Genomic DNA, 144,179 nt, shown 5'->3' on the forward strand with positions numbered 1-144,179 from the left:
ATCAGAAGAATTAGGTCAAACTGGTCAGGAGATCAGTCAGTCAAGCAAGTCAGTGCATTTTCCATTGAGCCAAGGCCCTAGGGTTGGTCCAACATGTTCACATGACTTGGGGATCCATTTGAAGTGTCTTGGTCAAGGATTGGATGTTCAGAAGTCATCAGTCATGGTTCAGTTCACCAGAAACCCTAAAAAGTCAACTATGGTCAACTGTGGTCAACTGTGCCTGATTTTATGAATTTCAAGGTGGGAAATGTTTTGAAAGGGTTCATTCATGTTCATATAGGCCTCATATAACATGTCAAACATCATCATGGAAGAATTTGAAGCCAGACAAGAAATTTCCAAAAATAGAAAGTTGACCTGTAATTGGAATTTGCCAAAAATGGAAACTTCTTGATCCTAAACTTACATCATGATACAAGCTTCAAATGAATTTTTTCCCAACATGAAAGTTGAAGATCATGTTCTCCCATTTCCAAAAAGTCCAAGAACACTCAATTCCTATGTATGGTTGGCAAGTTATGATCAAATCATTTTCAGAAATTTTTGAACTTCAAAAGGCCATATCTCTCAAACCATTTGGCCAAATTGGGTGGGGTTTTTTGCAACAAGTCATATTTGATCCCCTCTTTCCAAAAATGTAACCATCATTCATCAAAACATCATAGATCAAAATGGCATTTTTGGAATGGCTTTGAATTATTTCAAGTGTGGTACAAAAATGAATTTTTGAACTAAACATTTTCCATCACTTTGGCCAATTGGGAATATTCTGAATTGACATTTGAAACATGTTTTTAAGCCCAATTCGAGCTGCAGCCATCATACACCTCACCACTTAAGTGAAATTGGCAAAATTAGCAAAAGAGGTCATTTTACAAATTTGGATTACCACCTTGCTAAACACACTTAACCAATCATAAACAGAAGTATATAAGATCATTTTCCTTCTGATTGAAGCCCTAGCAGCCTCTCATTCTCACAGAATTCTCACTCTCTCAAAATATTCATTCTTGCATTTTTGAAACTCTACTCTGAAAATTGCAAAACACTCGAGCTATCCTTGCTTGCTACATCATCTCTCATCATCTTTGAACTGATTCCAAGCATCCAACACTGACTGTAAAGACCATTTCGTGACTGTTTTCTCCAAGCTTCATTAATGGCAGATTGAGATTGGTGCCATTCCAAGCTTTCCTGAGCCAAACCCTCTTCATCATTCATCATTTGGAGGTCTGTAGAGCAGCTGTTTCAGCAAGACATCACCAAATCACAACTGTTTCTCCAATTTCTTCAGAATCAAGTAAGAATTCGACTTCCTTTTTTCTCCCAATCATGCTATGCCATGTGTAGATCTCCTTGCCCTGGTCACAATGAACTTTGAATGGTTGAAAATGGTTGAGTAGTTTAGGAGAAATCTGAGTTTCAAGTTTGATGATGCATGTTGTTTTGCTCGATTTGTATTATTAAGTTTGATTCATTGAAAATGAGTGATGGATTTGTGTTGTACAATGCTTGCTGGTCATGTTGGTATATTTAATTTGATTTTCTGGGCATTTTGATTTTTCACGAAATTGGAAGGGATGAATGTGTTCACTGTTCAAACATAAACCCTAGAATGCATGAGATGCCCAGAACTTGAAACCTCGCGTGTGCATGGCCCTGTAGCTCATAACAGCCAATCAAATTATTTCCTCTGCATTGCCAAAACGCGGAGTTTTGATTAGTGGCATAGGTATTTACAAAAATGCCATCAGCGTGGCACATGTCTCATTAAATAATGTCATTTCTCAATTTTAATTTCATTTTTGATCATCACCTTGTAAAAATCATAAGTCCATCATGCTTGATCCAATTTTAATGGGATTTTTTGCATTTGATTCATCATAATCTCTACTTAATTGTCATATTTTTTCCTGATTTTTTTGATGAACGGATTTTATTTGGTATTAGGGTTTTGCTCATGTGCTCAATTGTTATACCTTTTACCAAATCATTTGTGAAATAGTGACACTTTATCCTATGGCCTTGAAAAGTTTTGTGCATAAACTAGACACATCCATGGTGATTTTGGTATAGAGTTCATGAATTTATCTTCTCTGGTCATTGAGTTATGATTTTTTGAAGTAGGGTGTGACAATTTGTGTCACACCATTGATGTGCAACTTGATGATTTTCATTACCATGCCTCTTGACCTCAAAATGCTTGGATTTTTTGCATGAATTCACTTGAGTATGTCTAGTTTACATGTGATTTTTTGTGGATTTGTTTATGGCATTTTCCAATTGATTGAGATTTTTGTCCCCTGTTTGGTCATATGTTGATTTTTTGTGACACATGTCCCCATTTGTTTTGTGAAATGCTCATACTTTATTAGATGGACATGAAATTTGATATGTGATTACTAGACATCTTAATCTTTGTCATGGTTTTAGTCCCATTCATTTATCATATGCCATCCCTGATTTATGATTTTTTCAAGTTGATGCATGTTTGGTTGACTTCTTTGAGCATGTTCAAAATTGCCTTGCCTTTATGATTTTCATTGGCTGCCTTCCACTTGTCCAAATGAGATGAAATTTGACATGCTGACCATGCTGTGGGTTGTGATTGACCATGATTTATTTGCTGATTTTTTTGAAATGTTTGAGTTTGCTTTTGATTCAAGTCTTGCTGTTGACTTCTATGAGCTTCCATATGCCATGCTTTGATTTCTTTTGTTCATGAAATGATGATGATGATTGATATGAATGTGAAACCAATTGGGTTTGTTTCTTGATTGTTAAAACATGATTTTAGATACTTGCCACTTGCTGTTTTGACTTTTTCATCCCATTTTGACCCTAGGCTTGTCCTAGTGGTCCTGTTACTCACAGTTGAGTTCATGTTTTCAGGTTGACCAACAATTGTCCAATGAGACCAATACAAATTGGTTGTGTGTGTTTGTTTATCATGACTAACCTATTTGTTTTGTAGGTTGCTTGGCTCACATGCCTTGAGCCTTGTGCATTGCACACTTAGCCTGCTTGTGTTGACTGTTGACTTTTGTTCATTTTGATTTAACTTTGACTTGTGTACTAATGTTGTCTGACTGGTTTCAGGTACTTTTAGTTGCTCAGTTCCTTGTGAACTTTTGATTTGCTTTGCTTGATAAGCAATTTGCATTGAGGTATACCTTTCTATCTTCATGTAGTCTGGAAGACCTGGCCTGTTACTTGGCCAGGCACCTGTCTGAAGTCCTCCTCAAGAGGCGATGTTTGTGACTGTTTACATTTGTCCTTGCATAGAGTCAAAGACCTCCTAAGTGAAGAGGAAATTGGCAGAACCCAAGGGATATGCAATCTATCCCCTGCTATTCTGTGTGTCATCTGCTTTGCTCACACCACTGTGTTGATGCATTGCAGATACAAACCCAAGATCTTGTACATCTGTACAGTTGAGTCAGTATCAAATGTGTAGAAGGGTTCCCACTTTCTGAACCCACACATTCTTGTCTTAAGCTCTCCCAGGCCAGGGATAAGAGCTGTGAAGTCTTATCTTCACTCACCTTTCATCTGCTTCACCTTAGCCCCTCAATGGCAAGGTTAAGAGCTAACACTACCCAGTTCCAGTGGTTTGTTTGTCGAGGTTGATATGACCCCTCGACTAAAACCTAGCCTTGATGTTTGAGCCCCTTGTTGGTGTGTTTATTTCATGCTGTATGTGCTTATGTGGTGTGATTGTATCCCCTAGGTTTGTTAGACTCCGTGTAGTCTCGTTTGCATGTCAATTAAGGTAGCACGGTTCCTTCGTATAGGACTTCCTTTCTTGCTTGAGCTTTCCTAAAACACAAACAAACAATATCACCTCTTAAGGATACGTTAACTCCTTCTACTACAGGTGAGTAAGTCTCCAAAGGTCGAGCATCAGGTAGATTGCGCAGTGACGTTGTCCACTTAAAAAACACAAACCAACGGGAATAGTTTAGCCGAACTACGGCAACTCTGATTCTCATGTCCAGATGAGATACGTAGGCACGGGATGCGATGTCTTGTCGAGTTTGACTAACAACTAATCCTTGTGTGCTTTCGCCCTTGTTGCGATCCTTTCTCTCGCCCTCGTTGCGATCGAGACTTTTCCTTTCTCTTGCCCTAGTTGCAATCGAGACCCTTATTCCTGTAGTCAGCCGAACTACGGCAACTCTGATTCTCATGTCCAGATGAGATACGTAGGCACGAGATGCGATGTCTCATCGAGTTTGACTAACAACTAACACTAATTCTTTTCTCTCGCCCTCGTTGCGATTGAGACCTCCCCTTTCTCTTGCCCTAGTTGCAATCGAGACCCTTGCTTCCTGTGCAAGTTAGTGTAGGTGTGGCTTGCTTCCTGTGCGAGTCATGTTTAGGATAGGCTTGCTTCCTGTGCAAGTTAGCTAGAAACCTTAACTTAGGGACGACTTTGCATGACAACATCTAGGCTCGAGTCGTAGTCTCCCTAGTGTTGTGTCTCCCTCTGTTATCTGGTTAGGCTAGTCCTTTTTCCCTGCGTAGGGGAACTACGTCGCCCTGATCCTCATACCAGATGAGGTACGTAGGCAGGAGATGAGCTGATCTCTCCGGGCGCCCTTTTTTTTCTTTTTCAACCTTTTTGTCTTCAACCCTCTGTGTGTGTTGTTGTGTGCTTGGAAGCTGATGTAAGTCCATCGAGTGGCATTCGGGTTCCAGTGTGGGTTTGTTTTGGTTTGGATGCTGATGTAAGTCCAGTGATTGGCATTCGGGCTCCACGTTTGCCTTCTTGTGTGTGTTTTGGTTCGGATGCTGATGTAAGTCCAGTGATTGGCATTCAGGCTCCACGTTTGCCTTTGCCTGTGTTTGTCTGGTGCGTGTCAGCCGAGCTACGAATGCTCTGATTCTTCTCTCGTCCGAGAAGATACGTATGCATAGGATGCGACATCCTAGCGAGCATGTGTTTCCCCCAGTCCGAACTACTTTGACTCTGATGTCTATGCCTGATAGACTAAGTAGGCCCAGGACGCGATGTCCTGCCGAGTTCAGTTTCAGTCTGTTTTCTTGTGTCTCCTTCAGCCAGTGGTGTGTGTTTTGAGCAGTGTTTTAGCAACCATTTTCCTTCCTATTGTGCGTGGATCCCGTCGAGTACGACGGATGCGTAGGGGTGCGAATACCTTCCCTTCGCATAACCGACTCCCGATCCCATTCTCTTTGGTCGCGAGACCATGTCTTTTCCAGGTTTACTCTGAGCGTTTCCTTTCCCTCTTTTGGGATAAATAACGCACGGTGGCGGCTCTGTTGTTCTTCGTTTCCCGCCGGTTTTTTCGCGCAATGCGACAGATATGACTTGAATAGTATTGAACAACAGGTTCAGATATGACCTGATAATGAAATAAAGCTCAACAACAGGTTCAGATATGACCTGAATAGTATTGAACAACAGGTTCATATATGACCTGATAATGGAATAACAACAATTGGACTCTGACCGTAAGCAATGGACTACAACCAGCTTTTAACGAATTTTGCCAACAACAATTGGACTTGAAAATGACTGCGAAAACCGGATGTTGGTTTAAGGATACCAAAGACAAACTGGAATTAGAGGTCCAAGGACATACGATCAACAACAAGACCTAGGTCAATGCACAATGAGCACAAAATACCTTTCGGCTATGCATGATTTGAATGCATGATGTATGAATGATCATGACTATGAGAATGCTGACACTTGGCGGACTGGGAGTTTGCAGGGACAGAGATTCTAATTCCTCAACACCAATAACTCATACCCGTACAATTAACATGCGCATCCAGAGGAGAAACTATCATGATTGATAGTTATAAACAACCAAAGGTCCATCCTTCTAGAGGATTAATAAGTTATATTCCATGGGGACTTTTGTTGGTGATCCTGGAGTATTTATGCAACCTCGAGGCTTTTGGGGAAACAAATGATTTTCCTTTGATTTTCACATATATCAAAGTAATTTTGTTTTTTTTAATTTCAAATTCTTTTTTTCCAAGTTTCAAAACTTTATTATTAACAAATAAATGACGTTTTGCATAACAAAGAAAAGCATAGATGAACACAACTAACAATGATTAGGAAAACTCGTATTTTATTCAAGAATGGTAGCACACAAATGGCGTAGCTCCATAGAGTGTTACAAGTTTTGGAAAATGGCAATAAGGAAAGGTTTACATTGAATTCAGTGACCACTAACATCCTTAATAGATATGATTCCCCCAAAACCTTGCTCCTAAGGGGAGTGACTGGATTAATCTTCCACCTCAAATTCTTCGGTGTAAATCAGTAACAACTGATGCAGTTTATGCCTTTTGCCCCTAACTTTTGCTTGGATCGCCCTTTCGGGTTTTCAGTCCACCGGGATACCTTTTTTTTGCCTAAATCGCCCTCTCAGGTTTTCGATTTAGCGGGTCTTTATTAGGCATAGTATTTTTTAACTGCATCTGAGTTCACGAGGTGTGAGAGCTCTTCATCATCCATAGTAGTAAGAATCAAGGCGCCTCCGGAGAAAGCTTTCTTCACAACGTATGGGCCTTCATAATTGGGAGTCCACTTCCCACGTGAGTCCTTGTGTATTGGCAAGATCTTCTTAAGCATGAGGTCTCCTTCTCTGAATTCCCGAACACGTACTTTCTTGTCAAAAGCCCTTTTAAGCCGTTTTTGGTATAATTGTCCATGGCACAAAGAAGTCATTCTTTTCTCATCTATGAGGTTCAATTGATCAAATCTATTTTGAATCCACTCAGCCTCTTCTAGCTTAGTCTCCATCAAGATTCTCATTGAAGGTATCTCTACTTCAATTGGGAGAACTGCTTCCATCCCATATACCAAAGAGAAAGGGGTTGCCCCTGTTGAAGTGTGGACAGAAGTCCGGTATCCATGCAGTGCAAAGGGTAGCATTTCATGCCAATCCTTATAGGTTTTCACCATTTTCTGCAGGATCTTCTTGATGTTTTTATTAGCGGCTTCAACAGCGCCATTCATCTTTGGACGATAGGGTGAAGAGTTATGGTGCTCAATCTTGAAGCTCTCGCATAATTCTTTCATGGTCTTATTATTCAGATTCATCCCATTATCTATGATGATCCGGCTTGGAATCCCATACCGGCAAATGATCTCTTTCTTGAGAAACCGTGCAACCACTTGCTTTGTCACATTAGCATAAGAGGCGGCTTCTACCCATTTGGTAAAGTAATCAATGGCAACCAGGATGAAGCGGTGACCATTGGAAGCTTTAGGCTCGATGGCACCAATCATGTCGATGCCCCACATTGAGAAAGGCCAAGGTGACGCCAAAACATTTAGTAGGGTCGGAGGCACGTGCACCTTGTCGGCATAGATTTGGCATTTATGACATTTTCTAGCATAATTGAAGCAGTCCGATTCCATGGTCAACCAGTAATAACCAGCTCTCAAAATCTTCTTAGCCATGGCATGCCCATTGGCATGAGTTCCAAAGGATCCTTCATGAATCTCCTTGATCAACAGGTCCGCTTCACGTCCATCCACGCATCTGAGCAGAATCATGTCGTGGTTCCTCTTGTATAACACACCATTGCTTAAGAAGAATTTGGAGGCTAATTTCCTCAATGTTTTCTTGTCAAGGGCTGTTGCATCTGTTGGATATTCTTGATTTTGCAAAAAGCATTTGATGTCGTGAAACCAGGGTTTACCGTCGGCTTCCTCTTCAACTGACTGATAGTAGGCAGGCTCAACTTTCCGCTCGATCTGAATGAGAGGTGCTTCATTATGGAATCTAACTTGATACATTGAAGCCAACATAGCCAAAGCATCAGCAATTTGATTCTCAGTTCTCGGGATATGTCGGAAAGTGATTTCGTCAAAGTATTTTATTAATTCCATGACATAGGCACGATACGGGATCAACTTGGTATCACGGGTTTCCCATTCGCCCTTGACTTGGTATATCACCAAGGCTGAGTCTCCACATACTTCGAGGATTTTGATTCTGAGATCAATTGCTGCTTCAATGCCTAGGATGCACGTGTCGCGTCGCGCGAAAAACCGGCGGGAAAACAAGAAACAACAGAGCCGCCACCGTGCGTTATTTATCCCAAAAGAGGGAAAGGAAACGCTCAGAGTAAACCTGGGAAAGAACATGGTCTCGCGACCAAAGAGAATGGGTTCGGGAGTCGGTTATGCGAAGGGAAGGTATTAGCACCCCTACGCATCCGTCGTACTCGACGGGATCCACGCACAATAGAAAGGAAAATGGTTGCTAAAACACTGCTCACACACACACACTGGCTGAAAGAGACACAAGAAACTGACTGAAACTGAACTCGGCAGGATATCGCATCCTGGGCCTACTTAGTCTATCAGGCATAAACATCAGAGTCGAAGTAGTTCGGACTGGGGAAACGACACATGCTCGCTAAGGTATCGCACCTTATGCATACGTATCTTCTCGGACGAGAGAAGAATCAGAGCATTCGTAGCTCGGCTGACACGCACACAAACAAACAAAGGCAAAGGCAAACGTGGAGCCTGAATGCCAATCACTGGGCTTACATCAGCATCCGAACCAAACGAACTCACACTGGAACCCAAATGCCACTCGATGGACTTACATCAGCTTCCAAGCACACAACAACACAACAAGTTAATAGGGAGTCAGGGACTCGAGCCTATAACTGTCAAGCACACACTCAAACAAACGGACAACAGGTTGCTAAGGAGTCAGGCACTCGAGCCTAGCAACTGTCAGACAACACACAAAAAACAGAAAAAAGGCGCCCGGAGAGATCAGCTCAATCTCCTGCCTACATACTTCATCTGGTATGAAGATCAGGGCGATGTAGTTCCCCTACGCAGGGAAAAAGGACTAGCCTAACCAGATAACAGAGGGAGACACAACTCTAGGGAGACTACGACTCGAGCCTAGATGTTGTCATGCAAAATCGTCCCTAAGTTAAGGTTTCTAGCTAACTGGCACAAGGGCCATCCTATCCTAAGCATGACTTGCACAAGCAGCAAGCCACACACACACCTAACTTGCACAGGAAGCAAGTCAAGCACAACCTATCTTGCACAGGAAGCAAGTCTACACTATCCCTAGCTTGTACAAGAGGCAAGTCTAAACTAAACCTAACTTGCACAGGAAGCAAGTCAAACAAACACACAATCACAGTTAGCACACACTATACACAAGCAATGGGCTCAAGCAAGGCTAGGTTTTAGTCGAGGGGTCATATCAACCTCAACAAACAAACCTCTGGAACTGGGTAGATGTTGCTCTTAACCTTGACATTGAGAGCCAAGGTGAAGCAGATGAAAGGAGATGAGGGGTGTGCCTCATTGCTCCTATCCTTGGCCAGGGAGAGCATTTGAATATCAGAAGGTGTGGGAGTTTAGAATGGGGGAACTCTTCTACACATTAGATACTGACTCAACTGTACAATTGCACAAGATCTTGGGTTTTTATCTGTAATGCGTCAACACAGTGGTGTGAGCAAAACAGAAGACACACTGAATAGCAGGGGATAGGTTGCTTATCCCTTGGTTCTGCCAATTGCCTCTTCACTTAGGAGGTCTTTGACTATGTACAAGGACAAATTAAACATACACAAGCATTGCCTCTTAAGGAGGACTTCAGACAGTTGCCTGGCCAAGTAACAGGCCAGGTCTTCCAGACTACATGAAGAAAAAGAAATTATACCTCAAGCAAGTTGCTAAATAGCAAAGCAAAGCAAGTTCAAAGAACTTAAGCAACTAATGGTACCTGAAATGGTCAAATAGATCAGTACACAGTTCACAAGTTAAAACAAAGGAAATAGGAATCAACAGTCAAATCAGATAATCAAATGTGCAAAGCACAAGACTCAAATCATATGGGTCAAGCCACCTACAAAACAAACAAAGTTAAACAATGCTATTCGAGCAAGCTTAATCAAAAGAAATTGATCTCATTGGTCATTTGGTGTTCAACCTGAAAACATAAGCTCAAAAGTGAGTACCAGGACCACTAGGGCAAGCCTAGGGTCAAAAGAGAATGAAAAAGTCAAAACAGCAAGCAATGCCCAATCAAAACCAAATTCAAACATATAAGAAGCAATCTCAATTGGGTTCATGTTCATATCATGCATCATCATCAATTCACAAGCAAAAGAAGTCAAAGCATGGCAAGGGAGAGCTCAAAGAAGTCAACAGAATGACTTGTATCAAAAGTCAACTCAAACATTTCCAAAAATTATCAAATAAATCAAGACCAATCCTAACACATAGCATGGTAAGCATGTCAAATTTCATTGCATTTGTACAAGTGGAAGGCAGCCAATGAAAATCAGAAAGTCAAAGTAGTTTTGAACAAGCTCAAGGAAGTCAACCAAACATGCATCAATTTAGAAAAATCATAAATCAGAGAGGGTGTATGATAAATGAATGGGACTAAAACCATGGCAAAGATGAGGATGTCTAGTATGCACATGTAAAATTTCATGATCATCCAATAAAGTATGAGAATTTCCCAAATGAAATGGCAACATGTATCACAATAAGTCCACATTTGACTAAACAGGGGAGCAAAATCTCAAACAAATAGGAAATGGCACAATTAATTCCAAGAAAAAATCAGGTGTAAACTAGACACATAAGAGAAGGTTCATGCAAAAATTGAGGTCAATTGGAGGTCAATAGGCATGGATACAAAAATCAGAAAGTTGCACAATCATGGTGTGACACAAATTGTCACACCCTACTTCAAAAATTCATAAGTCAAATACCAGATAAGATAAATTCATGAACCTTACATCAAAATAAACATGAATGAGTCTAGTTTATGCACAAAAAATTTCAGGTCCATTGGATAAAGTATCACCATTTCACAAAGGTTTTGGTAAAATGTGTACAATATGGATGCATGTTACAAATCTTAATGCCAAACAAAAACCAATGATCACAAAATTCTGGAAAATTTATGATAAAAAAGTAGAGATCATGATGAAGATTTAGCAAAAATTCCCATGGGAAATGGATTTAAAATGAATGATTTGTGAATTTTGCAAGGTTAGAGATCAAAAAATGGAATTAAAATGCAAAAACAAATTAATTTGATGTGTCATGTGCCCCGAGTGGCAAACTTGTAATTAAACCCACCACTTAACAAAACGTTGCCGTTTTGGGCCACAGGTTGAAATGTTTTCATTGGCCAGTATGGTGAATAGTGGCATGCAACGTGAGACAGTGTGAAATTCTGGGCATGGCTTATGAATTTAGGGTTTTCTAACACAGCAGCATGAACCTTCATCTCCTCCAAATCGTGTTCAACAAAAAATTTCCAGAAATCCAAATTGAATACACACAAATGATCAGCAAGCTTCCAATAACATGAATCCAGCAATGATTTTCAATAAAACACAGTACATATCATGAATCGAGCAAGATTCAAAAACAACATCAAACTTCATTTCAGTGTAACTTCATGAATATCCAACCATTTTTGAAAATAAAAGCATCACGAAGCTCAGCATGAAGGGATCTACACTAAGCATAGCATGGATTTGAGAAATAGAGAGGTCGATTTCTTACTTGTTTTTGAAGAAAGTGATGAAACAGTTGTTGTTTGGTCAGTATGAGCTCGAACAGATGAAGATTTGTGCTCCCAATGATGAATGGTGAAGTTACTTTAGCTCAGCAAGGCTTGAAAATGCTCCAATCATGATTTGCCATGGAAGAGTTCTTTGAAAAACAGAACACGATGATGCTATTGCAGTTGATGTTTAGTGCTTCAAAACAACTCTTAATGATGTTCAGATGATGAAACAATGAAAGCTAACTCGTGGCCTTTGGAGTTTTTGGAAGAATTTGGAAAATGGCAAGGAAATGGATCTTGAGAGAATCAGTGTATTTCTGAGTTTGGAGGCAGCTAGGGTTGCTCAAATGCTCAGAAAAAGAGTATATATCATCTGTTTAGGCTTTGCTAAGTGAATGTTAATCATGTTTTTGTTTAATGGAGCAATTTGCTAATTTGCCAATTTTGACCAAATGGTGGTGTATGGTAGTATGCTGCACGATTTTGGGCCTTGGGCAAGTCACAAATGCTGTCCTAAATCAATCCCAATTGGCCACTATGACAGAAATTGCTTAATTAAAAACTTCAAATTTTCACTTCACTTGAAATTAAGCATGCTAGGTTCAAAAGTGCCATTTTGATTGGCAATGTTTTGGCACATGAAGTTTACATTTTTGGAAAGAGGAGGTTAAATGTGGTTTGTAGGAAAAAACCTCACCAATTTTGGCCAAATGGTTTGAGAGATATGGCCTTTTGAAGTTCAAGAATTTGTGAAAATGATTTGATCATATCTTGCCAACCATACATGGGAATTGAGAGTTCTTGGACTTTTTGGAAATGGGAGAACAAGATCTTCAACTTTCATGTTGGGAAAAAATTCATTTGAAGCTTGTATCATGATGTAAGTTTGGGATCAAGAAGTTTCCATTTTTGGCAGTTAAAATTACAGGTCCAGTTTCTATTTTTGGAAATTTCTGATTTTGCTTCAAATTCTTCAATGATATTGTTTGCCATGATATATGAGGCCTATTGGGACATGAATAAGCTCTCTCAAACCAAATCCATCCATCCAAACCATAAAATCAACCACAGTTGACCAAGTTTGACTTTTTAGGGTTTCTGACTGATTGTGCATTGACTGATGACCTCTGAGCCTCCAATCTTTGACCTAAACACTTCAAATGGATCCCCAAGTCATGGGAACATGTTGGACCAACCCTAGGGCCTTGGCTCAATGAAAAACACACTTGATTGCTTGATTGACTGATCTCCTGATCAGTTTGACCTAATTTCTTAATTGGCTTGCACTTGAGGCAAAGGGACAATGCAATGTTATGCAGTGGACCATGTTATGTTATGACCTAATATGAGAATGTATGTACAATGATAGGTGCAAATTTGAGGTGCTACAGCTGCCCCTATTCAATCAGCTGGGAACCCGAATGGATGAGAGCAACGGCTGTCAGACTTTCAGGGTAAACAGGGATTGAATACCAAAGAACCGTAGAAATTTGCACACTGCTGGGGAATTAATACAAGAAAAACCACGTCATTCACCGATGACTGCTACAGGTGACAACTTCAGAAAAGCAACACCATTTACCGATGGTTGGAAACTGGAAACTTGATATTTACCGATATCAACTTCAGCGAGACCATTTACCGATGGCTGCTGGGAAAACAACTTCTGAAAAACGAAACCATTTACCGATGGTTAAAACTGGGACCTTGATATTTACCGATATCAACTTCAGCAAGACCATTTACCGATGATTGCTGGGAAAACAAACTTCAGAAAAAACAAAACCATTTACCGATGGTTAAAAACTTGAAACTTGATATTTACCGATATCAACTTCAGCAAGACCATTTACCGATGGCTGCTGCAACTGGGAATTCGATATTTACCGATATCGAAGAATTGGGCCATTTACCGATGGCATCTCTGCTTGTAGAGGAACAAAATCTTTGCGGTGGAACCAGACAAGACGTTTACCGACAACTTCTGGGGATCTTGATTTTATTAACAAGAAAACAAAGAATGACCAGACATTTACCGATGACTGGGATGAGGCTCGATGTTTACCGACATTGAAAAATGATGTTTACCGACATCAAAAGAATGACCAGACATTTACCGATGACTGGGGAAAAATTTATTGGGGAGAGACAAACAAATATTCGCAACCGGAGACCAGGTAGGACATTTACCGATGACTCTACTGGGGGTCTAGCTGGGGATTTATCAGACATTTACCGATGACTGAGGGAAAGACTCGATGTTTACCGACATCGAAAGACGATGTTTACCGACATCAAAAAAATGACCAGACATTTACCGATGACTGGGTGAGGCTCGATGTTTACCGACACCGAAACAATGGTGTTTACCGACACCAAAAATGACCAGACATTTACCGATGACTGGGTGAGACTCGATGTTTACCGACACCGAAACAATGGCGTTTACCGACACCAAGAAATGACCAGACATTTACCGATGACTGGGTGAGACTCGATGTTTACCGACACCGAAACAATGGCGTTTACCGACACCAAGAAAGAACACACATGGGTGCTGATGTGACACTTACTGGTACCACAAGAATGACATCTTAAATATGCCATGGCAAGGCTGATCACTTGCTGGGGAGTCTCACTGAGGAGAAAACAAACTTTCTGTCACCAACGGGTGAGGAAATAAACCTCTGTGGGGATAATCAATTCTGAATGCTGTCGAAGCAACTGTAGCAGACGTGCTGTGCTGATGTTGACTGAAAATGATACACCTCTGCCGGGAATACGGTCTGATGGGTTTCGAACACATGAATGCATATGTTTGAATTTTTCTATGGCGTAATGCTCCATATGGCATGGAAATGCTACGCAGTTTGAGGATGCAATGATTACTACATGCAACGTGCAAAATGATGAGAACTCCGCTGGGGGATACACAGGACGACTGTGCTGAGGAACCTTCGATACAAATCCGCTAGGGGAAGACAAAGACACTCGCTGGGGAGTAAGCACACCACTTGCTAAAGACAAAAGTACCTTGCTGGGGATATCCCAATCAACTTACAAGAACTCCGCTTGGGGAAATAACCGCTCCGCTAGGGAAGATAAACCAGGCAACTCTCTGGGGATAAGGCTCATACAAACCTCAGACATGATAAACTCTGCTTTGGGGAATATCTGTTACTCCGTCGAGGACGACCCACATAATCCACAAGTAGGATCAACTCAGCTGGGGACGCAGGTATCGACCTGCTATGGAAACTCGTCCAATCCACTGGTGGGATGAACTCTGCTGGAGAAATGATTGCTTCGCTGGGGAAGACTTAACCAATCCATAGCTAGGAGAATGACTCTGTCTGGGGAAAGAAACTGCTGGAGAATGCTCGCAGGTGACGACCTGTACAACGGAACAACATATGCCCCAGGGGATACGTGGACAAGATACGCTCAAGTGTCCTCAACATTCAAAATGATTTTCAAATGTTTTAGTCTTTCTGCACGTTATTGTTTAGCCTTCATGTTTTTAGATGCAATGTTTATCAAAAATTCGGACGTTTTTTGCAAACAAAACAGTAAAAGCAAAAAACAGGAGAGCAATTTATCTGAATAACGACTTTTATTGATTGAAAGTGTGCCTGAAAAGGCAAATACATTGGGAAGCAATTCCTAGGAAGAGGTAATTGCGCACAAAAGGAAAATAAACTATCCTAATGGCAACGTGAATACGACATCCACTGTTTCCCAACTCTGTTATAACTCATAGATCATCAGTTTCCTCCCAACTCCTTGCTTTCTGAGAAGACTGACTGGACCGATCATATCCTTTGAGATGGCAGCTGACGAAGCGTGATGAAGTACAGATAACTCAGACTGTAGCCTTCGCTTTAATCCCTCTTTTGGCTGGATCGCCCTTTCGGGTTTTCAATCCACCGGGATACCCATTTTTGCCTAAGCCGCCCTTGCGGGTTTTCGACTTACCGGGTGTACATTTTTTTCATTTTTATCCCTAATTTTTGCCCGAACCTTTTATTTCTGTTTTTGGTTCGCCGGGATGCCCATTTTTGCCTGGACTATTTTATTCTTTTTGTCCAGCGGGTCAATTTATGCGAAGTATTTTTTGACTACGTCTGAGTTAACAGGGGAAGGAAAATCTTCACCATCCATAGTTGTAAGCATCAAGGCTCCACCGGAGAAGACCTTCTTCACAACATACGGACCTTCATAATTAGGAGTCCACTTGCCCCTGTTATCTGTACCGGGAGGAAGGATCCTCTTCAGGACTAGATCACCAGTCTGAAATGTCCGAGGACGCACTTTCTGATCAAAGGCTCGCTTCATCCTTCTCTGATATAACTGCCCATGGCAAACAGCTGCTAACCGTCTTTCTTCGATAAGGCTCAACTCATTAAACCTTGTCCGAATCCACTCGGCTTCGTCCAGCTTGACATCTAATAATACCCTCAGAGAAGGGATTTCCACCTCAACTGGTAGGACTGCTTCCATACCATACACAAGGGAGTAGGGGGTTGCCCCGGTCGACGTACGCACTGAAGTACGGTACCCATGCAAAGCGAAAGGCAGCATCTCGTGCCAATCCTTGTACGTAACGACCATCTTCTGCACAATCTTCTTGATATTCTTATTTGCTGCCTCTACAACACCGTTCATCTTCGGTCTGTAAGGAGAAGAATTGTGATGTTCAATCTTGAAATCTCTGCACAGTTCTTTCATCATCTTGTTGTTGAGATTTGAACCATTGTCAGTGATGATTCTCTCAGGGACTCCATAACGACAGATGATTTCTTTCTTGATGAACCGGGCAACCACTTGTTTGGTGATGTTGGCATAGGAAGCTGCTTCCACCCATTTGGTGAAGTAGTCAATCGCAACCAAGATGAAGCGATGTCCATTCGAAGCAGTTGGCTCAATCTTCCCAATCATGTCAATGCCCCACATGGCAAACGGCCAAAGCGAGTTCATGACATTCAACGGGCTTGGTGGTACATGCACCTTATCAGCATAGATTTGACACTTATGGCATTTCCGAGCGTATTTGAAACAATCGGATTCCATAGTCATCCAGTAATAACCGGCTCTCAACAATTTCTTCGACATTGCATGACCACCAGCATGGGTACCAAACGAACCCTCGTGCACTTCTTGCATCAACATGTCTGCTTCGTGTCTATCCACGCATCTGAGCAAGACCATGTCAAAGTTCCTCTTGTACAGCACATCATCCTGATTCAAATAAAAGCTTCCAGCCAGCCTTCTCAGGGTCTTCTTATCATTTTTTGACGCACCCTCAGGATACTCTTGAGTCTTAAGGAAGTTCTTGATGTCATAGTACCACGGCTTCTCATCAATCGTAACAACAGACTCGGCTGCAAACACATACGCAGGCCTCTCGAGTCGATTCACCGCAACATGTGGCACATGATTCCACCAATGAACCTTTATCATGGAGGATAAAGTAGCCAGAGCATCAGCCATTTGATTCTCGTCCCGGGGGACATGATACAGCTTTACCTTCTTGAAGAACGTCAGTATTCTTCTGGTGTAATCTCTATACGGAATCAAATGCGGCTGGTTCGTATTCCAATCTCCGTTGACCTGATTAATCACTAGAGCAGAATCTCCAAAAATATCAAGTGTTTTGATCCTCAGATCAATGGCTTCTTCTATCCCCATGATACAAGCCTCATACTCAGCTTCATTGTTGGTGACATCAAAAGTCAATCTGGCAGAGAAAGATATATGAGCACCTTTGGGATTGATCAATACTGCCCCAACACCGTTACCGTTCATATTCACAGCCCCATCAAACATCAGCGTCCACTTGTCATCAGGATCCGGTCCTTCCTCGACAGGAGGCTCTTCACAATCTTTCATCTTCAGATACATGATGTCTTCATCAGGGAATTCAAACATCATAGGCTGATAGTCATCAATTGGTTGTTCGGCGAGATAGTCTGACAGAATACTACCTTTGATGGCCTTCTGAGACGTGTACTGAATGTCATACTCTGTTAAAATCATTTGCCATCGGGCAACACGTCCGGTGAGAGCTGGCTTCTCAAAGATGTATTTTACTGGATCCATCTTAGAAATCAATAAGGTAGTATGGTTCAACATATACTGCCTTAGTCGGCGAGCAGCCCAGGCCAAAGCACAACAAGTTTTCTCGAGCAATGAATATCTTGTTTCACAGTCGGTAAACTTTTTGCTTAGGTAGTATATGGCATGCTCTTTTCGACCAGACTCGTCATGCTGCCCCAATACACACCCCATTGAAGTCTCGGTAACTGACAAGTACATTATCAGCGGTCTCCCAAGAACTGGAGGAATCAGGATTGGAGGATTCTGTAAATATTCTTTAATCTTGTCAAAAGCCTTCTGACAGTCATCATTCCATTTGATCGCCTGATTCTTTCTAAGCAGTTTGAAAATTGGTTCACATGTGGCAGTTAGATGAGATATGAACCTTGCAATGTAGTTCAACCTCCCTAAAAACCCACGGACTTGCTTTTCCGTTTTCGGTTCAGGCATCTCTTGAATAGCTCTGACTTTAGCTGGATCAACCTCAATCCCTTTTTCACTGACAATGAAGCCTAACAGCTTCCCTGATCTCACCCCAAACGTACACTTGTTCGGATTTAGCCTCAGTTTGAACTTGACCAATCTGTCAAACAACTTCTGTAGATTAACCAGGTGCTCCTCTTCTGTCTGCGACTTCGCAATCATATCATCCACATACACTTCAATCTCCTTGTGCATCATGTCATGAAAGAGAGTCGTCATTGCCCTCTGATAGGTAGCACCGGCATTCTTCAGCCCAAATGGCATCACTTTGTAGCAGAACGTGCCCCAAGGTGTAATGAATGTCGTCTTTTCCATGTCCTCTGGCGCCATCTTGATCTGATTATAGCCTGAGAAACCGTCCATGAAAGAGAATACCGAGGATTGAGCCGTGTTATCCACCAATACATCGATGTGAGGTAATGGGAAATCATCTTTCGGACTCGCCCTATTCAAATCCCGGTAATCGACACACATCCTGACTTTGCCATCCTTCTTTGGCACGGGAACAATGTTGGCCACCCACGGTGGATAACTGGTAACGGCCAGAAACCCTGCATCCCACTGCTTCTGAACCTCTTCCTTGATCTTGACTGCCATATCAGGACTAGTTCTGCGAAGCTTCTGCTTGACCGACGGACACTCTTCTCTAAGAGGTAACCGATGCACCACAATGTCTGTATCCAGCCCAGGCATGTCTTGATATGTCCAGGCGAATATTTCCACATATTCTCTTAGCATCTTAATTAGCCTCCTCTTGACAGAGTCTTCTAAAGCAGCCCCAATCTTGATCTCTCTTCTGGCGTCCTCAGTACCCAGATTAACAACTTCCAACTCCTCCTGATGAGGTTGGATGACCCTTTCCTCTTGCTTCAGCAGTCTGACCAATTCTGCGGGGAGTTCACAGTCTTCCTCACTCTCCTCTTCAGCTTGGTAGATGGGATTATCAAAATCATACTGAGCCATAACAGAGTCGTTCACAGTGGATGCCAAAATATTACTTCTGCATGTTTAATGTTTTGTTTTTAGAAAAAGATTTCAATAAAGTCACAAAAAACAAAAAACATTGCCATTTTTATTATTTTTTTGAAAAAGTGAAAAACAGAAAATAGAAAGACAAATATCTCAAAATTTGATTGCAAAACGTCCTTTATTTATGATAATCATTTTTAAACATGATGTGGCCCTACAATGAACCTACTACGCCTTGGGCAGAACGTAGGGTTTTCATGCAAAATGAAAAAACAAAAGAAAATTACTCTGTCAGTAGAGTAACTTGGACCACTTCTTCAGCTGTCCAGTTGTTGATAGATTCGCCTGGTGCACAAGGGCGGACCCAGACGTTCAAATCACAATCACTGCCTTCACCCTCAGTAGCAAAGACATCTCCGTGGTTCATCAGCCCAGCGCTGGTAAAGGTGCTCGGACCTGCTTGTATACTCTGCTCTGCTTGGAGAGGCTCATACCCAATTCCGAACTTGTCTTCTTTCATAGGCAAGTCAACCATCTTGCCCCAGCCTTCAGCTTTGCCGGAGTCAACCACCTCTTTGGCTTGTTTGTAGGACGCAATCGAAGCACCTGGCTTCCTCTGCTCAGCACAAGCTACCCCCTCAAGCGCCACGGTCTCAAATGCCTGGCATAGGGTCTCATGGATCTCGCCATCTACCTCGACATACTTGAATGAGGAGAGATGACTCACCAGAATCTCTTCTTCGCCACACACGGTCACAATCTGACCGTTCCAGACATATTTGAGTTTTTGGTGGAGAGTTGACGAGACTGCCCCTGCTGCGTGTATCCACGGACGCCCCAACAAACAGCTATAGGCGGGTTGAATGTCCATTACATAGAAGACTATGTCGAAAACTTCCGGACCTATCTTTACCGGCAAGGTGACTTCTCCAAACACAGAACGTTTGGATCCGTCAAAGGCACGCACAATAAGGTCACTGGGAGTGAGCACGACTCCCTCGACATCGATCTTCTTTAGGATTTGCTTGGGTAGGACATTCAGGGACGACCCGGTGTCTACCAGCACGTGAGATAAAACAGCACCCTTGCACTCCATAGTGATGTGCAAGGCTTTGTTATGATTGCGACCCTCAGGCGTTAGGTCTAGGTCAGTGAAACCTACACCGTGCCTGGTGCTCACGTTGGCTAGTACACCCTCCAACTGGTTGACGGAGATCTCTTGCGGGACATATGCCATGTTCAGCATCTTCAGCAAAGCGTCCCGGTGTGCCTCAGAGCACAACAACAAAGAGAGTATTGAAATTTTAGACGGAGTCTGGTTGAGCTGATCTACTATCTTATAGTCACTCTTCTTTATGATTTTCATGAACTCCTCGACGTCCTTTTCAAAAGAACCCTCAGCCTCCTTCTGAGCCGGTTCCTCGTCAACCACAGCTTGTTTACCCTTAGCCCTAGCAGATGCCTCAGCATTAGCATCTCTCAAAGGCTGAGGAGCAAACAGTCGTCCACTCCTGGTGAAACCTCCTGGTCCTCCTACATTGTCCACCACAGGAGTTTTCACTGGAGCACTGATCGTTACAGGCGCTTGTACTGCTGGCCTAGTCTGGTTATCAGCCCTCCGATTGCTGCGATACGCATTGTCATACCTCCAAGGAACAGCCCTACTATTCTCAACTTGTCTTCTGCCAGACACACTGATAGTAGTCGGAGCACTGATGGTTACCGGAGCTGGAATGGTGACTGGAGCACTGCTTGTTGCTGATGTACCAACAACCCCTCGTCCTCGTCCTTCAGACGGCTTGAAGTATATGGTGACAGTAGACACTGACCCGTTGTCTTTAACAGCCCGACCGAACTGAAGACAGCCTTCGTCAATTAACTTCTGGATACCAGCCCTCAACTGGTCGCAGCCATTAACAGTCTCAGAACAACCCAAACAATCTTCATTACAACCCGGGTCAACACCCCCCTTCAGCAGACGGTCCTTCACAACAAGTAGAGAAGTCTGAACATCTTCAACATTCACAACCAAATCTTCAGCCTCTCCTCCTTCAACATTGTTCACCCTATGCCCACCATGCTGAGGCATAGGATTGTTCACTACGTTCGGCACTGGAGCAAAATTGATCGCCTTAGCATCGATCAAGTCTTGAACCTTGTGTTGCAAAGCCCGGCATCTTTCAGTATGGTGGCCTGGTGCCCCAGAATGAAAGTCACAGCGGACGTTCGCATCATATCCAGGTGGTAATACTGTTGATGGAGCCACTGTACGCAATTCCACAAAACCCAATCTGAGCAACTCAGGCAGAAGCTCAGCATACGTCATGGGTAACGGGTCAAATCTTCTATTAGGCTGCCAACTCTGTCTCGGCTGATAGGGACGTTGCTGTTGTTGTTGTTGTTGTTGTTGTGGTTGTGGTTGTTGTTGAACCCTCTATTGTTGTTGTTGACGAGGTTGTGGTGCAGGAATAGTCACTGCGGCCACCGGACGATATTGATCTCTGTTTGCACTTGCTCTGTACACACCCCCTCTGTGTTGTACAGCATTGGTCTCTCCTTCTCTACGGCGAGGTGCCCCAGAGAAGGGTTTCTTTGAAGAAGAACCCGCATCATGAATCCTACCGGCCTTGATCAGACTTTCGGTTCTCTCGCCACAGATGACGACATCAGAAAAACTTTCGAATGGGCAGCTCCCCATCCGGTCCATAAACACACCTTGAAGAGTGCCTATGAACATGTCTGTCAACTCCCTTTCCAGCATAGGGGGTTGAACTCTTGCGGCAAGCTCGCGCCATCTCTGGGCGTACTCTTTAAAGCTCTCGTTGTTTTTCTGACACAGACTCTGCAGCTGAGTCCGGGTCGGTGCCATATCCATATTGTGTTTATACTGTCTGAGGAATGCTTCACCCAAGTCCCTCCAGCATCTGATCGATTCTCTTTTCAATTCCATGTACCAGTCCAGAGACGCCCCAGATAGGCTGTCTTGGAAAAAATACATCCACATCTTCTCGTCGTCAGTATACGCCGAGATCTTTCTGTAGTATGCCTGCACATGGGTGCGAGGGCAGGAGGTACCGTTGTATTTATCAAATGACGGTGCCTTGAATTTGTACGGGATTCTCAGACCTTCCACTAATCCCATATTTGTAACATCAAAATCGAGGGAGTTTTGACATTCCATTGCCCGGATCTTCTCAGCAAGGGCCTCAACTTTACGATCTCTCGCATCATTTCTTCCCAAAATATCTTCGTCTTCGCTGAGCATAGTGAACAAATCCTCTTGTCTGTCAACAATCGGAATTCTGTTACGGGCCGGAGCATGGATGACTCTGGTGTTTGCAGCATCTGGAGCAATCGGTTGACCGTCAACTCGGATACCCCTCAACTCTTCACCTACAGCATAGTTGTTGACGGGCACAGCAGCAGCAGGAGTGTCATGAACCGGGTTTCCCTCTTGCAAAGGTGGATTGACTGGTGGCAATGCAGCTTCTTGCCTCTGAACCAGAGCTCGGAGTTGTTCTTGACCTTGTGCGACCCCTTGCATCATGTGAATAAATTGGGCCATGTTTGCCCTCATCTCAGCCAACTCAGCTTGTACTTGATCCATATTCCTTTGATGGTTGAGTCTTGTTGAATAGCGGTGCGTTCTTTGATCAGCTATCCTGCCTGGACACAGGAATCAAAGTGAGAAGACGGCACAAGAACACCTGTTATGCAAATGAAATGAGTATGATGTTTTAATGATGCGTATGATGCACATGATATGCTCATTTCTCAGGCATTCAAAGAGCCTAACCCATGCTGAAAAGATGGCAACCTGCAGCAACAAGAGAACAACAGATACAGAGAAATATGAGAACAACAGGGAAATACTGCCATCCTTATCTATAAATAAGGGTAAAAAGGTCAAGTCAACATAATATTTGAATAAACAGAATACAAAGAAATGAATCCCATCCAACAAGCCTGGAGGTGATTCTCAACAAAAAGATCCAAAAGACGGAGCACAAGCAAATGAATCCCTTCCAACAAGCCTGGAGGTGATTCTCAACAAATACAATCAAAGGTACAGTCTAAGATAGACGGTCTTCCGGAATGAGGGTCTTCAGGTAATGGCACTGGTCTATCAACAGTGTGCATTCTGAACATTCTGGTAGAGGGGTGATCTTCTCTTTCAGTTGTCTTCTAAGCTCCAAGACTTCTCCTCCAAGATAATCCTCTGACTTCTGTCTCAACTCCATCTCTTTCTTCAACTGAGTGTCTTTGTCTTTGAGTTTCTTCTCTAGGTCTCTGATCTTCTTCTGATAGTTGGCCTCTGCTCTCTGTAGCCTCAAGCACTCCCTATGCTCTGTATCCAACATGGATTCCATCTCCTCATATGATCTCTTCTTGCTCCTTGCTCTGCTAGCATCCTCTCCTTGCACTTCCGTGAGTTGATGGGCCAAGTGCAACCTATCAGTTTTAGCTTTGTACAACTCCATCCGGGTGTCTTGCTCTTTCTCTCTCAACCGACGATTCTCCATCAGGGCTTGCTTATAGTGCTCAGCAGGCACACTATCAGCAAGAACCAAAGGTGGTTGCTCCTGCAACGGCTCCATCCTGTCGTAGGGTAGCAACAAAGTTTCCACTCTCTTCTTTACCCAATCAGTGTAATCGGGCATTGCAATGGCAAACTTCTTCCCTAAGACGGATCCATCCCTGACACCAATAGACTTCCAAGCTCTCTCCATCTGCTCCAATCTAACAGGGTCAGTACGCTTCTCAAAATATACACTCTCAGCTATCTCAGCTTCAAGTGGTCTTCTACTCATAACAAAACCTAACTGGCGAAGGGAGAGAAATGGGTTGTAGTTGATGCAACCCTTGGTCCCCACGAGTGGCACATTCCGGAATTCACCACAACTCATGATAACACCCTTCACATCCATCCGGTATGACTGCCATCTGATGTCATAAGAAGTAAGTGACATGACCCTCTGAGTCCACTTAAGAGTGCTCTGGGTATCCACAAAGGGTCCACTGACAGGCAGGAGTGACATAAACCATCTGAATAGGAGGGGTAGACAGCACCTAATGGCTCCACCCTTACCATGCCTACTGTGGATGGCATAGTAAGTGTCAGCTAAAAGAGTGGGGACTGGATTCCCTCTGATGAAAATACTGATAGCATCATGGTCAATGAAATTGGGCATGCTTGGGAATAGGACGATCCCATAGATCATGACAGCAAGCTGTGCGTGAAAAACTTCCCAATTCCCCTTCTCTGCTTCATCTCTGGCTATCCTCAAAAGAAACTTTAATGGCAGACCCACTACTCCCCCACTGGGCTTCCAATTACCACCAACTTCCTTGACACTCAACCGGAGAGCTCTGGCAATAACTCTAAAGTCAACCTCTTTTGGGACGTCCAAAAAGGGAATCTGATGCTGAATAGGGATGCTCAAAAGGATAGAATACTCTTCGAGAGTAGGTGCTAGCTGATAATCTTGAAATGTGAAACATCTCAGTTCTGGATCATAAAATTGAAGAAGTGTCTGCAGCGGTACTGGGTCAACTACTGTCTTCAATAAAGTCAGAACATCTCCATACTGCCCAACAAAACTCTTCAGACGATCATCGGTCACAAAACTACCCAAGTCAATCAGTGAAGTCAACGGCTCACGATGAAAACTGTAGGAACAGGTCTTCCGCTTCGGCTCGGGGACTGTTGCCATCTCTATCAGTGGACAAGCTCGGGAATGTACCTGAGAAATGATATGCATGCAGAGATTAGTTTTTTTTTTCTTTTTCTTTTTCTCTTTTTTTCTTTTTTTCATTTTTTTTCTTTTTTGCATTTCTTTTGAAAAATAAATATGCTATGATGCAAATGATGCAGACTGGACTGGCTGGTTGTGCAAACTGATCACTAGGTCGAAGCTTCGGTCAAAACTCGGAACCCAAATCCAACTTAAGGTCAACTGAAAACACTGTTGTCTGAACTCAAAGTCACCAACAGAACCACAAGTCACCAACGGTACCTGTAATGATCAACCCTTCCCCACTCACGGGTGTAGTCTAGGCCAGGGTAAAGTCGAGAGAAACACAGCATAAATAACCTTTCGCAGAATACCATCATATACACACCCGAAGTATGTAACGACAATATCCCACCAGGGTCTGAACTGCTCGTGATATCAAGGTTCTGCTAAGTGGCGCAATACCACCCGCTTCCCATGAATCACTCTATTCCTAATCATCCTAGATTTCGCTCATGGTCTGGGTATTGGACCTTTTACCTCAACTGACTCCCACCCCACAAAGAAAAACAGACAACCAGCCAGGCAGAATGAATAATGAATATGAATGCAAACATTAATGCACACAATCAATGCAATCAATAAATGAAAGGAACAAATAATGAAAGCAATAAATACACACAGTACAAAGCAACCAAAACCCTAATCCTAGAGAGCGCTAGGAGAGACTCGCTCAGGGAAGATGGACCAGCACAGGTCAACTTCTCTATAATCCCCAGCAGAGTCGCCAGCTGTCGCGTCGCGCGAAAAACCGGCGGGAAAACAAGAAACAACAGAGTCGCCACCGTGCGTTATTTATCCCAAAAGAGGGAAAGGAAACGCTCAGAGTAAACCTGGGAAAGAACATGGTCTCGCGACCAAAGAGAATGGGTTCGGGAGTCGGTTATGCGAAGGGAAGGTATTAGCACCCCTACGCATCCGTCGTACTCGACGGGATCCACGCACAATAGAAAGGAAAATGGTTGCTAAAACACTGCTCACACACACACACACTGGCTGAAAGAGACACAAGAAACTGACTGAAACTGAACTCGGCAGGATATCGCATCCTGGGCCTACTTAGTCTATCAGGCATAAACATCAGAGTCGAAGTAGTTCGGACTGGGGAAACGACACATGCTCGCTAAGGTATCGCACCTTATGCATACGTATCTTCTCGGACGAGAGAAGAATCAGAGCATTCGTAGCTCGGCTGACACGCACACAAACAAACAAAGGCAAAGGCAAACGTGGAGCCTGAATGCCAATCACTGGGCTTACATCAGCATCCGAACCAAACGAACTCACACTGGAACCCAAATGCCACTCGATGGACTTACATCAGCTTCCAAGCACACAACAACACAACAAGTTAATAGGGAGTCAGGGACTCGAGCCTATAATTGTCAAGCACACACTCAAACAAACGGACAACAGGTTGCTAAGGAGTCAGGCACTCGAGCCTAGCAACTGTCAGACAACACACAAAAAACAGAAAAAAGGCGCCCGGAGAGATCAGCTCAATCTCCTGCCTACATACTTCATCTGGTATGAAGATCAGGGCGATGTAGTTCCCCTACGCAGGGAAAAAGGACTAGCCTAACCAGATAACAGAGGGAGACACAACTCTAGGGAGACTACGACTCGAGCCTAGATGTTGTCATGCAAAATCGTCCCTAAGTTAAGGTTTCTAGCTAACTGGCACAAGGGCCATCCTATCCTAAGCATGACTTGCACAGGAAGCAAGCCACACACACACCTAACTTGCACATGAAGCAAGTCAAGCACAACCTATCTTGCACAGGAAGCAAGTCTACACTATCCCTAGCTTGCACAAGAGGCAAGTCTAAACTAAACCTAACTTGCACAGGAAGCAAGTCAAACAAACACACAATCACAGTTAGCACACACTATACACAAGCAATGGGCTCAAGCAAGGCTAGGTTTTAGTCGAGGGGTCATATCAACCTCAACAAACAAACCTCTGGAACTGGGTAGATGTTGCTCTTAACCTTGACATTGAGAGCCAAGGTGAAGCAGATGAAAGGAGATGAGGGGTGTGCCTCATTGCTCTTATCCTTGGCCAAGGAGAGCATTTGAATATCAGAAGGTGTGGGAGTTCAGAATGGGGGAACTCTTCTACACATTAGATACTGACTCAACTGTACAATTGCACAAGATCTTGGGTTTTTATCTGTAATGCGTCAACACAGTGGTGTGAGCAAAACAGAAGACACACTGAATAGCAGGGGATAGGTTGCTTATCCCTTGGTTCTGCCAATTGCCTCTTCACTTAGGAGGTCTTTGACTATGTACAAGGACAAATTAAACATACACAAGCATTGCCTCTTAAGGAGGACTTCAGACAGTTGCCTGGCCAAGTAACAGGCCAGGTCTTCCAGACTACATGAAGAAAAAGAAATTATACCTCAAGCAAGTTGCTAAATAGCAAAGCAAAGCAAGTTCAAAGAACTTAAGCAACTAATGGTACCTGAAATGGTCAAACAGATCAGTACACAGTTCACAAGTTAAAACAAAGGAAATAGGAATCAACAGTCAAATCAGATAATCAAATGTGCAAAGCACAAGACTCAAATCATATGGGTCAAGCCACCTACAAAACAAACAAAGTTAAACAATGCTATTCGAGCAAGCTTAATCAAAAGAAATTGATCTCATTGGTCATTTGGTGTTCAACCTGAAAACATAAGCTCAAAAGTGAGTACCAGGACCACTAGGGCAAGCCTAGGGTCAAAAGAGAATGAAAAAGTCAAAACAGCAAGCAATGCCCAATCAAAACCAAATTCAAACATATAAGAAGCAATCTCAATTGGGTTCATGTTCATATCATGCATCATCATCAATTCACAAGCAAAAGAAGTCAAAGCATGGCAAGGGAGAGCTCAAAGAAGTCAACAGAATGACTTGTATCAAAAGTCAACTCAAACATTTCCAAAAATTATTAAATAAATCAAGACCAATCCTAACACATAGCATGGTAAGCATGTCAAATTTCATTGCATTTGTACAAGTGGAAGGCAGCCAATGAAAATCAGAAAGTCAAAGTAGTTTTGAACATGCTCAAGGAAGTCAACCAAACATGCATCAATTTAGAAAAATCATAAATCAGAGAGGGTGTATGATAAATGAATGGGACTAAAACCATGGCAAAGATGAGGATGTCTAGTATGCACATGTAAAATTTCATGATCATCCAATAAAGTATGAGAATTTCCCAAATGAAATGGCAACATGAATCACAATAAGTCCACATTTGACTAAACAGGGGAGCAAAATCTCAAACAAATAGGAAATGGCACAATTAATTCCAAGAAAAAATCAGGTGTAAACTAGACACACAAGAGAAGGTTCATGCAAAAATTGAGGTCAATTGGAGGTCAATAGGCATGGATACAAAAATCAGAAAGTTGCACAATCATGGTGTGACACAAATTGTCACACCCTACTTCAAAAATTCATAAGTCAAAGACCAGATAAGATAAATTCATGAACCTTACATCAAACTAAACATGAATGAGTCTAGTTTATGCACAAAAAATTTCAGGTCCATTGGATAAAGTATCACCATTTCACAAAGGTTTTGGTAAAATGTGTACAATATGGATGCATGTTACAAATCTTAATGCCAAACAAAAACCAATGATCACAAAATTCTGGAAAAATTATGATAAAAAAGTAGAGATCATGATGAAGATTTAGCAAAAATTCCCATGGGAAATGGATTTAAAATGAATGATTTGTGAATTTTGCAAGGTTAGAGATCAAAAAATGGAATTAAAATGCAAAAACAAATTAATTTGATGTGTCATGTGCCCCGAGTGGCAAACTTGTAATTAAACCCACCACTTAACAAAACGTTGCCGTTTTGGGCCACAGGTTGAAATGTTTTCATTGGCCAATATGGTGAATAGTGGCATGCAACGTGAGACAGTGTGAAATTCTGGGCATGGCTTATGAATTTAGGGTTTTCTAACACAGCAGCATGAACCTTCATCTCCTCCAAATCGTGTTCAACAAAAAATTTCCAGAAATCCAAATTGAATACACACAAATGATCAGCAAGCTTCCAATAACATGAATCCAGCAATGATTTTCAATAAAACATATCATGAATCGAGCAAGATTCAAAAACAACATCAAACTTCATTTCAGTGTAACTTCATGAATATCCAACCATTTTTGAAAATAAAAGCATCACGAAGCTCAGCATGAAGGGATCTACACTAAGCATAGCATGGATTTGAGAAATAGAGAGGTTGATTTCTTACTTGTTTTTGAAGAAAGTGATGGAACAGTTGTTGTTTGGTCAGTATGAGCTCGAACAGATGAAGATTTGTGCTCCCAATGATGAATGGTGAAGTTACTTTAGCTCAGCAAGGCTTGAAAATGCTCCAATCATGATTTGCCATGGAAGAGTTCTTTGAAAAACAGAACACGATGATGCTATTGCAGTTGATGTTTAGTGCTTCAAAACAACTCTTAATGATGTTCAGATGATGAAACAATGAAAGCTAACTCGTGGCCTTTGGAGTTTTTGGAAGAATTTGGAAAATGGCAAGGAAATGGATCTTGAGAGAATCAGTGTATTTCTGAGTTTGGAGGCAGCTAGGGTTGCTCAAATGCTCAGAAAAAGAGTATATATCATCTGTTTAGGCTTTGCTAAGTGAATGTTAATCATGTTTTTGTTTAATGGAGCAATTTGCTAATTTGCCAATTTTGACCAAATGGTGGTGTATGGTAGTATGCTGCACGATTTTGGGCCTTGGGCAAGTCACAAATGCTGTCCTAAATCAATCCCAATTGGCCACTATGACAGAAATTGCTTAATTAAAAACTTCAAATTTTCACTTCACTTGAAATTAAGCATGCTAGGTTCAAAAGTGCCATTTTGATTGGCAATGTTTTGGCACATGAAGTTTACATTTTTGGAAAGAGGAGGTTAAATGTGGTTTGTAGGAAAAAACCTCACCAATTTTGGCCAAATGGTTTGAGAGATATGGCCTTTTGAAGTTCAAGAATTTGTGAAAATGATTTGATCATATCTTGCCAACCATACATGGGAATTGAGAGTTCTTGGACTTTTTGGAAATGGGAGAACAAGATCTTCAACTTTCATGTTGGGAAAAAATTCATTTGAAGCTTTTATCATGATGTAAGTTTGGGATCAAGAAGTTTCCATTTTTGGCAGTTAAAATTACAGGTCCAGTTTCTATTTTTGGAAATTTCTGATTTTGCTTCAAATTCTTCAATGATATTGTTTGCCATGATATATGAGGCCTATTGGGACATGAATAAGCTCTCTCAAACCAAATCCATCCATCCAAACCATAAAATCAACCACAGTTGACCAAGTTTGACTTTTTAGGGTTTCTGACTGATTGTGCATTGACTGATGACCTCTGAGCCTCCAATCTTTGACCTAAACACTTCAAATGGATCCCCAAGTCATGGGAACATGTTGGACCAACCCTAGGGCCTTGGCTCAATGAAAAACACACTTGATTGCTTGATTGACTGATCTCCTGATCAGTTTGACCTAATTTCTTGATTGGCTTGCACTTGAGGCAAATGGACAATGCAATGTTATGCAGTGGACCATGTTATGTTATGACCTAATATGAGAATGTATGTACAATGATAGGTGCAAATTTGAGGTGCTACAGCACGCCTCATATTCTGCTATATTGTTCGTGCAATCAAAACACAACCTTGCTGTGAAAGGAGTGTATCCACCATTCGGATTTAATAGAGTCAGCTCCTACGCCATGCCCCATGTAATTGGAGGAACCATCGAACATGAGCTTCCACCGAGATCCGGGTTCAGGTCCTTCATCAAGTCCTGGGATTTCACAGTCTTTTACTACCATAATGTCTTCATCAGGGAAGTCAAACTTCAACGACTGGTAATCTTCAACGGGCTGGTTTGCCAAGTAATCAGACAACACACTCCCTTTGATGGCTTTCTGAGACACATATTGGATGTCATACTCAGATAGTAACATCTGCCAACGGGCGAGTCTTCCAGTCAAAGCAGGCTTTTCAAAGATGTACTTTATTGGATCCATTTTTGATATCAACAAAGTAGTGTGGCAAATCATGTATTGTCTTAGACGACGAACGACCCATGCTAAAGCACAACAAGTTTTCTCCAAGAGTGAATATCGGGATTCACAATTGGTAAATCTCTTACTCAGATAATATATGGCATGTTCCTTTCGACCGGTTTCGTCATGTTGTCCCAGCACACATCCCATTGACTTTTCAAGCACAGTTAAGTACATAAAGAGTGGTTTCCCCTGAACATGTGGAATTAGAATAGGGGGCTCTTGCAGGTATTGTCTGATCTTCTCAAAAGCCATTTGGCAGTCAGAATTCCATTCCACTGCTTGATCTTTTTTGAGCAACTTGAATATAGGTTCACACGTAGCAGTCATGTGAGATATAAACCTAGAGATGTAGTTCAAACGTCCCAGGAATCCTCTAACTTCTTTCTCTGTACGTGGAGCAGGCATTTCTTGTATTGCCCTAACCTTGTCTGGATCTACCTCAATTCCTCGTTGACTAACAATGAAACCAAGCAACTTTCCAGACCGGACACCGAAAGTGCATTTAGCAGGATTCAGTCGTAGTCGGAATTTCCGAAGACGCTCGAATAGCTTTTGTAAATGGTCTATATGATCCTCTTCACTTTGAGATTTTGCAATCATATCATCCACATAAACCTCAATTTCCTTATGCATCATGTCATGGAAAAGAGTGACCATTGCTCTTTGGTAAGTTGCCCCAGCATTTTTGAGACCGAATGGCATTACCTTGTAGCAAAATGTTCCCCAAGGGGTGATGAATGTGGTCTTTTCCATGTCTTCTGGATCCATCTTGATTTGATTGTAACCTGAGAATCCGTCCATAAAGGAGAAGACTGCGAACTTAGCAGTGTTGTCTACCAGAGTGTCAATATATGGCAGGGGAAAATCGTCCTTTGGACTAGCTCTGTTTAAATCCCTATAATCAACACACATCCTGACCTTGCCATCCTTTTTGGGTACTGGCACAATGTTGGCTACCCATTGAGGGTACTTTGCAACTGCTAGAAAGCCGACATCAAACTGACGTTTCACCTCGTCACAAATCTTTAGAGCCATGTCAGGTCTTGCTCTTCGGAGTTTCTGCTTCACTGGCGGACAATCTGGCTGTAGTGGTAGCTTGTGGACAACAATGTCAGTATCTAATCCTGGCATATCCTGATATGACCAAGCAAATACATCTACATATTCATGTAGCAACTTGATCAATCTTTCTTTGATGCTTGCCTCAAGTGTAGTCCCAACTTTGACCTCTTTCTTATCTTCCTCGGTGCCAAGGTTGATTGTTTCCACTGGTTCTTGATGTGGCTGAAGGGCCTTCGACTCGTGCTCGAGCATCCTTTCCAGTTCTTCATGGAAGTCACAATCTTCCTCACTCTCCTCTTCCGCTTGGTAGATGGGGAGTTCAAAAATAAAGGAAGTAGCGGGGTCATCGAATTCAACTGGTTTATTGATTATTCTGCATGTTTTTTAATGATGGTTTTTTTTAGAAAAATGGAAATAAAATGCAAAAGAAGTAAAAAATATTTTTGTAGTTTTTGAAAGGATTGCCATTTTAAGAAAAACAACAGATAAATGAACGACAAGAATTTGAACAAAATGCTCTTTATTTGTCATAATGATTTTTTTTTGAAATTCAAAAGGGGCCCTGCAAATGATCCATTAGCCTTGGGCAGAGCTAAGGATTTTCAAAAACACAAAGGAAAACACAATTACTTTGACACGGAAAAAACTTCTGGAATCTCAACCGCTTCCCAATTTGTTAGGGCTGCTTCACATCGGTATATCAGGTTTGATGTTTCTCCATCTTCAGTGTCATCTTCCACTGCACCAACTTGATCTCCATGGATGAATCCTTTGCTCAGGAAAACTTCTTGTATGCTACGCACACGGTCCTTTGCAGGGACCAGGGCTCCTCCATTAGCAAAAGACTTGTACCCCAAACCAAAACGGTCATTTTTCTCATTGATGTTGATGACTTGCCCCCAACCTACAGGGCCCCCACTTTCAACTGCTGATCTTGCGCTCTTCAATGAAGCGAACGACAAACTGGTTTTCTCAATAGGATCCCTAACTTTTTCAAGTGTGGCATTGGATATTTCAAGGGCTTGAAAAGAGGTTTCTAAGGCATCCTCATCAGCCTCAATATAACGGAAAGAGGAGAGTTGACTGATGATAAAATCTTCTTCACCTGAGACAATGACGAGCTTGTTATCGACAACGAACTTCATCTTTTGATGTAGAGTAGAAGTTACTGCCCCAGCAGCATGTATCCATGGGCGTCCCAAAAGGCAGCTATAAGCCGGATTTATGTCCATGACTTGGAAATTGATGGGGAATACATGCGGTCCAATCTGTATTGGTAGTTCCACCTCCCCCACTACTGTCCTTCGCGAACCATCAAATGCTTTCACCACAAGCGCACTAGGTTTCAACTCTGAACCTTGGTAAGACAATTTAGCAAGTGCCCTCTTTGGTAGAACATTGAGGGATGATCCAGTGTCAACTAAGACTCTGGCCAGAGCATCTTCTTGGCACTTTATAGATACATGCAAGGCGCGGTTGTGATTCTTCCCCTCTTTGGGTAGCTCTTCATTGCTGAAGCTTAGAGTGTTGCAGGTTGTGATATTGGCGACCACTCCATCGAATTGGCCGACCGTTATATCTTGGGTAACATGAGCCTGAGTAAGCACTTTCAGTAGAGCCTCCCTATGAGCTTCGGAATTCAGAAGCAAGGACAAGATAGATATTTTTGATGGTGTTTGATGTAACTGATCAACTATCTTGTAGTCAGATTTCTTTATTATCCTTAGGAACTCACTTGCTTCATCTGTTTGCACAGCCGGCTGTGCCCCTCCGCGCTCTGGGGTAGGATTCACATTTGCAGCTTCCCTTGTTGGCTCTTGAGGGTTCACATTAAAATTGGGAGTATAAATCCGACCACTGCGGGTCATCCTGCTTGTCCCTGCGATGTTAGTGATGTCGGTGTCAACATTCTCCAAACCTTTCTTACTTTCAGCAGCTTTGGGCTTTCCATCCACCACTCCATCTACCACTGTTATGTCGTACTTCCAGGGTACCGCCTTGGTGCTTTCAAAAGGAAAAGGGGTAGGCATGCAAACTACCACGGGTGATGGATGAACAACGTCTCTTCTGTGATAAGTCACCTCAAACGGTTCTGGTATATTAAAAACCGGTTCAATGACTGAAACTTCTTCGTTTGTTGTTGGACCACAAATTTGTAAAACACCTTGATCCATCAAGTTCTGAATGTCATTTTGTACCACTTTACATCCTCTTGGATGAACGACACATTCCTCACAATTGTCGTGACATGTATCAATCAATCTAGCCCCCACCAATCTTGCATAAAGCGCTAGCAACGGAGTTTTAACATCTTTTACGTTCTTGATTATACGCACATCAGAAACATCCTCGACGGCATTAACATCACCATGCGCTGGCAAAGGGTTACTTTTGACATTGGGTCCGACGTCTCGAAACGACAGAATCTTCTTCTCAACCAGGTCTCGCACAATATGCTTTAAAGCATAACATCCTTCTAAATCATGTCCAGGGGCACCCCCATGGAAAGGACAATGGGCATCTGGATTGTACCATGGAGGTAAAGGATTTGGTGGAGGACCCAAAGATCTGGGCGTCACTAACCCTTTTTGTAGTAACGACGGGTACAATTCAGTGTACGTCATAGGGATTGAAGTAAACAGAAGTCTACCTCTCTGTACCCTATTTTGATTTGGAGGATTTTGTGGTCGAGGAGCCTGTGCCCTTGGCTGTTGATAAGTAGGTGGCGCGGGCGTTTGTTGGTATACCGACGCTTGTTGAGCGGGTTGATAAACATGAGCTTGTGGTTGGTTGAAATTTGGTGTGGCAGCTGCCACATATGGTTGTTGAACATATTGTACTGGATAAGTTGGTTGTTGTTGAGCAAATTGGTGTTGCTGAGTAAGTTGATGTTGTTTCTTCCATAAATGACTCCTTCTTTGTCTGGTTGATACTGCATTTGTATCACCCTCCTTCTTTCTTTGAAATCCTCCAGGAAACTTTTTGGCATTACTACCAGATGTTTCAGAGGTAGTCATCATCTTTCCATTCTTCAATCCAAGTTCGACCTTTATGCCCACGGCGACCAGGTCAGAGAAGCTTGCAGATACACTACTTACCATTCTTTCATAGAACACAGGTTTGACTGTATCCATGAACCAATCCGCTAACTCCTTCTCAGCCAGAGGTGGTTCGACTTGCGAGGCCACTTCCCTCCATCGTTGTGCATATTCCTTAAAAGACTCCTTATCTTTCTGGGACATGCTGAGCAATTGCCTCCTATCTGGAGCCATATCCATATTATACTTATAATGTTGGATGAAAGCATCAGATAAGTCTTGGAAACAACGAATCCTACTCTGATTAAGGCTTAAGTACCATTTAGAGGGAGCACCCCTCAAGCTGTCTTGGAAGCAATGTATCATAAGTTTGTCATCCTCTACATGCGCAGCCATTTTTCGATAGTACATAATAAGGTGACTCTTAGGACACGAGTGGCCCTCATACCTATCAAAATTTGGGGTCTTGAACTTCGCAGGAATCACAAAACCTGATACTAAGCACATCTCCTTAGCGGTAGCACCAAAGACTTGGTCACCCTCCATAGCCCTCAATCTCTTCTCAAGCATCTGGTAATTCTCCTTCACCCCTCTTATGTCTTCCTGCCTTTCCTCATCTTCATCTAAAAAGTCTGGAGCATGTTGTTGATCCTCAAAGTAGGGTAGCACATGTGCACGAACGAGAGGAGGTGCGAACGTGTGAACCACTGGATGATTTTCATTGATGGTCGGTAGAGGAGCCGTCTGCTGAGCGGATGGTGCAAAACCAGGGGCGCCTTCAACTGTAGGTGTGAAACCGGGAGGTAAACCATAGGTTGGCCAGGTTGTTGGTACCGTCCTTGCAGTTTGGGGTTCGATCGATGGGCCGGCGATTTTTGAAACAATCGTCGTTTGGGTATCTAACTTTGCCCTGATGACCTGTAATATCTCCGTGACCTGACCCATGTTTCCACGTAATTCTTCGAGCTCTGAGCTCACTCGCTCCAATTCATGCTCTTGATCTGCCATTCTTTGACGAGCTCTGGCACGAGTATTGTACTGGTGTTGAAAATTAAGCGTGAAACTGGAGGAAGAAAGGACAGAATGAGACTCTGTTTTGAAGAATGCATGAATGCATGTATGGATGCATTTTGTTTGCAAAACTCTTGGTTAGTTTCAATCATTCATTTCAAAAATGTCACAACACTTGTTCACAAATATTTAAAATAATAAGGAAATGAAACACAATAAAATGAATCTCAAAAGCGATTTTCATTAATCTCATATCAAAGTTCAAATACAAACAACGTGCTCATGGTTTATGGGCTTTCCGAACTGTAGCAAGGTCGGTAGTTAACCCTTCTAACATTGCCTTACAAAACTTAATGAAATTAAAGACTTGATGTGGGGTGTTCTCTGGACACATGCACCAATCAGCTTCTTGCAGCTTCTCAGGCAACTCTTGCATGATGGAACTCGTAAATCCGGACAGCTTCAGAAATTTGCCCTTCCACTCAGTGTAAAGCCCTTGGAGATCTTGGATAATGTGCACGTCTTCAGCCTTGGTCACCTCTATGTCCTTATAGAGGTTTCTCCAATATCTGCACTCATCTAGCAACACCATATAGGCAGCATCCTGATCCCCACCTTCAAGTGCCTGGATTCTAGCATCAGCTCGATCCAAATGATGTTTCAACCGTGTGCAAACTCTTTCTGACTCTTCAGTCTTCAGCTTCTCGCGTTCCAGAGTATCCTTGTATTTTTGAATGGTATTCTCCAGTTCACGAGTACGAATCTCGGAAATCAGCCGTGCTTCCCTTTTCATTTCAAGGATCAGTTCCAGAGTCTTGTTGAGTTTTTGAATCCGGAGTAAAGCTCTATCTAACTCCTCTTCCTTTGATTTGAACACAGATTTAGTGCTATAGAGCGCTTGTCTAAACTTTTTTCTCCTTGCTTCAGACTCTCTAGCTCTTTTGTTGGAGACTTCAAGCTCTTTGTCCTTCTTTTGTTGATCGTCTTTCAAGTTCCCATTCTCTATCGAGACTCGGCCAAGCTTGATTCTCAAATTAGCATTTTCCAACTCCAACTCCTTGATACGGGCATTGAGCTTCTCTACATCTTCAGGTAATATGGGTTCTGGCTCCGGAACCAATGGATAGATAGAAGGATCAAAGGGATAAGGGAGTTTAATCATCTGAACTCTCTCTCTAACCCAACAAGTGTAAGGCTCTTGGGCAATGACATTTCTCTTACCCAACTCCTTACCTTTCCTGATAACTGCTTGCCAAAACCTCTTGATCTTTTTCACCATGGGATGATCCGCTTCAACACCATGTAAGATGAAAGGCTCTAGAGCTTCAGCTTTTGGAGGGCCATTCATAGGGTACCCATGCTGCCTTAGAGATAACATGGGGTTATAGTTGATGCAACCCTTGGTTCCTATCAACGGCACATTGGGGAAGTCTCCAATGCTGACAATCACATTCTCGGTCTCCCAATCCCTGATGTACCACTTAACATGACTGGAGGTGAGGGAAGATAACTTCTGGAAAGGCTTGAGTTCCTTTGAGACAAAAGGACCTTCTTCGGGCATATGGGATTTAAACTAGGCATGCAACAACTGCGCACAACATAAGACGATTCCACCCTTCTTCTCATGACGATCATGGAGAGTGTAGTAGAGATCTGCCAAGAGGAATGGTACAGGGTTACCAGAGAGGAAAATTCTCACCGCCAGGTGGTCCACAAAATGGTCAATATTTGGGAAGAGAACTATCCCATATACCAACACGGCTAACACAGCATAAAAGGCTTCCCAATTCCCTTCTCTTTCCATCTTCTTGGCCTGATCTTCCAAGAATTTCCTAGAAAAACCACTGAAAGGTCCTTTCACATCCCAACTGTCCATGACTTCAGAAACTTTCAGACCCAAAGCTGAAGCTATTCTCTTGGGAGGAATATCTTCATCGAGCTTAGGAAATGGGTTATGATCCTTCAAATTCCGGCCTATGATCCTCTCAACCTCTTCCAAGGTAGGAGCCAATTGGAAGTCAGAAAACGTGAAACAACGTAGAGGTGGATCATAGAACTGAGCAATAGTCACTGTGGTCATCATGTCCATCTTCTCATTTAGGATGTCCAGAATTCTTCCATAGTTTTGTACAAAGTTGTTGAGTTTGAGGGGTGTTACTTTGGCACTCAACTTCTGTAGGCTGGTAAGGTCCACGTTCTTGTATTTGAACTGAAAAGTGCCTCTTCTCTCAGGATTCATCTTGCTAACAAGTCTTGGATTCCTGAAATAATGCGAAACAACTAAGAGTTTTGCTTTTATGCATATGCAATGAATGGATGGATGAAATGTTTTTTTTTTTTTTTTTTGGATAGGTTCAAAGGTCCGAGGTATGGATAAATTTGATTGCTTTCCAAAACGGGGTTCTCACCGGGTATGATCTAGGGCTTTGTTACAAAGGATCCCCAGAGTCATTGATCCACAAGAATGTTTGACGCTTACGGGAAATACTTCCCGGTCGTCAACTCCATCAAGGGAATCTATTCTGGGTGAGGTTCTCGTACCGATCCTTACGAAGTATTCACCTCGGGAGTCCGCACTACGCAACCATCGACTCGGTTCTAGACAGGGTACTCAGAGTCATGGATTCAAAAGATTGTTTGACGCTTACGGAAAATACTTTCCGGTCGTCAACTCCATCTAGAGAATCTATTCTGAGCAAGGTTCTCATATCGATTCTTACGAAGTATTCACCTCGGGAATCCATACTACGCAACCATCATTTCTAGTTGGCCAAAGGTTCAATGTTCTAAAAGGTTCTTAGAGTCATGGACCCCTTTGAAACATCGAAGCTTACGAGGTATACACCTCGGGTGACAATATTTGCAAAAGAATCTACTCTAAGTGAGGTTCTCGTACCGACTCTCACGAAGTATCCACCTCGGGAGTCCGTACTACTCAACCATCGTCCTATCTTATGTTTTTTCACTCTAGACTCGGGTGTAGAATCTTTCCCACATGGTTCGCAATCAAAATACAAGTACCCAATACTGTGGAACCAATATACAACAAATATCAATATAACAATAAAGATATTAAAAAGCAATAAATAAGGGAAAGCCACACAATTAAACAAACAAAGGCACACAAACGTCCTAACTAGGCCTGACTCGCTTAGGGGTTGGGTAGTATTCCCCAGCAGAGTCGCCATCTGTCGCACCTCATGGAAAAATGGGGATACGACTTCAAAGCGAAGCGCGATCGCACGCTCGCAATGATGGACTGAACAGAGTCGCCACCGAACTTTATTTATTCCTAAAAAGGAAAGGGGAAATATCGATAAAACCCAAAACAAAACGACAATGATTATTGGTCGTCGCAACCAAATCAGGGTTCGGGAGTCGATTACGCAAGGGGAAGGTATTAGCACCCCTCACGTCCGTTGTACTCAACGGGAACCATTAGGTCAGTTGTATGCGTTAATGTTAGTTTGAAATGTTAGGCTTTTCAATTTATTAAGTGGGAAAGAAAGAAAAAAGGATGAGAAAAGAATGTTTTTGGATTTTTGACGAAGGACTAAACCTAAGTTTTTTATTAGTGGGCCTGACAAGATTTAAAAATCCTGCTCCTACGTATCTCAAAAGAGAAATCAAGGCTTACGTAGTTCTGGGTAGAAAAATGTTTGTTTGTTGGTCGATTTTAGCGAAAGCTATATTGTATTAATCGACGAAAACATCGTTTACCCAAAACAGATGAGGAGTGGACGCATACCACACATCGAACGGATTTATAAATCTACATTCGGAAAAGCGTCATTTATCTCTACTCAACAATTGTGGCCGAAACATTGTTTTGCATCACCTTAGGACAATATATCTTTCATTTATGAAAAAGGTTTTTGATTAATAGCACGGCGGCGAGAAAAGAGTTTGATTGGTTGGATGTATTTTGAGTGATGGCGAGAACTTGGATGAGCGAGATATACATCTCGAATCCTAGTCTCAGGAGTGCGTGGTATACACCACGTTCCATTTCCATCTTATTTGCAAAAAAATGTTTAATAAGAATTAAGTGTTTTGAATTTGATTGAGAAAGGGTTTGAAGAAACCGCATTGACAATTTTAGACGATGGCGAGAGCCAAGATAGGCGAGGCATACGTCTCGAATCTTAATCTCAGGAGTGCACGGTATACACCATGTTCCATTTCCACCTTTATTGAAAAAGTGTTAAATAAGAATTAAGTATTTTGAGTTTTGTTGTGAAAATGACTTGACCCTAGATCAAGTATTGATGGACGTTTAAAAGAAATTTGAATGAGTGTTTGAGAGAAAACAAAATGGATAAATTTGGATGATGGCGAGAGCTAGGATTGGCGAGATATACATCTCGAATCCTAGTCTCAGGAGTGCACGGTATACACCATGTTCCACTTCCATCTTTATTGAAAAAGCGTTAAATAAGAATTAATATTTTTTGAGTTTTTATTAGAAAAAATGGCTTGACGTTGAATCAAGCGTTTGATGAAAGTTTGAAAGAAATGGAATAGAATAGGAGGGAGAAATGAATTGATTTGTTTATTGAGAAAATACTCGACGTTGGATCGAGTCATTATTTTTGATCTTTTGGGAATGGTTGATTTTATTCTTGTGTTAGTATCTAACTAAATAGTCAAGCAAATAAAGAAATAAAACAGTACAAAATTATTACACATCGGGGGAGTAGGGTACATTTTGTCAAATGGGGATTCAAAATCATGAAATAATTAAATCGGGCCCAAACAACAAATAATGCAATGTATGAGTGTAAGTGCAAGAGAACTGGCTCATTGTAAGAAAGCCCAAGAGTAAGCTATGTGAGGTTGATGGCGATGCTTAAAAGCAATCGACTTACAAGGGTATGGAAAATGGGCTCGATATTGAATCGAGAAAAGTGTGATTTTTAAAAGTTTAAAGCGGTTTGAATGGATGATGAAATTAAAAGAAAACAAATCTAGGTTATTTAACAATAATGAAACTATGAGTATGATAAAGCATAAACATAAAAAAAATGAATGTTAAAAGAAATAAAATGCTACATATAGGTATCAAACCCACTCCACTAAAGACTACGAAACTACCCTCTCTCCACTAAGCCAATTATGATTACTTATTATTTACAACAATCACTTGGGTATATAAACCAGAACAAATTGGAATAAAAGTTTTTTTTTTTTTAAAAAGAAAATAGAAAATAAAAGGAAGTAGTCTGTTGGACTACCAAATGGGAGAAAACAAGGAAAGATACCCTAGCCGCCTGGCTGTTGGGTTTTTCAATGGAATATGAATTGAAAATGAGAAAATATTTATTAACTAAAACTTAGGAAGTTTAAATGAAAACTTTAATGGTTTCAAGAAGACTTATTCTGTTTAAAATAAATCAAAAAAAAGAAAAAATGGAATAGCGCAACAGAATCGTTCTCTCCCAATCTCACTTTTCTCAAAACCAACCTCTCAACCTCATGTCTCTCTCGTCAAAAACCCAATCTCCATAAATCTCTCTCTCAATCTCGCGCTCGACCTCAAGAAACTCTTTCTCGCTCTCAACGATTCATGGCGCTCATTCATCGCTCGTCCCCAACCTTCACTCTCAACAAATCTCTCTCTCGCCCAAACAGCGTGAAAGTTTGAAAGAAAGCTCACCTTTGTGGTGAATCGGTAGCTCAGGTAACGACCGAACCCTTCTCCCTTCGCCTCTTCCAACACTGATTTCCTTTTGATTTTAGGATTAGGGTTTCCTGTTTTGAAATTTTTCACTTCCGCCTCTCCAATTTTTCGTCTCCTCTCTCACTGATTCGCTCTCTCTATTTATCTTCTGCCGTTAGGGTTTCGAATTGGTACATGGGGTTCAAAAGAGTATCTCTGTAATCTCCTTTTGATGCTCAGAATTTGGTCCATCTCGTTTGATACTACAATCTGGAAATGGTAACTCTACCTACGCACTTTCTCCAATTGTTTTGTCTTAATGCCAATTTGGGATATTTTCTGAAATTTTAACTGGCTTGCCAATTGGTTTGTGTTACTGCAGTAAAAAAAGTTTTGAAGATTCAAAGGCGGTTTCGTTTTGATCACGGCTTTGGATTGCTATGGTTTGGGTTATGCAGGTCCACGGCTAACATGAATTATGGCGGTATGATTGGTTATGGACTAGGGACATCACTTAACAGGCATGAATTGAGTTATTTTGTTAGGTTGAATCCTACTGAGAAAGGCGACATTGCTTTAATGTTTGGTGATGGCGCTTGTTGTGTTTGAATTTAGCTTATGGCTTGAGTGATAAGTAAACTGAACTCCTCCGGTTTTTTAATGTTTCAGGATGTTCCTTTAAATACATGTCAATGGCACGGTAAAGACCATCATGAGATTGTCTAGGAAAGCTTGATACCAGATCGACGATATTCACAAATATCAGAAGAGGCAAATTCGGATCACGTGCAATCTCAGCAAGATAGCTATCGACCAGTTTCGCTACCTTGATCTTGCTAGAAGAACTTGATACCATTTTAGGACTTCTGATCTCCTGCAATTCGTCTTCCAACAGAGATTGATGTTCCTGTGCTACAAACGCCTCAACGAGCTTCTGCACAGTTTCGACGTCGTAAGCTGGACTCAAATATATTCAGAGCCGGAACTCATGTGCCGAGAAGAATTTCAGCTCCTGCTAACAGCAAGAGATTTTGCAATTGCCCACCCGTACCCATTGTCATCAGCCACACCGGTAATAAAAGCTCTTTTACCTTTCAAATTAATTGGTAATCCTGAAATTAGGCTTGTTTCACTAGACTCAGACACTGCCTTCGTTGCAAATTTGACAGACTTTACAGATGATGATGTAAAGCTCCATTGGAAGGGCTGCACCGACACATCATGACACGCACTCGCAAGTTTATTCCATGATCCCCCTTGGACTTTCCACCGAAAATCTCAGTACTCACATCGGCAAACTTCTGTGATGAAGGAATGCATGATCTTGACATTGCAATTTGCAAGGTAGAATTTGATGTTGTTGCCATCTCGAATGATTCTCTTGTTTCTCTGTGGGGTTGTTTCACGGTTTTTCCTTGCCCTTTGTTGTTTGTTGCAGGTTGCGGACATCGTATAGTTCATTCGGTAAAGATGATCCCCGGAAAGTATCAATATATGCTCAACATTCTAGTCTTGGCGTTCTCAAAAACCCATAGAAATTGCCTCACAACATCAGCAGTCCCCTGGAACCATTTCTTGCCAGCTTCTCCAGATGTTTGAGTTGCAGCCAATACCTCCACAAAACCCTCCCCATAAGTGGAAACATTTCCAAAATTATACGCGCGAGATAAATGCCGGTTGAGTGAGAAAGAATTGTACTGTGTCAAGATAAATATTTTTCTAATCCCACTGTTGATGCAATTGCTCATAGGAACATCAATGAGCCTATAACACCCTCCACTTGGAACAGCAGGTTTAGCTCTTTTGCTAGTAAGAGGAAAAAAGGCGAGTTCCCGCACCACCACCCAAAATGATTGAAGCAACACTTTTAGGGTCTGCTTTAGGAGTATCAAAATAGGGTCCATCATGAAAAGTCATGGATTCTTCAAAATCATTGATCCTTGTAGTGAGAACAGCCCGAGTTCTTCTAGGCTTGAAGTTTCTAAGAATGAAGCGAGATTGTGAAGTTTTGAATGAATGAATGGTACAAAACCTTGAAGTATCACCTAAGAAGACAGTGTTTCTGGTTCTACTTCTACCAATTCCTTGAAAAGATGCACAAGTTGAAACCATTGCTGAATCCATTGATGTGTTGAGGAAGAAGAATGACGGTGTGTCACTCACGAGAAGCGTGCTAAGAAACACGAAGTTTCTCTCTCAGTGACTCAGCAGTGGCTCTACAAATTTCTATGAGTGATTCCTGAACTGAACATGACCCTTCCTTACACTTTTATGTGATTTTTTATTTTTTATTTCTATTAATAAATCTTTGAATCTTCATTTGAAATTTGGTTTTGGGTACTGACTGTCGTGTGATTTGGTTTGATTTTCGCAGGGCTTTGGTTGTTTTGCTGACGGTCGCATGATAACACTTGCCGTTGGCGACGGTGGTCTTCGGAGGTTGTTCAGACAATGGAATTACGAGTTGCTGATTGTGAACTCGACTTGCTGAAAGTCAAGCTCTCCTTTGCGGAATTGGAAGAGTTTACAGAACCAATAACACCAAGTTGCAGAATTGAGAACCAGGTTGCTTAACATGAAATGGGTTATGAGTTCTTTTAGCAAATGTGCAAGGTGTACGATAGATGTGAAGGAAATCTGCAGGTGTATGTCTGTTAAGCTCTGCTATGCATTTATCCAATATTCCAGTTGCTTGGACTTCATATGGTTTGGACCGTTGCTTGAAGTTTGTATGTCATGAAGTTTTGATGTCAGTTTGGATTCCTTCCATCCTTGCTTACATGAATGCATTGGTGTTGCTGTTGCGGGACTGAGATAGACTTTTTTCATTTGAATTGCTCATGATGTATGCCATGAAGTTTGATGTGTGTAGCATAAAATGTATATGAATAACCAATGAGGCATAATGTAATGCTTATGTAAAATGCTTGTTTTAATAACAAAAATTACTTATGATTTTAAGGTTGTAACAAACTTGGTTTGAATGAAATGAATTTGTGGTTATAGAAATGAATATGGATTTTTAGAAATAAATCTGAGACTAATCAAAATGTCAATTTAAAATCAAAAACCCAACAAAACCAATTAAAATCGAATCAATCTATAATTTGTTAAAATTACTTTGATATCAACTCTAACATTCATTTGGAAGTTAAAATCAATTAGAGTTTGAATCATTAGTAAAACACAATTAAGATTAACTTGAAATTTGGAATTAGATTTACTTTGAAATTAAATTAAAATTGAAAATTAAAAAAAAGTCAAATAACTAACATCCATTTTGTAATCACAAAGCACCATGATCAAAAAGCTAGATAACAACCAATGTTTACCACAAAATATGGATTTGGGAATGAATGTATGCAAATGAACTTTAGGCCAAGTGCCAAATAAAAAATGAAAAAAAATAGAAACAATTCAGGATCCAAATTGGGGTATGACACTTATCATAGCGCTAAAATTTTTATACAAAAGGCATAACATTCTAGTTAGTGAGATTGTAAGTCTCCCCTCTTTCATGGTATCATGTGGAAAGTTGGCCTTTTTTCCTTCCTTTGGAAGATGTCTTGGTTCAAGGATCCATGCTTGTGATAAGTGGGTTGAGTGTTCTCCAAAGAATGACTTAAAAATAAAGAGCAAAAGCAAAGCAATACTAACTTCTAACTCATTAACAACTAACATTTAATTTCAAGCCATTTACATTAATGCAATTTAATTTCAAGTCTTTATTCATTTGCCATTATTCATACCATTCTAATTGTTTATGTTAATGTCATTTTCACTTAGTCCATTTGGACCATATTGTGTGATATATCTTGCCTGTGTATATTTTGTTTGCTTGTGTGGTCTTTGACCATTAATGTACATAATAAGAAACAAAAGCTCTAAAAAAACTTTTGTGTGGACTGTTGGTTTGATCTTGGACAATTGGACTTAGAATTTAGGCAACATCCCTATGCTATAGGACTTGGCCAATGCCAACTTTTATGTAACCAAATGCTTGCAATTTGAAACTTCATTTGTTATATCTTTGAAGACCCCTTTTGAGTTCATCTGCAACATGATCATTGTGATGTTGTTATTTTGAACGTGTGACTTGTGGGATTCATCTACTATATGGGCTAATTTGAAAAAGATCATGGAGTGCCTAAGCTTGGATGCGGCTATCTTTATTTGATGCCTTGCTCTTCAAGATAATATATTATGCATTGTATGTTGCTTGATTCTAAAAAGTCCAAGGGAATTTGGGTTTCTATATGACATTCTTGTCTATTGGATTACTATCCATTGGTCAGATATTTTCAACTCTTAACTTTTAATTTTGTGCTTAGCATTAGTCTCTTCATCTCCGCCCCACTTATTTAATTTCAAAAATCTCCCCCTCTCTTTTAAAAATCTTCTTTGCTTGTACTAGTTTTGTTCTAAACTTTGACCACTTTGCAAACTAGAAACTATGGCCTTATGCCATTGCATTTTCAAACTTCTTTTCTCAATAAAACTTGTAAATAGACTTAATTATACTTAACTTAAAACTTTCAAAAAGCCAAAGAAAAACTAACTCATTCAAACCATCTTTAGGCCTTTGTGCCTTTCAAACTCAAATTTTGTTAAAAGCAATGCATTCATTTTGAAATTTATACCACGAACTACGAGGTTTTGATCCCTCATTTTTATGTTGGTACGTAGGCACAAGTCTGAAGGTCTTTTCAAACACACAAATATAATTAATGAATTCTTTTCTCACCCCCCATTCTATTTGTTTGTATACATCACTTTGTATAAAATACATATGCACACAAAAAAGGGCTCCTTAGGAATACCTAGGACACTTTGGGTGCTAACACATTTCCTCTGTGTAACCAACCCCCTTACCTGTAATCTCTGACATTTTATTAGTTTTGATTTGAAATCTTCTTACTTTTGGGTTTTATTCGTACTTTTCCCTTTTCCCTTGGAAACAATAAAAACGCGGTGGCGACTCTGGTTTTATTGATGTCTTTCTTATCCATAGCTTGATGATCATGAATTTACCGCTACAGTGACCCAAAGTTTGATGATTCAAATTATGTATAAAATTTGATTCGAATCAAATTATCTAAAAATTTATGGTCTGCCTCTGTCTAAAATGATTCGAATCAGGGTTTGTACTTGATTTGAATTAAACACCTAAAATCCCATTTTTTTCAAAATTTTCATAAGACTTTGAGATTTTTGCATGCTAGAATTTAAAATATAATGCTCTTACTCTACTGGCTCATGCAATTGATTAAAAGCATTATGATCAAGTTCAAGCCTAACTAGTGGTTTATGCATGCTAAAAACGAATCATTTTAAAACTTGATCCAAGGAGATGCAATCATGAAGGAGACTAAAATAATCAAAAGTAAATCAAAATGAAAGCAATAAGACAAGCAGCAAAATAATTGTATTGGGGTGCTCCCCCTGAATGTATTAGGGATATGCAACTACATTCTCCCCCTTTTTGATGTTTGACAAGCTTTCACTTGGAATTGAGTCGACTTTGATTAAAATTTGAAAAACAGTTATGTTCCCCCTAAAACATTGCACACAAACCACAACTTAAAACACATAAAACAATTCTAGACTCGTTATAACTTCTCCCCCTTTGACAAGATGAAAAAGAGATAGATCAATATGCATCTAAAAACCAAATAAACAACCACAAACAAATAACTTCAAATGAACGAATGAGCCAAATAAATAAGAAGGATATACAACAACAAATATCTCATATTGAACACGAAGATAAATATGCCATAAGTAACAAAATGCAAATAGATATGAAACACCAACTTTCAACAGTAAACAATTAAGTGATAAAAAAATTGTTTGTAACGGAATGTCTTAACAATCATAAATAATGCATCAACAAGCATACAAAAGTTAGAATGGATATAACTATAAACACATATTTAAAAAGACTTAACTGAAAATAAGAACAATCATAGACATAGGCTAAAGATGAATGAGTAAGGTAAGGAGGAAATAAGCAAACCAACACATAACTCTAGAACAAACACATACAATGATATAAACCAAATACAAGAGTTATAAAGATATACCAATGTAGTCAGTAAAAGATATGATTTGCTACAAAATATTGTTAGTGAAAATAGAATATATAGCAAATGAAACTAAACAAAATCCTCATTCTATTTAAGGCATGAAGAGTCTAAGACTCCTGAATCCCTACAAGTCTTATGAAAGGAACCCAATGGCAATGGTTTTGTAAAAATGCCAGCAAGCGGACTTTTAGTGTCAATGTATTCAAAAATAACATCCCCTTTTTCCACATGATCTCTAAAAAAATGGTGTCGGATCTCAATGTGTTTGTTATATGAATGAAGTACTAGATTCTTAGTAAGACTAATTGCACCAGTACTATCACACTTAAACGGAACACAACCAAGTTTTAAATCATAGTATAGTAATGGTTGCTTAGCCATAAGACTTATGCACAACAACTACCATCGACTACATATTCAACCTCGATGGTAGAAAAAGTAAGGTTATGTTGCTTCTTATTGTGCCAAGAAACTAAACTGCTTCTAAATAAATGACATGTATCACTAGTCATTTTCCTATCCTACTTTCACCCTGCAAAATCGGAATAAAAAACCTACTACGCTACAAGCACTTGTCGCATCTCGAAAAATACAATCCTTTGTGAGGCATTCGCATGCTCGCAAAAAATGAGATCGAACAGAGTCGCCACCAAACTTTATTTATTCCAAATAAGGAAAGGGAACATATCGATAAAACCTTTCAAAGATAAAGAAGATGTACTTCATAATCAAATTCGGGTTCAGAAGTTGATTACGCAAGGGAAAGGTATTAGCACCCCTCACGTCCATTGTACTCAACGAGAACCTTTTAGTTAAACTTAAGATTGAATGTTAGCTATCATTATTTTTTTTATTGAGTGAATAAAAGTGAAAAAATGAAAAGAAAAAGGGGTCGCAAAAAATGTTTTTAATAGTGTGCTTGACAAGATTGAGAGTCTTGCTCCTATATATCCTCAGGTACAATGAGAAAATTCAAAGCGACGTAGTTCTGGGAAAGAAAAAAGATTTTTTTTGGTGTTTTTTGTTATAGTGCTTGACGAGACGTCGAATCTTGCTCTTACGTATCTCTAGGTGCGATGGAGAACTCAAAGTTGTTGAATCAAGATTTGTTTATGCTCTCAAAAGATTTTGATGATAACAAAGTATTTAAATAATAATAGGGTTTGCTAATAAGTTGTTCAAGTGTGCAAGATCACAGGCATACAATTTATCCTAATTGAAAACATATGTGGAGAAGTAATTTAAAGTTTGATTCTAATTGACTAGAATCTGAAATTGTTCATCGCCTCTGAAGTCATCAGAATCTGGACTCATGACCCAACACTACGCCAAATAAGGGAAAAGAGGGCGCTTATTTTGGCCTATAACAGCGCTTTTAAGCGCCCTCTAAAGTGGCGCTGACATAGGTAAAGCGCCCTCTAAAGGGCCACATTATAGTGCGCTTTCAGAAAAAAGCGCCCTCTGGAGTGGTCCATAAAGGGACACCTTAGAGGGCGCTTTCTGGAAAAAGCGCCCTCTAAAGTTGTCAATGTAAAGTGTTTAGAGGGCGCTTTCTGGACAAAGCGCCCTCTAAAGTTGTCAATGTAAAGTGTTTAGAGGGCGCTTCCTACAGAAAGCGCCCTCTAAAGTGTTAGTTATTTTAAAAAAATTTGTTTGAAAAACAGTGGATATTTAATTGGTAACCTGTTCGCATGCTGCAAAAGTGTAAAATTCATATTGATTTCATCCTTTAATCCAATGTTATACACCATTAATCCATTTATATATACAACATGAATCCATTTATATACAACATTAATCCTCCATATATACAACATTAATATATGATTCTTTGATCAACAATATACAACAACGTATTCATGATTTAGTAAAAGTACAACAACAATATACAACATATATACAACAACAGCATACAACAACAACATTCCATACATATATGTACAACAATATACAACCTAGCTATATGATTCTTTGATCAACAATGAATTGACACAATTCATCCTTCATTTCATCCAAATGAGCTCTTGAGTAAGATTTGTATTCCTCAAAGTACTACAATTAAGAGAATAAAACATATTCATGATTTAGTAACAAATTAGATGAAATATCCGATAATATTAAAATAAACCCTAAGTTATTATTCCATACCATTTTTGGGATATCTATACGATTCAACGCAATGATATCTCTCATAAATCTCAATACAAAAAATCCGCAATCGACCGAATTGTTTTGCTGAGGACACTACACAGAAAAACAAACAATATATATATAGTTAATTTCTTACAAACACTATTATAAGCAAAAAAACAAACACTATTATAAGCAAAAATAAGATACTTAATATATACCTGAACTCTGACCCAGGTAATGTCCTTCCTATTACGGTAATTCTTTTTCGATCTAAATTTTAGTATTTCCCTAACAAAATAAAAACGTATATTGAGATCAATCTGACAGACATAATTAAATATACAAATACACACGAATATTTAGGGGAATTTCACTTACGCGTCAACCGTCTTCTTCATACTCGGATATTTACTCCAATCACCCGATAACGAATCGAGATAATACACCATTAGTCTCGAAAGATCCATAGCAACAACACCCAGTGACCACTGTAAAATAAAATAAAAATTTAGATGCATGAAAATTTTCTACGTAAAAGATATACATAGATTAGAATGAAATTATTAGAAAGAAAATCTAACCCGTTGCCAGAATTAAACGGTAAAAAATACAAACAGGGTGTAGTATTATCGCCGGCCGCCATGAATCTATCGACTAGTTCATTCAATACGGATGTTGGATTTTTCGTTATAAACGTTGTGTTGATACGGGAAGCAGCAATAAAATTGAATCGGTTACACAATTCAGTTCCCCGCATCAATGTTACATACATATACCTTAAATAGAAACATAATAAACATTAGACTACTCATTGAAATGTGTAAATAAATTGTTCAACTAAGTAAATAATAGATTGATCGGAGTACCATATGTATGTATGAATGACAGCGATGCCCAATTCTTCGTGTTCAAAAAGTTGTTGCATGTCCTCCTTTGCAATTATTTCGGAATGAGCAATTCCAAGAACACCTTCATCAAAATCTACACTACGGATGGCGCCGTGCATAATATCGGACTCTTCCACCATTTTCTCAAGACGCATCATAATTTGAGATTTTGTCCCGGACGTCGTTGGAATATCGTTACCAGCTTTTTTCAACTTTCGACCGGGAACCTAAAAATTCATATAAATTAAATCATGACTTTTTGTGATGCAACAGAATCGTTGCGTATATAATTCAATGGGTATATATATTTGTACCTCTTTTTGAGATGCAACCGACTCGATGCGTCTTGAAATCCCTTTACCAGCTTTATGTGTGGGTCTTGTAGGAGTCTAACATTACCATGTAATAAGGATTGATTAAATATCATAATTGTAGCTGAATTGAAATGTGAATACTAAATATTCATAATAATTTAGAACATATATACCTCGGCATCTGGGAAAATTAGATCTGACGGCCATCCAACAAAGGATCCGACTGCATCTCGCATCAACGTTGTCTCTGAAACAACGTCAGGTAATGGTAGAAGCGCGTCGGTATCTAATACAAGGTCAACCGAAACTTTCATATATCCCATCGGGAGGGGATTATGGTGAAGTAATTCACCCGAAGTGTTGTGCACTTTTCCCTTGCCAACTATGCAATAAGTTGGTGACGATAGATACAGCTGACAAGGTGTAATGCCCTAAACCAATAATAAATGTTATTGTTAACGTGTATATATGTCAAGTAAAAAAGTGCTATTTTAATTTCATAATAACATATTTAATTACCTCGGGAAATTTCGGTTGACAATTGATACTAGCTCGGTCACTAGTATCTTTTGCCTCGGAACCGCACCTTTCCTCTCTATACCTTGCCTTCTCCTTTTGCAGTTCGAGTACTTGTGCCCTTAACTCCGCCAAGGTCTCCATCACCTCTTTGTTGGTAGGATTTTTTGTTTTTGGTTTTTTATAAAATGACGACGGAGTCACACCAAAACCCTTACCCCTCACACGACCGGAATACTCAGGAACATTTAGTACTCGACTAAGTACGCTCCCGCAATCCTGGACCTCAGTTGAAGGTAAGGTTTGGTATAAAGTCTCCTGAAATATTATTAGAGGAGATTAAAAATGAATTATATGTCTAATAAAAGTTTCAATATAATTAAAGAAATAATGTTACATATACTTACACATTCGTCATAAACATTTTGAACCGCTTCAACGACAGCCCCATCCTTCCCAACCCGAGCAGCCTTCCACAATACGTGCTCCGGAAGAGATGTTGCGTCACTTTTCTCCTCGGCTAGCTACAAATTGAATCAGATTATAAGATCATCAATTATAACATATTGTGACAATGTATAAGCTCATAGCATTTGAATATACTCACAATTCTTTGTTGTAACCGTGCATATCCCGTACGCCCTTTTTTGTACGGATACGCGGGTTTTGATGCCCTTTTCCGATTTTTATCGCTTACTTCCTGGATAAAAAAGTTTAAGGCATATTAGAACCAAGTAACTTAACAATTGTATAATACCATAATTAATAGACATTACATGGAATTTTTCGTTTCTTCATTTGGCGACAAAGTTATCCCATTCTTCGGCTGAAATAATCTCCGCATACTTCATTTGCCGTTCTGCTTCAACAAAGTTTCCTTCCTCATCCTTGAGAAATTTGTTGGACAAAAAGGACCGAAATCCTCGGAGTCTTTTTCCGGCCAATTGAATACAATATTTTTGCCGGCTTTCATCGATGTGAAAGGATCTCTAAAAAACATACAAATGGAGTGTGTTATTATAAGTAATATTATAACAATATATGGTCAACAAATAGTCAACAAAAAAAACATATAATAATATATGGTAAGTACCTGTATCTCGGACCATATTTTTTCTTTGCCAACCTTCAATTCCGGACTTCTCCAATTATCACATGTAATCGGAATATGTTGTCGAACAAGGGAACCAATGTAACTTGCCAACATTGAATCGTTAGGCTCAATTAGTTGGTCTTCAGCACTCCAATGTACTTCAAATTTTTCACCCTTGTCTCTTGCATGAATGATTGACTTCATAACAGTCAATCCTCGTTTGATTTCTTTTTCAACATTGTTACGTGATCCACTCGCGTCATGGGTATCGTCTTGGTTAGCCATTTTATCTGTAATATAGAAATGATTCAATAAGACCCAAGTAAGACAATGACCATATTCGTGAAGCTACACAAAAAACACATTCATATACCTTCCATTTCTCTCATGTTACAACAATCTAAACTCTCTCTTTTTTTCATCATTATTGAATACAAACTCACACACACCTACTGCATACAAAAGACCAATGCAAACTTATGGTGTTTGGAACATGAACAAACTTGCATCCATAATCATCAAACTTCCAAGCACAAGCTCAAACACACTCCAAATGACATCAGTTTTCAATCAGAAATAAAAAACCTTACAACAAGGTGCTCATGAACACCATATAGTGCTCGTTTGCCCTAAACAACATTAATCAACATAATGCACAAAATGTAAAACTCAGTTTAGAAAATGCCCTAATCAAACACCCGAAGAAAGTGAACGGTAACGATGGAGAAGAGAAATACCTTCAAGGTGACGGTAACGATGGAGAAGAAAGTGAACAGCGACGGTGGACGCAGATAACTCAGTGAACGTGAACGCAGCAGCAGAAAAAGGCGACGGCGACGACGACGATGAGGGAGGGAGAACGAACGGAGGACGAGAGTACTCGCAGTAGAGAGTAATCGTAGTAGAGAGAAAACCCAGTTATGTAAACGAAATAGCATATAGAGAGAGAAAATAAAGAGACATGCAGTATATATGTTATAATTTTAGTGTTTAATAAAGGGGACCTTAGAGGGCGCTTGTGTAAAAAAAGCGCCCTCTAAAGGGGGCCTAAGAGGGCGCTTCTAAAAGCGCTCTCTAAGGCTTTCCAAAAGCGCTTTATAAACTGGAAATGTACATGGACTTAGAGAGCGTTTTTTTAAAAGCGCCCTCTAAGGGTACCCTTAGAGGGCGCTTTCATAAACGCGCCCTCTATTGGTGTCCCTCCATTTCCTCATTATTTTTTCGCTTCACTTTAGAGGGCGCTTTGTTACAAAAGCGCCCTCTAAAGTGCGCTGTCTATTCCTCCTTATTTTTCTCTTCACTTTAGAGTGCGCTTCTTTAAGAAAGCGCCCTCTAAGGTGCGCTGTCTATTCTAGTTTTTGGCGTAGTGCAACTTTTGATGAAAGCTCGGTTTCTAAGGACGTGGAGAGTAGTTGATCCGTACACTGCACCGAAGCAAGTCTTGCTTTATAAAATCCCCAAAAATATGGATAGAGTCAACTAGGGGTGAGTTTTACAAGGCTCAAGGAATGATGATGTGACATCTTCAGTATGTTCTACATTTTTATAGATACCTAGTGAAGCTAGCAGAAATATACTCGAACGTATCGCACGCTTGAACATACAACAGAGTCGCTATCGAACTTTATTTATTCCCGAAGGAAAGGGAAAACATCGATAAAACCCTGGGGAAAGAGATATGATGGGTAAGGAAGTCAGTTATCCAAGGGGAAGGTATTAGCACCCCAAAAATCCATGGTACTCCATGGGAACCGTTTTGATTGTTCTCGCTCGAATGGGTGTGGTAACTAAAGACTACTTGCAAAAGAAATGGAAAATGAAGAGAAAATAGATAAAGTGTTCGGTGAGGATTAGGGCCCTCATGCCTACGTATCCTCATAGTGCAATGAGGAATTCAGAGCTCCGTAGTTCAAAGAACTAGTGGTAAAAGGTGAAAAGAATGGTGATCAAAGTATGGTATGAACCAAAGGATAATGTGTTTTGATCTCCAACTAGGGATGAAAGTATGAACCCAAGAGTAAAATTGGTATGAACAAACAAGTGAGGGGTCTAAGTCATGTGTCTTGAACATCTACTATCTAGAAACCATAATATTTTGCGGAGGTAAGACTTTCCCGCGAAAATTAAATTAGGCAATTTAGGTCCTTACCTACTGGGTACTTTAGGGTTAGTTGAGTTATATTTAGGAATCCATGTCATTTTATCATTGGGAACTTGAACGCTCGTAACATGACAAAAAGGCCTAATGTGACCCTTATCACCACAATAATGGAAAATAACTTTAGATGAAATGATTCTTCTATTTATTTTAGTGACATGCGGCTTTTTCTTTAAAACCATCCCTCTTTCACTCGAATAGCTTGTGTCGCGTCTCGAATAATACAACCTTGTAAAACGCATCGCACGCTCGCGAATGACTAATAGAGTTGCCATCATTTTTTATTTATTCTTAAGTAAAGGGGGAATGACGATAAAACCCTAAAGGAAATAAAGGGATAAGATGGTCATCGCAACCAAATTTAGGGTTCAGGAGTCGGTTATGTGAGGAGAAGGTATTAACACCCTTCACATTTGTTGTATCCAACAAGAACCTCCTCTAGTCTTTGGGTTAATGGTTTGTTTGCAGGTATTTGTTTTATTTTTATTCTTATTCAGTTATTTTACAAAAAAAAAGAGAAATTAAAGAAGTTATTTATGAGAAAAGAAAACAGAAAAAGTTAATTTTATTAGTGGGCTCGACGAGATTTCAAAACCCCGCTCCTATATACCCTCAAGTACAATGAAAGACTCGGAGCCTCGTAGTTCGATAAAAAATAAGAATGTGTTGGTTGATTTTAGCTTTTACGCAAGGTGGCAGAAAAAAAGTTTGAAAAAGATTTCAACACACAGAGGCAGAAAATATTGTTTAGTGTGTTTGAGATTAATTTTAAAGTGGACAACGATCATTCGACTAACCAAGCAATACAACTTGTATTCGAATGCTTGAAGACCTACAAGGAGATACATCCCTAAGGTTTTTTTATCCGACTTTTTATTATTATTTTGAAAAAGGAGTTAATTGATTTGGAAAGAAAATCTGATTTATGATCATAATAGTGAAAACTATATACAAATGTTTTATTTACGAATGAGTGGCTTTTATCTTTTAGTAACTTTGAATTTAAGCGAAAAATATATATTTTTGAAATTTCTATGAATAATAGGAAAGTATGGTTTGTATTTTTGAATTATACACCCCCTATTCTCTTTTATAAGCAAATTTTCCTTTTTAGATTCTTTGAGTAAATTATGTATTTAGACTATATATAGACTAAATACATCAATTATTAAATGAATATAAAAAATAAAAGTTGCTTATAAAAGAGAATGAAAGGAGTATGAAATAAGGAGGGGTATTTTGATCTTCTTTTTTCATTTTACAATTATTTTTTAAACAAAAAGTCTAAATACAATAGCTAAAATCTAAGATGTAAAAGGATATTACAATACTCACATAACTAAATTAATAAAAAAATTAAATAAATAAATAAAAGCAACCAACTTAATCAATTTTAAAAAAGAAGGTGTATTGGTTTGACAAGGAGGTCTTGATGGCAATAATTAAAACCTAATGGGCTTAAGGCCCGTAATCTAGAAAATCCTATTGTATTACTCAATAGATAAATAAAATAAACCAAGAAAGTCAAGATATAAATAATATTAAGAATTAAAACAAATATAAGAGAAAATTAAAAAAAAGTATCGATGTTCTAAGGGGAGGCGCCCGTCCCTCTCTCTCATTTTGACTTTTCAAACTCACCCACATGACCAATGGGAGAGCCTAACATGGCCTCTTAGGTGAGAGAGAAAATGAATAATTAAAATAATGGCACAAATAAAAGAAAGCAGATGTAAACTTTCTCCTTCATGATTCATTCACTTTCTTATCTCACCAATTCTTCCTCACATTTCATTTTCATCTCTTTTGTAAATAAATAAAAAATTATCTCTCACCCACAGATCATGTTCAACAGTAATGGCATACAAAATCACTATTTGATTTGAAAAACATACCTTCATAATCATTCAAAAGAGCAACAACAAACATATGTTGGAAGTGTTGGAAATCCACCACAATCTTTGGAGAATTTCTATTAATCTTAATGAACAAGATTGTTATCAACCACGCAATAACAATGAAAATAAAAGAACGATTAAGAAAGAAAGAAAAGAACATTGGAGAAGAAGAAGACTATTTTATTTAGAGTTTTCTCTCTGCCCACAACCTATGGAAAAATTCTTTATTCACTTTGCAACTACAAAATTATGTGAATACAATGTTATATGAGTTCTTACAAGAATAGGGGTTACTCCCTCTATTTATAGATTTAGGTTAACTTACTCCCTAAGTCAAAGTCCAAAACTATAAAAGCCCAAAATATTTAACACTACTAAAAAATAGGCCTAAGTCAAAATCTTGTGTAAAGCAACATTCTTCGACACTTCGACACACTAATACAACTCGACACACTAGGCTATTCGACACATCCTTATTCTGTCGAGCAACCTTCTTCGATACAAGGAATTACAATTCAACACACCACCTAATTCACTGTGTTTAAGCTATCTACATTCATCATAGCTCTTAGTCTTCTGAATACTTTGACCTACACTCCCTTTGTCATGATGTATGTAATCTGATTCTCAGTTCTGTAGTGTTCCAAATTCATCTTCCCATCTTCTACATGCTCTCGAAGATAATGGAACACCATTTTGATGTGCTTGCTTCAACCATATGTTATCGGATTTTTCGCCAGATTGATAATTGACATGCTGTCGATCTTCATGGTAATTTCTCTATGACTCTTCATTGTTATCTCTTCGACTAGATTCACCATCCATGTTGCTTGACATGCACTTATGAAATCAGCTATGTATTCTACTTTGCACGACAATAATGCCATTATTGGCTCGTTTCTCAAACTCCAAGCAACTGGTGCACCACCTAGCATAAACCCATAGCCATCTTAGATTTTCGATCCTCGACATCACTACACCAACTTGAGTTGGTGTATCCCACTAGTTTACATTCTTTTTCTCCATCAGTTGCAGGAAACAAAATGCCATAGTCGAGAGTTCCTTTTAGATACCTTAGTATCCTCTTCGCCACTACTAAATATGATACCTTTGGCTTATGCATGAATCTACTCACCATACCTACACTTTATGCTAAGTCAAGCCTTGTGTGAAAAAGGTATCAAAGTGACCCAATAAGTCTTCTATATTGGGTTGGGTCGACATCATCTTCAACATTTGTAATTTGGGCTCAGCGGGAGTCGAAGTTGGATTGCAATCTTGCATCTCAAATCTCTTAAGTATTTCTCCTGCATACCTTCTTTGATGCATCACCAAACCTCTACTACTCTTGTAGAATTCGATACCAATGAAATATGAAATGTCACCCAGATATGAGATTTCGAATTCCTTGTTGAGATCACCTTTGAAGTCTTCAATCTCCTTCTTGCATCTACCTGTTATCAACAAGTCATCGACATAGATACATAGTATAAGTAATTCACTCTTGCTTATTCTTACATATACTCCATATTCAGTTGTGCACTTCAAAAATTCATTCTCCCTTAGAAAGCCATCTATCTTTTTGTTCCAAGCTATTGGAGTTTATTTAAGTCCGTACAGGGCTTTATGCAGCTTGTACACCTTTCTTTCTTCGCCTTGTTTCACAAACCCAACTGGTTGTGCAATATAAAGTTCTTCTTCTAAGGGACATTTAGGAATGAATATTTCACATCCATATGACACATCTTCCAGTTGTTCATGTTTTCTAGACCAACAACCAACCTGATTGTTCGATCCTAGAAATAGGTGAAAAAACTTCGTCGAAGTCGATTCCTTCTTTCTAAAGAAATCCTTTCACAAAAAGTCCCGCCTTGTGTCGAGTCACTTATCCTTTTGTATTCAACTTCACCTTGTATACCCATTTCACATTTATTTCCTTCTTATCTTGGGGAAATTCGACAAGTGACAAAGTGTTATTGACTTTGATTGACTTCAGTTCTTCGTTCATTATTTTCACTCACTTCGAATCTTTCAATGCCTCAGTTGCATTGATTGGTTCGACATCTTCATAAAAATCATAGTGTACCAACTCACCTTCTTCATTGACTACATCATCTGATGTAATCACACATTCTTACAACCTTTCAGGCATTTGTCTTGTTCTTTGAGGTCTGCTTGGGCCTACTTCACCTCTGACTACTTGTTAAACTTCTCTTTCGACTTCACTAGCTGGTTCATCATATAAGATTCTCACTGAATCCTTTCTAACATTCTTAGTCCGATCCCATTCCTTAAGCACATCTATGGTCACGTCCTTACTGATCACCGCTTGCGTGTTCACTAGTCGAACAACTTGTATCCTCCAGTCAAATGATATCCTATCAGAATCATCTGACTTGACTTGTCATCAAGTTTTCTTCTCAACTGATATGGAACATGTCTATGTGCTATATATCCAAACACCTTAAGATCACTAAAGCTAGGCTTGACACCATATCAACATTCTTCTAGCGTGATTCCTTTTAGCTTCTTCCTCGGAAATTTGTTAAGGATATACGTTGCGTTCGACACGACTTCTCCCCATAATTATTTAGGTAGATGCTTTCCTTTCAACATACTTCTCACCATATTTAAGATGGTCATATTCTTCCTTTTTGAGAATCTATTATGCTGTGGAGTGTAGGGTGGCACCACCTCATGCATAATCCCTTCTTTCACACATAATACGTCGAAGTCTTTTGACACATATTCTCCACCACCACCAGCCCTCTGAATCTTGAGCTTTCGACCGTTTTGTCTTTCGATCATAGATTTATACTTGGAAAACACCTCGATCACTTCACTTTTCTTCTTGATTAGGTAAGCCCACAACTTTCAACTGAAATCATATATGAATGTAACAAAGTATCTGTTACCTCCAATCAAATCCACATGGATAGGACCACATACATCAAAGTATATGACTTCAAGAACTGCCTTCAACCTTCTTCCTGCATCCTTACTAAAGTTGTTCTTGTGTTGCTTCGCCCGCACACATTCTTCACACACTTCATTTGGAATGTCGATTTATGGTAATCATAAAACCATGTTTCTTATCTTCAAATCTTTGATATATTTGGAATAGAGATGGCCAAGTTTATAATGCCATATCCATTCATCTCTGCTGGCTTTTGTTGCAAGGAATTTATGCTCCATCACACTAAGCTCAATCTTGAAGATTCTATTATGGGACATTTAAGCCTTCAAGATCAACCTTCCATTTGAGTCGGGAAATCTCATCATCTTGTCTTGGATCGACACCTTATATTTCTTTTTGAATAACTGCTTTATGCTAAGCAAATTGCTCTTCATGCTTGGTATGTACAACACATTTAAAATTACCGACCTCTTGCCATCTTTCCTCATAATTAAAACATCAACACCTTCAACTGCTAGAGTATTGTCATTTGTAAATTTCACCATGTTCTTCATTGAGGGCTTTATGTTGAAAAACCAATCTTTCTTTCCAGACATGTGTGATGAGCATCCTGAGTCCAAGTACCACTGGTACTTGGATCTCTCTTCATCTCTCGTTGTAACCATCAATAACATCTCTTCTTCTTCATGTTTCGCCAGCTTTGCATTAGTTTCTTGATTCTTCTATTTTTCTGGACAATCACTAGAATAGTGACCATACTTCTGACAGTTGTAATACTGAATGTGACTCTTGTCTAGCTTTTGACCACCACCTCTTCCTCTACCTGCAGCACCCTCTCTTTGGTTGCCTTGGTTCCAGGGTTTTCTCTGATTCGACCAATTTCCTTCTTGCTGATTTCCACCAGTCGAATTGTTGTAGCCTTCTCTTCCTTTGTTTCCATTTCAGCTTCCTTTGCCTTTCCTTTATTTAGCTGATTGCGCCTGCAAAGCCACATCATTCTTCGACTTTCCTACAGCTCTTTCAACCATTCTTTGCTCATGAGATTCAAACTTCCCTTGAAGCTCTTCCTTTTTCAGTTTTGACAATTTTTTTGACTCTTCTATGGATACTACCACGTGGTAGAACTTTGGAGCCAACGGCCTCAAGATCTTTCCAACAACAGATCTTGATGTCAACACTTCTCCATATACCTTGATTTGATTCACCAGTTTCGTAACCTTAGTGAAGAAATCAATTACATTTTCATTGTCTTCCATCTGAAGCAATTCATACGTCCTTTTGTGAGTTTGTAACCTCGCCTCTTTCACCTTCTCCATGCCTTAAAACGACTTCTCCAGAAGTTCACATGCTTCTTTCGCTCACTCTACATCACTAATCTTTTCAAAGTTATCTGGATTAACATATTGATGGATTATAAAGAGAGCTTTATAATCTTTCTTTTTCAATTCTTTATGTGTAGCCCTTTCTTGATCCGTCATGTTTTCTGCAGGCGTTGTTACTCCTTCCTTCACAAGATCCCAAAGATCTTGATAACATAACACAAATTTCATCTGCTTGCACCAATTCTCATAATTATTGTTCTTGAGAATTGGAAGATTTGAAAATGCCCGTTTGGATGATTCATTGCCATCGTGATTTTCTTCCCACGAATCGCTCAAACCGGAGCTCTTGATACTAGATGTTGGAAATCCACCACAACCTATGGAGAATTTCTATCAATCTTGATGAACAAGATTGTTATCAACCACATAATGATAATGAAAAGAAAAGAATGATTGATAAATAAAGACAAGAATGTTGAAGAAGAAGAAGAATGTTTTCTACTGAGTTTTCTCTCTTCCCACAACCTATGGAAAAGTTCTTTATTCACTTTGCAACTGCAAAATTCTGTGAATACAATGTTATATGAGTTCTTACAAGAATATGGGTTATTCCCTCTATTTATAGATTTAGGCTAACTTACTCCCAAAGCCAAAACCCAAAACTATAAAAGCCCAAAATAGTTAACACTACTAAAAAATAGGCCTAAGTCGAAATCCTGTGTGAAGCAACATGCTTCGACACTTCGACACGCTAATACAACTCAACACACTAGGATATTCGACACATCCTTGTGTTTATCGAGCAACCTGCTTCGAAATTCAACAGGAAGGGAACAAAGATGGTACCATTAGCGGACTCGCACTCGCGGTGTAGTACGTCCCATCGTGTGGTGGTGCCGAGGTGGTGCATGGTTAAGGACGACCAGAGAGGGTGGCGTCAGCGGATGCGCTTGTGGTGGCTTCGCAAAGGCGATTTGGAGCTCTCCACGATGGTAGGCAGCGGAGTGAAGCCGATGCGGTGGTGACTTCAGATTTTCATTCTACGATAGGTTATGTAGTGGCCGAAGATGTGCGTTTTGATTAGGAATTGAGTGATTAGATTCCTCTGTTCTTTTCTCTCATCTTATTTTTTTCAATTTTTTTTATTGTTTATCAAGTTATGTATTGTGACGAATGTTTGTTGTTGTTGTTGTTTCGGGAGTTTTATGTTGAGGTGGTGGTGGCTATGAGTTTGGTTGAGATGAGGTTTTATAGATGTTTGCCTTCACTGCAAATTATTGTATTACAAAGGGAATTATTTTGTGTATTTATTATCTAAGTTGTGTTCAAGGCCTTTCCGTGTGTGATTTTCTTGGTCTCAATTTATAGTGGTTGAGCATTGAAATATGAGATTAAAACCATGACTCTGTCCATTATTATTTGGGATATTTTTAAATGAATTGATTTGGGTAAGAAGGGGGATATGATTTGTTTTGATTATTTTGGAATAAAATTAATGATGACAATCGTGTTATTGGGATATTTGAGTGTTGATTTGGTTTTTGTTTTGACTTTGAAAGAAAAGGTACGTGTGATTTGGACTTTGTTTGAAATTTTGGGATAGTTTTCTATTTAACAATAAAGATAATAATAAAACCTATTTTTCTCTAATAATAATAATAATAATAATAATAATGAAAATAATAATAATAATAATAATAATAATAATAATAATAATAATAATGACGAGTGATAAAAAATCAACAATAATAATAATTAAAAAAGTTAATAAAATAAAAAACGAGAAAAATTAAAAATGAAAGAAAATAACACAAAAGGTTCTAATATGACTTGAACCTAGGACCTCATGCTTAGTACACTCACTACATTACCAACTGAGCTATCTCCTTCGTTCAAAATGAAAGGCTCTTTAAAACTATACAAAGCAAATTTGGACATTGATGGTTGCCCCTATTTAATTATCTTCAACCCGAGAGTATGATTGAAAATGAGTCATCATGTGACCATGGTGAAAGATAATTAAATACGAGAAGACCCGAAACTTTATCCGCTAGAAGCAGTTGTGAAAGCAGTCAAGCCTATACGATGTCTTAACAGTCAGGCATATGAATGATTCAGTCGTTATTGGTGTAGGATCCAAAACAACGGTGGTATAAGAAGTGAAATAGAAGAACAATGGTTTATGGACCGAAATAAAAGGTTATCGGTGTAACAACCAAAATAAAATCTGCATTGACATGGAACTCGAAATGAAGACCGCATCAAATGGGACCCAATATGAAAATTGTACTAAACTCAAAATAAAGCTCTTACTAACATGGGACTCGAAATGGAACTCGTGTGGGACTCAAAATCAAACTCTCACTATCATGGGACTCCTGTGGAACTCAAAATCAAACTCTCACTATCATAGGACTCGTGTGGGACTCGGAATAAGAACTCTCACTATCATGGAATCCGAAATGGAACTCGTATGAGACTCAAAATCAACCTCTCACTATCATGGGACTCATGTGGGACTCGGAATAAAACTCTCATTACTATGGTACTAGCATGAGACTCAAAATAAAACTCTCACTACTATGGTACTCGTATGTTACTCGAAATAAAACTCTTGCTACTATGGTACTCGTATGAGATTCGAAATAAAATTATCGCTACTATGGTACTTGTAGGGGACTCGTGCCAGTGTAAATACTGAGACACCTACGTCAAGATTAAACCCGTAATAAAACCCTCCTCGGTGTAAGAATCGATATAATCTATGCCATGGTGTAAGAACCTAATCTACTCTTGGTCAGTGACAAAGCTTGACCACCAGAGAAATCTACTAAAGATATTTGTTTGCTAGGAAGATATCCCTGTCATATTTTATAGGGGGGTTGTTCGATAAGAGAACTAGTAAATGTCCCTATTTAGGGATGGTATTAAATGAGGATCAAACTTCTATAAGAGGTCACTAAATCCTGATTCGGGTTATGCATTGCATGTTTTATGCGGATGCGTGAATATGTGGCTAATGGGTGATGTATGCATGTTATTGTTAGAAATGATGTATGTGATGAAATGCACTTCTATGAGAGGTCACTGAATCCTGATTCGTGTTATGCATGCATGTTTTATGCGAAAGTGTGAATGCATGGCTAATGGTTGATGTATGCATGTTGTTGTTAAAAATGACGTATGTGAGGAAATGCATGATCAATGTATGTTGTTTTTCTTGCCAAAATGGGCATGATATTTTTTAGGAATGCCAATGTGTAAGGCACAACTTGCTGAAACCCCGACCCTCCTTGATGTTGGGGATCATGATTATTTGATGCTTGTGGAACCGATTGAGGTGCCCATATCTGGTTGGAAGTGCTTCAGGACTTGTGAGTTGAATGAGACTTTTCTTTGAAAAGAACTTTCATATTGGTCAGGTTGTGGTGACTGATAAAAGATTTGTGTGTGCGATGCTTTACATTCAATAATAGAAGCTGATAAGATTCTTTTGATCTATCCAAATCAAAGTAAATTATGATTTTCGAAGCTTTTTCATTATACCCAAAATTTTAGTGCATTATCTACCAAAATAGTTGACATTTTGTGAACAAACAAAAAGTAATGAGAGATGTCTGGAAAAATAATTTTTTATTGAGAATCTTTGACCCGTAAATATGTAATAGTACATGAAGAGGCAAATCTTATAAGAGGAAGTTACTGAAAAACATAAGATAAATGTCAATGAAAATATATCCCCACTGAGTTACAACACATGCTACTCTCCATATGCCTTCAAAATCCACTAGTACAAAAATAAGAATTTACACCCGCTTTTTATACATTTAACACTTGCTATTAGAGAGTGTAAAGTCAAAGGGTGAGAAATGCTTACGAATTTACACCTATTTTAAACGGGTGTAAATAGAGAATATATTACACCCTATTTTATAGAAAACGGGTGTGAATTGTTAAACATATATGTTTAAATCAAACAAATTTACACCTAATTTGATAAACATCAAATGTAAAATGAATAATGTTTACCATGAATGTCAACAAATTGACACCCTATTTTCTTTAAGGCGTAATTACACCAGGGGTCATTTAAGTTATTTTTTGTAATATGTTGGTCCTTAGGTTTTTTTTAACAACTTGGTCCTTTAAGTTAACAAACGTGTGCGGTGTTACCCTTTTCTTAAATCCTTAATTAAACCAATCACCCCAAATACATAAAATTGCACCAAAATACAAAAGTAGCATCCGTTATACATAAAGTAGCATTTGAAATATATAAAGTAAGATCCTAATTCAACATGTTTGTTAACTTAGAGGACCAAGTTATTACAAAAATACCTTAAAGAACAAACCTGTTAAAAAAAATTTAAAGAACCTCTCATATGATTTTGTCTTTATTTATATTAAATTCTATTTTAATTATCACTTATGTAAAATATTTTTATATACCTATCAACATTCCTATATGCTTGAGATTGCATTGCAACCATTGATCCATAACCTATTTACAAAACACGAAAACCCTATACCTGCACTATTCTAATGATAACATCAAATGGTCCTCTACAACATGAAGTTCCTGATGGACACCATTAACCTTTGGAAGATTTGAGAAAACATTAAACAAATTACTTACAATGACAGTCAATATTAAAATAACACATTCATAAACAAGTCAAATTTACACTTTTATTTTAAAAAAAATAAGCATGCCAAACATCTCCCATTCGGATAATAAAATCTCTACAATAATGATATCACCATTGATTTCCCTGAACCACTTTCACCATCTAAATCCATGCCACAACTTGCGTAATCTCAATCCATGCCAAAGCAATGGAAACCATTATATAAGCATGTCATTGCCATTGTAAAAAAGTCATATCAGTACCATCATAATTTAATAAATCAGCATGGAAAAATAAGGACAAGCAACACCAAATCTGAGTTTTATAGACTTTTAACTAAAAGCTCAATACAACTAAACACTTTGTATACCATAATGCTTAAACATAACCATTGAGGGCTCCTCATTTTAAATCAAAGGCTGGATGCAAATCTGAAAAAACATATGCTTAAGTGGAAAAACTATACACATTTAACCATGGATCATATAAGTTAATGGTGTTGAACTTAGTAACTGAGGGAAACTTCTTCGCTCAAAAATGAGTGTTGTGGTTCTACTCTAGTGTTTTTTTTCCAAAAATATTCATTCTCATCACTTCTACTCTTATTTTCTTACTAAAAGAAAGAAGTCCTAATATTCTACCTAAAAACTTACACCCGTTAAATGATATTTTAAATAATTTTTGAATATTTTAAGTTATAAAATTAAATATTTTTTTTAGTCCATCTAAAAGTTTTAACTTATAAAATTAAGTATTTTTTTCAATCCATTTAAATTTAGAACCATTTTAAACTGAATGGGAGTAATAGAAATTTCATTATAATAATATTTTGAATTTATATCCATTTTTAAGAATAGGGTGTCTATTTTCACGTGCTAATACTGACATTTTTTTTATAAAATTATCACTTCGTTTCTTATTTACACTCATTTTTAATATAACGGGTGTACATTTTAAAATTATATTATTCTATTTGCCTTAGTGGTCGCAATACTTTGTTTCTGGAGATAATGATTAGACTGATCCATTTCATCCGAGTTCCTGTCTTAGTATAGGCTCAAGTGCTGCAGTCATATGCCTTTTAGATTCCCTAACTTTTGTCTGGACCGCTCTTTTCAAGTCTTAGTCCACCAGGATGATATATCATTTTTTGCCTAAGTCACCCTTTTGAGTTTTCGACTTATCGGATTTTATATATTTTTTTGTAAGTCCCCAATTTTTGTCTGGATCGCTCTCTCGAGTTTTCATTCCACTAGGACGACCTAATTTTTATCTAAGCCGCCCTTTTGAGTTTTTGAATTAGCAGACTTTTTATCCTCTTTTTCTAGGCATAATATTTTTTGATTGCGTCGGAGTTCACCAATAGTGGTAATTATCGTGTCCTGAAAAATACCTGAGCGCATTGCACGTTCGAAGATACAACAAATTCGCCACCGAACTTTATTTATTCCTGAAGGAAAGGGAAAATATCGATAAAACTCATGGGAAGAGAAATGGGTAAGGAAGTCGATTATGCAAGGGGAAGGTATTAGCATCCCTCACATCCATTGTACTCAACGGGAACCATTTTTATTGTTCTTTACGTGAATGTGTGTAATTATCTAAAGGTTACTTTAAAATGGGTAAAAGAGGAAAAATATGGTTATTAATTAGTGTGCTCGCCAAAGATTTGAACCCTTGTGCCTATGTATTCGCATCGTGCAATTAGAAAATCAGAGCCCTGTAGTTCGGAATAGAAAATAAGTGTGTCTTGGTTGTTTTTAGGGAACAATTAGAAGCGTATCCTAAAGTGTGTAGATATTAGCTGAATTGATCCTAGTTCGGATGCTCCAAACTTTTAGTCAGACTGCTAAGGAATGAATTATAAAAGTTCTTTTCTAAAAAGAAAAGTTTTGCAAAAGATTTGCGTGATAAAAGAAAAAGAAAGAGTTGATTGAATAAGAAAAGAAAACATGTGTATTGCAAAGAGTTGTGAAGTGAAAGTAAGGGGAAAGTATGGTGAAAGAATTGTCTGGACCATTATGTATTGTTTGAGTCCCTAAAGAGTGGTGTGCCTGAACAAAAAAGTATGGTAGTAACCAATAGATGGTGTGGCCAAAGAAGGAAAAAAGATTATGGAGGTAACCAATAGATGGTGTGACCAAAGAAGGAAAAAAATATTATGGTGGTAACCAATAAATGGTGTGACCAACAAAGAAAAAAAAGAAAGTAGCGGTAACCAATAAATGGTGTGGCCAATAGGAGAAAGATTGTGGCAGTAACCAATAAATGGTGTGACCAACAGATTGTGGTTCAAAGTTGAGTGTCTTTACCATGTGGTAGTTAACCCTAGGAAGGTAGATATACCAAAGAAGATGTGTTGTATTGTTGTAGTATGATTTGTGGGGAAGAAGACTTGAAAGTTATTCAATTTGAATTGCACTAAAGTCTATGAGTAGAGGTGAATACTTTGAACAACTGGGTCATTCGTCCCGTATCCACAGATATTCAGAATGAGGATAGGAATTCTCTCTCTCATTCCTTCTCTACTACTTAAGGCTCGTGGTGCATAATTCTCATTGTAATTGACAAATTGATGACATGCGAATCTTTTTGTTGTGCTTGAATAGTAGTCCAGTCTTCAGTCTGTCTGTGATGTTATGAATGACTTGTATTGAATTGAATGTGAAGTCTTGAGTTGTTCGTCTTGAAAGATCAAATGCAACTCCTGTATAGGGGATTAGTCTTATCAAGTGATCAAGAGACTTCTGATCACTTAACTTGACTGGGGGAATATACACATGTCAAAGGATTTAGTCGATCAAAGAAGACTTTGATCAACTTAATCAATCAGGATAAATATCTAGTTGTAAGTCAGGCACAAGGATTCATGACCTAAATTCTAAGGAAAATAAAAGTAACATGCCTCTAATTCTAAAATAACCTATAACTAAGGAGAACATGGCTAATGTTTTCTGAAATGTACTTAGATAATTAATCCTAAATTTTGGTGATTAAAGTCTCAATAAAGCAATATTTGATTATTTTTCACAAAATGTGAATTAAAAATAACTAAATCAATGACATCGTATCATTTATGAAGGTGTGAAAAACACAAGAAATGGGGGTTTTGAATTGGGTTTTAAAAGCAAAAGCTTTTTCCAAAACAAAAACTCTACTAACAAGTTAAATAACGAAGAGATAAAAACACAATGATTTTTATCCTGGTTTGCTAGAAACTCAAATTTAATTCAGTCCACCCGCCAAAGTGATTTGCCTTATACACAAGGACTTAATCCACTATAATCAACAGATTACAATAAACACAAAGAATACCCTTCTTTATCTTCTCAAGGATCCAACTAAACCTTAGTCTCCTCAAGGCTTCACAAAGAACAACTTTGTTTGTCTTCTCAAGGATAACCTCCTTAAGGAATCAAACAAATAGTTTGAATAAAAGTTTATGTGTTACAAGATGCTTCTTCACAAGAAAATTTACACAAATGAATAATAAATACTTAAACAACACTATATATAAAAGATGATAGCTTTTCACACAGAAAATTAGCTTGTCAAAAACTTGTGTAGATCAACATTTCTCTTCAAGTCTCCAATGCATGCTTATATAGTGTAAGCATGTGATCGTTGGAGGGAAAAATGGGGAAAGCTACTTGAGAGGTTGTCCACTGTTGGATGAGAAATGAATGATACCACGTACTGTCATTTCATCCACATATTCAGTGACAGGTGTGATGAATAGTACAGTCCTTGCCCACAAAATCAGGTAGTGAAAAGGTTGTTCAATTTGTACTATGTACTATTTGATCACGTTTCCATTTGATCTTATCTTCAGATTCATTGGCTTCTAATAAAAGATGATTGAAGCATGAAGTGATGAAATAGAGAGATGGATTCAAAAACTTCAGAACCTTGGTCAGAACCTTGACAATGTCAGTAGTCTGACTTGAGTTCTTCAGTGTCTTCAGAATCATCAGAAACCTCAGTCAGAACCTTGATACCTTCAATCGTCTGTTTTGAGATCTTCAGAATCTTCGGCTACATAACACAACTTCAGAAGCTTGTTGATCAGAGTCACGTCCAGAAGCAAAACAACTGAGAGAACATTGAAACAACAATACAGAGTCTCCTCAGAAGCTTTTGATGGGTGAGATAATTCAGAAGTAGAAAGAACATTGCAACAACAATATTGACGTCTTTGAGAAGTTATAATTGCAACGCAGAAGCAGATTTGGAACGCAAAATTCAGAAACTGGTGATGTTACACATCATGTGATTAGAATCATAATTATTTGTTAAAGCTACACAATAACAAACCATTAGGGTACCAAAATTATTCTCACACAAATACAACATTGTTAACATCAAAACTCAAGGTATAGGTGCAGAACCAAATCTTGTTCTAACAATTATTTTTTTTAGTATTTCACATTATAAATTCATTAAAAAGCATCTAAAAATCGAATAAAAAATGGACTTAAAAACCAATGAAGAAAAAATAAAATAAAAATGAAGAAACAAAAGAGCCAGGGGTTGCAACGTTGAAGTAAGGGTGCATTTAAGCACTTCAAGATGGACTTTAAGGAAGCCCAAACACATTGCCCATGGAGCAATAGGAGGTACCGTGTGAAAAAGTAAGGGTGCACATGAGTAAAGTGGCTCGGTCTTAGGGCTTTTTCCTAAACACATCCCAACCATGTGAGAAAGGAAGGGAATCAAGAATTCACTACATCATTCACTCAGTCCATTACTCCCCTAATAAAAACATTTCCTGAGTCTAACTCCGTCGTGCCGGAAAACACCTATGCCGACGGCGGAGGTCCAATCACGTTCAAACAGTTATCAAAATATTTGTCTTATCTTCCTCCTACAAAACCGGTTGGTAGAGTGAGGACTGCCCCCACTTATAAACACATGTTCAGGCCATATATTGTCCGATGTGGGACTCTTCTTAACACACCCCCTCACGCCCAGGACTGGACATCTGGAGGCCCCACCGGATTTTAGACGAGGCTCTGATACCATGTTAAGAATGTGGTTAAGCCTAACTCAACCCTACAAAACCGATTGGTAGAGTGAGGACTGCCCCCACTTATAAACACATGTTCAGGCCATATATTATCCGATGTGGGACTCTTAACAGTTTTCTCATAATTCCTCTTAAACACTTTGAATCGAAGCCAAAAATTCATGAACCCTAAAGTACCACATCAAAAATTAAATGCTAAGGAAAAGAAATCAAAACATAACACCTTAAGGCTTTGATTCCTCAAGCTTGATTCTACATATTGGTGACTGAAATTAAAGAAATACCGAGAGGAGAGTGGAACACTTACTTGCAAAGCAAAGGCAGCCCCTAAGTTTGTTGAAATTGAAGAGCACGACGCAGAAACAAGAAGACCAAAGACTCTGCATTCAAGTTAGCTTGACTATAACTTTCCCTGTGCATTTTTCTTCTTCTTCTCCAAACAATAGCTTGAAGGAAAATTTGCAGTGCTCTGCTTTGTTCTTGTTGTTACGATGTGATAGAGAAACTCAAAGTGATGGAGAGTGAGAGGGATGCAGAAGATTGAGAGCGAGAGAGATGTCGAATATTGAGATTGTGTGTGAATTTTGTGATTGAGTAAAAGATGATTGGTGATTCCTCATTAAAGAGTGATTAGAGATTAATATAGGGATGAAAATGTAACTGATTAGGGAAGGGTTTCAGGAATATTATTTAGAAGTTATGGCAAGGTTAGTCTCTGTTAAGTTTCTATGATCAAGTTGGTTAGATGTTAAAATTTGTTAGATGTTTCTGTTAAGTGTAATTAATTTCTGATTTGTATTGTGTTAAAAGTTTGTTAATGTTAGTTGAGCGAAATGAAGTTAAACAGTTAGTGCAGAATTTTAGAAGTTAGTTTTTGAGAAAAAAAATGTTAGATTAGGTAGTTAGAATGAATGTTATCTATTAAGTCTTTGTTATGAGTTCAATCAATTATTTTTTGCAGTCATGTTTTGTGCTTGAAATGAGTTATTGCATTGCTTGGCCTTTAGCTATGAATTGTTAAGAAAGGTTAATTTGGATAAACATGTTAGAAATGGTCAAATTCTATAGGAAATCAGATGGGTTCTAGTAGTGTGTTAAATGAAATTGTGGTTGTTGGTGTTATAAAAAAGCTTTTGGGTATTGCTTGATCCCTATGTAATCTGTAACTCTCAGGGGCTGTTGGATCTAGTTGAGATTCCAAACTTGATATGGGCAAGCGGGAAGACTTGTATGTGGTAAGGACATCTGGAAAACTCACCATTTGCAATGACTTAATTGATAGTTACCCTGCTCGGCTTGGCCAGAATTGTCAAAAGGAAATTCATGTAGTTTAAGTAGAGCCTAGTAATAGAACTATTAGAGACTATGTTGGTTAGCTGTTTTGAATTGAATGTTGCTGCAATTATTTGTTAGAATGATAAGAATGAAGTTGTTAGATAAGAAGTTATGCAGGTTGTGATATTGATTTGTCCATATGAAATAAGGTTTTTCCATTGTTAGGAGATTTTGGATATGTTGGGTTTCTCTATGTGTGGCTGCCATGGTTGATATATGCATGTTAATGATTATTTGATGCTTGGTGAGTTTGAATCTATTTGTATTATTACGAATGCTTTTGATGGATTGTAGGCTGCCATGATTCAGGAAGCATTATTCAAGAAGTTCATCCTAGCTTGGGATGGCATCATGGCTAGCATGGAACAAATCATAACTTAGTGAATAACTTTAAAGACTTGGATGCACAAAGGAGGAATGACTTGCAATTTAAGGAAGAAAATAGGATTAGGGTTTTCTTGGGGTTTAATGCTTGACCAAAAAGTCAACAATTGACCAAAGTCAACTATAGGTCAAAAGTATATTATTTTGTGTAAAGTCTTGGATTTTGTGTAATGTAATTGGATATTTAGAAATGAAAATGGATTTTTGAATGGATTGAACAATGACTTATGTTTCAAGAAAGTGGCCTCCCTCCAAATCATAAACTTGAAATTTATCTTGTCTTGCATGAATATGGATCCTACTTTGTATTTGAGGTACTCTTGACTAAACATGTCATGTCATGAATCCAGTAGAAGTCCATGGTAACCACTAAGCATGAATTCATATGAACATGATCACAAAAAATTAAACCTAAAGAGTGACTTTCAATACCAAGTGTTTCATGATGCAATCCTATAATCAGAATATCAAAGACTAAAATTAGGGTTTCTCCCAGGTGAACCCAAAGCTTATGCTTCCCAAATGAACAAGATGTAGCACAGTGAACCAATAGACTTGATTTGTAATAGTACCATGAAACCCTAGGTCATGATACTTGTTAAGCCAATTATTAAGAATATAATCTTTGTGTCATCAAAACATTTGAATCAATGATATTTGTGAAATGAAAGAATGGCCTAGATGCCTATGAGGATGCAGATGAAGCAAAGACAGAAAGTTAGATGAAAAGTGAAAAGGGAGGGCAAATTTAGAGGTATGAAAATTGTCCATATTTAGTCGGCTTGGACCCAAATGTACGAATGATGATGACTTTCAGGGATTCAAGGTAGAAGGAGATTAAATATAAGGATGGAGCAGATGTATTGAAGGGAATTTATTTATCGGTCATGTGGAAAGGCAGGTAAACTTTTGTAAGGTTATTTGTTGGGGAATGAATGGAATATTTTGTTGGGGAAATAGATCAATTGCAAGAGAAATGTTTGATATGCATGATATATGCAATGCATGTTTGTTTTTTCATGATGCATGACATCATGTATGATATACAACAAATGCGGGTTATTTTGTGAGAGATATGAATAGTATCTACAAGGGTGAGATACTTTTGGCGTGGTAATAGACTTTGACTCTTCGCCATTTGATATTTGGACCATAGCTTGTCACATAGGAGAGGACTTCATGTTATCACAACTACTAGAGATTTAAATCCTGACCCTGTCAGGGAGAAAAATATGTGATATGATAAGCAGTTATTGAGATGCCTTTGTGTTGTAGACTACCGATTGTCCTTTAGAACCTTTCAAGTAATCAAAGAAATGCATAATGTTTCTCTTTTGTTTTAGCTTTTTAGTATTCTCAGTTTTTTGTGGCATTATATGTTCGACAATAATCAATTATTTTGCAAACAAAATACGAGAAGTGAAAATTGGTAATGAAAGCTTTGAATAAAATAAAATGAATTTTATTAGATGTGGAGAAGTTTGTACATATGATGTGTGTACAGGGATGCAAAATCCTTGAAGAGGAAATTACAAAAATTGAGAAACATAGGTAAATATCAAAGGGAAATTTATATGAATTTCCATTGGTTACAACATAGGGTACTATCCAACATAAGATATGGGTTTCAACACTTTGCTTTGGTTGACAATGATTGAATCGATCTTTTGTCGACTGAGGTCTAACTATGATGAAATAGGCTCAAGTGTTGCAGTTAAATGCCTTTATCCCTAATTTTGTTTCTGGACATTGTTTTCTTTTTTCCGTTCATCAGGATGCCCCTTTTTTCTATGTCGCCCTTTCAGGTTTTCGACTTAACAGGCGTATGTATTTTTTTGTTTGATCCCTAACTTTTGCATGGACATTTCTTTTTTTGGTCCATCGGGATACCCATTTTTGCCTAGATTGTCCTTACGGATGTCAATATAGCGGGCTCTTATTAATTTTTTTTAGGCATAATATTTTTTAACTACGTAGTTGTTCACTGGCAGTCGCAACTCCTACCCATCCATGGTGGTGAGGATCATGGCTCCACCTAAGAAGACATTCTTGACGATAAATGGTCCTTCATAGTTGGGAGTCCACTTGCCTCGTGGATCCGAGTGTATATGAGAGTATTTCCTGAGCACAAGTTCACCTTCATGGTACACAAGAGGGAGAACCTTTTTGTCAAAAGATCTTTTGAGGCGTCTCTATTACATCTAACAATGGTAGGCAATGGTCAAGCAGTTTTCTTCAATGATATTCAGCTGATCGTATCTGGATTGAACCCATTCGGCTCCATCATGGTCGATTCAAAGCCTTAAACATCAATTACAAGCATGGTTTCATATGAAAGATCTTGGTAATTTACATTATTTTTTTCTTGGTCTTGAGGTTCATTCTACATCCATGACCATATTCCTCCATCAACACAAGCATGCCACAAACTTAATTTCTATGGAAAATCTCCAATCGGCAAATCCAATGAATACTCCTCTTGAGGTTTATGTTAAATATCATCATGATGATGGTGATCTCGTTCCTGATCCCTTATTGTATCGTCAACTCTTGGGTAGCCTTAATTACTTGACTATTACTCGCCCTGACATATCTTTTGTTGTTCAACAAGTAAGTCAATTCATGCACTCTCCTCGCCATCTTCACTTGGCAGCAGTTCGTTGCATAATTCGCTACTTGAAAGGAAGCTCTCATCATGGTTTGTTCTTTCCCACTGGAATTACTGCTAAATTGAGTGCTTATAGTGATGTCGATTGGGCAGGATATCCTAATACTCGATGATCTATCACTAGTTGGTGCATGTTTCTTGGCTCTTCATTGATCTCATAGAAAAGTAAGAAACAAGCGAGAGTCTCCAAATCTTCTACCGAATCTGAGTATCATGCCATGTTTGCTGCTTGTTTTGAAATAATTTAGCTTCGTGGTCTTTTGGTTGAACTTTTGATTTCCTCAAATGGAGCCAACTTCACTTTATGCTGACAATACAAGTGTCATCCAAATCGTTGTGAATCCTATTTTTCATGAATGCACCAAACATATCGAAATTGATTGTCATTCAATCCTTGATGCGTATGATGACCGACTACTATCACTTCCTCATGTTAGTACTTAGTTGCAGGTTGTAGATATTTTTACTAAGGTCCTTCAGTGTCCATGTCATCAGTTTCTTGTTAGCAAATTGATGCTCATTGACCAGTAACATCAATTTGAGAGAGAAGGGGGGGGGGGGATAAGAATTAGTTTGTTCATAGGATAAGGGTTTGTTAATAGAATAAGGGAAACAAATCAAAAATTGATTTGTTCTTAATAAATGTAATATGTTAGTGTAATTACATGTATAGCCCTATAACTTCTATATATATACAAGAAATAACAATGAGAAAGGCATGAAACCAGAATTTATTGATATTAGGATCTTCCTAATACACCCCCTCACGTCCGTGCATGGATATAAACGGTGGTCGGCCCATGGTCTGATCGATAGATTCTAATATCATATTAGAGTTTGACATAACTCATCATTATAAAACTTTCTCGTAAGGTGAACCATATCACTCTATATAACATTTTTCAAGCTCTATGTGTAACCAATATGCAATTTAGGAGTATCCTAATAAATTCGGCTCCACTGTGTTTAATATCCGTGACACAATCATTGAACTAAACAATCCACCAATCTTCTAATTCCAGGGGTTTGTTGATTTCCTTAATTTGATAAATGCATCAGATATAGAGAAGACTAATGCTTTCGTTTTTTTTTCATTATTTTCCAGCCATGATAGTGAACTTGTTGAAGAATTTGCAAAAGATGTTTTGAACAAATTAAAATGATGTTCCTTAAGTGATCGTCAGAGAATGATTGGAATTGAAAAGCACATTGAACAAATCCAATCTTCATTGCACCTCGAGTCTCCATCTGTTCGTATCATAGGAATATGAGGCATGGGAGGGATAGGAAAATCAACAATTGTTAATAAAATTTATCATAAACTTAGAACTGATTTCATTTTTGGAAGGATTGTTCTAAATTTTAAACAAGAAGTAGAAAGTGTTGGACTAGACCAAGTAAAAAGAAAATCCTTATCACAACTTCTAGACGATAAAGACACGACTTCTACTCGATCCAGTTGTTCGTACAATCGAAGGCTTGAACGAGCAAAGGTTCTCTTTGTTCTTGATGATGTGAGTGATTCTGGTCAAATTCTAGGTTTAATTAGACACAGTAACTTCGATCAAGGGAGTAGAATCATTGTGACTAGTATAGACAACCAAGTGCTTCACAACGTTGTTGATTATATATATATATATATATATATATATATATATATATATATATATATATATATATATATATATATATATATATATATATATATATATATATATATATATATATATATATATATATATATATATATATATATATATATATATATATATATATATATATATATATATATATATATATATATATATATATATATATATATATATATATCAATCATGTAAGAGAGATGGATTTTCAAGATTCCCTACAACTGTTCTGTTTAAGCGCTTTTAAATAGAACTATCCAAAAGAAACTTATTAGGGCTTATCAGAAAAGGTATTACATTATGCTAAAGGGGTTCCATTAGTTATATAAGATAAAGAAAGTTGAACCACATGCTGAGACTTTCAAAGAAATGCATAAGTTCTTCAATTTTCCAGGAAGTGCAGTTCCTAGCTGGTTACCGTATAACTGTAAGGGAAATTCAGTAATTATGAAAAAATATTCTCCAGATTTGTGGAGATTCTCGATAAGATTCTCCATACAAAGAAACAAGAAGTACTAGCTTTGTATACAATTTGACATTTGAATCCAATGGTGAAACACGATATCTTCCATACCAAGTCCTAAAACTTGATATCTACTGGAAGGATCTAAGCAGGTATTTCATCGAAGATCAAACATTTCTATGGATATGGGTGTGTTGTTTTTTGAAATTTCGTTTATTTAGGTCTTCTTTTATGATTTGTTTAAACTTTTAACAATTTTAAAAACTTATATCTTTATGATTTGGAGGGATAACTTATAGTTCATAATGACGTTTTATTATTGCATTTGGTATTTTTTTTATTATTAAGTAAATTTTTGTAATGAGTTATGTAATTATAGTATTATATAAGTATAATATTATGGAAAATATCGGTAACAATTTAGTGAGAGATTCATGTGATGATTTGTAATTGGAGAAATATAATAATCTTTCGGGTGATGAAGACAATCTTTCTGAACGACATTAAGAAGAATTTATTTTAGTCAAGATAAAGGATAGGGGAAGACATAAACTTACTTAACCTAGAATGTAACTATGTCAGGTAAACACAACACAACTCAATGAAAGTAATTTATTGGAATTTTAGAGGAGTAATAAACCTTGACACTAGGCTTGTTATTGAAAATCTTTGTGATCATCAAAGGCCTGTTTTGATTTTGATTGTTGAACCAGTGATTCCTTATTTTCTCGATGAGTGGCTTAAACAAATCAGACTTAAGAGATTTGTATTAAATTTTAGGCAAAATCATTATTCAAACTTATGAGTTTTTTGTGCAATAAATATGAATCCCTTTGTGTTGAGTTTATCTGAACAACATGTAATTCTTTTTATAGAAGAGGATCAAACTAAATTCTTCATGACAACTGGATATTTAAGTAACTTTCATGTAATTCTAAAACATTTTTTGTGCGCAAGTGTTTTAGTTGAAAAGATGTTTGATAAAAATAGAATTGGGGGATGAGAAAAGAATTTCTTTATTATATTTTTGTGTTTGACAAGACCTTCGGTCTTATGCCTACGTACCAACATAAAAATGAGGGATCAAAACCCCGTAGTTCGTGGTAAAGATTTCAAAGGAGTTGATGGATTGATGTTAACAAAAAAAGTTTAAAAGAAAAGGGCACAAAATGGCCAAAAGAATTAAATGAATTTGTTAATTCTTTTTGTCTTTTGAAATTAAGGTCAATATGGTTAAGTTCATTTACAAGTTTGATTTAAGAAAAAAGTTTGAAAATTCATTGGCATAATGCCAAAGTTCCTACTCATTAAAACATGTCTAAGTTTAAAATCACAAGCAAAGAAGACTTTTTAAAAGAGGGATAAATTTATAAATTAAAGAAAGTGGGAGGAGATGAAGAGACTACCCTAGACAAAAATTAAAAGTTAAGAGTTGAAAACATATGACCAATGAGAAGCAATCCACAAGACAAGAATGTCATATAGAAATCCATTTCCTTTGGACTTTTGAGCCGACAATAATCATAAGCAATATCCAAGCAATTATATGAAGGTCAAGGCATCAAATAAAGATAGCCATAATATCCAAGCAAGCATTCCAATAGCAAGCAGTCTTCAGTGTCTTCAAATGTATCAGGTAAAATATATCCTTGGTCAACTCACATAAACAATCATTAGACATCAGTTAGAATAACATCATAACAATTAAGCACAGAGACAAAGTAACAGATGAACCAAGAGCACTCAAGGTTTGCATCAGATGAAAGACAATTTCAAGGATGGTTCAGTCTCAAAATAATGGCATTGGCCAAGTCCTTTAGAGCATGGGGGATGTTGGCTACTTCTAAGTCCAAGAGCTAAAGTCAAGTCCAGCAGCAGAGGTCCAACAGTCCACCAACATATTTTTTAAGTTTTTTGTTGCTATTAAGTATTTTAAGATAGTAAGACCACAAACAGAATCACAAGCACACAATATATGCAATCACAAGATATGGCTCAAGTGAGCAAAGTAAAAATGACTGAAACATAAACATCTTGCATGAAATGTAAATGATAATGAATGATAAAAGTACTTGAATTTAAATTGCATTAAGTAAATGACATGAAAGTAAAGCAGTGTTAATGAAATGTTAGTCAACTGTTAGAGAAGAGTTTAACTTGTTTAAATCATTCCTTGGAGAACACTCAATCATCCATTCATAAGTATGAAGTCATGAACCAAGACATTATCCATGAGAAGGGCTCCAACTTGGATAAATCAACAAGTATGCCACTAGCTCTCATGAAGGGAAAAAAGGTCAAGTCTTCACACAATGCCATGAAGAATGAGAGACTTACAATCTCACTTACAAGAATGCTATGCCTTTTGGAACAGATTTAGCTCTATGTTAAGCAATTGTAATTGGACTTATGTAGAAGTCACAATTATCTGAGGCTAGACAATAAAGATATTGGTGTTAATGCATGTTAGAGACTTGGTACAAAGAACCAAGCTCCACAAAACATACCACACACAAAAATAAAGTGGGAAGAACCTATCTCAGTCAGGCTCATATTGATTCATCTGACACAAGGTCATTGATGAATCAACTAGCATTAGACATAAATAGAATTCATTAGTCAATGAGGGATTGGGGAAGAATAGAGATGAAGATGAAGAGGAAAGGGGAAATAGAAACCCAAATTGATCACAAGAGGAATTTCATCTGATCAATACTATCCATGCATTTTGAGGAATAAAATGTACATCTCATCAACCCCCTAAATCCAATAGTATTAATCAAATAAAATTTCAAATCAACCATGACCAAGGCCAAACATAAAGTCAAACATCACAAAGTCAATCAAATGGCTCAACAATATTTTTAAACAATTAATCATTTAAAAATTAAATTTTAAAAGGAATTTAAATTCATTTTTAAATGGACAAAACCTCAAATCCCTCCAAATCACCAAATAAATGGCCAAGGGATTTATCCTAGGTTAGACAAGGTCAAAGGACCTTAGACAAAAAATATTAGAAATTTTAGAAAGTCAGAAGTATTTAAAAATATTTAAAAACAAGTCAAAAATCATTTAATTCACAAAAAATATCAAAATTAATCCAAAAAAAAATTAATTCAAAATATGGAAGAGGAAAATATTTAAAGATTTTTTTGTGAAAGTCCTATATTTTGTGGATTAAAAATGAAATTTATATGAATTAAATAAAATAAAGGGATTTAAAATAAAAATCATAAATTACAAAATAAATGGAAAAACAAGGGCCACCAGATCTCCCTCATTAATTGAGGTGGAGGATCTGATGGCCACGCGCATGCAGTCTACCAAGGACCTTTGTCAACACGTTGGAACATGAGTGATCAAAAGCAATGAATGAGATTAGAACGTGGAGAGATGATCTGATGGATATGACCTTGCCATCACACCACTGGAGCTAGGGCTCCGGTCATCTTCTCAGGTGGAACTCACTGGACTGGTCCACCATCAACCTTCACCAAAATAAAAAGTGCATACACTAATTTGAAGAGAAAACCGCTAGGAATTCAAATCTGCCCTCTAAATTCTCCAATTCTCGTTATATTGAAAGATACATGGAATTGAAAATTGAGGAGTATGAACTGAGTTGCTTCGATTTAACCTCAAATCAACTAAATCGTGTTGCCTACATTGGTAGGACTTCAGCCAAATCAAAAATCAGGTGAGTTGATGGAGGATTAAGGGAGAATCGAAGAAGAAAAGTTTCACAAAATTCACCTTCTGTTTGTAGTGAGGAAGCTCGACCTTGATCTCAATTTTCTTGGGCTTGCCTCTATACACTTGCAGGAGATGAAATGAATGATTAAGAAGCTTGGATTCTTGGAGTTTCAATTCCAAAACAGAATGAGAATTGAAACTCGATTTCAAAAGAAATCTTCAAGTTTATCCTTTAATGGAGGTTGGGGATGAAGAAGTGCAAAGCTTGGGGAAGAGGGGATCCAATTTTGAGCTCAAGGCACTTGTATTTATAGCATGATGATTGCTTTTTAGAAACTTCTATCAAAAATCCAAAAATATAAATGCTCTCATGCATGCTTGCATGGGCGTGTATAAAGCCCATAAAATGAGGTCAAAAGGTCCAAACTCATGTGCAAACCAACCTGAAACAATAGCATGAAGTCATGCATTAGTGAAATGGAAATTGATCATGGAACTTACCAACTGAAGCCATGCATTACACCCATGTGCAAGTCACTCAAAAATGCTCCAAATTCCATGATCTTGGACTCTTTGGTAAGCTAACATGAAGGGGAGCACCTTTGATGTTGAAAACGTTTCCATTTGGAACTTATATCATGATGAATTTTTAGGTGGAATTGGAGGAATCAAACATAGTTGAAAATTTTCTAAGTTAAAAGTCAAATGACCACTTTTTCCACCTTGAATAACTTTTTCTATAAGATTCAAATGAAAATGGTTCCTTCATAAAAGTTGTATCTCTTTCAATATTCTTCAATTTGGTCACAAATTTGGCACCATTTGAATCTTTCATGAGGGAGTTATGGATTTTAGAAGTTGAGGAAAAATGCTTTTTCAATGATGATGGCCCAAAATGACCTATAATTTTTCCTCTTGGTACACGCCCTTGAAAGTAAAATTTGGTCTCCCTCAAAGAAGAAAAGTTGGATAATACATCTTGAAATTAATCATGAAACTTGGATGGCCTTCATTTCATAAAAAATGAGCAAGTTATGGGCACAGACAAAATGACCTATAATCTTTCACCATAAAAAATGACTTTCCAAGAAAAATTAGATCTTGATGCCAACATGAAAGTTGTTTTGAATGACATAAAGAGTAACTTTGCTCTTGGAATCATTTTCATATGACAACTATTGTAGGACATATGGGCTACGGAACCCTAGATTTGACCATTTGAGTTTCTCTGGTCAACTTCTTTGAACCAACTTGCAAACTTGAAGTTCTTTTGAGATTTGGGGCTCATGGAGGATCATAAATGCTTGAGATGATGTAAAATAGAGTATCCCTTGATATCTTTGAACAATTGTTGAAGAAACTTGTTGAGGAAGTCACACAAGATACCTAGATGAATTAGGGCTTCCAAGGCAAACAAGCTTCAAACTCTTGATGAACTCTTGATCAAATTGACAAATAAGGTACATGGGTATACATATATGATGCTTAGAACCATGGTGAACCTTTACTTGATTGATCTCTTGCATTGAGGGTCTCAAACCCTAAATATGAGCTTGATAGGGCACAAATGGATGCACACACTGCCTACAAAAGAAATGAAACTACACTAAACATATTTTTGGTATTTTAGTAAGTAAACAAAGGAAAGTAAAGTATGATAAAATCAAATGTGTTTGGTGATCTCTCCCAATGGAAACCCAATGAATGAGGGATGAGAGGATACCAAGGTGTAATCCCAAAGTTAATGCAAATTATGAGATATCATGAGGGATCTTAGGATCAAAATTAGGGTCTTACAGCTACCCATATTTAAGGATATTCTATCCGAGGATGTGAAGGTTAAGGTCTTCTTATCAACTCGGTAGAATGGACTTAAATAACAATATCAAGAAGAAAATTTTGGTCCCTAAGAGACCCTATGATGCATATGATATGAATGCAAAAATAATCTTTGTAGGGAATATATTTCCACAAAGGAAAAGAATCCGGAGAGATTGAAAATCCACAGGAGCATAATTCATTCCATAAGGAAAACTCACTGAGGAGATAGAGACTCTGGGGGATAACAAGCTATGCGTATGCCAGGCTACGAGTTAAAAACTGCTGGAGACATGAGGTAATTTCCATGAAAGTAAATCGATGGAAAGACTCAGACTAGGGAAAAAAGAAATCTGCATGGGAAGAGAGTAGATCAGAACAATTTAGAAATACTCACACAAAAGGAAATTTGATTTCACAAAGAAATACGAACCCAAACTCAACTGGGGAATAAAACTTCAACACATGAGTAAAAGAGATATATTATCTACCACTGGTTACTAGGTAGGAAGATAAAATACTCGGATAGAGGGACATCCGTTACCTGTTAGGGTAAATATATCAAGGATGAATCGCTGAGGAAAACAAGGAATGTTCATTACCAGATACTAGGTAAGAATAACCTGCTAGGAATTACAACTATCTTTTTACTAGGTAAAAAACCAAAGAGAGAGTATTTGTCACTGATTAAAATGAACATATCAAGGATAAACTCAAAGGAGAGAATATTCGTCATCTGTTAAGATGAACATATCAAGGATAAACTACCTGGGGAATATGGAGAATATCCGTTATCGATTAAGGTAAACATATCAAGGATATACTACCGGGAAAAATAGGAATTACAACTACCAGTTACTGGGCAGAAGACCAAAATAGAGAATACCTGTCACCGGTTAAAGTGAACATATCAAGGATAAACTCATAGGGGAGAATAGGATTTATATCTACCTGTAAGACCCCAATTTTGACCCTAAGATCCCTCATGCAACTTCATCATATGCATTAGCATTGGGATCATACCTTGGCATCCTCCTCACCCCTCTTTCATTGGGTTTGTTTTGGGAGATATCACCAAGCACCATGTGATTGTATCATTTTACTAACCAAAATACCAAAAAAATATGTCTTGGCATTTTCCTAACTCTTTTGTAGGTAAGGCATGATCCCCACTGATCTAGCAAGCTCATATCTAGGGTTTAAGACCCTCATGGCTAAAAGCACAACCAGAGATGGATCCACAATGTCTCAAAACATCATATATGAGTCCCCATGATCTTCATATGTTACTTTGGTCAAGTACTCTTCAAGAGTTTGAAGGTAGTATGCCTTGGAAACCATATATTATCTAGGTATCTTGAGTAACTTCTTCAACAAGTTGCCTCACCAATTGATCAAATTTCTCAAGGGACACTTCAAATTTCATCATCTTATGCATACATGATCTACCATGAGCCTAAAAAGTCAATAGAATTAGAAGTTAGAATGTTGGTTGATGGTGGTTGGTCAGATGAGTTCATCTGATCAAAACTGGGTCTCCCTAGACCATATCTCCTATAATTTTCACCATTTGAAAATGATTCCAAGAGAAAAGTTACTCTAAATTACATTCCAAACAACTTTCATGTTTAAGTCTAGAGCTAAGTTTGCTTGGAAAGTCATTTCATATGTTGAAACATTATAGGTCATTTTGTCTAAACCCTAATTTGAAAGTCAACTTCCCAAGATGTCTATTTCAACTTTGATGTTTGGAGTGAGAGCTAATTCAACTTTTATGAGAATATGATATGAGGATACATTATAGGTCATTTTTGCCCTATAACATTGAACAAGTGATTTTCCTCAACTTCAAAAATGCCTAACTTTATCATTATAAATCCAAATGGCATGAAATTGGTGACCATTTTGAAGGTCTTTGAAAGAGCTACAACTTTGATGAAGACATTGTTTTCATTTGGTGCTCACATGAAAAGTTAAGCAAGGTGGAACATTGAGGTATATGACTTGACACTTAGAAAAAATTTCAACATGTTGAAATTTCCAAACTCCCACCTCAAAATTCACCATGATCTAAGTTCTAAATGAAAAAGTGTCCAACATCAAAGTTGTTCCCCTTGATCTAAGCTTTCGAAAGATTCCTATTTCATGAATTTTGGATGAGGTTTTCTAGGGCTGCACATGGTCTTAACAGGTCTGCATCAAGTGGAAAGATCAAATGTCCAAAACACCATTTCACATTGTCTTGCCATTCAAGCTTCATTTCAATCTCACTTCAGATGCATTTGGACCAAAGTGGATTGCTTCATGGTCCTGTACACGCCTATGTAAGCATGTGCATGACATTGCTAAATTTGGAAGAAACTTGAAGTGTGCAAATAACATTCCCAATTGCTATAAATACAAGGCCTCTGAGCTCATTTGAAGGATCCCTTGCGCGCCAGCTTTTCCCCCTCTTTTCAAACCCTCGCAATTCAATGGAAAACCTGAGAATTTTCAATCTGAAAATTGAGTTTGAATCTCACTGTTTCGAGATTCAAAAACTCCAGGATCCAAAGCTTTGTTCCATTGCCAAGCCACTTCTACAAGCTTCCTGAAGGTGATCAAGCAAAGTTTGAAGCAAGCAAGATCCAGTTCTGCACAACATTGAAGGTATTTTCTAGAAATTTTCTTCTTTTAGATTCTCACTCAATTCTCATCAATTCTCTTAGATCTTTGGTTGTCTGAAGTCCTACCAATGTTGGCAAGAAGATTGAGTTGCTTTGAGGTCAAATCGAAGCAACTCAGTTGACACACCTCAAAATTTAACTCCTCATATCTTTCTATATATGTGGAGTTAGTTAAAATTGGGGTCAGATTCGTGATCTACGCCATTTTTTCTTTCAGATCATGTCCTCCTTTTTCATTTATGTGGTGGTGATGACTGAACCAGTCCGGTGAGCCTCGCCTGAGAAGGTGACCGGAGTTTCAGCGCCGGTGGTATGCTGGATAGGTTCTGAGCCACATGATCAGTTCAAATTGTTTTAATCTTGAGCGTTGCTTTTGAATACCATTGGTGTGGCGCGTTGACTCGTGTGTATGATGGAACACGCGTTATAGACCACTTGATCTGCCACCTTAATTAATGAGGGAGATCATGTGGTCCACGTTTTTTCTGATTATTTGAATTTCACTTAATTTGTTTTATTTTCATTAATTCATATTAATTTTAACATTTATCCAAAAAAATATGAGAGTTTCACCAAAAAAATTTAAAATAAAATCCGCTTTCATATTTTGAATTAAAATTATTTTTTGGATCATTATTAATATTTTTCATGATTTAATTGATTTTATGAATATTTTTAATTGTTTAAAAATACTTTTAAGTCTCAAAAAATTCTGAAATTTTTTCTCCAAGGTCCTTTGACTTTGTTTGACCTATGATAAATCTCATGGCCATTTCTTTGGTGTTTTGATGAGGTTTTAGGAATTTGACAAACCATATTTAATTTAATGCATTATTTTTGGTATTTTTAAATTGAATAAATGCCAAATAATTGTGTTGAGCCATTTTGATTGTTTGTATGAGTTTGACTTGTGTTGTTGGGCCTTGGTCAAGGTTGATTTGACTTTGTTAGGTTAAGATCATTGGATTTAGGGGATTGATGGAATGCACATTCCATCTCCCAAAATGAATTAATGATCTTAATTTGGTAAAAGTCCTCCTTTGTCCAATTTGAGTTTTGATCCATTCCCCTCCCTCTTCATCAAATTCCCCTTCTTTATGCATCCATTTCATTTGACATATAATATCTCAATATCCTAAGGCTAGTTGATTGCAAAATCATCATAAGTATGGATGAGATTAGGCCACCTCTTTTGCATATTCTTTTTGTGGGTGGTATGTTTCACGAGCATAGTCCATTATACTATGTTTCTAACATGCATTAACACCAAAATTCTATTGCCCGACCTCAAATAGTTGTGACTTCTACATAAGTCCAATTACGATTGCTTAACATAGCGCTAAATTTTTGACACAAAAGGCATAGCATTCTAGTTAGTGAGATAGTAAGTCTCCCCTCTTTCATGGTATTGTATGGAAACTTGACCTTTTTCCTCCTTTTGGAAGATATCTTGGTTCAAGGATCCATGCTTGTGATAAGTGGGTTGAGTGTTCTCCAAAGAATGACTTTAACAGAAAAAAGAAAAAGCAATACTAACTTCTAACTCATTAACAACTAAAATTTAATTTCAAGTCCTTTACTTTTAATGCCCTTTATTTTTAAGATTTATTCATTTGCCATTATTCATACCATTCTAATTGTTTATGTTAATGTCATTTTCACTTTGTCCACTTGGACCATATTTTGTGATATATTTTGCTTGTGTATATTGTGTTTGTTTGTGTGGTCTTTGACCATTAATGTATATAATAAGAACAAAAACCCTAAAAAACTTCTTGTGTGGATTGTTGGTTTGATCTGAGACAATTGGACTTAGAATTTAGGCAACACTCCCTATGCAAAGGACTTGGCCAATGCCAACTTTCATGTAGCCAAGTGCTTGTAATTTGAAACTTCATCTCATACATCATTGAAGATCCCCTTGAGTTCATCTGCAACATGATCATTGTGAAGCTGTTATCTTGAACTTGTGATTTGTGGAATTCATCTGTTACATGGGCAAATTTGAAGAAGATCATGGAGTGGCTAAAGCTTGGATGTGGTTGTCTTTATTTGATGCCTTTCTCTTCAAGTTAATATTGTGTGCATTGTTTGTTGCTTGATTCTAATGTCCAAGGGAATTTGGGTTTCTATACGACATTCTTGTCTATTGGATTGCAACCCATTGGTTAGATCTTTTCAACTCTTAACTTTTAAATTTGTTCTTAGGATTAGTCCCTTCATCTTCTCCCCATCTCTTTAATTTCAAAATCTCTCCCTTCTTTTAAAAAAACTTCTTTGTTTGTACTTGTCTTTTTTTAAACTTAGACCATTTGTAAATTAGAAACTTTGGTCTTATGCCATTGCATTTTCGAACTTCTTCTCTTAAATCAAACTTGTAAATAAACTTAACTATACTTGACTTAAAATTTTCAAAAGCCAAAAAGAACCAACCCATTCAAACCATTTTCTAGGCCCTGTTGCCTTTCAAACTTAATTTTTGATTAAAAGCAATGCATCCACTTTGAAATTTATATCACGAACTACGAGGTTTTGATCCCTCATTCTTATGTTGGTACGTAGGCACAAGTATGAAGGTCTTGTCAAACACAAAAATATAATTAATGAATTCTTTTCTCATCCCCCATTCTATTTGTTTATGAACATCATTTTGTACAAAATACATATGCACACAAGAAAGGGCCCCTTACCTGTAATCTCTGGCATTTTATTAGTTTTGATTTTAAAACTTCTTATTTTGGGATTTTGTTCGTACTTTTCCCTTTTCCTTTGGAAATAATAAAAGCGTGGTGGCGACTCTTTTTATTTGATGTCTTGCTTATCCGTAGCTTGATGATCATGAATTTACCGCTACAGAAATTAAGTGGCGACTCTGTTGGGGAGTAGTCTCTAGTGGGTTAGCCTGCTTTTTTTTGTGTATATAATTGTATATATGTGATGTATGTATATTTGTTTGTGTGATATTGTAAGACCCCAATTTTGACCCTAAGATCCCTCATGCAATTTCATCATATGCATTGGCATTGGGATCATACCTTGGTATCCTCGTTACCCCTCTTTCATTGGGTTTGCTTTGGGAGAGATCACCAAGCACTATGTGATTGTATCATACTTGTATATTATCATTTGTTACTAACTAAAATACCAAAAATATTTCTTTGCATTTGCCTAACTCTTTTGTAGGTAGGGCATGATCCCCATTGATCTATCAAATTCACATCTAGGGTTTAAGACCCTCATAGCTAAGAGCACAACCAAGGATTGATTCAAAATGTCTCAAAGCATCATATATGAGTACCAATGATCTCTATATGTTATATTGATCAAGCATTCTTCAAGAATTTGGAGGTGATTTGCCTTGGAAACCCTAGTTTGACTGGGTATCTTAAGTAACTTCTCCAACAAGCTATCTCACCAATTGATAAAATTTCTCAAGGGACATCTCAAAATTCATCATATTATGCATATATGATCTACCATGAGCCTAGAAAGTCAAGAAAATTGGAAGTTAGCAAGTTGGTTGATGGTGGTTGGCCAAACGAATTCATCTAATCAAAACTGGGTCTCTCTATACCCTATCTCCTACAATTTTCATCATATGAAAATGATTTCAAGAGAAAAGTTACTCTAAATGACATTCCAAACAAATTTAATGTTGATACCTAGATCTAGTTTTGCTTGGAAAATCATTTTCTATGTTGAAACATTATAGGTCATTTTATCTAAACCCTAATTTGAAAGTCAACTTCCCAAGACCATAACTTGCTCACTTTTTATGAGATGAAATATTTCCATGTTTCAAAATCAAAATCAAGATGTCTACTTAAACTTTGATGTTTGGAGTGAGAGCTAAATCAACTTTTATGAGCATGTGATATAAGGATACATTATAGGTCATTTTTGACCCATACCATTGAACATGTGATTTTCCTCAAATTCAAAAATGCATAACTCTGTCATTCTAAATCCAAATGACATGAAATTTGTGACCACTTTTAAGGTATTTGATAGAGCTACAACTTTGATGAATACACGTTTCTCATTTGGAGCTCACATAAAAAGTTAAGTAAGGTGGAATATTGAAATATATGACTTAACACTTTGAAAAAATTTCAACATGTTGAAATTTCCAAACTTCCACATCAAAATTCACCATGATCCAATTTCCAATTGGAAACATTTCCAACATCAAAGGTGTTCCCCTTGATCTATGCTTTCCAAAGAACCATATTTCATGCATTTTGGATGAGGTTTGCTAGGGTTGTGCATGGTCTTAACAGGTCTGCATCATTGGAGAAAATCAATTGTCCAAAACTCCATTTCACTTTGCCTTGCCATGCAAGCATGATTTGAACTTCATTACAATTGCAATTGGATCATAATGGATTGCTTCATGGGCTTGTACACGCCCATGCAAGCTTGTGCATCACCCTTGCCATTTTTAGCAAATTTCAAGTGTGCATTTATCAATCCCAAATGCTATAAATACAAGGCCTTGCGCGCCAACTTTGCCCCCCAATTGAAATCCTCACCATTCAAAGGAAAACCTGAGAGTTTTCAACTTGAAAATTGAGTTTGAATCTCACTGCATGGAGATTCAAAAACTCCAGGATCCAAAGCTTTGTACCATTGTCAAACCACTTTTGCAAGCTCCTCGAGTGTGATCAAGTCAAGTTTGAAGCAAGCAAGATCCATTTCTGCACAACATTGAAGGTAATTTTTAGAAATCTTCTTCTCTTCGATTCTCACTCAATTCTCATCAATTCTCATCAATTCTCATAGATCTTTGGTTGTCTGAAGTCCTACCAATGTAGGCAAGAAGATTGAGTTGCTTTGAGGTCAAATCGAAGTAACTCTGTTGACACACCTCAAAATTAAACTCATCATATCTTTCTATATATTTGGAGTTAGTTGAAATTGAGTTCAGATTTGTGCTTTACGCCATTTTTTCTTTCAGATCATGTCCTCTCTTTTCATTTTTGTGATGGTGATGAGTGAATCAGTCCGGTGGACCTCGCCTGAGAAGGTGAACGGGGGTCGAGCGCCGGTGGTGTGCTGGATAGGTTCTGAGCCATTGATCTCATTTGCAATGTTTTAATCCTGAGTGCTCAAAGTAATTATCACGCGTGTGGAACAGTTGACCAGGTGTATGGTGGAACGCGTGCTCATATCCACTTGATCTACCACCTCAATTAATGAGGGAGATCAAGTGGTCCACATTTTTTTGATTTTCGGATTTTCATTTTATTTCATTTGATTTTCATTAATTCATATTAATTTTAATATTGATCCAAATATGAGAGTTTCACCAAAAAAAAATTAATAAATTCTTCATGATTTCTGAAATTTAATTTTAATATTGATCCAAATATTAATTTTGAATTAAAATTATTTTTTGGATCATTATTAATATTTTTCATGATTTAATTGAGTTTGTGAATATTTTTTATTGTTTAAAAATACTTTTAAGTCTCCAAAATTTCAGAAATTTTTTCCCCAAGGTCCTTTGACCTTGTTTGACCTATGATAAATCTCATGGTCATTTCTTTGGTGTTTTAATGAGATTTTAGGAATTTGACAAACCATATTTAATTTAATGCATTATTTTTAGTATTTTTAAATTGAATAAAAGCCAAATAATTGTGTTGAGCTATCTTGATGATTTGTATAAGTTTGACTTGTGTTGTTGGGTCTTGGTCAATGTTGATTTGACTTTGCTAGGTAAAGATCACTGGATTTAGGGGATTGATGAAATGTACATTCCATCTCCCAAAATGAATGAATGATCTTAATTTGATAAAAGTCCTCCTTTGACCAATTTGAGCTTTGATCTATTCCCCTCCCTCTCCATCTAATTCCCTTTCTTTATGCATCCGTTTCATTTGGCCTATGATATCTCAAAGTCCTAAGGCTAGTTGATTGAAAAATCATACTAAGTATGGATGAGATTAGGCCATCTCTTTTGCATATTCTTTTTATGTGTGGTATGTTTCATGAGCATAGTCCATTATACTATGTCTCTAACATGCATTAACACCAAAATTCTATTTCCCGACTGTAAGACCCCAATTTTGGCCCTAAGATCCCTCATGGCCCATATCATATCATATCATGGCCTCAAGGATCATAGCATGCCCTAGCTTCCCTCCTAGTGGGTGGATTATTTTGTGAGTTTGGTTCTTGATCACCAAGCATGTCTTGCATTTGTATATCATTGCTTTTCATATGTTTACTAACCAAAAAGTACAAAAATATTATCATCTAACCATGTTACTTGCAGCTGAAGCAATCATCAGCAATTAGGTCAAAATCAGTCAAAGTCAGTCATTGCAGTAGATGGTGGCCATTCTTGAAGAATTTGGGCACCATGATCAATAATCAAGAGTTCTTACAACTTGTGACATCATTTGGAATTAAGATATCAAGGAATTAGGGTTTGGAATTCTTCAGAAGGTGCTTCAGTCATGCAAAACCCTAGAAAGTCAAACTTGGTCAACTGTCCATTTAATCAGTGATTTGAGGATGGGATTTGGTCTGAGAGGTCTCATTCATGTCTATATAAGCTTCATATATCATGTCAAGCATCCACATTGAAGAAAATAAAGTCAGACAAGAAATTTCCAGAAATAGAAAGTTGACCTGTAATTCAAATTTGCCAAAAATGGAAAGTTCTTGATCCCAAACTTGCATCATGATACAAGCTTCAAATGAATTTTTGCCCAACATGAAAGTTGAAGATCTTGTTCTCCCATTTCCAAAAAGTCCAAGAACACTCAATTCCCATGTGTGGTTAGCAAGTTATGATCAATTCAATCTCAAAAATTTTTGAACTTCAAAAGGCCATATCTCTCAAACCACTTGGCCAAATTTGGTGAGGTTTTTTCCTACAAGTCACATTTGATCCCCTCTATCCAAATTTGTCATCACCATTCACAAAAACTCAACCATTCAAAATGGCCTTTTTGGACTTGCATTAATTAAATTCAAGTATGGTGCAAAAAGTGACTTTGTGAAATAACCATTTCTTACACATTTGGCCAATTGGAACTTGCTTGGAATGTTATTTGAAGCTTGCCCAAGGCCCAAACTCGGGCAGAACACACACCTCCATGTGCATTTGGTTCAAAATTAGCAAAATGGCCAATTTACTTCATTTGAGCTAATCTTGATTAGCATTCACTTAGCAAAGCTAAAACAGAAGTATAAAAACATATTTTCTGTCCAAAAACCCTAGCAGCAGCCATCAATAGAAACAGAATTCCTTCATTCTCTCTCAATTTCCATTTTCACATCTTGAGAACTTTTCCTTGCAAACCTCAACCACACGACCTGCACTGCTTGTTACAACATTGGTTCACCATTTTGAGCTTGTTTCCACCATTATTCTTCAACTGTAAAGCTCCATTACCCGACTGTTTCTTCAAGCACCCTTCCATGGCAGAAATTGATTCAAGCAAAAACAAGCATCACTGAGCTAAACCATCTTCACCAATCATCCTTTGAAGGACCTTGGATCATCTGTTTCACCAGCAAACATCAAAACAACCACTGTTTCACCACTTTCTTCAAAAACAAGTAAGAACTCGATCTCTCTATTTCTCAAATCCATGATATGTATTGTGTAGATCTTTTGTTCCTGAGTGTTTTGAGCTTTGAATCGCATGAAATGGTCAAGTATTTAGCAAGTTATACTGTTTTAAAGTTTGTTGATGCATGATGATTTTTGCTCGATTCATGATTGTTTGTGTGTTTTAATGAAAATAGATCATGGATTGTGTATATACAATGTTTACTGATTCTATTAGCATGCTTGATTTCATGTTCTGGGCATTTTTGAAATTCACGATTTGAGGAAGGAGATGATGATTCACTGTTGCCACAAAACCCTAAAATGTTTTTTCAGAATTTCTGTTTTCACGTGGTATGCATGCTTCCACTGTTCCATTAAGCCTCAGCCAATCAACTTATTTCCTTAACATGGCCTGTACGCACCGTTTTGATAAGTGGCTCAAAGAATTACAAAAATGCCACCCGGTCACATTAAATCCATTAAATCATTTTTTATTTCAATTTTTATTTCATTCTTTGTTACACATCTTTGAAAAATCATAGAGCTCTCAATTTTAATCCAATTTCCATGGGAGTTTTTGCATTGTGTCCTGCTTGATCTCTACTTTTTTATCATGATTTTTGCTGATTTTTTGGATGAGTGGATTTTTAATGATGCTAGGGTTTGTGACATGTATGCATATTTTGTACCTTTTGCCAAATCCTTTGTGAAATTGTGATGCTTTATCCAATGGTCCTGAAATTTTTTGTGTGCAAACTACACTCATCCATGGTGATTTTGATGTAGAGTTCTTGAATTTATCATTTCTGGTCTTTGACTTATGAATTTTTGAAGTAGGGTGTGACAATGTGTGTCACACCAATGATGTGCAACTTCATGATTTTTTATGCCATGCTTCTTGAACTCCAATTGCTCTGAATTTTTGCATGAACCTACTCTTGTATGTCTAGTTCACATGTGATTTTTTGTGGAATTCTTTATGCCATTTCCTAATTGTTTGGGATTTTCTCCCCTGTTTGTCCAAAATGTTGACTTTTGTGATACATCTTGCCATTTCATTTGTGAAATTCTCATACATTATTGGATGATCATGAAATTTTACATGTGCATACTAGACATCTTAAGCTTTGCCATGGTGTTGATCCCATTCATTTCTTATATGCCATCACTGTTTTATGAATTTTTGAAGTTGATACATGTTTGGTTGACTTCTTTGGGCATGTTTGAAATTGCTTTGACTTTCTGATTTTCATTGACCATCTTCCCATGATCCAATTGAGCTGAAATTTTATATGCACATCATTCTATGGATTGTGATTGAGCATGAATTATTTGGTGATTTATTGAATTGTTTCTGATTGGTTTTGAGCTAAGTCTTTCTGTTGACTTCTATGAGCTTTCAAATGCCATGCTTTGACTTCTTTTGCTTATGAAACCATGATGATGAATGATATGCATGTGAGACCAATTGAGTTTGCTTCTTAAATGTTTAAACTTGATTTTGATTGAATTTCATTTGCTGTTTTGACTTTTTCATCCTCTTTTGACCCTAGGCTTGTCCTAGTGGTCCTGTTGCTTATGTTTGAAGCTATTGTTTCAGGTTAAGCCACAAGTGCTTCAAAGAAACTTATGCAATGAGTTTGAGATTGATTGTTTATCATGAGCTAACCTCTTTGTTTTGTAGGTGGCTTGACTCATATGATTTGAGTCTTGTGCTTTGCACATTTGTCTGTTGGTTTTGACTGTTGGTTTCTACCTCCTTTTGCCTTAACTTTTGAATTGTATACTGATTCTGTTTGATTATTTCAGGTACCCTTAGTTGCTTAGTTCTTAAGAACTTGCTTTGATTTGCTTTATAGCAATTTGCTTTGAGGTATGCACCTCTTTTCTTCATGTAGTCTGGAAGACCTGGCCTGTTACTTGGCCAGGCAACTGTCTGAAGTCCTCCTTAAGAGGCAATGCTTGTGTGTGTTTATATTTGTCCCAAGCAGGAAAAGTCCTTCAAGTAAGGCAATTGGTGGATATAAGAGATAAGCAATCTATCTCCCACTATTCTGTGAGCCTTCTCCTTGCTCCCATTACATGGTTGTAGCATTGAGATCCAATCCCAAGATCAATCGAGTCAATAATCTGTGGAGAGAGTTCCTACTTTCTGAACTCCCACACCTTCTGATATTCAAATGCTCTCCCTAGCCAGGGATAAGAGCAATGAGGCACACCCCTCATCTCCTTTCATCTGCTTCACCTTAGCCCCTCAATGGCAAGGTTAAGAGCACCATGAACCCTATTCCAGTTGGCCTCAGCGCCTTACCCTTTGTATGAGCCCCGATTGTATGGTTATAGTGTGTGCTGATTGACTTCATTGTTTGATTGCCCACTTCATATACACATGTCTGCTTGCATGCTTTGTGCACTCATCATCATTTATTGCTCATCAATGCATAATCATCTCATTTGTCTTTATGACTTATCATTGTTGTTTACCCATTGAGGACAATTGTAAGACCATCTATTGGCCATTGCTCCTAGGATATGGAAGTGAGTATAAGACCATCACCTTGGCCACTCATCTCATCTTTGTTTGATGCTTTTGTTTGTGGTATGTGAGGAAGCAACTGTAAGTCCCTGCAAGTTGGCATTTGCTTTCCTATGACCATAATGTTGCATTTGTTTGTTGTATGTGAGGATACAATTGTAAGTCCCTGCAAGTTGGCATTTGTATTCCTAGGACCATACTGTGGAGGTTAGAGTAAGCCCAGACAGATTGGCATCTGACATCCATGTTTTGCTTTTGTTTGTTTATGTGAGGATGCAATTGTAAGTCCCTGCAAGTTGGCATTTGCTTTCCTGTGATCATATGTTGGATATTGGTATAAGCCCAGACAGATTGGCATCCAGTATCCAAGTTTCATTTTGTTTTAGGAGATTAGTATAAGTCCATTGAGTGGCCTCTGATATCCAGTTTTGTTTTAAGGATCGTGGTGTAAATCCATTGAGTGGTATCCGGTGTCCGCTTTTTGTTTGTGAGATTGGAGTAAGACCATTGAGTGGCATCCGGTATCATTTGTTTGCTTATTTTATTATTATCCATTGCTTATTCCAAAGGACACACTTGAATCATCTCCTATATGATCTCAAGAAGTGAACCTTCTAAGAAGTTTTACAACCCATCTTCATCCATTCATTCTCATTATGTCCTAAACCTTTTCACACATCATTTTCAAACTTGACATAGATATTGTGCAAACTTCTTCATGTTTTCAAATTAAAAACCTGGACCCCAAGTCCTTGACCTTTTTTAAAACTCATTTTCATAACACTTCTTTTGAATAAATCTTAATCATACTTTGACTCTACTTTCATAATCACAATCAATTAACTTCACCCATTCACTTGTTTTGGCTTTGTCCATCATTAATCTTTTCACATTAGCCATAGGCTTCAATTATCATTGTGGTTGATGTAAACCTCACCCTATCCTTAGTGAGTCGACAGTAAGACTTCCGTACTGAAAACAGGGTTAACCCCTCTAGTACGTCGAAGCTATCCTCGCATGGTGGATGTTGGTCTTGGTCGAGTTTTCTCCCATTGATAATGAAAAGCCTCAGTGCTATTGTTTAAAATTGAATCCACCAACTTTTGGAAATCTTTTAGCCGAACTACGGCGTTTTGATCCTTACCTTTGATGGAAGGTACGTAGGCAACGGGTTTATCCGTTCAAACCCAATAACTAACTTGTACATTCTTTTCTCATCATCCCAATCATGTTTGCACAATACTTATGTCATAACAAATAACAATCTTTTACAACAAGTGTGAAAAGGGCTCCCTAGGAGTACCTAGGACGTAGTGGGTGCCTAACACCTTCCCATTGCGTAATTTACCCCTTACCCAGACTCTCTGATCTTTTTATTAGTTTTCTACGTGTAAAACTTCTTAGGCTTTTGTTCGCTTTTTAGCCAGTCCTTTGGATAAATAAAAGTGCGGTGGCGACTCGAAATCTTTGTATTACCTTGCTTATGATTTAATCGATAGATCATATAGCGACGAATACACCGCTACAGAAAAAGTGGCGACTCTGCTGGGGACACATATCGATCCTTGGTGGTATTGCCTACTTTTCACCCTTGTTGTGCTATATTGTTTTTGTTATTTGACATATTTTTGTACAATTTGGGATAACTGTATTGATTGTAATGTGTGAATTGCTTGATATACATTTGCTATTTGCTTTGGTGATCTGTGAGATGAGTTCTATACCCGAACTCGAGTGCACTCTAGGATAGGAGAATGGCATAGTCTTGTTGACTGGTGTGGAGTATTCCTTAGCCAGTTGACTTGCGAGCCCATTCACTTGGTGGAGGTCATGTTGAACTAATAATGTCACACAAGTTATTTGTGGTTAGGCATTATTCTTTCAATCATGTGCCGCAGAAGCCAAGGACCTTAGTTTACCAAACCCATCTTGGCCTATTTTTTAGGACCGTAGTGCGGAGGTCATTCAGATGTCAGTTCTGATACGATTGTTACGCGATACTACACTCATAAGAGTTTCTCTTGAGAATATTCTTGGAATACGAGTATTCGTTCCTCCGATAATATTCGAAAGATGGAACGATGATTATGGGAACCTCTGATAGAACATGTCTGGCAGGTTTAAACCCTAGTACACTCCCTTTGGGTGGTTCTTAACCGAGACTCCATGCTCGTGACTCTCAACAAACCCGTGACTCGTGGTTGAGTCGTTCAAACATTGTTAATATCAATGGATCCCGGATCAGGTGTAAAACCTAAAATCCATCAAAGCGGCTGGTTGATATTAAGAATGTTAGAGCCGGTTCATGTACCGTTAATATCAATGGAACTTGGGTGTCGATAAGGTGAAAACCTAAATCCACCAAAATGGATGATTGATATTAGGGATACAACGAGCTTTCCCACGACCTTTGTTTGGTGTGCATTGTTTGATCCTTGAGTGTGTTTGTTGCATTCATACATTCACGCATTCATCTGCACTTCATGTCATCAGAAAAAGAAATTTTCAAGGAACTTAAAGGGTTTATTTGCAAAATTTTCAGACATGGAAAGACCAAAAAGGCATACAAAGAAGTACAGCTTTAGACAGCCCGATGTAAAAGAGTTAAGGAATCTGACATCGTATGTATTAGATCCCTTGGGTTTCAAAGCTCGCTATGGGAAGCTTCTACCTCTGCTCACCACTCAAGTTGACGAAGGGTTGATGAGTACCTTAGCTCAGTTCTACGATCCGTTGCATCACTGCTTCTTATTTCCGGACTTCCAGCTGTTGCCAACTTTGGAGGATTATTCTCATCTCATTGGGATTCCGATCTTGGATCAAGTGCCGTTCAGTGGCCTAGAGGATTTTCCATCTGCTCGAGAGATTGCCCGCTTGTTGCATATAGATGAAGATTTGATTAGAGCTAATCTGACTACCAAAGGCGGAATTCAGGGTTTTCCTTCCGAGTTCCTCATTGCCCAAGCTACCTTTTATGGGAAGGCCATGAGTGAGGATGCCTTTGAGGCTCTGTTTGTGTTACTCATCTATGGATTGGTGTTATTCCCCAACTTCGACAAGTTCGTGGACATGAACGCTATTAGGATCTTCGCAGTCTTTAATCCCGTTCCGACTTTGTTGGGTGATACATATGTCTCCTTGCACTTAAGGAATATAAAGGTGGAGGAGTTATTGTCTGCTGTCTACCCCTGCTGTACAAGTGGTTTATTTCGCACTTGCCGCAGACAGTTGCTTTCAAGGAGAACAAGGGATGTCTACGGTGGTCTCAGAGACTCATGTCTCTCACCAATGATGATATCACCTGGTATGATCGCGTGTATGATACCGTCCAGATCATCGATTATTGTGGTGAATTCCCTAATGTGCCTCTTCTTGGCACATGTGGTGGGATTACCTACAATCCTATTCTTGCACGTCGTCAGCTTGGGTTCCCCCTGAAGGATAAACCCCATAACATTCTGTTAGAAGGTGTATTCTTCCAGGAGGGTAAAGATCCCCAAGGCCTGAAAGCCAGATTTGTCCGTGCTTGGCGCAGTATTCGCAAGAAGGGTAGAAACGAGTTGGGTCCAAAGAACTGCATTGCTTTGGAGCCATACACCTCTTGGGTCAGACAAAGGGCTGCTACCTACCTGATGCCATATGATTATCCAAGACCTACACCGTTGGATGTGGCTGGACCTTCAACCCTCCCTACCCAACGTATAGAGGAGTTGAGAGAAGAAGACCTTTCGCGTGCTTGGATCCGTGAAAGAGAGGAATTGCTGCAGCAGCTCAAGGAGAAGGATGCTATGATTGAATTTCTCGAGCACCGAGTGATCGACGATCCGAATGACACTTGGACTTCTCTGCTTCCTCAGTCATCCAAATTCTGGAAGAGGAGGTATGATCGACTTGCAAAGGAGAAAGCTGACATGGAGGCTGCCTATGAGAGAGAGATCAAGAAGTTGTGCACTTCTCGTCTTCCAGCATCCCGAGCTTCTAGGGATCCATAGGATGTCATTTACCTTTTCTCTTTGTAATGAATTAGAAATGCTGTATTTCTTTGTCTCAAATATCTTGAATGAAATATTTTCCATGAGAAATTAAAATGTTTAATCATTCAAAGTATTGCAAATAACACCCTAAGGGTTCCTTGAAAACAAAACATCTGCACAAGCATTTCATGCATCATTCTTGCATAAACAGGTACCCCTTTGTTTCTGGTCTTCTGTTCCTAACCTGTGTTCTTCATTTATTTTGAAGACAAGCTGACTCACCGGTATTATACGCGAGTCAACTCTACAAGGGTCATGGAGCAATTGGAACAAGAGAACAGAGAATTGAAGGAAGAGGTTTCCAGACTTGGCGCTTTGATGGAGCAACTCCTCGCTGCTCAGAATCAGCCTACTCCGCCGCCTGCAACTCCTGCTCAGAGGACGGTCGTCTCAGAAGTAGCTACTTCAACTGTGCCAGTCAGCGCCCATGCGCCTAATGCTATGCCTCCCGGTTTTCCTTGGGGGATGCCTCCAGGTTTTATGCCTGATCTGCCAGCTCCAACATTTGCTCACATGCCGTCATCTAGCCCGGTCCCTGTTCCCGCTCCTCCTGTCGTGCATACCATGCCCAGGGTAGACGACACTATTTATCACTCTGAGCCATCTGAGGGCTCAGACGTTCATGAAAAGATGGATGCCATGAACGATCAATTCCTCGAGCTGAGAAAGGAATTGAGGACTCTTCGAGGTAAAGATCTCTTCGGCAAGTCTGCTGCCGAACTCTGTTTAGTTCCCGGTGTCAAGATACCGATCAAATTCAAGGTCCCGGACTTTGAAAAGTATAAGGGGAACACCTGTCCACTTGCTCACCTGGTCATGTACGCCAGGAAGATGTCTACTCAGACAGATAATGATCAACTCCTGATTCATTATTTTCAAGACAGTCTATCCGGTGCCGCGCTCAGATGGTACATGAGCCTGGACAGTTTCAACATCCGATCTTTCAATGATCTTGGCGAAGCTTTCGTCAAACAATACAAATACAACGTCGATATGGCGCCTGACCGAGATCAACTCAGGTCCATGTCGCAGAAGGACAAAGAATCGTTCAAGGAGTACGCCCAGAGATGGCGAGAGCTGGCAGCTCAAATCACTCCACCGCTAGAAGAGAAGGAAATGACCAAGATCTTTCTGAAGACTCTTGGCTCATTCTATTATGAGCGGATGGTAGCGAGCGCTCCCTCTGATTTCACCGAGATGGTGAACATGGGGATGCGTCTCGAAGAAGGTGTCCGTGAAGGACGGTTGGCAAAAGATGATGGTTCTTCTTCTAAACGATATGGAGCGTTTAAGAGGAAAGAAGGTGAAGCGCATGCTGTTCAATCTCAGCCTAAACACAGAAGACCCTCTGTTCAGAGGAAGCCTGCACGACATGCCGGTCATCAGCACCAGGTGGCTCACGTAGCACCTGTTTTCAAGGACAATACTCCTCCACCGCAGCAATATCAACATCAACAATATCAGCATCAGCAGCAATATCAGCAACCGCAGTACCAACAGCAACAGTCTCATCCACAGCAACAGGCTTACCAGCCTCATGGGAGTGCAAGTAATCAAGCAAACATGAGTTATGATAGGAAGAAGATCAGTTTTGATCCGATCCCTATGTCATACGCAGAATTATATCCCTCTCTAATAGAGCGGAAATTGATTACTCCGAGGGATCCTCCGGCTGTACCGGTCAACCCTCAGTGGTGGTATAAGCCTGACCTCCACTGTGTCTACCATTCCGGTGCTCCGGGCCATGACATAGAAAATTGCTTCCAACTGAAGACTAAGGTTCAAGACCTTATGAGAAGTGGAATTCTGAGTTTTGAGGACTCAAGCCCGAACGTCACCAAGAACCCATTGCCTGCGCATGGGAAATCCGTCAACATGATTCAGGAATGCTGTGGGAAGTACAAGGTTAGATATGTGAGCCATATCAGGCAGTCGTTGGTTGATTTACATAAGATGCTGTGCCAGTACAGCCACTTGGAGCATAACCACGACAAGTGCCGCGTCTGCTCAGTTAATCGCTTGGGTTGCGACCAGGTCCGCAAAGAACTTCAGAAGTTGTTGAATGAGGGTACCATTGAGATTCTCCAGAATCGCAATGTTGATATAGTCGAGCCTGAAGTGAATGTCATTTCACCAGTGTTCAAGCTGCCTGAACCAGTTGTTATTCGCTACAATAGCAACAAGCCGAAAGCTTCCCCTTCTTTGGTCATCAAACCAGCAAGCCCGGTGCCTTATTCATCTGACAAAGTTGTGCCATTCCGGTACAATCCTGTTGCTGTTCAAGATGGGGTCGAAGTTCCTTTGCCTTCGATTTCTGTGACCAATATTGCTGATGTCAGTGGGTTGACCCGAAGTGGTCGTGTATTTTCTGCACCTGCCAAAGCCCCTGCTGTTTCTGAATCTGTTGAGCGCCCTGTGGGAACCGCTGTGAATGTTCAGAATCCGGCACTTGATGTTGCCAAACCCTCCTTCCCCGTACAAAAGACTCCTGTTTCTTCAGTTGGCCCGAGCGGCATTGTTGATGAAGAATCTGATGAGATGCTGAGGCTCATCAGAAAGAGTGGGTACAACATTGTAGACCAGCTTCTACACACGCCCTCCAAGATCTCTATTCTTTCTTTGCTGCTGAATTCAGAACCCCATAGGGAGTCTCTGCAGAAAGTCTTGGATCTGGCGTATGTCGATCACGACGTCACCCTTGAGCAATTTGATAGTATCGTTGCAAACATTACCGCTTGCAACACTTTGAGCTTTTGTGACGCTGATCTCCCTGAGGAGGGAAGAGACCACAACATGGCCTTACATATCTCCATGAATTGCAAATCTGATGCAATGTCCAATGTGCTGGTGGACACTGGATCTTCTCTTAATGTATTGCCAAAATCCACACTCTCTCGTCTGTCATATCAAGGTCCTCCTATGAGGCAGAGTGGGGTTGTTGTGAAAGCATTTGATGGGTCGCGCAAGACCGTGATTGGGGAAGTTGATCTCCCAATCAAGATAGGACCAAGTGATTTCCAGGTTACTTTCCAAGTAATGGATATCCACCCATCTTATAGCTGTCTCTTGGGCAGATCAAGGATTCACGAGGCTGGCGCCGTGACATCCACCCTACACCAGAAGTTGAAGTTTGTCAAAAACAAGAAATTGGTTGTAGTAGGGGGAGAAAAAGCCCTCCTGGTTAGCCATCTGTCTTCTTTCTCGTACATTGACGCAGAGGATGAAGTTGGAACTCAGTTTCAAGCTTTATCTATTGATGAACCAATCGAGAAGAAATCTCCTTCATTCACTTCCTACCGAGATGCTAAGCTGGCCATTGAATGTGGTGCAGTTGCTGGATTAGGGAAAGTGCTTGAACTTGAAGACAACAGATCCCGGGCTGGCATTGGCTACTGTTCTGGGGCATGTAATGAGCAAGGTTTGTTCACAAGTGGAGGATTCATCCATGCCGATCCACCTGAAGAAGAAGAAGCTGCTGCTATCATTGAAGAAGACGCAGAAGACGTGAACAATTTTGTTATTCCTGGTGGTGTCTGCCACAATTGGGTCGCTGTGGATGTTCCTACGGTCATTCATAAGTCAGCGTGATTTGTTCACTTTGTTCAAAACCCTTCTCCCATGCCAAAAGGAGAAGTGATGACATTGTTGGCAGCATTTAATACAATGATGTTTTCATTCAATTAATTGCATTGTTAAACATTTGTTTTTCCATTTGTTTTCACTTTTTGCTTTTGCATGAAATCAGTGATCACAAAAAACCATGAAAAACAAAAACAATCTTTTTCATCTGCATAAATGATTTACTTGTTTAAAATTCAAAAGCTTTTCATTATCCAGAATCATTATGCAGGGATTTCTAAACCCATTGAACATAATGATCCAACGCCATCTCCCAATCTTGAAGTCTTTGTATTCGAAGCAGAGGAAGATGATGTTGAAGGGGATTCCTGATGAGATTACCCACCTTCTTGAGCACGAAAGAAGCTCATTCAGCTGTATCATGAGAATCAGCAGAACAGTCAAACTGGGGCATTGCAAATGCAATTAAAAAAAAAGAAGAGGGTGAAAAAACAAAATCAAAAGAAAAAGATCAAAAATCAGAAAAAAAATTCAAAGAAAAAAAATAAAAGAATGATACCCTCAAAGTCCCTAGTTGACTGATGCTGAATGGATTCAGAGTCGTTACGACCAACTGAATTTGATTGAAGAGAAACGATTAATTGCCATGTGTCATGGTCAGTTGTATCAACAGAGAATGAAGAAAGCATTCGACAAGAAGGTCAAGCCTCGTGTGTTCCGAGAAGGTGACCTCGTGCTCAAGAAAGTTTTGTCTTTCGCGCCCGATTCCAGGGGCAAGTGGATTCCAAACTACGAGGGTCCATATGTTGTTAAGAGAGCCTTTTCAGGCGGTGCTTTGATGCTTACAACAATGGATGGGGAGGATTTCACTCGTCCTGTGAATTCAGATGCAGTCAAGAGATACTTTGCCTAAAAAAAAAAAGTATATGCAAATGATAAAAACAGAATAGCTCGCTAAGTTGAAAACCCGAAAGGGCGGCTTAGGCAAAAATGAGCGTCTCGGTGGAGAACCCGCAAGGGTAATCCAGGTAAAAATTAGAGACTTGAAAAAAAGAGAACATTTGCATCCCGCTAGATTGAGTACCTCACCCTGGGGCAATCTAGGCAAAAATTAGGGATTTGGCAAGTAACTGCATCCTGACAAGACTTTCTGTTTCATCAGTCGTCATTTCGTCAGAAGATTCTCGATTCGTCGTCAACCGAAGCTTCGGATACATCGAGATTCAAATTGGTAGAGAAAGGATCATTATGTTCAATGTAGCCCTCTTCCAATATATATCACTGATTTCAGATTTGTACAGATCTATGGAGTCTTGCCATTTGCAGGCTACCATTCCATCAAATCAATTTGAGCTTTTTATCCAATTATTTGCACTCTTATTTGTTTCAAATCAACAAATGTTTTGCATGTTTTAAATTGATAAAATGTCATTGTTTTAAACAAATCAAATCTTTTCAAAATCATTTTTCAAACAAAGTGAACATTCACAAGATTGAAAGGATACTCAAGAATATCTCAGTGCTCTCCCGAGGGTGGCATGATTTCCAACAGGTAAGACATTGGTTCACATTCCTGGTTTGGTTGTATCTTCTTTCTTCAGATCTTTGTTGGGGTTGTTCCCCAGTATAGTCACAAGCAGAGTGTTGTTGAAGACTTCATTTTTCTCCAGCAACAGTTTTTCCCAGCATGGGTGCTTCCTTGTGAAGTTTCGGCGGTTGATGGTTTGTCATCTTGGTGCCCCGTCACTTTCTCCAGTGGGTCGACATGCCCCAGACTTTATTTGTCTCCTCAACAGTCACGAGTATAGCTGTTATTGATATCCCCATCGGATTCGCGAGCAGAGTTGTTGTCACTCTTCCCAGTGCATTTGCCAGCGGAATTGTCTGTTTCCTCAGCACGATCGCTTTCTTTGTAAAGACTTGGTAAGTCAGCGGTTTGATACCCGGTACTTCACCTTTTCCCCGGCGAAGTCGTCCGCGGAATTGTTGCTATCTCTCCATCAGAGTGCTTTTTCTCCTCAGCAGAGCAGGATTTATTTTCCTACTCAGTGGTCGATTGGGTTGATATCCCAGTTTTTCAACCATCTTTTCCTCAGCTTAGTCTGCAGAGCGCTTGTTGTGGCAGTGTTGCCTGTTGAATACTCCTTCAATCCCTAGTACGGTCGGATGATGGCTCTAGCCTCCAGAGAATGGATTGATTTCCTGACTGTTCGTGATCCCCAGTAGAGTGGCTTATATTGCAGAATCTACTTGTCGTGATCAGTTTGCTATGTGTATTCTCCCCAAGTAGAGTGTTTCGTCGTAGAATCTACTTGTTTGATCTGTCCTCCTTCAGTGGTTTGTTCCCCAAGAGAGTAGCCGACAGTTTTCCCCAGTAGAGTTGCTTATACAGTTATATTCTATTTGGATGATATCATTCTCCCTCAGCGGGTTATTCCCCAGCGGAGTTATGTGGAGTTGCTTCTACAGCAGTTCTTGCTTGTACAACGCACTTTTTGTTTCTCAGTTGACACTGGGATCCCCTGCAGATACTTTGGGACTTTTCTTGTTCCCCTACAGATTTGTCTTGGTGGCTGCTTTGCCCGTTGTGACTTTCTGTACCCTGATTGGGTCGTTCCCTGATATCTCTGATCCTCTGCTTCTTCAGCAGTACCCGCAGATCTTTGCTTCTCAGCATGTAGATCTCCGCAGATTGGCTCTCCAGCTGGTTTTTCCCCTGGAAGTATAATACCGGACGTTTGCTCCTGGACCTTGTTGTGTTAGACTTGTCTGTTTTGTCAGCATTCATCAAACATAAATCACGCATATTCATGCATACTCATAAACATTCAGATATTCATGTTGCATTTCTTGCCATATATCTTGTGTTTGTCGTGTCTCCTGCTTTTGGGTGATACAGATCTCTTTACAGATCTCCCCTAGCAGATGTCGGGTGTTTAAAATCTCTCCATATAGAGTCAGCCCATAAGCAGAAAATGTCTGTCTTTCCTTCTGCAGTTCCCCACTGAGATATACCCTCGTGGATGACGGTTTCTTCCGTTTCCTCCCAACACATATATTGGGATGGATCTTCCTATTTGAGTTACATCCTCATTAGGACATGTCTTGATTCAGTCTGTCTTTTCGGATTATTCCCGAACTGGCTATTTGTCAAAAGTTTTGTGCTTCCCAGCGGGTTGTTCCCCAGCGGAGTAGTTTTGGGCCTCTGCCTACAAACCAGCAGTTGTAAGTCCTACCTTTCCTGGATTTCTTGACAGAATTTGTGGTTATACACCTTTTATTCTCCAGCCAGAGTTGTTGGTTTTCTACCTCATAACCGGTAGTCGCAAATCCTATTTTCCTGCTCTCCAGCAGTTTGTGGTTTGTTATAAACCCTATCTTGGTTTCCCGTGCGGATTTGTGATTTGTTCTATCCCTACGCGGAGTTGTTGGTCTTCTACCCCGTATTCGGTAGATGTAAACCCTAATGTTGTGGTCACCTCCACTATCTTTTTGGCCTTCTACCTACAAACCAGCAGTCGTAAGTCCTATCTTTGCGGTTTTTTCTACCTACAAACCGGTAGTCATAAACCCCGTTCTCTCCACTTGCAGAGTTAACCTTGTTGTTCATCCCAACCGATGACAATTCCCTCTTTGTGGTTATCACCATCTAGTTCTTGATGTTGATTTTCCTTTTGCTTGGATGAGTTGCTCAGATCAGCACTTATATCCCTAGTAAGTTTTGTGGATAATTGTCGTATGCTAGCAATTTTTATCCCCAGCGGGTCCTTTCACCTTTTGTCAGTGATTGTGTTCCCCGGATTGTTGATTGTCATCAATGCATCCCAGCGAGTCTTCTTTCATTTACCCCCTCTGTCGGTAATGTCTGTTGCTCCCTTTGAATGGTCATCATTATATACCTAATCTGGTATCCCGATGCCTTTCTTTTCGGATTTTATCCTATAAACAACCTACAACCCGGTTCAGGATAATTTTTCATGCGAGGTTATTATTCACGTTTCGACGGCTATGAATAATATATCTCATGCGCTCTTTAGTTGGAATCCTTTGTTGATTTTCCCCAGCTGAGCAAGATTCGTATTCCTTATGGAATCGAATGTCCATCCTATAAACAAGTCTGCTGTTCTAGCTTTCTTCAGGATGATGAGTGTCTTGGAACACAAACCAATTCACGATTCCGGATTTTATCCTATAAACAACCTACAACCCGGTTCAGGATAATCTTCCTTTTGTGAGTATTCTATCCACGTTCTGACGGTAATGGATATTATATCTCGTTCACTCTCGAGTCAATCTTTTGATTATTTTTCTCCGCAGAGTAAGATTCGTATTCCTTGTGGAATCGAATGTCCATCCTATAAACAAGTCTGCTGTTCTAGCTTTCTTCAGGATGATGAGTGTCTTGGAACACAAACCAATTCACGATTCCGGATTTTATCCTATAAACAACCTACAACCCGGTTCAGGATAATCTTCCTTTTGTGAGTATTCTATCCACGTTCTGACGGTAATGGATATTATATCTCGTTCACTCTCGAGTCAATCTTTTGATTGTTTTTCTCCGCAGAGTAAGATTCGTATTCCTTGTGGAATCGAATGTCCATCCTATAAACAAGTCTGCTGTTCTAGCTTTCTTCAGGATGATGAGTGTCTTGGAACACAAACCAATTCACGATTCCGGATTTTATCCTATAAACAACCTACAACCCGGTTCAGGATAATCTTCCTTTTGTGAGTATTCTATCCATGTTCTGACGGTAATGGATATTATATCTCGTTCACTCTCGAGTCAATCTTTTGATTGTTTTTCTCCGCAGAGTAAGATTCGTATTCCTTGTGGAATCGAATGTCCATCCTATAAACAAGTCTTCTGTTCTAGCTTTCTTCAGGATGATGAGTGTCTTGGAACACAAACCAATTCACGATTCCGGATTTTATCCTATAAACAACCTACAACCCGGTTCAGGATAATCTTCCTTTTGTGAGTATTCTATCCACGTTCTGACGGTAATGGATATTATATCTCGTTCACTCTCGAGTCAATCTTTTGATTGTTTTTCTCCGCAGAGTAAGATTCGTATTCCTTGTGGAATCGAATGTCCATCCTATAAACAAGTCTGCTGTTCTAGCTTTCTTCAGGATGATGAGTGTCTTGGAACACAAACCAATTCACGATTCCGGATTTTATCCTATAAACAACCTACAACCCGGTTCAGGATAATCTTCCTTTTGTGAGTATTCTATCCACGTTCTGACAGTAATGGATATTATATCTCGTTCACTCTCGAGTCAATCTTTTGATTGTTTTTCTCCGTAGAGTAAGATTCGCTTTCCTTGTGGAATCGAATATCCATCCTATAAACAAGTCTGCTGTTCTAGCTTTCTTCAGGGTGATGAGTGTTTTGGAACACAAACCAATTCACGATTTCGGATCTTATCCTATAAACAACCTACAACCCGGTTCAGGATAATTTTCCATGCGAGTACATTATCTATGTTTTGACGGCTATAGATAATATATCTCATGCACTCTTTTGTCGAACACTTTGTTTGTTTCCCTAACTGAGTAAGATTTGCATTCTTTACAGAATCAAATATCCATCCTATAAACAAGTTTGCTTTCGCTCTCTTCAGGATGATGAGTGTTTTGGAACACACACCAATTCACGTCTTTGGTCGGTCACCTGTTACATACCTACAACCCGGTATCCTTGGTGTTCCTTCCCGAGTTTGCTACCCTTATACCGGTAACATCTCATTTCTTTGGTGCTTCCTCAGTGAAGTTTTCCTTTTGCTTCTCCCCACGAGTCAGCTTGTGTCTTTCCAATGGATTTATTTTCCTTTGGAATTTTTCTTTTCCCCAGTGTGAGGTCCTTCACTCCCCAGTGAGGCCTCCAGTCTGATTTCTGTTGTTACCCTAATCAGAGTCGTGCCTTGTTCACGCTGTGTCAGTTTCGTTTTTCTCCAACTTGAAGTCGTGCCCTGCTCACGCGTTCTTTTTCTTTTATTATCCCTACAAGAGTCTTGTTAGAGTCTCTGTTCCTGGTGAGTGTAACTCCGATGGATCGTCTTTTCTTCTGTGTGAACCATATTCCCCACAGAGTTTGTGTCTTTTGCATGCATACATCTGCATCATGAGGTCTCTTAGGGACCAAAATTTGTCTCATTACTGTTATTTAAGCCCATTCTACCGCGTCGAGATGAAGATTTCTAAACTTCACTTCTCCGGCTAGAATGACCTTAAATAGGGGCATCTGTAAGACCCCAATTTTGGCCCTAAGATCCCTCATGGCCCATATCATATCATATCATGGCCTCAAGGATCATAGCATGCCCTAGCTTCCCTCCTAGTGGGTGGATTATTTTGTGAGTTTGGTTCTTGATCACCAAGCATGTCTTGCATTTGTATATCATTGCTTTTCATATGTTTACTAACCAAAAAGTACAAAAATATTGTCATCTAACCATGTTACTTGCAGCTGAAGCAATCATCAGCAATTAGGTCAAAATCAGTCAAAGTCAGTCATTGCAGTAGATGGTGGCCATTCTTGAAGAATTTGGGCACCATGATCAATAATCAAGAGTTCTTACAACTTGTGACATCATTTGGAATTAAGATATCAAGGAATTAGGGTTTGGAATTCTTCAGAAGGTGCTTCAGTCATGCAAAACCCTAGAAAGTCAAACTTGGTCAACTGTCCATTTAAGCAGTGATTTGAGGATGGGATTTGGTCTGAGAGGTCTCATTCATGTCTATATAAGCTTCATATATCATGTCAAGCATCCACATTGAAGAAAATAAAGTCAGACAAGAAATTTCCAGAAATAGAAAGTTGACCTGTAATTCAAATTTGCCAAAAATGGAAAGTTCTTGATCACAAACTTGCATCATGATACAAGCTTCAAATGAATTTTTTCCCAACATGAAAGTTGAAGATCTTGTTCTCCCATTTCCAAAAAGTCCAAGAACACTCAATTCCCATGTGTGGTTAGCAAGTTATGATCAATTCAATCTCAAAAATTTTTGAACTTCAAAAGGCCATATCTCTCAAACCACTTGGCCAAATTTGGTGAGGTTTTTTCCTACAAGTCACATTTGATCCCCTCTATCCAAATTTGTCATCACCATTCACCAAAACTCAACCATTCAAAATGGCCTTTTTGGACTTGCATTAATTAAATTCAAGTATGGTGCAAAAAGTGACTTTGTGAAATAACCATTTCTTACACATTTGGCCAATTGGAACTTGCTTGGAATGTTATTTGAAGCTTGCCCAAGGCCCAAACTCGGGCAGAACACACACCTCCATGTGCATTTGGTTCAAAATTAGCAAAATGGCCAATTTACTTCATTTGAGCTAATCTTGATTAGCATTCACTTAGCAAAGCTAAAACAGAAGTATAAAAACATATTTTCTGTCCAAAAACCCTAGCAGCAGCCATCAATAGAAACAGAATTCCTTCATTCTCTCTCAATTTCCATTTTCACATCTTGAGAACTTTTCCTTACAAACCTCAACCACACGACCTGCACTGCTTGTTACAACATTGGTTCACCATTTTGAGCTTGTTTCCACCATTATTCTTCAACTGTAAAGCTCCATTACCCGACTGTTTCTTCAAGCACCCTTCCATGGCAGAAATTGATTCAAGCAAAAACAAGCATCACTGAGCTAAACCATCTTCACCAATCATCCTTTGAAGGACCTTGGATCATCTGTTTCACCAGCAAACATCAAAACAACCACTGTTTCACCACTTTCTTCAAAAACAAGTAAGAACTCGATCTCTCTATTTCTCAAATCCATGATATGTATTGTGTAGATCTTTTGTTCCTGAGTGTTTTGAGCTTTGAATCGCATGAAATGGTCAAGTATTTAGCAAGTTATACTGTTTTAAAGTTTGTTGATGCATGATGATTTTTGCTCGATTCATGATTGTTTGTGTGTTTTAATGAAAATAGATTATGGATTGTGTATATACAATGTTTACTGATTCTATTAGCATGCTTGATTTCATGTTCTGGGCATTTTTGAAATTCACGATTTGAGGAAGGAGATGATGATTCACTGTTGCCACAAAACCCTAAAATGTTTTTTCAGAATTTCTGTTTTCACGTGGTATGCATGCTTCCACTGTTCCATTAAGCCTCAGCCAATCAACTTATTTCCTTAACATGGCCTGTACGCACCGTTTTGATAAGTGGCTCAAAGAATTACAAAAATGCCACCCGGTCACATTAAATCCATTAAATCATTTTTTATTTCAATTTTTATTTCATTCTTTGTTACACATCTTTGAAAAATCATAGAGCTCTCAATTTTAATCCAATTTCCATGGGAGTTTTTGCATTGTGTCCTGCTTGATCTCTACTTTTTTATCATGATTTTTGCTGATTTTTTGGATGAGTGGATTTTTAATGATGCTAGGGTTTGTGACATGTATGCATATTTTGTACCTTTTGCCAAATCCTTTGTGAAATTGTGATGCTTTATCCAATGGTCCTGAAATTTTTTGTGTGCAAACTACACTCATCCATGGTGATTTTGATGTAGAGTTCTTGAATTTATCATTTCTGGTCTTTGACTTATGAATTTTTGAAGTAGGGTGTGACAATGTGTGTCACACCAATGATGTGCAACTTCATGATTTTTTATGCCATGCTTCTTGAACTCCAATTGCTCTGAATTTTTGCATGAACCTACTCTTGTATGTCTAGTTCACATGTGAAGTTTTGTGGAATTCTTTATGCCATTTCCTAATTGTTTGGGATTTTCTCCCCTGTTTGTCCAAAATGTTGACTTTTGTGATACATCTTGCCATTTCATTTGTGAAATTCTCATACATTATTGGATGATCATGAAATTTTACATGTGCATACTAGACATCTTAAGCTTTGCCATGGTGTTGATCCCATTCATTTCTTATATGCCATCACTGTTTTATGAATTTTTGAAGTTGATACATGTTTGGTTGACTTCTTTGGGCATGTTTGAAATTGCTTTGACTTTCTGATTTTCATTGACCATCTTCCCATGATCCAATTGAGCTGAAATTTTATATTCACATCATTCTATGGATTGTGATTGAGCATGAATTATTTGGTGATTTATTGAATTGTTTCTGATTGGTTTTGAGCTAAGTCTTTCTGTTGACTTCTATGAGCTTTCAAATGCCATGCTTTGACTTCTTTTGCTTATGAAACCATGATGATGAATGATATGCATGTGAGACCAATTGAGTTTGCTTCTTAAATGTTTAAACTTGATTTTGATTGAATTTCATTTTCTGTTTTGACTTTTTCATCCTCTTTTGACCCTAGGCTTGTCCTAGTGGTCCTGTTGCTTATGTTTGAAGCTATTGTTTCAGGTTAAGCCACAAGTGCTTCAAAGAAACTTATGCAATGAGTTTGAGATTGATTGTTTATCATGAGCTAACCTCTTTGTTTTGTAGGTGGCTTGACTCATATGATTTGAGTCTTGTGCTTTGCACATTTGTCTGTTGGTTTTGACTGTTGGTTTCTACCTCCTTTTGCCTTAACTTTTGAATTGTATACTGATTCTGTTTGATTATTTCAGGTACCCTTAGTTGCTTAGTTCTTAAGAACTTGCTTTGCTTTGCTTTATAGCAATTTGCTTTGAGGTATGCACCTCTTTTCTTCATGTAGTCTGGAAGACCTGGCCTGTTACTTGGCCAGGCAACTGTCTGAAGTCCTCCTTAAGAGGCAATGCTTGTGTGTGTTTATATTTGTCCCAAGCAGGAAAAGTCCTTCAAGTAAGGCAATTGGTGGATATAAGAGATAAGCAATCTATCTTCCACTATTCTGTGAGTCTTCTCCTTGCTCCCATTACATGGTTGTAGCATTGAGATCCAATCCCAAGATCAATCGAGTCAATAATCTGTGGAGAGAGTTCCTACTTTCTGAACTCCCACACCTTCTGATATTCAAATGCTCTCCCTAGCCAGGGATAAGAGCAATGAGGCACACCCCTCATCTCCTTTCATCTGCTTCACCTTAGCCCCTCAATGGCAAGGTTAAGAGCACCATGAACCCTATTCCAGTTGGCCTCAGCGCCTTACCCTTTGTATGAGCCCCGATTGTATGGTTATAGTGTGTGCTGATTGACTTAATTGTTTGATTGCCCACTTCATATACACATGTCTGCTTGCATGCTTTGTGCACTCATCATCATTTATTGCTCATCAATGCATAATCATCTCATTTGTCTTTATGACTTATCATTGTTGTTTACCCATTGAGGACAATTGTAAGACCATCCATTGGCCATTGCTCCTAGGATATGGAAGTGAGTATAAGACCATCACCTTGGCCACTCATCTCATCTTTGTTTGATGCTTTTGTTTGTGGTATGTGAGGAAGCAACTGTAAGTCCCTGCAAGTTGGCATTTGCTTTCCTATGACCATAATGTTGCATTTGTTTGTTGTATGTGAGGATACAATTGTAAGTCCCTGCAAGTTGGCATTTGTATTCCTAGGACCATACTGTGGAGGTTAGAGTAAGCCCAGACAGATTGGCATCTGACATCCATGTTTTGCTTTTGTTTGTTTATGTGAGGATGCAATTGTAAGTCCCTGCAAGTTGGCATTTGCTTTCCTGTGATCATATGTTGGATATTGGTATAAGCCCAGACAGATTGGCATCCAGTATCCAAGTTTCATTTTGTTTTAGGAGATTAGTATAAGTCCATTGAGTGGCCTCTGATATCCAGTTTTGTTTTAAGGATCGTGGTGTAAATCCATTGAGTGGTATCCGGTGTCCGCTTTTTGTTTGTGAGATTGGAGTAAGACCATTGAGTGGCATCCGGTATCATTTGTTTGCTTATTTTATTATTATCCATTGCTTATTCCAAAGGACACACTTGAATCATCTCCTATATGATCTCAAGAAGTGAACCTTCTAAGAAGTTTTACAACCCATCTTCATCCATTCATTCTCATTATGTCCTAAACCTTTTCACACATCATTTTCAAACTTGACATAGATATTGTGCAAACTTCTTCATGTTTTCAAATTAAAAACCTGGACCCCAAGTCCTTGACCTTTTTTAAAACTCATTTTCATAACACTTCTTTTGAATAAATCTTAATCATACTTTGACTCTACTTTCATAATCACAATCAATTAACTTCACCCATTCACTTGTTTTGGCTTTGTCCATCATTAATCTTTTCACATTAGCCATAGGCTTCAATTATCATTGTGGTTGATGTAAACCTCACCCTATCCTTAGTGAGTCGACAGTAAGACTTCCGTACTGAAAACAGGGTTAACCCCTCTAGTACGTCGAAGCTATCCTCGCATGGTGGATGTTGGTCTTGGTCGAGTTTTCTCCCATTGATAATGAAAAGCCTCAGTGCTATTGTTTAAAATTGAATCCACCAACTTTTGGAAATCTTTTAGCCGAACTACGGCGTTTTGATCCTTACCTTTGATGGAAGGTACGTAGGCAACGGGTTCATCCGTTCAAACCCAATAACTAACTTGTACATTCTTTTCTCATCATCCCAATCATGTTTGCACAATACTTATGTCATAACAAATAACAATCTTTTACAACAAGTGTGAAAAGGGCTCCCTAGGAGTACCTAGGACGTAGTGGGTGCCTAACACCTTCCCATTGCGTAATTTACCCCTTACCCAGACTCTCTGATCTTTTTATTAGTTTTCTACGTGTAAAACTTCTTAGGCTTTTGTTCGCTTTTTAGCCAGTCCTTTGGATAAATAAAAGTGCGGTGGCGACTCGAAATCTTTGTATTACCTTGCTTATGATTTAATCGATAGATCATATAGCGACGAATACACCGCTACACCGACCTCAAATAGTTGTGACTTCTACATAAGTCCAATTATGATTGCTTAACATAGCGCTAAATTTTTGACACAAAAAGGCATAGCATTCTAGTTAGTGAGATTGTAAGTCTCCCCTCTTTCATGGTATTATGTGGAAACTTGGCATTTTTTCCTTCCTTTGGAAGATGTCTTGGTTCAAGGATCCATGCTTGTGATAAGTGGGTTGAGTGTTCTCCAAAGAATGACTTAAAATGAAAAGCAAAAGAAAAAACAATACTAACTCCTAATTCATTAACAACTAACATTTAATTTCAAGTCATTTACTTTTAATGCACTTTAATTTTTAAGTTCTATTCATTTGCCATTATTCATACCATTCTAATTGTTTATATTAATGCCTTTTCACTTTGTCCACTTGGATCATATTGTGTGATATATCTTGTTTGTGTATATCTTGTTTGTTTGTGTGGTCTTTTACCATTAACGTACATAATAAGAAACAAAAAACCCTAAAAAAACTATTGTGTGGACTGTTGGTTTGATCTTGGACAATTGGACTTAGAATTTAAACAACATCCCTATGCAAAAGGACTTAGCCAATGCCAACTTTCATGTAACCAAGTGCTTGCAATTTGAAACTTCATCTGATACATCATTGAAGATCCATCTTAGTTCATCTGCAACATGATCATTGTGAAGCTGTTATTTTGAACCTGTGACTTGTGGAATTCATCTGCTACATGGGCAAATTTGAAGAAGGTCATGGAGTGGTTAAAGCTCGGATGTGGCTATCTTTATTTGATGCATTGCTCTTCAAGTTAATATTGTATGCATTGTTTGTTGCTCGATTCAAATGTCCAAGGGAAATTTGGGTTTCTATATGACATTCTTGCCTATTGGATTGCAGCCCATTGGTCAGATCTTTTCAACTCTTAACTTTTAAATTTATGCTTAGGATTAGTCTCTTCATCTCTTCCCCATCTCTTTAATTTCAAAATCTCTCCCTCCTTTTAAAAAACTTCTTTGTTTGAATTTGTTTTTTTTTTCTAAACTTAGACCCTTTGCAAATTAGAAACTTTGGCCTTATGTCATTGCATTTTCGAACTTCTTTTCTTAAATCAAACTTGTAAATAAACTTAACTATACTTGACTTAAAATTTTCAAAAGCCAAAAACAACCAACCCATTCAAACCATTTTCTAGTCCCTGTTGCCTTTCAAACTTAATTTTTGATTAAAAGCAATGCATCCACTTTGAAATTTGTATCACGAACTACGAGGTTTTGATCCCTCATTCTTATGTTGGTACGTAGGCACAAGTACGAAGGTCTTGTCAAATACAAAAATATAATTAATGAATTCTTTTCTCATCCCCCATTCTATTTGTTTGTAAACATCATTTTGTACAAAATTCATATGCACACAAGAAAGGGTTCCGTAGGAGTACCTAGGACACTTTGGATGCTAACACCTTCCCTCTGTGTAACCAATCCCCTAACCTGTAATCTCTGGAATTTTATTAGTTTTGATTTGAAAACTTCTTATCTTTGGGTTTTGTTCGTACTTTTCCCTTTTCCCTTGGAAACAATAAAAGCGTGGTGGCGACTCTTGTTATTTAATGTCTTGTTTATCCATAGCTTGATAATCATGAATTTACCGCTACATCAACTTGGGTTTCGAAGATGACGTGAAGGAAGTCAAGATTATGTCACAACTGTGTCCAGAAGCTAAGAAGGCGTTGATTGATCTTATTCGAGAGTATTCTGATGTGTTCGTTTGGTCTTATCAAGACATGCCTAGTTTGGATTCTGAGACAGTGGAGCATAGATTTTCGTTGAAGCCAGATTACCCACCGGTCAAGTAGAAGTTGAGAAGAACTCATCATGATATGGTAGTAAAGATCAAAGAGGAAGTGCAGAAGCAGATTGATGTTGGTTTTCTTGTTACCTCTGAATATCCACAGTGGGTGGCCAATATTGTGCATGTTCCTAAGAAAGATGGAAAAGTCTGCATGTGTTTTGATTATAGATATTTGAACATGGCTAGTCCGAAAGATGATTTCCCTTTGCCACACATTGATATGTTGGTAGATAATACAACTAAATTCAAAGTCTTTTCGTTTATTGACGGATTTTCCGGTTATAATCGATCAAGATGGCACCTGAAGATATGGAGAAGACCATATTCATTACACCCTAGGGAACATTCTGTTATAGAGTGATGCCTTTCGGTTTAAAGAATGCTGGTGCAACGTACCAGAGAGCTATGACCACTTTTTTCATGATATGATGCATAAAGAGATCGAAGTTTATGTTGATGATATGATTGCCAAATCAAGTAATGAAGAAGAACATGTTGAGCACTTGTTGAAGTTATTCCAGCATTTGAGAAAATATAAACTCCGCATGAATCCCAATAAATGTACTTTTGGTGTTCGTTCTGGTAAGTTGTTGGGATTTATTATCAGCGAGAAGGGTATTGAAGTTGATCCTGCCAAGGTCAAAGCAATACAAGAAATGCCTGCGCCTAAAACTGAGAAGCAAGTTAGAGGTTTTCTCGGCCGCTTGAATTATATCTCAAGATTTATATTGCATATGACTACCACATATGCGCCTATATTCAAGCTTCTTCGGAAAGATCAGTCTTGTGATTGGATCGAAGATTGCTAGAAAGATTTTGACAGTATCAAAGAATATCTGCTTGAGCCTCCGATTTTATCTCCGCCTGTTAAAGGAAAACCTTTGATAATGTATTTGACTGTGCTCGATGAGAGTATGGGTTGTGTTCTTGGTCAGCAAGATGAATCTGGAAAGAAAGAATATGCAATTTACTACCTCAGTAAGCAGTTCACCAACTGTGAAACTCGGTATTCTATGCTTGAAAAGACATGATACACATTGGCTTGGGCTGCTAAGCGTCTGTGCCAGTATATGTAGAATCATACTACTTGGTTGATATCTAAAATGGATCCAATCAAGTACGTTTTTTAGAAGCCTGCTTTAATTGGGAGAATTGCCTGTTGGCAGATGTTGTTATCTGAGTATGATATTCAATACCGAACTCAGAAAGCTTTTAAGGGTCGTGTCTTGGCTGACGATTTGGCTCATCAGCTGATTGAAGATTATCAGTCAATGCAGTATGATTTTCCTGATGAAGAGATCTTGTACTTGAAGATGAAAGATTGTGATGAACCATTGCTTGAAGAAGGACTAGCACCTGGTTCTCATTGGGGCATGGTATTTGATGGAGATGTTAATTCATATGGTAAAGGCATTGGGGCAGTGATTATTACTCCTCAAGGCACTCATTTTTCGTTTACATCTAGATTGACCTTCAAGTGTACGAACAATGTGGCTGAGTATGAAGCTTGCATTATGGGGCTTGAAGACACAATTGATCTTAGAATAAATATCTTCACGTCTATGGAGATTCAACTTTGGTTGTGAATCAGATCAAAGGTGAATGTGAGATGAATCAACCCAGTTTGATACCATATAGAGATTATGCGAGGAGGATTTCGACTTTCTTTACAAAGGTTGAGCTTATCATATCCCTCGAGATAAAAACTGGATGGCAGATGCTCTTGCAACGTTGGTTTCAATGATTGTGGTGAAATTTTGGAATGAATTTCCCAATTTGAATGTGATGCGTCTTGATAGGCCAACTCATGTGTTTTTTGTTGAAGAAGTTAAAGATGAAAATCCATGGTACTCTGATATCAAGTGTTTCCTCCAAAGTCAGATTTACCCACATGGGGCATCTTTGGATAAGACTTTGAGGAGATTAGCTGGAAACATCTACCTGAATGGTGATGTGCTTTACAAGAGAAATTTCGATATGGTTCTACTCAGATGCGTGGATAGACACGAAGCAGACTTATTGATGACAGAAGTCCATGAAGGTTTCTTTGGTACCCATTCCAATGGATATGCTATGGCAAAGAAGATGTTGAGAGCAGGTTACTATTGGCTGACAATGGAACCTGATTATTGCAAGTTTGTGAAGAAATGCCACAAGTGTCAGATTTATGCAGATAAAATTCATGTTCCTCTAACACTGTTGAATGTCATTTCCTTTCCATGGCCCTTCTCCATGTGGGGAATTGACATGATTGGTATGATTGAGCCCAAAGCATTAAACGGACATCGTTTCATTCTGGTGGCCATTGATTACTTCACAATGTGGGTTGAAGTGGCATCGTATGCAAATGTAACCAAGCAAGTTGTAGTGAGGTTTATCAATAACCAAATTATATGTCGTTATGGTGTGCCAAGTAAGATCATTACTGATAACGGATCAAACTTGAACAATAATATGGTGGAAGCTCTTTGCAAAGACTTCAAGATTGCACATGATAGTTCTTCTCCCTACGAACCTAAGATAAATGAGGTTGTTAAAGCTACAAATAAGATTGGCATGAGATCATTAACAAAATGGTTGTAACATATAAAGATTGGCATGAGATGCTTCCATTTGCTTTACATAGGTACCGTATGTTCGTCCGCACTTCAACATGGGCAACCCCTTTCTCTCTTGTTTATGGTATGGAAGTTGTGCTCCCAGTAGTGGTCGATATCACATCATTGCGTGTCTTGATGGAATCCAAGTTGACAGAATCTGAATGGTGCCAGGCCATATATGATCAGTTGAACTTGATTGAAGAGAAGAGATTGACTAACATGTGTTATGGTCAGTTATATCAGCAGAGAATGAAGAAGGCATTTGATAAGAAGGTCAGGCCTCGTGCATTTAGAGAAGGTGACCTCGTGCTCAAGAAAATGTTATATTTCAAACTTGATGCTAGGGAAAATGAACTCCTAATTATAAAGGCCCATATGTTGTGAAGAGAGTCTTTTGAGGCGGTGCTTTGATTTTTACAACTATGGATGGTGAAGAGTTCACTCGTCCTATTAATACCAATGCAACCAAGAAATACTTTGCCTTAAAATAAGAAAAGAACAACTTGCTAAGTTGAAAACCCGAAAGGGAGACTTAGGCAAAAATGAGCGTCTCGGTGGATTGAAAACCCGAAAGGGCGATCCAGGAAAAACTTAGAGACAGAAAATAGAAAATTTATCCCGATAGATTGAGTATCCACCTTGGGGCAATCTAGGCAAAAATTAGGGATTATGGCAAGTAACTACATTCGATTGGTCCTAGTCATGGAGGCAGTTTTGAACAAGTCATTTGGTTCTAATCAATTATTCTCAACCAATGCCAAGAGTGCAATGGATATTGAATTCAATGTAGCCCTTTTCCATGTAAATTACCATTTTCAACTTTTGTAAAGATCTATGGAGTCTTGTCATTTATAGACTACCATTCTATTAAATAAAGTTGAGATTTTTATCCAATTGTTTCTATGCTTATCTATTTCTGCTAAATCAAATTGAATTTTTATGATGATAATTTTGAAATAAATTAATAAATAAAGATAATTTTTTTCTTAAGAATATAAAAACAATTACATTAAGAACAATCGATTTCAGCAAGGAATATTAACAGTAGCCTAAGAATAGGTAAGTCTTGAAATGTGAAGTCGTGTTGGTCTTCCCCAAGCAGTTGGTTTAGTGATTTTTCCAACAGTTCGTCAGGTATTCCCAACTGAGTTGTAGGATCACATCCCTTGCAATTGGCTCAAATCCCCGTGCAGAGTTTTATCTCTTGTATTCCTCAGCAGAGTTCATCTTCAAATATCTAAGATCCCTCGTTCTCGTTAGTTTCTGATTATGAGCAGTATTTTGTCCCCTACAAGGTTGTCTCCCATTTGATATGGTATTGACTTAAAATTCCCCGCATAGTTGACAATTTGGATCCTCGGCAATTCTTTTCTCTCTTTCCCCAACTATGGTTGAATTATTCAGAGCTGGATGACTTATGTTCATCCCCAACATTTTTTTCTCCGGTTGGGGTTTCCATCTTGTTGATATTAGCCGAGTGTTGTAGCGATGATTCAAATCTATGATATTTGTATCCTTTGTGATTGTTTTATCAGCATAATCATCAATCATATAGATACATATTCATTCATCAGATATTTCATTGTGCATTTTTTATTGCATTTGATTTCATTATTCTGATCCCCTATATTGGTGATGTCATTTACCTATGCAAATTTGGTGCGTTTGTCCTCCTTCAAATATAGAGTGCCATCCCCTTAAGCAGAAAGAGTTTAACCTTTCTCATTCCGCACTGAGTTATTTCCTTGTGGATGATCATTACTTTAGTTTCCTCCCTAGTTAATCATCTGGATAGAACCATCCCCCTTGAGTTATATCCTCATTTGGTTGAGTCTTTGTTTGACCGCTTCTTTGTAGTAACTACATAGGTGGATATTTTTGGTCCCTTGAGAGTCTATTACCCAGTAGTTGGTAATATTCTTCTCGATTTTTTAGTACTTTACTTTTACCCTATACCCAGTCAATTGTAATTTACTTCCTTTGTTGTCCCCCAGCGGATTCATTTTCACGTTTCCCCGGGCAGTTTATCCTTGATATGTTCATCCTAACCGATGACGGATATTCTCCCTTTGTGGTTTTCTACCCAGTAAAAAGGTAGTTGTAATCCCTATTTCATTCCCCAGAGAGTTAATCCTTGATATGTTCATCTTAACCGATGACGGATTTTCTCCTCTTTGCAGTCTTCTGCCCAGTAACAGGTAGTTGTAAATCCTGCTTTCCCCTGATGAGTCTATCCTTGATATGTTCACTTAAACTGGTGTCGAATATTCTCTCTTTGGTATTCTATCCAGTAAATGATAGATATTTTCCTATTTTCTCCCTGGAAGTGTATCTTTGATATGCTCATCCTACCGATGATGAATATTCTTCCTTTGAGTCTATCCTTGATATTTTCATCTTAACTGGTGACAAATATTCTCTTCTTTTGGTCTTCTGCTCAGTAGCCGGTAGTTGTAAATCCTATTTGATCATTTTTCCCAGCAAGTTCTTCTTACCAAGTAACCGGTAACGAATACACCGTTTTTTTCCTCAGCGAGTCATCCTTGATATGTTTACCCTAATCAGTAACGAATGTCCCTCTGCCAGAGTATATTATCTTCATACCCAATAATCGGTAATAGGTAATATATTTATGGTACTCCTGTGTTGAAATTCATTCTTCCCTAGTTGAGTTTGTTTCAGGTATTTCAGCGTTGTTCTGATCTACCTATTTCCCCTTGTAGATTTTCCCTTATCCCTAACCGGGCCCTTCCATTGATTTATTTTCATGGAAATTCCCCTCGTGTCTCCAGTAGTTTTTAAGTCGTAGCCTGGCCTACGCATAACTTTTATCCCCCAGAGTCTCTGTCTCCCCAGTGAGTTTTTCCTTATGGAATGCATTAAGCTTCTATGGACTTTCAGTCTCTCCGGATTCTTTTCCTTTGTGGCAATATTTTCCCCACAGAGATTATTTTTAACATTCCATATCATATGTATCATGAGGTCTCTTAGGGACTAAAATTTGTTTTTATATATTGTTATTTAAGTCCATTCTACTAGGTTGATACGAAGATTTAAACCTTCACATCCTCAGTTAAAATTTCCTTAAATAGGGGCAACTGTAAGACCCAAATTTTGACCCTAAGAACCCTCATGCTATCTCATCATATGCATTAGCTTTGGGATCACACCTTGGCATCCTTCTTGTCCCTCATTCATTGGGTTTGCATTGGGAGAGATCACAAAGTACATTTGATTGTATCATACTTTATTTCTCATTATTTACTAACCAAAATACGAAAAATATGTCAATGTATAATTTACTTCTTTTGTAGGTAGTGTGTGTGTTCACCCATGCTCCATCAAGCTCATATCTAGGGCTTGAGACCCTCAATGCAAGGAGACTAATCAAGAGATGGTTAAAAATTACTTTAGACATTATATATTTGAAATTCTGGCGTAGTCAGTATTCAGATGTTCTACTTCAAGTCATGACATCTGATCTAACATTGTACCTATTACAGCAAGACAGTTATTACACTCTGTACTAATGTGCACCTTTTCACAGTGTCACGACCTCTCCTTCTATGTCATCCTAGAATGGAGGAACACCTAGTTATGTGCACCATATCATTCACTTCTGCTGTTTTCCTACACAGATATCAGCACGATGTCTCAATCTTGTTTTGGACATTATCTGTTGCATTGTTCCAGTTTGTTGGTCATGTACTTGTATTTCCTAAATTAAAGGTTGTAACAAGTTAAACTAATCTCCACTTATTAAGGAGCTAACAAATAGATTATTTGCCAGGTTCATTAATTGTAACTTAGTTGTTAGTTTCCTAGATTTTAGATCAGCTGGTGGATTCCTGAAGAATAGCCTGAGAAAAATCCTGAAACAGAAAAACTAACCATCTAACAATTCAGCATATGCTGGCAGGAATGAATGTCACAACATTCCGTTTGACATCCAAGTCCAGGACCATATGCTAAGTCTGTTTAGTTCCTGAAAACAGACTGTGTTAAATTTGCTGTACTGTAACAGACCAATCAGTCTCTACTTTAGTATCAGCTTACTGGAAGAACTGTCAAGACACCCAGTTTGACAGTATCACAATGATCTTTTGGCCAGGTCTGTTATGCTTTTGAAATCCAGACTTCACAACATACTGAACTGAAATCATCAGCTTATTAAACAGTATGTGTTGTTGTTGATGAATGTCAAAACATTCTGATTGACATTCCAACAGAAGGCTATGTATCAGGTTTGTTATCAACTTGATTGGCAGACTGTAACACAACCTGAATTATGGCAGACAGGATTATAACATGCAGTAGGTAAACAAACACAGGAAATTGTTAACCCAGTTCAGTCCAACATGACCTACATCTGGGGGCTACCAAGCCAGGAAGAAGATCCACTATTAGTAGTATCAATTCAGAGTTAAACTCACCCGTTTACAACTCCTCACTTAATCCCTACCCAATGCAATCTATACCTAGGAACTCCTAGATAGAAACCTCCAGTTTCCATTCCTATCACTACAAATACAATGTAATGTTAACACACCTTGAACTTGCTTCACAACTTCATTCAAGAACAAAGTCACTCTTGCCTACAGGCTTCGAGTAACAAACACTCTCAGCTTTTACCACTGAGAAACACATGGTAACCTTCCCACAGACTGGGAGGTTTACCTTACACACACCCCTAAATTTTCATTCTAGGAGGCTTACAAAAACTAGATTACAATCAGCTATTTATAACCTAATTACCCAACTGGATTTGGGCCTTCAGAAGTCGCAGCAGACTTGTTCTTGGCTGTTACAACTTCAGCAGAAAAATTCTGCTACAAACAAGGTCTTCAAGTTCCTAAACTCTCTCCATATATATCTCCATATTTTGAGCCTATATATATTCTGATTGAGTCTTCAAGACCTCCACAAGGGAGTTAGGATATTCACCAGATATCCTTGCTGATCCCATAAAATATACTGAATTAATTAATTCAGTTTTCTGCACATGTGCGATGTCACAGACCTGATGTCGTGACATCGTACATGACATGTTGGTCCAGATGTTGAATTTCTTCAACCCAACATATTAAAACAACAGAGGTGATTACATTATTTGTTTTCTAAAATTCATGCCAATCCTGAGGTATTAACAATATTTATCCCCGTGATCTTCACATATCATTTTGATCAAGAATTCATCAAGAGTTTGAAGCTTGTTTGCCTTAGAAGCCCTAATTCATCTGGGTATCTTATGTGACTTCCTAAGCAAGTTTCTTCATCATTTGATCAAATATTTCAATGATACTTCATATTACCTCATCTTACACATATATGATCATCCATGTGTCCCAAACATCAAGATAATGTCAAGTTTGCAAGATGGTTCATGGTGGTTAACCAGAGAAAGTCAACTGGTCAAAATAGGGGTTCAGTAGACCCTATCTCCTACACTTTTTGTCATATGAAAATGATTCCAAACTCAAAGTTACTCCCTATGACATTCCAAACAACTTTCATGTTTAAGTCAAGAGCTATTTTTGCTTGGAAAGTCATTTTTTATGGTGAAAGATTATAGGTCATTTTGTCTGAACCCTAGTTAGGAGGTCAACTTCCAAGGACCATAACTTGATAAATTTTTAGGAGATGAAATCCATTAAAGTTTCATGATCAAATTCAATATGTCCTCTCCAACTTTTTTTCTTTGAAGAAGTTCAAATTCAACTTGCAAAGGCATGTCCCACGAGGAAACATTATAGGTCATTTTAGGCCACTACCATTGAACAAGTGATTTTCCTCAACTTCTGAAATGCATAACTCCTTTATGACAAATCCAAATGGGGTCAACTTTGTGACTACATCAAAGAGGTTTTAAATATATATAACTTTGATAAAGGAACTTTTACCATTTGAAGCACATAGCAAAAGTTATTCAAGGTGGAAGAAGTGAACATTGGACTTGGTACTTAGAAAGTTTTCAAATATGTTTAATTTTCTAAACTTCCCACTCAAACTTCATCATGATCCAATCTTCGAATTGAAAAGTGTTCAATATTAAAGTTGTTCCCCTTGATCTCACCTTTCCAAAAAGTCCAAGATCATCTCATTTGGCTAAGAAATAGAGAACTTGCGCATGGGTTCTTATCGAAGGTTCATTTGGATAGATTTCAAATTCACATTCCAATCTCCTTTGCATGACCACATGACATGATTTCAGCATTGCACATTGGTGATTTTGGACCTGATAACATCCTTTGATGGGCTTATCACATGCACATACAAGCATGCAAGGGAATTACTATTTTTGGCCAATTTTGGAAGTATGTAAAAATCAAATGCATAGCCTATAAATAAGACCCTTTTGGCTCAGAATTAAGGACCCCATGCCAAGCTTTGAACCTGCAATCCAAACCCTCACCATTAAAGGATAATCTTGAAGGTTTTCATTTTAAAATCGAGCTTCAAATCTCATTTTGTTTTGAGATTGAAACTCCAAGAGTCCAAGCTTTTCCTTGATCCAATTCAACTCCTACAAGCTTCTAAAGTCAAGCCAAGGTCAATTGGAAGCAAGATCAAGCAAGTTTGAAGCTCACTCAAAGGTGATTTTCCAGAATTTTCATCTCTTTGATTCTCTCTCAAATCTTCACCATTCTTTGTGATTTTTGGTTGGCTAAAGTCCTACCAATGTATGCAACAAGATTGAGTTGCTTTGAGGTCAAATCGAAGCAACTCAGTTCATGATCCTCAAAATTCAAATTCATGTATCTTTCTATATACTTGGAATTGGAGAAAATTGAGGTCAGATTCGTGCTCTTGAGCATTTTCTCTTTGAAATAATGTCCTTGTTTGTCATTTTCCATTGAGATAAAGTTGGACAAGTCCGGTGAAGGTCACCAGAGAAGATGACCGGAGCCCTAGCTTTGGTGGTGTGTTGTCACACGTCCTGGTCATCTGATTAAGCATGGATGTTCTAATCTGGACTGTTGTATCTGATTACCATGCGTACATTGAGTTGACTAGAGTCCACCATGGAACACGTGCGTGTGGCCATCAGATCTGCCACCTCAACTAATGAGGGAGATCTGATGGTCCTTGTTTTTTCTATTTTTATTTTAATTTCTGATTTTATGTTTAATCCTTTAGTTTTGTTTAATTCATAATAATTTCATTTTTAATCCAAAAAATATGGGACTTTCACCAAAAATCTTTAAAAATATTTTTCTCTCTTCCATATTCTGAATTAAAATTATTTTTTGGATTAATTTTGATATTTTTCATGAATTAAATGTTTTTTGTGCATATTTTTAATTGTTTAAAAATACTTCTGACTTTTCAAAAATCATGAAATTTTTTGTCTAAGGTCCTTTGACCTTATTTGACCTAGAATAAATCTCTTGGTAATTTTTTTGGTGTTTTGAAGAGATTTTAGGTTTTGACCAAATTAAATTGTATTTTAATGCATTTTAAAATTGATTTTTAATTGATTAAATGTGTAAAAATTATGTTGAGCCATTTTTATGGTATTTTGATGTTTGACTATTTGTTTGGGTCTTGTTCAAGGTTGATTTGACTTCTGTTGGATTAAAACCATTGGATTTAGGGGATTGATGACATGTACATTTCATCTCCCAAAATGAATGAATGGTTTTAATTTGATAGAATCCTCCCTTGATCAATTTGTGTTTCTAATCTTCCCCTCCCTCTTCATCTTCATTCCTATTATTTCCCATCCTTTCATTTGACCAATGAAATCTCTAATGTCTTAAGGCTAATTGGTTCATCAATGACCTTGTGTCAGATGGACCAATACAAGTCTGACTGAGATAGGTACATCCCCCTTGATCTTTTCTTTTAGTGTGTGGTATGTTTTAGGAGTTTGGTTCATTATACCAAATCTTTAACATGCATTAACACCTAAATTTTTATCGCCCGACCTCAGATAGTTGTGACTTCGACATAAGTCCAATTATGATTGCTTAACATAGAGCTAAATTTGACACTAATGGAATAGCATTCTAGTAAGTGAGATTACAAGTCTCCCATTCTTCATGGTATTGTATGGAAACTTGACCTTTTTTCCTTTCATGAGAGCTAGTGGCATACTTGTTGAATTATCCAAGTTGGAGCCCTTCTCATGGAAGGTCTTGGTTTAAGGATCCATGCTTGTGAATGGATGGTTGAGTGTTCTCCAAAGAATGAATTAATCAATTAAAAAACACCACTAACACTTGAATAACCTTTGACTAACATTTGACTAACTCCTGATATTATTGATTTACTTTCAAGTCATTTTTTACTTTATGCAATTTAACTTTCAATCATTTATCATTCATTCTCATTTACATTTCATTTAACTTGTTTATGTTTATGTCATTTTCATTTTGCTCATTTGAGTCATATCTTGTGATTGTATATATATTATTTGTGCATTTTGATTTTGTTTGTGGTCATAGGACCTAAAAATACCTAATAATAACAAAAACACTAAAAAACTTTTGGTGGACTGTTGATCTTGATTTGAACTATTGGACTTAGGATTAGGCAACATTCCCTTTGCAAAAAGGACTTGGCCAATGCCAACATTTTAGGACCAAGTTATTGTGAACTGAGCCTTCATCTGATGCTTGTCTTGGGAATTATTTGAGTTCATCTGCTACTTAGTCTTGGTGCTAATTGTTATTTTGATCTTATGTCTTATGCTTTGTTTTGAATTGATCAAGGAATATTCCATCTGATACATGAGAACACAAAGAAGATTTGAACAAGGCCAGTCCGAAAGATGATTTCCCTCTGCCACACATTAATATGTTGGTAGACAATACAGCTAAATTCAAAGTCTTTTCGTTTATGGACGGATTTTCCGGTTATAATCCGATCAAGATGGCACCTGAAGATATGGAGAAGACCATATTCATTACACCCTGGGGAACATTCTGTTATAGAGTGATGCCTTTCGGTTTAAAGAATGCTGGTGCAACGTGCCAGAGAGCTGTGACCACTCTTTTTCATGATATGATGCATAAAGAGATCGAAGTTTATGTTGATGACATGATTGCCAAATCAAGTAATGAAGAAGAACATGTTGAGAACTTGTTGAAGTTATTCCAGCGTTTGAGAAAATATAAACTCCGCATGAATCCCAATCAATGTACTTTTGGTGTTCGCTCTGGTAAGTTGTTGGGCTTTATTGTCAGCGAGAATGGTATTGAAGTTGATCCTACAAAGGTCAAAGCAATATAAGAAATGCATGCACCTAAAACTGAGAAGCAAGTCAGAGGTTTTCTCGGCCACTTGAATTATGTCTCAAGATTGATATCGCATATGACTGCCACATGTGCGACTATATTCAAGCTTCTTCAGAAAGATCAGTCTTGTGATTGGACCGAAGATTGCCAGAAACCTTTTGACAGTATCAAAGAATATCTGCTTGAGCCTCCGTTTTTATCTCCTCTTGTTGAAAGAAGACCTTTGATAATGTATTTGACTGTGATCGATGAGAGTATAGGCTCTGTTCTTGGTCAGCAAGATGAATCTAGAAAGAAAGAATATGCAATTTACTACCTTAGTAAGAAGTTCCTCGACTGTGAGACTCGGTATTCTATGCTTGAAAAGACATGATGCACATTGGCTTGGACTGCTAAGCGTCTGCGCCAGTATATGTTGAATCATACTACTTGGTTGATATCTAAAATGGATCCAATCAAGTACATTTATTAGAAGCCTGCTTTAACTGGGAGAATTGCCTATTGGCAGATGTTGTTATCTGAGTATGATATTGAATACCGATCTCAAAAAGCTTTTAAGGGTCGTGTCTTGGCTGACCATTTGGCTCATCAACTAATTGAAGAGTATCAGTCAGTGCAGTATGATTTTCCTGATGAAGAGATTTTGTACTTGAAGATGATAGATTATGATGAACCATTGCTTGAGGAAGGGCTAGGACCTGGTTTTCGTTGGGGCATGGTATTTGATGGACCTGTTACTTCATATGGTAATGGCATTGGGGAAGTGATTATTACTCCTCAAGGCACTCATTTTTCGTTTACATCTAGATTGACCTTCAAGTGTACGAATAATATGGCTGAGTATGAAGCTTGCATTATGGGGCTTGAAGACGCCATTAATCTTAGAATAAAATATCTTGATGTCTATGGAGATTCAACTTTGGTTGTGAATCAGATCAAAGGTGAATGTGAGATGAATTAACCCGGGTTGATACCATATAGAGATTATGCGAGGAGGATTTCAACTTTCTTTACAAAGGTTAAGTTTCATCATATCCCTCGAGATGAAAACGGGATGGCAGATGCTCTTGCAACGTTGGCTTCAATGATTGTGGTGAAATTTTGGAATGAATTTCCCAATTTGACTGTGATGCGTCTTGATAGGCCAACTCATGTGTTTTTTATTGAAGAAGTTAAAGATGAAAAGTCGTGGTATCTTGATATCAAGTGTTTCCTCTAAAGTCAGATTTACCCACATGGGGCATCTTTGAAAGATAAGAAGACTTTGAGGAGATCAACTGGAAACTTCTACCTGAATGGTGATGTGCTTTACAAGAGAAATTTCGATATGGTTCTACTCAGATGCATGGATAGACACGAAGCAGACTTATTGATGACAGAAGTCCATGAAGGTTCCTTTGTTACCCATTCCAATGGACATGCTATGGCAAAGAAGATGTTGAGAGAATGTTACTATTGGCTGACAATGGAACCTGATTATTGCAAGTTTGTGAAGAAATGCCGCAACTGTCAGATTTATGCAGATAAAATTCATGTTCCTTCGACACTATTGAATGTCATTTCCTCTCCATGGCCCTTCTCCATGTGGGGAATTGATATGATTGGTATGATTGAGCCCAAAGCGTCAAACGGACATCGTTTTATTCTGGTGGCTATTGATTACTTCACAAAGTAGGTTGAAGCGACATCGTATGCAAATGTGACCAAGCAAGTTATAGTGAGGTTTATTAAGAACCAAATTATATGTTGTTATGGTGTGCCAAGTAAGATCATTACTGATAATGGATCGAACTTGAACAATAATATGGTGGAAGCTCTTTGCAAAGACTTCAAGATTTCACATCATAATTCTTCTTCCTACAGACTTAAGATAAATGAGGTTGTTGAAGCTACAAATAAGATTGGTATGAGATCATTCAGAAAATGGTTGTAACATATAAAGATTGGCATGAGATGCTCCCATTTTCTTTGCATGGGTACCGTACGTCCGTCCGCACTTCAACAGTGGCAACCCCTTTCTCTCTTGCTTATGGTATGGAAGTTGTGCTCCCAATAGAGGTCGAGATCCCATCGTTGCGTGTCTTGATGGAATCCTAGTTGATAGAAGTTGAATGGTGCCAAACCAGATATGATTAGCTAAATTTGATTGAAGAGAAGAGATTGACTGGCATGTGTCATGGTCAGTTATATCAGTAGAGAATGAAGAAGGCATTTGAGAAGAAGGTCGGGCCTCGTGCATTTAGAGAAGGTGACCTCGTGCTCAAGAAGATGTTATATTTCAAACCTGATGCTAGGGGAAAATGAACTCCTAATTATGAAGGCCCATATGTTGTGAAGAGAGTCTTTTGAGGCGGTGCTTTAATTTTTACAACTATGGATGGTGAAGAGTTCACTCGTCCTATGAATGCCGATGCAGTCAAGAAAAACTTCACCTAAAAAAAGAAAACAACATCTTGCTAAGTTGAAAACCCAAAAGGGAGGCTTAGGAAAAAATGAGTGTCTCGGTGGATTGAAAACCCAAAAGGGCGATCCAGGAAAAACTTAGAGACATAAAACAGAAAATTTATCCCGATAGATTGAGTACCCCACCTTGGGGCAATCTAGGAAAAAATTAGGGATTATAGCGAGTAACTACATTCGGTTGGTCCTAGTCATTGAGGCAGTTTTGAGCAATTCATTTGGTTCTGATCCATTATTCTTAACCAAAGCCAAGAGCACAATGGATATTGAAGTTGGTAGGGAGAGTAATGGTCATTGTATTCAATGTAGCCCTTTTCCATGTAATTACCATTTTCAACTTTTGTAAAGATCTATGGAGTCTTGTCTTTTATAGACTACCACGCTATTAAATAAAGTTGAGCTTTTTATCCAATTGTTTTTACTCTTATCTATTTTTGCTAAATTAAATTAAATTTTTATGATGATAATTTTGAAATAAATTAATAAATAAAGATAATTTTTTTTTCTTTAGAATATAAAAACAATTACCTTAAGAACAATCGATTTCAGCAAGGAATATTAACAGTAGCCTAAGAACAGGTAAGTCTTGAAATGCGAAGTCGTGTTGGTCTTTCCCAAGCAGTTGGTTTAATAATTTTTCCAACAGTTCGTTAGGTATTCCCAACTGAGTTATAGGATCACATCCCCAGCAATTGGCTCAGATCCCCGTGCAGAGTTTTATCTCTTGTATTCCCCGGCGGACTTCATCTTCAGATGTCGAAGATCCCTCATTCTCGGTAGTTTTGGATTATGAGCAGTATTTTATCCCCTACGAGGTTGTCTCCTATTTGATATGGTATTGACTTAAAATTCCCCACATAGTTGACAATTTGGATCCTGAGTAGATCATTTCTGTCTTTCCCCAGCCAGGGTTGAATTATTCAGAGCTGGATGACTTATGTTCATCCCCATCTTTTTTTTCTCCAGTTGGGGTTTCCATCTTGTTGAGATTACCTGAGTGTTGTAGCGATGATTTAAATCTATGATATTTGTATCCTTTATGATTGTTTTGTTAGCATAAACATCAATCATATACATACATATTCATACATCAGATATTTCATTGTGCATTTTTTATTACATTTGATTTCATTATTCTGATCCCCTGTATTGGTGATGTCATTTACCTATGCAGATTTGGTGCGTCCGTCCTCCTTAAAATGTAAAATGTTAGCCCCTTAAGCATAAAGAGTTTAACCTTTCTCATTCCCCAGTGACTTATTTCCTCGTGGATGATCATTACTTTAGTTTCCTCCCCAGTTAATTATCTGGATGGAACCATCCCCCTTGAGTTATATCCTCATTTGGTTGAGTCTTTATTTGACCGCTTCTTTCTAGTTACTACCTAGGTGGATATTTTTGGTCCCTTGAGAGTCTATTAACCAGTAGCTGGTAATATTCTTCTCAATTTTTGAGTACTTTACTTTTACCCTACACCTAGTAAATTATAATTTACTTCCTTTGTTGTCCCCCAGCAGATTCATTTTCGCGTTTCCCCAGGCAGTCTATTCTTGATATGTTCATCCTAACCGATGACGGATATTCTCCCTTTGTGATTTTCTACCCAGTAAAAAGGTAGTTGTAATCCCTATTTCATTCCCCAGAGAGTTAATCTTTGATATGTTCATCTTAACCAATGATGGATTTTCTCCTCCTTGCGGTCTTCTGCCCAGTAACAGGTAGTTGTAAATCCTGCTTTCCCATGTTGAGTCTATCCTTGATATGTTCACTTTAACCGGTGACAGATATTCTTTCTTTGGTATTCTATCCAGTAAATGATAGACATAATTCCTATTTTCTCCCTGGAATTCTATCATTGATATGTTCATCTTAACCGATGACGAATATTCTTCCTTTGAGTCTATCCTTGATATGTTCATCTTAACCGGTGATGGATATTCTCTTCTTTTGGTCTTCTGTCCAGTAACCGGTAGTTGTAAATCCTATTTGATCATTTTTTCCCAGAAGGTTGTTCTTACCCAGTAACCGGTAATGAATACACCCGTTTTTTTTCCTCAGCGAGTCATCCTTGATATGTTTACCCTAATCAGTAACGGATGTCCCACTGTCAAAGTATATTATCTTCCTACCCAGTAACTGATAATAGATAATATATTTATGGTACTCCTGTGTTGAAATTCATTCTTCCCTAGTTGAGCTTGTTTCAGGTATTTCAGCATTGTTCTGATATACCTGTTTCCCCCTATAGATTTTTCCTTATCCCTAACTGGGCCCTTCCATTGATTTATTTTCATGGAAATCCCCCTTGTGTCTCTAGTAGTTGTTAAGTCGTAGCCTGGCCTACCCATAACTTGTATCCCCCAGTGTCTCTGTCTCCCCAGTGAGTTTTTCCTTATGGAATGCATTAAGCTTCTGTGGACTTTCAGTCTCTCCGGATTCTTTTCCTTTGTGGCAATATTTTCCCCGCATAGATTATTTTTAACATTCCATATCATATGCATCATGAGGTCTCTTAGGGACCAAAATTTGTTTTTATATATTGTTATTTAAGTCCATTCTACTAGGTTGATACGAAGATTTAAACCTTCACATCCTCAGTTAAAATGTCCTTAAATAGGGGCAGTTGTAAGACCCCAATTTTGACCCTAAGAACCCTCATGCTATCTCATCATATGCATTAGCTTTGGGATCACACATTGGCATCCTCCTTGTCCCTCATTCATTGGGTTTGCATTGGGAGAGATCACAAAGTACATTTGATTGTATCATACTTTATTTCTCATTATTTACTAACCAAAATACGAAAAATATGTCAATGTATAGTTTACTTCTTTTGTAGGTAGTGTGTGAGTTCACCCATGCTCCATCAAGCTCATATCTAGGGCTTGAGACCCTCAATGCAAGGAAACTAATCAAGAGATGGTTAAAAATTACTTTAGACATTATATATTTATCCCCGTGGTCTTCACATATCATTTTGATCAAGAATTCATCAAGAGTTTGAAGCTTGTTTGCCTTGGAAGCCCTAATTCATCTGGATATCTTGTGTGACTTCCTCAGCAAATTTCTTCATCATTTGATCAAATATTTCAAGGGATACTTCATATTACCTCATCTTACACATATATGATCATCCATGAGTCCCAAAGATCAAGATAATGTCAAGTTTGCAAGATGGTTCATGGTGGTTGACCAGAGAAAGTCAACTAGTCAAAACAGGGGTTCAGTAGAACCTATCTCCTACACTTTTTATCATATGAAAATTAATCCAAACCTCAAAGTTACTCCTTATGAAATTCCAAACAACTTTCATGTTTAAGTCAAGAGCTATTTTTGCTTGGAAAGTCATTTTTTATGGTGAAATATTATAGGTCATTTTGTCTGAACACTAGTTAGGAGGTCAACTTCCAAGGCCCATAACTTGCTAAATTTTTAGGAGATGAAATCCATTAAAGTTTCATGATCAAATTCAAGATGTCCTCTATAACTTTTATTGTTTTAAGAAGTTCAAATTCAACTTGTAAAGGCATGTGCCATGAGGAAACATTATAGGTCATTTTGGGTCACTACCATTGAACAAGTGATTTCCTCAACTTCTAAAATGAATAACTCCTTTATGACAAATCCAAATGGGGTAAAATTTGTGACCATGTTGAATAGGTTTTAAATATATACAACTTTGATGAAGGAACTTTTCCCATTTGAGTACATAGCAAAAGTTATTCAAGGTGGAAGAAGTGAACATTTGTCTGGGTACTTAGAAATTTTTCAAATATGTTTGATTTTCCAAATTACCAACTCAATCTTAATCATGATCCAATCTTCAAATGGAAAAGTCTTCAATATTAAAGTTGTTCCTCTTGATCTCATCTTTCCAAAAAGTCCAAGATAATCTCGTTTGGATAAGAAATTGAGGACTTGCGCATGGGTTATTTTCAAAGGTTCATTTGGATAGATTTCACATTCACATTCCAATCTCCTTTGCATGAGCAGATGACATGATTTCAGCATTGCACATTGTAGCACCTCAAATTTGCACCCATCATTGTACATACATTTTCATATTAGGTCATAGCATATCATGGTCCATTGCATAGCATTGCATTGCCTCTTTTGCCTCAAGTGCAAGCCAATCAAGAAATTAGGTCAAACTGATCAGGAGATCAGTCAACCAAGCAAGCAAGCACAATTCTCAAGGAGCCAAGGCCCTAGGGTTGGTCCCAACATGTTCACATGACTTGGAGATCCATTTGAAGTGTTTGGGTCAAGGTTTGGATGTTCAGAAGTCATCAGTCAATGCACAATCAGTCAGAAACCCTAAAAGTCAACTGTTGGTCAACTGTCCATTTAATCAGTGATTTGATGATGGAAATTGGTTTGAGAGGTCTCATTCATGTCCATATAGTCTTCATATATCATGTCAAACACCATCATGGAAGAATTTGAAGCCAGATCAAAATTTCCCAAAATGGAAACTGGACCTGTAACTGAAACTTACCAAAAATGGAAAGTCTTGATCCTCAAACTTACATCATGATACAAGCTTCAAATGAATTTTTGTCCAACGTGAAAGTTGAAGATCTTGTTCTCCCATTTCCAAAAAGTCCAAGAACACTCAATTCCCATGTGTGGTTGGCAAGTTATGATCGAATCGATTTCAGAAATTTTGGAACTTCAAAAGGCCATATCTCTCAAACCATTTGGCCAATTTTTGTGGGGTTTTTTCCTACAAGTCACATTTGATCCCCTCTTTCCAAAAATATAAATTTCATGAGCCAAAACCTTGCCAATCAAAATGGCATTTTTTGACTTGTCACATTTAAATTCAAGTTTGACCAAGGGTTGACTTTTTGATATAATCATTTTTTTACCATTTGGCCAATTAAAATAGCTCAGAAATTTGGTTTTGGTCATGTTTGCAAGCCCATTCTATGTAGTACAGGTAGCCCATGCTAGTTTGCTTGAAGTTTGGAAAGCAAGTACACTTTCACCCATTCCACTCCATACTTTCATGGACCATCCTTTGTACCACAACACAGCAGAAGTTATCATGAATTTTCTGCAAGAACAAACACTAGACAAGCCACATTGGACAGCAAGAACAAACCAACTTCACTCATTCTCTCAAACTTCATCTTTTGTGCATTTCTAAAAATCTGTCAACATGGGCCAAAGAACAAAAACCTGGCCTTGCTTAATACAATATCCAACATCATTTTCTGTCATGGAAAACCACTAGGAGCAGCCATCATCTTGCAGATAAACATCATTCATTCTCTAAGAACATTCACTTTGCTTTTGGCATTTTCCAATTTTTTGTCCAAGAACTCAAAGAGAACAAAACCTTGCATTGCTTTTTTCACCATCCAAGCATCGTTTTGAAACTAGTGGCAGCCATTTTGGAAAAGAAAAAACAGCAAAAATCATATTCTCAAAAGGCCATTTTCTGCATTTTTGTATTTTCCTTGAGAGAACCAAAAGAACTCGAGTCTTGGATAGATGCTGCATCCTTTACCATCATTTTTGAACCATTTTCCAGCCTCACATCTTCACTGTAAAGCCCTGTTCACCAACTGCTATTGCTTAGCTTCTCCCATGGCAGTTCATGGTCTGAGCCTTGTCAAGCTTTGGTGAGCTAAAGCCTTTTAACCATTCATCATTTGGGGGTACGTGGAGCATCTGTTTCACCATTAAAAGACCAAACAACAGCTATTTCTCCATTGGCTTCAAAAAACTGGTATGGATTCGACCCCCTCTTTTGGCTAAACCAACACATGCTTTAGAAAGGTCGTTTTATGCTGAGTTCAACAGTTGTTGTAGTTTTGAAAATGATTGATTATCGAGAGAGAAAATTGGAATTTAAATTCGGTTGTTAAAATTTATTTTGCATGATGCTTCCATTTCAGCATGATTTAGGGTTAATGGTTGTTGGTTTGATGTTGTATATGATGAGATGATCACGTTGATATGCTGTTCTTTGAGTTTGGTTAACAAATGCCCTTGCTGTCTTTTTTAAAATGATGAACAAGCTGATGATGCTACAGTAGAAACCCTAGGTTTCCATTGCCTGGCCCAGAACTGGCTTCTCTCACGTGTTGCATGCCTTGAAAGCGCCTGGCCAATAAAAACATTTCCTTGCAATGCCCAAAACGACTGTGTTTAGATAAGTGGTCCAAAGAATTACAAAAATGCCACAGCGTGGCATATGTCACATTGGATTATGTTATTTTTTTTCATTATTATTTCGTTTAATCACTCAAACTTCCAAAAATCATAACTTGTCCAATTTTGATCCAAATTTCATGGGGTTTTTTGCATCATGTCCATCTTGATCTCTAGTTTTTTGTCATATATTTTCCAGAAATTTTGCATGGTCGAATTCTTAATTGGTATGAGGGTTTGTGACATGTGCTCATATTTTGTACACTTTGCCAAAACATTTGTGAAATGGTGATACTTTATCCAATGGCTCCCAAATGTTTTGTGCTATAACTAGACACACTCATGGTGATTTTGGTGTAGAGTTTGTGAATTTATCATTGCTGGTTTGTGAGTTATGATTTTTTGAATTAGGGTGTGACAATTTGTGTCACACCATTGATGTCCAACTTCATGATTTTCATTACCATGCTTCTTGACCTCCAATTGATCTGATTTTTTCCATGAACCTACTCTTGTATGTCTAGTTTACATGTGAATTTTCTTGGAATTATTTGTGGCATTTCCTAATTGTTTGAGATTTTCCCCCCTGATTAGTCATATGTTGACTTTTTGTGACACATGTTCCCATTTCATTTGTGAAATTCTCATACTTTATTAGATGGACATGAAATTTGGCATGTGATAACTAGACATCTTAAGGTTCATCATGGTTTTAGTCCCATTCATTTATCATATGCCATCTCTGATTTATGAATTTTTCAAGTTGATGCATGATTGGTTGACTTCTTTGAGCATGTTCAAAATTGCTTTGACTTTCTGATTTTCATTGACTATCTTCTATTTGTCCAAATGAGCTGAAATTTGACATGCATACCATGCTGTGGATTATGATTGACCATGATTTATTTGGTGATTTTTTGGAAATGTTTGTGATTGGTTTTGATGCAAGTCTTGCTGTTGACTTCTATGAGCTCCTAAATGCCATACCTTGACCTAAATTGTTCATGAAATAATAATGATGATTGATATGAATGTGGAACCAATTGGTATTGTTTCTTGATTGTTTGAACATGATTTTGGATACTTGCCCTTTGCTGTTTTGACTTTCCCATTCATTTTTGACCCTAGGCTTGTCCTAGTGGTCCTGTTACTCACTTTTGAGCTTCTGTTTTCAGGTTAAACACCAAGTGACCAATGAGATCAATTTCTTTTGATTGAGCTTGCTTAAATGTCATTGAGCTAACCTTTGTTTTGTAGGTGGCTTGACTCATGTGATTTGAGCCTTGTGCCTTGCACATCTGATTACCTGATTTGTCTGTTGATTCCTCTCCTTTTGCTTTGACTGTTGAACTGTGTACTGATTAGTTTGACTATTTCAGGTACCTTTAGTTGCTTAAGTTCTTTGAACTTGCTTTGCTTTGCTATTTAGCAATTTGCATTGAGGTATGCTTCCAATCTTCATGTAGTCTGGAAGACCTGGTCTGTTACTTGGCCAGGCAACTGTCTGAAGTCCTCCTTAAGAGGCAATGTTTGTGGATGTTTAATTTTGTCCTTGCATAGAGTCAAAGTCCTCCTAAGTGAAGAGGCAATTGGCAGAACCCAAGGGATATGCAATCTATCCCCTGCTATTCTGTGTGTCATCTGTCTTGCTCACACCACTGTGTTGATGCATTGCAGATACAAACCCAAGATCTTGTACGATCGTACAGTTGAGTCAGTATCAAATGTGTAGAAGGGTTCCCACTTTCTGAACCCACACATTCTTGTCTTAAGCTCTCCCAGGCCAGGGATAAGAGCTGTGAAGTCTTATCTTCACTCACCTTTCATCTGCTTCACCTTAGCCCCTCAATGGCAAGGTTAAGAGCTAACACTCACCCAGTTCCAGAGGTTTGTTTGTTGAGGTTGATATGACCCCTCGACTAAAACCTAACCCTTGTTTGAGCCACTTGCTTGTGTATAGTGTGTGCTATCTGTGCTTGTAGGATTGTTTGACTTGCTTCCTGTGCAAGATAGGATTGTTTGACTTGCTTCCTGCGCAAGTTAGGATAGTTTGACTTGCTTCCTGTGCAAGTTAGGGTTAGTTTAGACTTGCTTCCTGTGCAAGTTAGGTGTGTGTGTGGCTTGCTTCCTGTGCAAGTCATGACTAGGATAGTCTGGCTCCCTGTGCCAGTTAGCTAGAAACCTTAACTTAGGGTTGATTTTGCATGACAACATCTAGGCTCGAGTCGTAGTCTCCCTAGAGTTGTGTCTCCCTCTGTTATCTGGTTAGGCTAGTCCTTTATCCCTCTGTAGGGGAACTACATCGCCCTGATCTTCATACCAGATGAAGTATGTAGGCAGGAGATTGAGCTGATCTCTCCGGGCGCCCTTTTTCTTTTTCAACCCTTTGTGTCTTAACCACCCTTGCGTGTGTTTTGGTTCGGATGCTGATGTAAGCCCAGTGATTGGCATTCAGGCTCCACGTTTGCCTTCTTGTGTGTGTTTGTTGGTTCGGATGCTGATGTAAGCCCAGTGATTGGCATTCAGGCTCCACGTTTGCCTTTGCCTGTGTTTGTTTGTGTGCGTGTCAGTCGAGCTACGAATGCTCTGATTCTCCTTCGTCCAAGGAGATACGTATGCATAGGATGCGATATCCTAGCGAGCATGTGTCGTTTCCCCAGTCCGAACTACTTCGACTCTGATGTCTATGCCTGATAGACTAAGTAGGCCCAGGATGCGATATCCTGCCGAGTCAGTTTCTTGTCTGTTTTCTTGTGTCTCTTTCAGCCAGTGTGTGTGTGTGTGTGAACAGCGTTTTAGCAACCATTTTCCTTCCTTTGGTGCGTGGATCCCGTAGAGTACTACGGATGCGTAGGGGTGCTAATACCTTCCCTTCGCATAACCGACTCCCGAACCCATCCTCTTTGGTCGCGAGACCATGTTCTTTCCTAGGTTTACTCTGAGCGTTTCCTTTCCCTCTTTTGGGATAAATAACGCACGGTGGCGGCTCTGTTGTTCTTGTTTTCCCGCCGGTTTTTCGCGTGATGCGACAGCTGGCGACTCTGCTGGGGACGTAGAGAAGTTGACCTATGCTGGTCCATCTTCCCTAAGCGGGTCTCTCCTAGCGCTCTCTAGGTTAGGGTTTTGGTTGCTATTGGCTGTTATTTATTGCATTCATTTGTATATATTTGCATTTACTGTTTGCATTTGTGTTTGCACTTATGTTTGCATTCATATTCATCTGTTCACCTGGCTGGTTGTCTGTTTTTCTTTGTGGGGTGGGAGTCAGTTGAGGTAAAAGGTCCAATACCCAGACCATGAGTGAAATCTAGGAAACCTAGGAATAGAGTGATTCATGGGAATCGGGTGGTGTACGCCACTTAGCGGAACATTGATATCACGAGCAGTTCAGACCCTGGTGGGATATTATCGGTGCATACATCGGGTGTGCACAGGATGATATTCTGCGAAAGGTTATTTATGCTGCGTTTCTCTCGACCTTACCCTGGCCTAGACTACACCCGTGAGTGGGGAAGGGTTGATCATTACAGGTACCGTTGGTGACTCTTGGTTCTGTTGGTGACTTTGAATTCAGACAACAGTGTATTCAGTTGACCTTGGGTTTTCAAGTTGGATTTGGGTTCTGATTTTGACTGAAGCTTCGACCTAGTGATCAGAGTTTGCACAACCAGCCAGTCCAGTCTGCATCATTTGCATCATAGCATATTTATTTTTCAAAAGAAACGCAATGAAAAAAATCAAAAAAAAAAGAAAAAAAAGAAAAAAAAAGAAAAGAAAAAAACTAATCTCTGCATGCATATCATTTCTCAGGTACATTCCAGAGCTTGGTCTACTAAGAGGGATGGCAACAGTCCCAGAGCTGAAGCGGAAGACTTGTGTCTACAATTTTCACCGGGAGCCTTTGACATCTCTGATTGAGTTGAGCAGTTTGGTAACCAATGATCATCAGAGGGGTTTCATTGACCAGTTTGGGGATATCCTGACAGTGTTGAAGACAGTAGTTGATCCAGTGCCGCTGCAGACACTTCTTCAGTTCTATGACCCGGAGCTTAGATGTTTTACTTTCCAGGACTACCAGTTGGCGCCTACTCTCGAGGAGTATTCTATCCTATTGGGTGTCCCTATTCAGCATCAGGTTCCTTTTTTGGACGTCCCAAAAGAAGTTGACTTCAGGGTGATTGCCAGAGCTCTCCGGTTGAGTGTCAAAGAAGTTTGTGATAATTGGAAGCCCTGTGGGGAAGTTGTGGGTCTGCCGTTGAAGTTCCTTCTGAGAGTTGCTAGAGATGAAGCCGAGAAGGGGAATTGGGAAGTTTTTCATGCCCAGCTTGCTGCTATGATCTATGGGATCGTCCTATTCCCAAGCATGCCCAATTTCATTGACCATGCAGCTATCAGTATCTTCATTGGAGGGAATCCAGTCCCTACCCTGTTAGCAGACACTTACTATGCTATTCACAGTAGGCATGGTAAGGGTGGAGCCATCAGGTGCTGTCTACCTCTTCTGCTCAGATGGTTCTTGTCTCTCCTGCCAGTCAGTGAACCTTTTGTGGATACTCAGAGCACTCTTAAGTGGACTCAGAGGGTCATGTCGCTCACCTCCTATGACATCAGATGGCAGTCTTACCGGATGGATGTAAAGGATGTTATTATGAGTTGTGGAGAATTCCGGAACGTGCCACTCGTGGGGACCAAAGGTTGTATAAACTATAATCCAGTTCTTTCTCTGCGTCAGTTGGGATTCGTTATGAGTAGAAGACCACTTGAAGCTGAGATAGCTGAAAGTGTATATTTTGAGAAGCGTACTGACCCCGTTAGATTGGAGCAGATGGAGAGAGCTTGGAAGTCTATTGGTGTCAGGGATGGATCCGTCTTAGGGAAGAAATTTTCCATTGCAATGCCCGATTACACCGATTGGGTAAAGAAGAGAGTGGAAACTTTATTGCTACCCTACGATAGGATGGAGCCGTTGTAGGAGCAACCACCTTTGATTCTTGCTGACAGTGTGCCTGCTGAGCACTATAAGCAAGCTCTGATGGAAAATCGTCGGTTGAGAGAGAAGGAGCAAGACACCCGGATGGAGTTGTACAAAGCCAAAGCTGATAAGTTGAACTTGGCCCATCAACTCAGGGAAGTGCAAGGAGAAGATGCTAGAAGAGCACGGAGCAAGAAGAGATCATATGAGGAGATGGAATCCATGTTGGATGCAGAGCATAGGGAGTGTTTGAGGTTGCAGAGAGCAGAAGTCAACTATCAGAAGAAGATCAGAGACCTAGAAAAGCAACTCAAAGACAAAGACACTCAGTTGAAGAAAGAGATGGAGTCGAGACAGAAATCAGAGGACTATCTTGGAGGAGAAGTCTTGGAGCTTAGAAGACAACTGAAGGAGAAGATCACCCCCCCTACCAGAATGTTCAGAATGCACATTGTTGATAGACCAGTGCCATTACCTGAAGACGCTCATTCCGGAAGACCGTTTGTCTTAGATAGTATCTTTGATGTATTTTGTTGAGAATCACCTCCAGGCTTGTTGGAAGGGATTCATTTGCTTGTACTCCGTCTTTTGGATCTTTTTGCTGAGAATCACCTCCAGGCTTGTTGGATGGGATTCATTTCTTTGTACTCTGTTTATTCGAATGTTCTGTCGACTTGGTTGTATGACCTGTTTACCCTTATTTATAGATAAGGATGTCAGTATTTCCCTGTTGTTCTCATATTTCCCTGTATCTGTTGTTCTCTTGTTGCTACAGGTTGCCATCTTTTCAGGATGGGTCAGACTCTTTGAATGCCTGAGAAATGAGCATATCATGTGCATCATACACATCATTTAGCATCATACTCATATCATTTTGCATAACAGGTGTTCTTGGTCGTGACTTCTCACTCTGATTCCTGTGTCCAGGCAGGATAGCTGATCAAAGACCGCACCGCTACTCAACGAGACTCAACCATCAGAGGAATATGGACCAGGTTCAAACTGAGTTAGCTGAGATGAGGGCTAACATGGCCCAGTTCATGCACATGATGCAAGGGGTTGCGCAAGGACAAGAAGAACTCCGAGCTCTAGTTCAGAGGCAAGAAGCTGTAACTCCACCGCCCAACCAGGCTCTGCCAGAGGGAGGCCCGATTACTGATAACCCTGCTGCTGCTGTGCCCATCAACAACTATGCTGTAGGAGAAGAGTTGAGGGGAATTCGAGTCGACGGTCAACCGATTGTTCCAGATGCTGCTAATGCCAGAATCATTCATGCTCCGGCCCGTAACAGAATTCCGATTGTTGACAGACAAGAGGATTTGTTCACTATGCTCAGCGAAGACGAAGACGTTTTGGGAAGAAATGATGCGAGAGATCGTAAAGTTGACGCCCTTGCTGAGAAGATTAGAGCTATGGAATGTCAGAACTCCCTCGGTTTTGATGTTACCAACATGGGATTAGTTGAAGGTCTGAGAATCCCGTACAAGTTCAAGGCACCGTCATTTGACAAATACAACGGTACCTCCTGCCCTCGCACCCATGTGCAGGCATACTACAGAAAGATATCCGCATACACTGACGACGAGAAGATGTGGATGTACTTTTTCCAAGACAGCCTATCTGGGGCGTCTTTGGATTGGTACATGGAATTGAAGAGAGATTCTATCCGCTGTTGGAGGGATCTGGGTGAAGCATTCCTCAGACAGTACAAACACAACATGGACATGGCACCTAGCCGGACTCAGCTGCAGAGTCTTTGTCAGAAATCCAACGAAAGTTTCAAGGAGTATGCCCAGAGGTGGCGTGAACTGGCTGCTAGAGTTCAACCCCCTATGCTGGAGAGGGAGTTGACAGATATGTTTATTGGTACTCTTCAAGGTGTGTTTATGGATCGGATGGGGAGCTGTCCATT

The sequence above is a fragment of the Lathyrus oleraceus genome, chromosome 7, assembly GCF_024323335.1.
Source record: "Lathyrus oleraceus cultivar Zhongwan6 chromosome 7, CAAS_Psat_ZW6_1.0, whole genome shotgun sequence".
NCBI lineage: Eukaryota > Viridiplantae > Streptophyta > Magnoliopsida > Fabales > Fabaceae > Lathyrus > Lathyrus oleraceus.